This window comes from Xyrauchen texanus, chromosome 9 (assembly GCF_025860055.1).
Source record: "Xyrauchen texanus isolate HMW12.3.18 chromosome 9, RBS_HiC_50CHRs, whole genome shotgun sequence".
NCBI classification, from domain to species: domain Eukaryota; kingdom Metazoa; phylum Chordata; class Actinopteri; order Cypriniformes; family Catostomidae; genus Xyrauchen; species Xyrauchen texanus.
The window spans coordinates 29447331-29568472 of record NC_068284.1 but is presented as its reverse complement, the minus strand read 5'-3'; the positions used below and the strand labels follow the sequence as shown (position 1 = coordinate 29568472).

The 121142-nt window shown below is 36.8% G+C and overlaps 8 protein-coding genes across 9 annotated transcripts; 4 read left to right on the top strand and 4 right to left on the bottom strand.

Annotated features, from left to right (window-relative positions):
• Positions 1–1104: 1104 nt before the first annotated feature.
• LOC127649162 (STARD3 N-terminal-like protein) lies at positions 1105–14753 on the bottom strand. Its single transcript, XM_052134134.1, has 8 exons — positions 14630–14753; positions 9723–9986; positions 9147–9224; positions 8422–8499; positions 7229–7282; positions 7023–7140; positions 6209–6307; positions 1105–2919 (listed from the first exon to the last, which is right to left on the bottom strand). The coding sequence occupies exons 2-8, from the start codon at positions 9924–9926 to the stop codon at positions 2867–2869; spliced, it is 684 nt and encodes a 227-aa protein (XP_051990094.1). The 5' UTR covers positions 9927–9986; positions 14630–14753; the 3' UTR covers positions 1105–2866.
• A 984-nt stretch (positions 14754–15737) lies between these two features.
• Positions 15738–17454, bottom strand: epdr1 (ependymin related 1). The gene is made up of 3 exons (XM_052134793.1): positions 17085–17454; positions 16479–16687; positions 15738–16332 (listed from the first exon to the last, which is right to left on the bottom strand). The coding sequence occupies exons 1-3, from the start codon at positions 17324–17326 to the stop codon at positions 16142–16144; spliced, it is 642 nt and encodes a 213-aa protein (XP_051990753.1). The 5' UTR covers positions 17327–17454; the 3' UTR covers positions 15738–16141.
• A 2477-nt stretch (positions 17455–19931) lies between these two features.
• LOC127649044 (nucleolar protein 7-like) lies at positions 19932–23117 on the top strand. The gene is made up of 8 exons (XM_052133933.1): positions 19932–20128; positions 20363–20423; positions 20620–20675; positions 20761–20789; positions 20927–20972; positions 21065–21186; positions 21300–21377; positions 21465–23117. Exons 1-8 carry the CDS (start codon positions 20004–20006, stop codon positions 21536–21538), a joined length of 591 nt encoding a protein of 196 aa, XP_051989893.1. The 5' UTR covers positions 19932–20003; the 3' UTR covers positions 21539–23117.
• Positions 23118–23249: 132 nt separating this feature from the next.
• On the bottom strand, positions 23250–43482 carry LOC127649043 (ran-binding protein 9-like). The gene is made up of 14 exons (XM_052133932.1): positions 42877–43482; positions 32212–32323; positions 32012–32064; positions 31489–31656; positions 30781–30803; positions 29184–29368; positions 28884–28996; positions 27887–27995; positions 27639–27793; positions 27227–27368; positions 26467–26585; positions 25002–25153; positions 24615–24726; positions 23250–23949 (listed from the first exon to the last, which is right to left on the bottom strand). Exons 1-14 carry the CDS (start codon positions 43091–43093, stop codon positions 23819–23821), a joined length of 1791 nt encoding a protein of 596 aa, XP_051989892.1. The 5' UTR covers positions 43094–43482; the 3' UTR covers positions 23250–23818.
• A 1238-nt stretch (positions 43483–44720) lies between these two features.
• LOC127649619 (E3 ubiquitin-protein ligase RNF182-like) lies at positions 44721–46091 on the bottom strand. Its single transcript, XM_052134819.1, has one exon. It carries the CDS (start codon positions 45958–45960, stop codon positions 45205–45207), a length of 756 nt encoding a protein of 251 aa, XP_051990779.1. The 5' UTR covers positions 45961–46091; the 3' UTR covers positions 44721–45204.
• Positions 46092–48202: 2111 nt separating this feature from the next.
• LOC127649104 (reticulophagy regulator 1-like) lies at positions 48203–74630 on the top strand. The gene is made up of 9 exons (XM_052134035.1): positions 48203–48528; positions 51059–51165; positions 52203–52233; positions 64200–64326; positions 65971–66055; positions 66653–66775; positions 67218–67288; positions 67381–67504; positions 68559–74630. The coding sequence occupies exons 1-9, from the start codon at positions 48281–48283 to the stop codon at positions 69005–69007; spliced, it is 1365 nt and encodes a 454-aa protein (XP_051989995.1). The 5' UTR covers positions 48203–48280; the 3' UTR covers positions 69008–74630.
• Positions 74631–80517: 5887 nt separating this feature from the next.
• LOC127649778 (uncharacterized) lies at positions 80518–85509 on the top strand. Its single transcript, XM_052135010.1, has 4 exons — positions 80518–80633; positions 81363–81407; positions 82334–82482; positions 83686–85509. Exons 1-4 carry the CDS (start codon positions 80576–80578, stop codon positions 85015–85017), a joined length of 1584 nt encoding a protein of 527 aa, XP_051990970.1. The 5' UTR covers positions 80518–80575; the 3' UTR covers positions 85018–85509.
• A 3314-nt stretch (positions 85510–88823) lies between these two features.
• On the top strand, positions 88824–118983 carry LOC127649338 (RNA-binding Raly-like protein). 2 transcript variants are annotated; one of them, XM_052134391.1, is made up of 9 exons: positions 88824–88893; positions 95406–95676; positions 109824–109896; positions 110020–110067; positions 111932–112104; positions 112469–112582; positions 118061–118212; positions 118325–118362; positions 118515–118983. In XM_052134391.1, the coding sequence occupies exons 2-8, from the start codon at positions 95421–95423 to the stop codon at positions 118355–118357; spliced, it is 849 nt and encodes a 282-aa protein (XP_051990351.1). In that variant the 5' UTR covers positions 88824–88893; positions 95406–95420; the 3' UTR covers positions 118358–118362; positions 118515–118983. The 2 variants fall into 2 exon arrangements, with proteins under 2 accessions (XP_051990351.1, XP_051990352.1); XM_052134392.1 differs by lacking the exons at positions 118325–118362; positions 118515–118983 and adding an exon at positions 117442–117515 and having other exon boundaries at positions 118061–118209.
• Positions 118984–121142: the final 2159 nt, after the last annotated feature.

The window sequence follows — 121142 nt, the reverse complement described above, 5'->3', positions numbered from 1 at the left end:
CATTACATTTTGTGTTACTTTTTTCCATTACATTAAAATAACACATTTTTAACATAATAGTTAACTTGAACTAACAATGAACATGACTTTTACTATTTTATTACAATTGGTTAATGTTAACCAACATATTCTAATTTTTATTTTACATTAAAAATGGTATTTGTTAACATTGAATAATGCGTTATGAACTAACTTATAATTATCAATAATATTTTGATCAATTAACATTATCCAAGATAAATGTTGTAATAAAATCATTGTTATTTAATGATAACTAATGCATTAAACGAATGTTAACAAATTAAACCCTGCTGTAATTTGTTAATAATAATTAAAAAAAATTAAATTATTATTTATCACCATTCTAAAACATTTGGTAAAACTGAAACAGCCAAATACCGATTATGATGCATATTATGTGCCAAACATTCATATCAACTTAAAAAAATCCTATACTAAAATAAAATAATGCAAAATGTGCAATTAAACAAAAGACTTCCACTCAAAAAATATATTTTGATTTACAAATGATTTACACATTATAATTTAATAACAAAATTCCATCACACTGAAATAATCAAACTTAAACAAAATTAAAATAAATAAATAAAAACTATATATTTGAAGTTATATTAATTAAATTTTGTTAAGCATTACTAAATTCAACTTGATGGAATTTTGTTATGAAATTTGAATGCGTAAATCTTAAAAATAGGCAAAAATATATTTTTTTTAACGTTTAAAATATCTGCTAAAGAAAAAAAAACAAACAAACAAAAAAACATCTCAGAATACTTGGCATTCATTTTCTTATCTTTACTTTTTACATTTACTTTTATTAGCTACATAGAGCACTTTTAATTTCCTTTTAACGTGTTATGTTAGAAGATCAAAACCCAGATATGAATTTAAAGACATAAAGATGGTGATTGAAACTGCTGTGGTAGGAAAATGCGGTTGGGTATGTACACACCACAGGCAGAGGCGCTTACTGGAAAGAACACATGCAGTAGTTTAACCACACGATTGGCTGATAATTTATTAGCAGCTGCAGGTTGTTTGTCTTGCTAATCTAAGCTGTTATTTGCGGGCAAGAAAGTTGCAGCAACTTTTGATAGCAACATCCTTGTGAGCACAAACTGACTCTCATGCAGGGGTTTCCGTTCGCTGGCTTTTCTCACCAGAACATACCATACTGATGCATATTCTTGACAAAAAAAAAAAACACATTTAATAAAAACAGTAATTGTTTTAATATATAATGAAAAAAGAATACAATCTGACATTATTCTGCATATGTCAAAGCTTTGTAATGGGTACATACTGTATGGAGATAACTCTCCATAACTCTAATTATACAAAGAAAACTGGAGGTCCCAGACCTGCATCAGGTCCATAAGCCCTTATTTAGTAAGCATGGCACACTTGTATACTTAAAGGAACATGTCAACCAAAATGTTTAATTATGTAATTATGTACTCACATGCATGTTGTTCGAAACCTGTATTACTTTCTTTCTTTCCTTCCATCTTTTTTCCATACAATAAAGTGAATGGTGACTCAAGCTAACATTCTACCAACATCTCCATTTGTGTTACACAAAGTCAATGGGTTTGGAAAAACAAGCGGATGAGTAAATGATGACAGAATTTTCATTTTTGGTAGAACTATTCCTTCAAAGGGATTAAGATTTACTGGTGTTTAGGAATGCTTAATGATGAGGAGCCAAAAACATAAAAACGGATTACATACTCACATCATTACACATCACATAACTCCTTGTTTAAGAGAATTTCATGCAAAATCAGTCATGTCCTTTATTTTGCAAGTTAAAAAAAATCATTTTAGATTTCCTAAACACGCCTCTACCACATTTGTGATTGTTCACACAGATTGGTAGCAAAAGCAATAAAAGCAAAAAGAGGAAGAAAAACTGGAAAATCTTTAAATCTTCACACACTAATGAGTGGCAGTGAAGACCTGACACCATACTGCTATTCACATTTAAGTCCTAAATCAGAGGCATGAACGTCGTTAAAGTGATAGTTCACCCAAAAATACTAATTCTGCCATCATTTACTCACCCTTGTTTTGTTCCAAACCCATTTGAAATTTATTCTGTGGAACACAAGAAGTGATGTGAGGCACCATGTTAGTCTCAGTCACCATTCACTTTCATGGCATCTTTTGTCCATACAATGAAATAGTCTCATTGAGTCTGTCATTTCCACCTAACATCTCCTTTTATGTTCCACAGATTAAAGCGAACATAAAGGAGAGTAAATGATGACAGAAACTTCATTCCTGAGTGAACTATTCCTTTATTACACAGTTCTGCAGACATCTAGAGCTTACAGCACAAACTTATGAGACGGCAGTCATGTTGTTACACAGAGATAAGTGTCATGTCTCATTCAGCTCTGATATCATCTGTTGATTAAGTTCATAATACACATTGTACAGTTCACATTAAAATCGTTCTTTCACCATTTTCAATCATTGATGCACAAAAAAAATGTTTTGTTCTGTAGAGAAAAATTAAGATACAAGAAAATATATAAGAAAACAAACAATTGCACCAAGAGCATTACCAGAGTGGGTAGACAGAGTGACAGAGAACTGCTGATTATGACAATGGCAGATGTAAGGCAGTTTGTCTGTGTGCTGGTCACCCACACACACAAACCCACGATAACACAGCTTTATGTTGAGAAGTGCTGGACAAGGCTTTTGTATGAGTTCGAAACTCAGTGTTGTAACCTGAGCTCCTAATTAAAAAGTCAAATAAATTGTACATTTAGATTTAGGGATTGGCTGGTAGAAAAATCTGCCAGCTATTTTCCCTAAAATATCTGCTGAATATCTGCTACACGATGGGCTTCTGAAGATCACGTTTATCATCAAAGTCTTCATCAGAGTCTACAGAAATAAAACAGGATATTAGAGTAGAAAGTGATGAGTGTTAAGGAACAACCATATCACATATCAGTTCTTTGTCTGTGCTTTGAATACACCAAGCAGTAAATGTACCACTGAGGAGACAGCTATAAATGCAGAAGACCTTTATTTAATTCTGTAAAAGTGCTGGGAAGAATGTTATTCTTTGCCCACATAAAATGTATTCATACTTTTAACCAATTCTCTTATTTTACTGAATTACAAACCCTGCACAAAATGTAGTTGTCTGTGAAAGTTATGTTTTTACTGATCCTTAAAATTAAGTAGTGACATTAAAAAACATCATTAACCAAAAAGCAAAAACTGAAATATACTGTTATAGAAGCTATATAACAAAAAAGACAACACCAAAGGAAAACTCCAAAGATGTTTGTGGGAACATAACATTTAAACAACATGGATAAAATATGAAAAGGGACACAACACAATGTAAGAGAGTTTAAATGCCTTAGTGGCGGTCCAGGCCGAATACTATTGTGTCCGTCTATGTTGGGTTTCCAATACAAACATGTGCCAGATATATTGACCAATATATCAGACTACCTCTAGTTTGAACAGCCCCCAAAAAGAACTTCAAATTTTAAAAACGTGTATCCAGATACCTGCATACTGTTCCATTTGTCGTGCTGAATCTATCTTTTTTAATGTAAGAATGTGTTTGGTCTGAATGGCCCCTTAGTTGACAAGGCTGATTCAACTTCCAGGAAGCGCAAACTACATCAATCTGCCCAGAGACTGCATCGAAAAAATATTCCTCAAACCTCTATGCATAAACTAGAAATGTAAATGCAGCGTAGTTCTAGCGGGAAGACTAGCAGCTGTACATCATCGTACCATTAGCTAGGTAACTCCTAGCCAATCACCTATAAGACATTGCTTTATAAGCCTGCTCACAATATCGCATTGCTGGTTCAGTGTGCTAACACAGCAACCTCCACCACCACAAGTTGAGTACCGTCCTGCATGGGGTTAGGCTCCATGCCCCTGCCTCCTATCTCTGGCAGGATTGCCAGTTCCTAGTACAACTTCTTCGGACTGCCAGATGGGCTTAAGCCAAAGAGAGACATTACATTTCTGTTTTATATTCATCAATAAATGTAATCTTAAATTTCACTGAAGTTTGCGAGTCTTCCTGATAGAAAGACTTTTATTAGTACAACCACAGATAGACCTATGATCAATGTGAATGATCCACAGAGTTCAGTAGCGGAGAACAAGAGATAGTAGTACAAATGAAGCCTTTACCCCAGAAGAACCATGTGAATGCATGTCTTGAATTTGCAAGAATCACAACAATGATCCATTCATGATGTGGGAAAAGAGTTTGTGATTAGACCAAGTATAGACGTCAGCCTAAAACTAAAGCTTGGAGGAAAGGTAATCTTTCAGCAAGACAATGAACCCAAACATGAGAAATACAACTAACCTAAATAGGCCTGTTGTGATTATTTATTAATTGTCTAGACATGGTTATTTGATCTGCACAATCACAATATAATGTCCAAATATAATATCTATATAGATTGGCTGGGTTCCAAAAACAAAAATGGACCAAGACTAACGTTGACCAAAAAGAGACATATTTTACATTTTTGGAAATATTTTATATTTAAAAGATTATTTGTTATGTAAATGTTTTTAAGGCCTAAAATGAAATCTTTCCACTGTTCAGTCACAACATTAAAACCACCTGCCTAATATTGTGTATTTTAATGTTTTTATCCAGTCTAAAAACATTTTCTTCTAAAGTGAACTGATCTATCAATTTCTTATAATGTAAAAAATATTATCAGACTATTACCAGCAGGAGCTGCGCTGCGTTGGTTTATTATCAATGCTTGTAATGCAGAGATAAATGTAAATCTTATCCACAGAGTATCTCTATTCTCTTGCCTTTTGAGGTAGTTCATATACACTATCAGCCACAACATTAAAACATCTGCCTAATACTGTATTTGTCCACCTCGTGCCACCAAAACGGCGCCAACCTGCATCTCAGAATAACATTCTGAGATGATAATCTTCTCACCACAATTGTACAGAACGATTATTTGAATTACCATAGCCTTTCTGTCAGCTCAAACCAGTCTGGCCATTCTATGTTGACCTCTCTCATCAACAAGGTGTTTCCATCCACAGAACTGCTGCTCACTTGATGTTTATTGTTTTTGGCACCACTCGGAGTACATTCTAGAGACTGTTGTGCGTGGAAATCCCAGGAGATCATCAGTTACAGAAATACTCAAACCAGCCCGTCTGGCACTATATTGCTTTTTATTATATATAATTCCAATTTCAATACACCAGAAGTATGAACATTTGTATGACAATCATTATAATCTTGAATTATTCATCATAATCGCAATTATTTGTATGACAATTAATCATCAGCCCAATTTCATAATGATGACAGCCCTAAACCTGAACAACCTGAAACAAATTTGCTAAAAAAAAAATGCAAAAAAAAAAGGTGCTTAAAAGTGCTAAAATAACACAAGAACAATGTGCAAACCTGATACAGTCCATGTCTAAAATACTGAAAAAAAGTAATTGTTGCCAAGGGAACATTTCAATATATTATTCAAACTGCATATTGATGTTTTTTTCCTGATATTGTCATATCACAGTAAACATTAAAACTATCACATTAAAATAATTAATTCTGGGTTTCAGCCCTCTGAAATAAAATTATCAATTCATGTCAATGTTTGATTTGTAATTTAGAAAAAAAGAACATAATTTTATTCCTTTAATATCTCATCCACGGACCGCACTGCACCTGAACTCTGACAGTGGCATTTCTTGGAAAATGCATGCCTGTTACGGTTGCATAAATGAGGTGAGAACATTCTGTCTCACTCATTTTAACAGTAATCTGATGGCATGTCAATTATATAAACATGCAAAAAACACAAATGTTTCACATTAATTCAAAAATCTTTGAGGCAATCAGAGAACTACATGCTAGATCTTCAACCATCAGAGACTGATTATAAAAATCTTAATTTTAAAGCATATTTTGTTTCGGGGGTGAATTTTGAGTGACAGTCAAAATGCAAATAAACTTTTGCTTCAACCAAAACTGATACAGTTCAGAGTGTCAACTACTGTTATAATTTTTACCCATTTTGATAAAAATACATAGGCAATATTTAATTGTTTTAAACAAACATTATTTGCTGCAAAAAACTGCATTCGAAACTTGTTATAGATATGATTTTAATAATTTTAGGTTGGGGCGTGATAGTACCTGCCATGGACTCAGGAGGAGAGTAGAACTGGCCTTCTGAGACTGGTACTGGGTATAAAAGAGGTTCTCTCCCTTCTGCACTCTGCACTGAAAGATGCCCTATCAAACAGGACACACACGCTAGCTCAATACTATTAACCATTGTGTTGTGTTCATTTGTGCTAACACCTTTGTTTTCCCAGTCAAAATAGTCATTTCAAAGTTTAGAATCTGGACTTTAAAATGCATATAGCTGATCCTACCAATTCATAAATAATGCTTTTTATTTGCTGAAAAATTAGAACTGTTTTGTTCTCATAATTTGCTAATTTGTTATCTCAACAATTATGTTCAGAGTTGGTAAAAAAAAAAAAACAAGCCCAAACACAACATAACATGAAAAGTAGATCTTGAAATATTCCTCGAAGAGAGTACATAGAAAGATATTTCTGAGGAATTTGTGTGTGCAAACACACATCCACATACTGGTATGGTCCTGAAAACTTAATATTTCTGTTTTTTTGTAGTCTAATCCATTCATTTTTGACTGGAAACACAAAGTGTAATAACACCAAAAAAAATAAAGAATATGGTCCTTTTTGTGTTTTCAGATACAATATGTGAATAAAGTAAAGGAACTTTGGTCCTTTTAGAATTTAATTAAGTAAAAAGAAAATTTGTTACATAAAAATACATAAAAAACATTTAAAACAATGTTGTCTGGGTGTGAGAGCAAATAAAAAGGCACAAAGCATAGTTAAAATATAATCTAATGCCATTAGTGATTAATGATGGTTTGTCTCACTGTATCAGTAATAAGATATGTGACTCTTACTGATTTCATCACCAGCCTCCTGGGGCAGGACTTTGAAATCCAGGAGCCAAGTCTCTATCCATGCCAGGATGAAGGAGATGATGGGTAACACGTACCCAAATGCTCCCTGAGACAGGAGCTGGAGAGCAGAGGGAAAATGCTTGGCCAAGGTGAACTATGAAATTCTATGAATCTCAATAAAAAGTAGAATGAAAAACAGCACCTACCTTTGATACAATTACTTTTACAATTAAGAAGCCAGTTGTAATGGCTGTTGTAATCTGTAATAAAGAAATGCAAATGGCTATTAAAGTAATATACAGTGGGGTTCAAAAGTCTTTAGTAAAATTGCTTTTATTTTGCATTTATATTTTATATTCATACATATTTTTATTTTTTTTAAGTTGAACATTAAAATAATATTCCGAGTTCACTAAAAGTTAAGCTCAGTCGACAGCATTTGTGGCATAATACCGATTACCAAAAAATGATTTAAACTTGTCCCTCCTTTTCTTTATAAAAAGCAAAAACCGAGGTTACAGTGAGTGAATGGGGTCCAATCCATAAACGTTAAAATACTCACTACTTCCAAAGTATAGATACAAGACGTAAACAATATGTGTTAACATGATTTTAGTTTGATAAAATTGCTTACTAACTAACTTTTCTGTGTAAAATTACAATAAATTTTACAACTTCGTTGCATGGCAATGTAATGACATCAAACCCAAAAATGTAAAAATGACGATTTAAACAGCTTTACAGCTCAAATAATAGACAAGTTTTAACATGTGAATTAAATCATTTAAGAGCTTTTATAAAATGATAAGCTTTACATTTCTGCTTTAAATCCTCCAAATATTGGCCCCTTTCATGCCCATTATAAAAAAAAATTTATATCAGAATTTCTTCCAATTTGGTGTGTTCCCTTTTGACAGTATGCACAAAACCTGATGATGCATGTTATCCCAGCATGATTTAAGAATGTTATTAAAAAAAGAACATATTTTATGCTTCAAATGGAAGCACGGACATCAGACCTTTTGATCAAAGATGTTAAAATGTTAAATGTCACTAATTTGCTTATTTGCTTGATGATACAACCTAGAAATAGTACAGAATCTTAAATCTGTCTCATTCATTTTACATCATAATGTGTCTTTTGTGTACAATTTTTCAAGATTATTTCCACATTAAAATTAGATTTTTACTATGGAATTTTAAACCCCAATGTGTATACTTTTGAACATCTTTTTATACTAGCAGCTTAGTCATTTTTGTACTTTTAACAAGCATTCAGACTGACGCAATGAAAATTCTCTGAGTTGACTAGTGCAGCACATAAATTAGGGCAGAGTTAAGCAACACAGCCCTCTAGTGGAGGGTAGCAGAGGGTAAAGTAAAAAAAAAAGCTGCTTACCGCAATGGCCCACCAATGGCGCAGCTTGCACACTGCATACGCCAGAATCAATGCTGCAAAGCGGAACACTGCCAATAGCTGAGGAGAAAGCAAGAGATATTGTAAACCAAGCAAATATATCATTCAACACCAACACATGTGCAGATAGACAAGTTATGACTGCTCTTAAAAAACGGGTTCATCAACATTTTATCAATAATTAATTGCATTAGAGAATGCAGTCAGGTAGCAATGTCAAAATGCTTACATCAAGGGATCACATGGTATTAGCATAAAGCTAGGCCAAACTTACAGGGCAAAGCATAGAAACCAGCTCACTTCCTCAATTTCAAGTTCTTTTAAAATAAAACCTGTTATTGTTTATTATATATAAGCACGTGACACAAAATAGAAGGGATGAATTCAAAGACAACAGTCCATCATTTGATCACAGTAATCTAAGAGATATTGGACAGAGAGACTGTGTAGTATAAAAGAGGTGTAAATGAGGTTAACTATGTTAATTAGAAAAGTCTTGAAAAGGGAAGTGTGGGAGGGACGTGTCCTTACATTTACCCCAACAGTTTCATCTGAATTCACACCTTCATGGTTGAAATGCTAGTGATTTCCGTTCTAAACTTAACTCCTCCGAAAACAGAGTATATTTTAAAAAGCTGGTGCCATGTATTTGTGTATGTGTGTATTTGTTTTGGCAATAGATGGTAGTGTATAGGCTTATTACTTACAAATATGTCAAAAAAAGATTTGTGGTAATCATATTGTAACACCTCTTTCCTCAGCTGATCTTGTATACCATCACTGTCCTAGAGGAGGATATACAAAAAAAGAATGATCTTTACTAAGCATTTAACTAGAATGTAGTGCAACTGTCACCACTGAAAAAGAGATATTTCACCTAAACATTTTCAAATTCTGTCATCGTTTACTTACAATCATGTTATTCCAAACTCATATGTCTTTCTTCCTTCCGCTGAACACAAAAGGAGATGTTAGGCAGAATGACAGCCTCAATCACCATTCACTTTCATTGTATGGAGAATTAAAAAAAATGCAATAAAAAGTGAATGGTGACTGAGTCACTAACATTCTGCCTAACTTTTTCTATGGGTTTAGAACATAATGAAGGTGAGCCAATGATGACAATTTTTAACCTTTGGGTGAACTATCTCTATAATGTTTTATCTAGACCAATAATAAAAAAATTAAAAAAATCAAATACTGCATTTTAAAGAGATGGTGATTTGTACTTTACATGCAACTCTTTAAATAAAATTTAGGAGAAACACAAAAATAAAACATACATTGAGCTCAATGATCCACAGCAAGGTGACGAATAAAAGGTCGAAGGTCACGAAAAGGCAGAAGGTCCTTCGGACATCAGAGATGCACTTTTTCTCTCCTGCTTCATAGGACTCGACGCGGGCAGAAATGGGGGTGGAGTTAATGGAGACCATGCCCCCTACCATGGCCCGCGAACCCACACTGCTGCTGCATTGGCTGTCCATGACTTGCCACTATTCACACTCACTGTTCTGGAGAGTCAGACTCTGTCGTCATGCCTAGTTCTGAAAGGACACACAGTCAGTTGAGACATTTCTCACAGTGGTAAGAGATGATCAAAGGTTTATATTTATGGCTGTCATATGATCAGGCCTTTATGGCTGCTTTATATCAACAAAATCATCAAATATCCTGTACAGTCTGTAAGTTGATAGAGTCAAAAGACACAAAAGAGAGAACTGAGAAAACATTAACACGCAAAAGCACTTTTCAGTCTAGACCAGTGATTCTCAAATGGTGGGTCAAAAATAAAAAATTAAATGCTAACCATTTAATCATGCAGAGTTAGGATTTCAAATAAACAGGCTTATCAACATCAAAGGCAGTGTGTCCACTCAAATTCAATAAAGTTTTGGTGCAGATTCATGTCACTTGACATGAAGCAGGTGAAAGTAAACATTTCCATTTCAGATTCTACGGACATTTTTGTTTACTTTGTACAATAAACAATTTTAGAACCATTTTGAGTTGCCACTTGATGTCTAATGTAATATCTGAGTCCTGAAGCAAAAGCACCAGTTAAGAACCACTAATCTAGATATTAACCTGAACAGAAATGTCATTAACCTTGCATGACTCATGTCCACATTAGTGGACATTGTAGTTTGGCCTTGCTATATGCAACACATCATTTAAATGCATGTAAACTGACTGATCTCAGTTCAGGAGGCTCTGTGCTGTCAGTAAAGGGTTAAAATTTTGACGTATCAATTAATGTGACAAAACAACATGGTGCTGACCACAGCGGAGACTGGTAAAACACCTATTTAATGTTTACATTGAAACCTGCTTGATTCAAAATATAAGAGTCTCTAAATTCTAGCGATTTATGGCAAACGACACTGCTAAACAGTGTACACTAATGTGTAATTTAGCAAATTTTTTCCATGGAAATCCTTTATTTACTGTGCATTATCACATCCAGAATCATTGGGTTCATCCAAAAGCTGGAAAATGTTGCTTTCAGAGGCTTTATATGGAGTTAGAATGAAAATAAGGTGCTTTTTGAACTGTTCTGAGACCAATGCAGACAGACAGAAGTTATCCACTAAATAGGGAGCAGGGGAGAATCCTATAGCTTTTCTAAGCAACTAAGTGCATTCACTCCTAAAATCCAACCAAAAGTGTAGTTTCAGGCTGCAACATGTTTGGCATACATGGGAAAATGGTAAACAGCTCATAGATTCAGAATGTATAATGTCTTATTTTATTTTAACATGGTTGTCAGTGATTGGATGATGCAATCAGAGTTATTTATGCTAATTTCTGATGCAATGTCAGTAACGTCTCAAAAACATGAATAACCAACACTCTTGGAATCATAATAAACAATTTGATAAAAATAAAAAAAAAGTATCCCTTTGTCCCACTGTCCACATATGTTGACATCAACTTTTCCGAAAACTATTTGGTCTAGAATTTTCTTATTTTTATGTGCTACTAGTTGCAAATCAAAAATGGAAATAGACATTCACACAGCAGTCACGCTCAGGTCTCAGGAGGTAAATACACAAAAAAGTGAAAACAACCTAAGCATAATAATGGTGTTGTCGTCACAGTAAAAAATAGCACAGCAAGTCTTATCAGGAAGTTTTCCAAAAAATATTTAAGAACATAGCTGAGCATTTAAGAGAACAGTGAATGACTGTTTGGTTTAGTTGGCCAAGTTCCTCTTACTGATCTCATTTACTGAAAAACAATGAGCATAGGAATTTTCATGACTTCATAGGTTGCATGGGTTGACTATCACACTGAATGGCTGACCTGAGTAAACCTGGCAGGCTTTTCCATGTAGGAATTCCTCAAAACAGGTAATTATATATATATATATATATATATATATATATATATATATATATATATATATATATATATATATATATACACACAGTTGAAGTCAGAAGTTTACATACACAAAGTCTTTAAACCTAATTTTTTAACAACCACAGATTTCATATTAGCAAACAATCGTTTTGGCAAATTGTTAGGACATCTACTTTGTGAATAAGTAATTTGCCAACAATTGTTTACAGACAGATTGTTTAACTTTTATTGACCATATCACAATTAATTTGGGTCAGAAGTTTACATAAAGGCACAGTTAACTTGGTGTAAGTAAATTTGCTTGGAAAATTCCAGAAATTGATGTCAAGCCTTTAGGTAATTATCTTCTGATAGGATAATTGGAGTCAATTTGATGTGTACCTGTGGAAGTATTTTAAGGCCTACCTTCAAACTCAGTGCCTCTTGGCTTTACATCATGGGAAAATCAAAAGAAATCAGCCAAGACCTTAGAAAAAATTTATGGACAAAAGAATTGTGGTTCATCTTTGGGAGCAATTTCTAAAGGCCTGAAGGTACCACATTCATCTGTACAAACAATAGTATGCAAGTATATAAAAACCATGGGACCACACAGCCATCATTGTGTCTCCTAGAAATGAACATAGTTTGGTACAAAAAGTGCTAATCAATCCCAGAACAACAGAAAAGGACCTTATGAAGATGATGTAGGAGACAGGTAGACAAGTATCTATATCCACAGTAAAACGAGTCCTATATCGAGGATACTCAGCAAAGAAGAAGCCACTGCTCCAAAACCACCATAAAAAAGCCAGACTACAGTTTGCAAGTGCAAATGGGGACAAAGATCTTACTTTTTGGAGAACTGTCCTCTGATCTGATGAGACAAAAAATGTAACTGTTTAGCTATAATGGCCATCATTATGTTTGGAGGAAATAGGGTGAGGCTTGCAAGCCAAAGAACACCATCCCAAACATGGGGATGGCAGCATCATGTTGTGGGGGTGCTGCAGGAAGGACTGGTGCACTTCACAAAATAGTTGGCATCATGAGGAAGGAATATTATATGGATATATTGAAGCAACATCTCAAGACATCAGCCAGGAAGCTAAAGCTCTGTCACAAATGGACAATGACCCCAAGCACACCTCCAAAGTTGTGGCAAAATGACTTAAGTAAAACAAAGTCAAGGTATTGGAGTGGTCATCACAAAGCTCTGCCCTCAATCCGATAGAATATTTGTGGGCAGAATTGAAAAAGTGTGTGTGAGAAAGGAGGCCTACAAACCTGACACGGTTACAGCAGTTCTGTCTGGAGGAATGGGCCAAAATTCCAGCAACTTATTGTAAGAAGCTTGTGGAAGGCTACCCAAAACATTTGACCCAAGTCAAACAATTTAAAGGCAATGCTACCAAATAATAACAAATTGTATGTAAACTTGTAACCCACTGGAAAGTGATGAAAGAAATAAAAGCTGAAATAATTCTCTCTACTATTGTTCTGATATTTCACATTCTTAAAATATAGTAGTGATCCTAACTCACCTAAGATAGGGGATGTTTTCTATGATTAAATGTCAGGAATTGTGAAAATGTATTTGGCTAAGGTGTAAACAAACTTCTGACTTCAACTGTACATATACATATGTATATCTCTGGAACAAATTAAGTGACTGCTGCACAATTTGCAGTTTCTCTGGATTTACTTTTTAAAATAAAGTACTGACACCATTTCTCCCAAATAAAAATCATTTGAAACAAATGTCATTTAGAGCATTATTTGCAGAAAATGACAACTTGTCAAAATAACAAATGAATAATGCAAAGAAAATACGTTCATATTCATTTTTAAACAACACAATACTAATGTTTTAACTTAGGAAGGGTTCAGAAATCAGTATTTGGTGGGATAACCCTGATTTCCAATCACAGCTTTCATGCGTCTTGGCATGCTCTCTACCAGTCTTTCACATTGCTGTTGGGTGACTTAATGCCACTCCTGGTGCAAAGATTAAAAAAGTTTGGCTTTGTTTAATGGCTTGTGGCAATCCATTTTCCTCTTGATCACATTCCAGAGGTTTGCAATGGGTTTCAGGTCTGGAGATTGGGCTGGCAATGACAGGGTCTTGATCCAGTGGTCCTCCATCCACACCTTGATTGACTTGGCTGTGTGGCATGGAGCATTGTACTGTTGAAAAACCCAATCCTTAGAGTTGGGGAACATTGTCAGAGCGGAAGGAAACCAGTTTTCTTCCAGGATAACCTTGTACATGGCTCGATTCATGCATCTTTTCAAAGACGAATCTGTCTGATTCCAGCCATGCTGAAGCACCACCAGATCATTAACTTCCTTATGCTGTGAAGTTTATAATTATAGACTACCTAGGCCTTACTGACAACATGGTTAACAATTTGTAAGTGAAAAACTTCTGAGGCTCGAATAACAGAATGTTAAGAATATAAAAGCCGAAGAAAAACAAAGTACACCAAGTAATTAACTACATCAGACACTGAACTATTAGTCAGTATGTTTATGTTTTGTGAAGAGGCTATTTCAGAGCTCTGCATACTAGGAGCTAGCAGTACAATGCTACAAAAGCTATAATAGAAAAAGCAGGGCGAATATCTCATAATGTGCAATACAGTGTTATGATAACACATAACATATTATTAACTTGCAAACTAAAAACGACGTAAAGCGAGACAACCAAGTCACAACCCTCCTGAAAACAATCTCCCTGGCTGTATCAAGTCAACCCTGTTTTTCTGCCATCTCTGGTTCATCACTGTTCAGTCACATCAACTTTGAATTCAAAACTTAATGTTAAAGCGATTGTGCTGCTTACCTTCGTTTACAATCAAACGAATGTAAGCGTTATATTACAGCCGCTCAAGAGATCACTGAACGATCATCTCGCTGTGTTGGTAAAACACACCCGCACCATCTGATGATTTCGGTTTCAGTCCGACAGGAAACTGTCATTGTTGTTTGCAAAGGGAATTCTGGGATGTGTAGTAGAATCTGGAAGTGTGTCAGACCTACAGCAACTCCAAATTCAAGAGCACAGAAGAGCTGTCAGTTTGTAATTTAGGTGCACAAATATTTGGAGGAGAGGTTCAATCATATTACAGCAACAGCATCAGATAAACATTAGACAAATTATATTTGGGTCAAACACAAATAAGGTTGTCAAATGATAAAAATAAAAAAAAATTAGTTTAACCCTCCTATTCTGATCAAGCAGAGCTGTTTACTTTGCTGTTCTCATTGTCCTTTTTGACTGGACATAGCGCAATTTTTATTTATTTTTAAGAAATTATAACATTTCTACTAAAAACAATACAATTACGCACTTCTTTTGGGATTTTGACCACGTACAGCAAAGATGTTGCATTTTATTTTACTTTAAAGACCACTTAGAATTTTTTTTTAGTGTGTTTAGATGGCAAGTGGAGGAAAAGTCACTATGTAATGTTCAGCTTAGATAAACAAACCCATTTTTATTACATTGCAAAAATTGTGTCAAGTTTCTAGAAATGCAATCTTTGTGTCTATTTATGTTGGTTTAATTATTATTATTTATTTGTATTCAAGTAATTCTTATGTGTGTATTGCATTTTTAATGCATTTTTTAATAACAATAGACAAAACATTTGCATCACATTATTGATTATATGTAAGCAAACATTACCTCACATTTTCTATTGTGATGTTAATTATCAAGATTGGGAAGGTCGTGGGTTTATTTCACACCTCTACAGACTTGAGACCAACACCGTCACAACACACAGAATCTGATGTATTCAGCTACAGCTAGTACAGTATCAGTATATAGTCTTTTCAGGCAAAATATCCTTGATTAATGTCAATGTATATGTTTGATCAATTTAAATAAATGTACTCTACAACATTAGAGGTAAAAACAATTTATTGAAAACAACATAAAAGTCTAGAGATTTCTTCAACAACTATAAACAACATTTTTGAAATGATATGTATTCACACTGTAAATCAGCGTTAAGGCAAAATAAAATAAATAATAATGATAAAAGGTACCAGAACTCATAATTAATATTAAACATCATATAGTTTTTCCAGAATGTGACATTCATATATTAATTAGGCTTAAATTATACATGTAGCATAGTTCACATTATAATTCAACAAATTCTATAAACTGACTTTCTTGGTTGATTTTAAAGTTATGTTTGTTTACAGTAATTTCATGTGTTCTTTTTAGTGTAATATTGGTTAATTGAATATCTGTCATTTTAAGCTGTCTACACTGGTTAATCTATTTTGAGCATGTAATGCAGAGACCAGGTGTATTAATGAGGACCAAGGACCAATGTTATATTCAGCAGTCAGTAGTTATCTTCTCAGAGAGTGCTGATTGGCAGGTACTGGGTGGGATGAACACTCCAGGGTCACTGATGCCCAGTTGAAGGTCAAAGAAGCGAGTGGAAGTGGTCACACTACTGTTCTTAGTGTACGTCTCTTGCACTGGATAGCAGTCATTCAAAGTGTACACACCTACCCAAGCTTCATCTGTAAAAAATGTTTGTAGACACACACCAAAGAATTGCATTTTAGGATTATGATGGTATTAGATGTATTATAGTCTCCTTTGAGTTTCTAACATAAAAATAAAACATTTATGTCCCACAAATGTAAAATACATGGCACAATCATACTTTTGCGAGCTGGTTTCCGATCAGACCATTCTTGAACTTCAATCATGTCTCCAGGTCCACCGATAAAGTACTGGTCCTCATACGTTGAGTTCAGAGGTATATCATAAGGGTCCCAGGCCTCAGTCAGTGCAATCTTTGCACACTTCTTAGTAACTTGTTCAATCTGGAAAAGCACTCCACTCCTGAACAGGTAGATGTACTCAAAGAACCTCAAAGAAATACAATACAATTCTAGTAAATACAAAAAATTTTTTTAATGCAAATTAACTAGAACACAAACCTTTTGGTAGTCATTCTTATTTCTACTATTCTGTATTCCTTATGTCATATATCTGTGTAGTACAAATGTCCCTAAATCTACTTAACTGAGATTAAAAAAAAGAGCATAAACAAACACACACACACACACACACACACACACACACACACACACACACACACACACACACACACAGACTATATATAACTGTTAGATATATAACTTACTAACTACTCTAATATATAGCACAATGGTCGAACAGTTCAGCACATTCTGTAAACAAACCACAACAACACTTTAAGAACACATGAAATGGTCAAAATGTATCATTTTTTATAAATGCATACTTCTTGCAGGGTGTGTGTCCTGTCTTCTGTTCTAGGACCCTAATTCGTTGATTCTGTGCATCATAGCAGACCGCTGCTCGTGTATTTCTTCCAGTGCTGTGGTCGTATTCAACGGTCCGACCCTCCCATTGTAACGGGGCGAGACAGGGCTGCGCCGGTGCCGCTTCTGATGGTGGATAACCCATGCACGGTACCATCGTCGACCAGCAGAATGCAAGCACAAAGACACAAAAGCCTGACATGTCTTTTGGTGCAAGGCAATAATTAAATGAAAATAAAATATTCAAAAAAGAAGGCCTATGCTTCGAAGTCAGTATAGTCTCGTTTGTACGGCCAAGATTTGCACTGGTGCCTAATCCAAATACACAGAGCCCAGTTCAGCATCGTCACAAATACGTCGGAAACAGCGATTGGCCAAATATCCAACCCATATGCCTATGAAAAGCCCATATGGTTATGTATCTGCAGTATTATTCCAATATATAATAAATATTAAACATATTAAAATATGCACTATATTTGAAAAAGTAGCCTAATGCATTATTTTTATTTATGTTTTAAATTATATTTATCTTCTGTGATTTTTAAAGAAAAATATAACTCAGAGCTTTATGAATGATCAATATTATTATAAATAATCATTATATCATAAAAATAAATAATAAAATTCTTATAATATAATATAATTCTAAATCAATATGATAAAATAACATATTATACATAATAATCTGTGCACTGATTTAATATCTTGCACGAGTTGACATCAAATCGTTGCTTATCAGTTTCTGGCGTGTGCCATAATTATAATTGTAAAGCACAGTACAATTCAGAGTATTATGAGTGAGCAATATAATAATTGTCAAATAATATAATTATAATTAAATTAATTAAATCATATAATAAATATCATTTAATATAAATAATTTAATTATATTTGAAATTATTTGATGATAATTTCCTTATGCATCAATATTATATATTATATATATTATATTATATAATATTATACATTATAATCTGTGCACTGATTTAATGTTTTACATGATCAGTGATGGGTGTAACGAATTACTTTTCATTGAAAAGTAAAGTAGGGGATTACTCTACAATTTTTAAATAAATTTAAAGGGGTCATGACATGGTTTTTTTTATTGTATTATTATGTTCCCTTAGGTGCAATTATAGTATTAATATATTTTTTTTTTAAGAAAAACTTTTAAAATCTAGTGATTTATGACCTTTTCCCACCCTGTTTCTCATCCTCTGATTCAAACAGTCTGTTTTGGGGGCGTTTTCCATTTAAGACTTCAGTGTTAACGCCCACTGTTATGATTGGCTAACGTCAGTGCCTATGTATCAATTATTGACGCCCCCAGCCAGAACAATATGCAAGTAAACTAAGTAAAAACACTGTGATTATTCATAATGAATGAAATTGCGCTTTAAAAAGTAGTTTAAAGTTTAAAATAGATTACTTACAGTTTGCGTCGTCGTTGTTCCCAGAATAGTCGGCACGGACTTATCTTTGAGCAACAGTTTTCTGGCAAAGCCAGCATCATATTGAGATTTGTTCTCAAAACAGTCATCCTTAAAATGTACAGAACAAACGCTTAAGTTAACACTGCCGTGACTGGGTCGTCCGCAAAAAATAAACTGCATCCATTTTTCCCTGACGTCTGGATCTTTCGGCAGCTTATTCAGAGGTTTTGTTTGACCACAGCCAGGAACATCACATCTGTGTGGCATCGTAATTTTCCTGTGCACAAGTAGTCTCTGTCAGAGCTCGCTGTCCATCGACTGAACACTTGTGAGGCGCACGGCGATACGAAATGAGCGTAGTTGTCTTGCGCTTAAAGCGTAGTTATCTTGTGCTGGAGGCGGTCATATGCAAACGCTGTTACGTCACTTCTAAGCATGAATCCAGAACGAGATGTATTTTGAGTTTGATTAAATAAATGATTCGTTTAGAATGGGGAGGACGTCTTAAAATATTAAACTTGCAGGACGTTTTAATGATACAAAGACCTCTTATATACCAAAAGATCAAGGCAAATTTGGTTTCTCATGTCATGACCCCTTTAATTACAGTAACTTCTGAAGTAATTGTAATTTATTGATTTTATATGATTTATTTCAAAGAATTAAAAGAGTCTATCCTTGTATTTTTCATCTGGTCGAGGCTGATAAGGGTTTTAGAGCAGTGGTTCTCAACCAGGGGGTCGGGACCCACTAGGGGGACTCAGCACACTTCCCGGGGGGCCTCAAGATCTCTTAAAATTATTGAAAATATAATAGATTATTATGATTTCTATATAATTATTATTATTCAACTTTCTGAAAATGTGAAACATTTAATAACTCCCATCAACAGCTTGATTTTGAAAGGAAATATCTTCTTATAGATATATCTTCTAATATAAATATCTAATTGCCTACATGGGGGGCCTTCAAATATTTTCTCAGATAATGGGGGGCCTCGGAGTCAAAAAGGTTGAGCACCGCTGTTTTAGAGGGTTTTAGAAAGTAATTAGTAATACTTAATTAAATCATTTAATTTTCGGACAGAGTAATTAGTACAATAGAACGGTAGAACATGTAATTATTAGTTATTCATTTTTATTAATTTTTTTTGTAACTTACCAGTAAACTTATTTGTAAATTATATTGTCAGTCCTTGTCGTGTGTGCCAACTATTATTCACTCCGCCATTTGCATCGGCTTGTTTACAAGCACGTAGCCTATTATATTCGCATATGCATATATGCCTATCCACCAGATGGCAGAATTTATTTTTGCCTACACTTCTCAACTGAGTTCATCTATCTTTAATGTTTGTACAATGTTGTTGGCTTTTAATATGGCGAAACCCGTCCAACGTGGGTACTAAAGTCAGGTTTTTGAAAGTTTAAATACAGTGATAAAATGACTGAATTAACACATGCTCAGTATGAGTCCAGTGACGATGAACTCCCAGAGGAGGTCGCCTTTGACGACTCCAAAACTGCTGCGTTGAAGAGTGTAAAAGACGCGCTAGAGTCAGCCAAAAGGTTAGTGAGTGTGATCCCACTGCTTCTAGTTTATAGAGGCAGAGCATATGATATTCCTTACAACATAAATTCTTACAAACAATATGACGTGACAGCCAATATATCCACATGAAAGTAAAAAAAAAACAACCAATAATTAACTTGATTCATTTTTGTCTCGTTTGAGACTTGCTGTGTTGGTAATCATGTTAAATAAATTATTTTTTTAAACATTGCAATTCATCATGTTTTCAGAGAAAAGAACCTATTGAAAGAGAAGCGAAGGAAAAGACAGCTGCTTTTCCAAGAGCAAAAGGTACAAAGTGGTGAATGGTATCCTCGGGATATCTACTCTATTATATTAAGTTAAAGTTTATTCACTTAATAAATTTGTATTGATCATATTGGGAACACATGCTAGCATACTTGCAGTAGCATTATTTACTAATAGCACTTTACGTTTGTAAATATGAAGACAACATTATCTAAATCTAACTTCTGTTGCTTTAAAGAAGAGAAAGTGTCTTCCTGAAGACCTCTTGGAAGAATTTGATGCCTTGCCTCAGAAGTAAGTGCATAGTTGAACAAAATCTTGTTCAAGTCATCAACTCATTTTTGAATTTTAGATTTTAAACAATCTCCTTTCATTTTAGAAGGCCCAAGACATCAGACAGCAACAAAGGTAATTATTATTTTTAAAGTACATAATAGATATTTAACCATTCATTTCCTATATTTTTTTCGATTTGTTGTCTTATTTTAGCAACAGTTTAAACATTGTCAATATTTGAAACCACTCTCTAAAACTTGATCTTATAGATGAGGATACAGAGGATGTGATTAAGTCCAAGACGGTCTCCAAAAGGTTAACTATTTAACAATAATGTTTACTGACAGCTTAATGAAAGGGTCCAGCATATACAGATGAAGAGGAAACAACGTATTGTCTGGTTTCAGTTTACAGGACAGCTACAGTGTAGTCAGGCTGAAGGATGGGTCAGCTGCCAAAACAATGCAACAAAGTGCCATGGATTTCATTCAGTCACGTCTTTACGGGCCAGGAACCAAAAGAACCACCAGTAAGATATCACACCACCCCTTAGCCCCACACACCACTGTTTAGCATCTTTAAGCCAGATTTATTACTCCTACAACCTCCAAATCTTCATAAGTGTTTAAATGTTATCTACAGATGCAGCACGTCTATCACTCCAAAAGAAAAGGGGCTTAAACCAAGGTGCAGCTGTAGAGTTTGCCAATAAGGAATGGGGTGAGTTTTGAGATTTTAAAGTTTGTCAGGTATACAATGTCTGGAGTGTGATTTGAAAGCAACATGATGAGCTGTGTTTACTTATAGGCGCTGACCATAAAGTGAAGGCTGAAAAGTCAAACAAGAGATTTATACAAAAACAGAAACTGGTTCCTTCCTGAGTCCTAAAACAGCAGAAAGAACTGGTGGATTATGAGTGCAACATTCAGGAACTGCTTCACCTGAGGATCAAGTATGGAGACCACCTCAAACGTACAGCTGCTGTTGACCATGAATCACATTTTTAACGAGGACACATATTTCAAATGGTTATTAAAGGGATTGTTCACTCCAAAATAAACATCATCATTGACTCACGTTCATGCATCCCAGATGTGAATGACTTTCTTCAGCAGAAGACAAATTAAGATTTTTAGAAGAACATCTCAGCTCTGTAGGTCTTCTGAATGCAATTTAATGGTGGCCAGATTTTTGAAGCTTCAAAAATTACATGGGAACATAAAAGTTGTCCATATGACTTAAGTAGTTTAATGTATGTCTTCTGAAGTGATTCAATCACTTTGGGTGAGGAACAGATCAATATTTAAAAAAAAACATTTTACTATTAAAAAAATATATATATACACACACTAGTAAAAAATTACTTAACTATTGATTTGTTTCTCAACCACACCCATAATAGTTTCTGAAGACAGATTTTACCACTGGAGACATTTGGATTACTTTATTGCTGCCTTTGTGATTTTTAAAGCTTGAAAGTTCTGGTCACCATTCACTTGCATTATATGAACCTACAGAGCAGAGATATTTTTCTAAAAACCGTTGTTTGTGTTCAGCGGAAGAAAATCATACACATCTTAGCATGATGGGGAGTAAATGATGAGAGAATTACAATTTTTGGTTGAACGATCCCTTTAAACCTCATATAGTTAATATGCATAACATGTATAAATAATCAGACATACTTTTGAGTAATTTGTTGTGCATCAAATAAGGTTCATGTGATGAATCTTTGCTCATTTAAAATGGACAATATCTTGACCCTTGTGTACAAATTGAAATTCAAAACATGGAGCTTCTCTTTTTGGGAGTGGCACATGCTGAATGTGAATTTTCTTCATATTTGGATATTTACGGTAAACTTTAATAAATGTAAGCCTTCGTAAGGAATGACAATTCTGGGATCTGCATTTTTCTAGTCAATGTAAAGTCTACAAGACAATACGCATGAAGACACTTTTGGATATGATTAACACTGGCATTTTTAAGGAGATCTTATGTACATATGGTGTAATTATATACTTAGTTACTAACTCGTTTTACCACCAATGATGTTGTGCAACAGCCAAATATACATTAGTGTGTGTGAAAACAGACCTGCTATTTTTGTTCAACTGGGTATTTGTTTTATTACTAAAAATGATAAGACAGTGTTGATGACAATACTGTACCCTTTCTCCTTGTTTTAAAAGTACTGATGGTCTGAGGTCTGCTTGACTGGTAAATGGGAGAATAAACAATGGAGCAGGCTTGCCTCTCTAGGACCGGATATGACCTTATTTTACTATGTTCCTCTCACACATCCAAACTGCACAAAAAAAGTGCAGGCAATGAGTGATGAGAGAACACCTGAAAACAGACTTTAAAAAGATGGAATAAGGGATCAGGGTGGATGAAGACCATAGACATCAACACAATTACAAATTAAAAAAGTGTCCGAACATTGCATCAATCCTGATGTGCAGTTGGCAGAGGGAGGGTGCGCTTGCACAAAGAAGGGCATAACTCAAAACAGCTCACATTAACACTATACCAAGTATCACCACTAAGGATGAGTACAGCAGTGTTAGGTTTTGTAGATTTTAATTTTTATTTATTTTTTTTAAAGATAACTAAATGTTTCACTCATCTTGTTAATATAATTTTAATAGATTTTTTTAATATTTTTTTTTATGGTGAAGTACACAAACTGAGACTTGAAAATAGCAGGGTTTACCGCAGTGGGACCTTAGTAATTCGGTCTTGCTCACTCTGCCAGCTTTCAACCAAGAACAAGTATATCTTATATGCAATTTTACTGATAATAACATGTCAATAATGTCATAAGAATTTTCCTCATGCCTTGTAAATAAGGAAACAAACAAATCAGCCTGCTGCGCCTCCCACAAAATAAAAAAAGACAAAGAAAAAAAAAAAAAAGACCATAATGATTTGGGATTTTATCTGACTGTGAAGGATCCCTCTCCTAATGTGTCTTTAGACCTTTAGCCTGGGTGAAGAGGATCCAGTCTATCAGAGAGCCAGGATGGGTCTGGCCATGTGGAGGCTCAGTTCATCAGGCCATGGTTTAAAAGCTGGGCCCCAGGTTTCAGGAGTCTGGGATGGGCTAGGATTATGTTGGCCTCTTTCACGTGGTTATTTGTGGGATGATTCTCCAGGGGTTAGTGCAGGTAATCATCTACTGATGCAAAGGCGCAGGATCCAGTGCCTGTGCGAGCCATGAGGGACAGACTTTGAGATGCCTGGCCGACGGCAAGTGCCAAGGGAGGCTGCTTTGGCAGATTGTGAGTCTCTGAATGACAAAAACACATGTGTAAGATTCTGCTTATGTCAATTTAAAGGGACAGTTCACCCAAAATGAAAATATTCTCATGTACTCACTTTCAAGCAATCCCTGATGGGTTTGACTTACTTTCTTCTGCTGAACATAAACTAAGATTTTTAGAAGAATATCTCAGCTCTGTAGGTCCTTTTATTGCAAGTGAATGGTGGCCAGAACTTTGAAGCTCCAAAAATCACAGTGATAAAGATCAAGTGATATGTTTTGTGTGGGTGAGAAACACATCAATATGTCAATCCTTTTTACTCTAAATCTTCACTTTCAGAATGTTTTGAATGAGATTAATTGTAAAAAAAAAAAAAAAGACTTAATTATTTATGTGTTTCTCACCCACACCCATCATATCACTTCTAAAGACATGGATTAAACAACTGGAGTTGTATGGATAATTTTTTTGATGACTTTGTGATTTTTGAAAGGTTTAGTCACAATTCACTTGCACAGTATGGACCTACAGAGCTGAGATATTCTTCTAAAAATCTTTGTGTATTGCAGAAGAAAGTAAGTCACACACATCTGGGATGGCAAGAAGGTCTGTAAATGAGAACTTTAATTTTTTTAGGTCAACAATCACTTTACCTTCTAATATCAAAAATACAAGACAACTTTAACTATACCTAATATTGCACTGTTGAGTGTAGAGCAGACAGGCTCTCTCTGGATGGAGTCCAGCTGGTAGCCCACAGGGCTGTTCCATGGATCTGAATATGCCAGCAAACTGAACGCATCCTACAAGAATGAAAGGGGTGAGAGAGAGAGAGAGAGAGAAAGAATCCTTATGTAAATAAAAAGTATACAGTTGACCTAATCTCCTCAGCCTTAATCATAGTCTCAATCATTACCAAAATACATTATATAATGGGGTGTTTTTCCCTCTAAAGGGCCATTTTAATATCAGACGTGATTCAATAAACAACATCTCATACAACAACGCATATAATTACAAGTACAAGCTGCACCTACATTCCCTAACCTTCAGAACACATGAGTATTGATGGCAGTACCTTGAGCATCTTCTTATTGGCTGAGTTTTTGCCCTGTTCACGACGCAGGTGTTCACTCATGCTCTGTAGTTCTCGTCCAAACTGGATCATTCTCTCGATGGCTGCCTGGCTCCCCCCGCACAACTGTCTCTTAGATTGAGTGCTGTCCACCTCTGTGTACAGAGTATCCATTAAAGCACTGCACTGCATTTATTTTGCATTACAAATGGTTGGAAGTAACATGCACAAAATCAGATTTTCTAGGCAGATTACACAGGAGAAACTTTTGCCTTCTTGTAAACAGATCTCATTGGTAAAAATTTGTGCTGATTAGAAGGTATTATGGAAAAGTGTCCCTTAAGGAAAGTTATTTCATAATTTATTCACATTCATGTCATTTCAAGCCTGTATGACTTTATTCCCTATGTGGAACACAAATGGAGATGTTTGATTAAATAGCCCTCCATCTTTTCAGTGAATTGTACCTCAATTTAAACTTAAAAAGGACACAAAAGTATAATTGAAGTGGTCTTAGTCACTCATCAACGTGTAATGCACGTCAAGGTTTTAGCTGAGAAATTACTTAAATTCTCTGTTGTTTCTCACCAAAACATATGCCTTCAGAAGACTTGTAACATGACGCATGAGTTGCATGGACTACTTTCATACTTGGTCAATTTTAAGCTTTAAAAAAAAGGCCCTATCCACTGCCACTGTATTGAAAAAGCAGCAGGGGGGGACCTTCATTAAAACTAGGGATGTGCAAAACTACCAATTTTGATAATCGACAAGTCGTCGGTTATTTGAACGACTAGTCAATGTTAAAGATAATAATGTCTAATATAGGTTCCGTTATGATCATGTGACCCTTATCAGATGCATTTCAGATGGATATATGGATGCTAAGTGCAGCATTTCAACATGGTAACTAACAGTTATGCAACAAATAAATAGGCTAACTAGCTAAAACACTTTATTGCACAAAATTGACAGAATCAGCTAAATATTTTAATCTCTCCACATCACCTCATAAATATGAGAACATTACTCACAGCAGAGAATTTAATGTCTGACAGTGATCATCTTGTAATGTATTGTTGATGCAGTGCTTTGATGGCTGTATCAGCAGCAGGGCATAAATGGACTAAACTTAAAGCATTAAAGAGATGAAAGTTTTTTTCAGAGGGTTTTACTGTTTTACTATTATTCACTTTCAATATGAGAATTAAGTCTCCCATTAAAACCACCAACACTTAAAATATAAATGTTAGTAGTTAACCCCACTAATTGACTAGTCAGTTGGTGGACATCTAGTCGATTAGTCAACCACTGTGGCACATCCCGAATTAAAACGTCTCCTGTATACGGCATAAGAAGGAAAGGCATACTGCAAGTGCTTGGGATGACAAAGATGAGTGAATTATTACAGCAACTTAATTTTTAGGTGAACTATTCCTTTAACAGCGAGCCTACTTAATCTACACACCCATATTTGCATCGCAGTCCTCCAGCTCAGTCTCATGTGTAGAGCTGCCATTCAGAAATCCATTTGAGGACTCGGACACACCGTTTGAACAGTGATCAACCTCCATCTCCACCTCAGTGCTGTAGGGGAATGAGTCAACATTTACACAACAGCACAAAAAGGAACTATTCAATGACTTATGTAGCTAAATAATATACAGTAGTTTCCCTGCCAAATCATCACTTAAAGGGATAGTTTACACTTCATGCCATCCCATATCTTTCTTCTGCTGAACATAGTTTTTTTGAAAACTATTTCAGCTCTGTAAGTCCATACAATGCAAGTGAATGGTGACCAGAACTTTGAAAGACAAAAAGCATATAAAAGGCAGCATAAAAGTAATCCATATGACTCCAGTGGTTAAATCCATATCTTCAGAAGCAATAAGATAGGTGTGGGTGACAAACAGTTCAGTATTTAAGTTCTTTTGGAGCTTCAAAATTTTGGTACCCATTCACAAGCATTGTGAGGACCTACAGAGCCATACTCATATGGGATGGTATGAGGGGGAGTAAATTATGAGAGAATTTTCACTTTTGGGTGAACTATCACTTTAAGCTTGTAATCATCAACCATTGCTTATGCTACAAAGTATTTGTGGAGCTAATTTTATGATGTGCAATAATTTCTTTTGTAGTATTACAGTTTTACATCTATTAAATGGTTATAAATAAAACCATGCATAAAAAAAACGTTCTCTGTGCTATGTAACAGGATGTACCTAGAGTTGGTCTGCTGGCCCCGACTGCCATTTAGGACACCAAGATCGGTGCTTGGCAGGGTAGGGGGTGATGACTTGTGAATATGGGCAGAGTTGTGTCCTTTACTTGATAAAACTCCATTACAGTAATTACGATCAAAACCTGGAGACAGAGAAAAGCACAAATTATCAGGAAGAACCACTGATAACATCTCTTATTCATGGTGCTGTTTAATCAAATAGATGAAAAAAAAAATAAATGAAAACTATTTACTGGCTATTGATGTTTAGATGAAAAAAGTTCTTTTTAGTTGTCTTTTGCCAAGATATTGTCCACCCATGCTGGGTGAAGACAAGAATGGAAATATGATAAGGTTTGCACGGTAGCCTGTCATTGCAACATTCTTTAGTAGTGTGCGTGTAGTGTGTGCACCTGTCTGGTTGGCCTGGGAGCTGCTGGCTTTGTGGGCTGGACTGCTGAAGAGGCGGGGGGAGCCTGGGTAACTATCCTGTGATTTGGGGCTTCTTCCACCCAGACACCTGACCTCACTGTCAGTCCCATTCACCATCTCAATAAACTGCCTGACTCTGGACAAACAGGCAGAAAGAAAAGGGACACATCATGAATATTTAATCCTCACAGGAGGTTCATTCTTGAGGAATTTTATCCATTACACTCACTTCAACATAAATAGGAGGTCTGGGCTTTTCTCTAACAGGTTGGGGTAAAGTTGCTGAGTGGTCTCTATAGCCTCTCCCATTCTGCCAGACAGGACCAGCTTCTGGATCTCTGCAATCAAAAATTTTGAAATCATTACTGAAGGGCCCAGTGGTACAATACCTGCAGCTTTTGTGTTCCGTGCAACAATGTTCACCCCAAACATAATACTTTGTTTACGTTCCCTCATGTTGTTTTAAACTCCTATGACTTTATTTCTTCCATGGAACACAAAAGGAGATGTTAGGTGGAATGCCAGTCTCAGTCACCACTGACTTGCATCTTCTTTTCTATACTATGAAAGAACGGTGAATGAAGCTGTAAATCCCTTACATTCTGCATCAGCTTCTTTTGTGTTCCGTGGTAGAAAAAAAAACGTAAAATGGGTTTGTAACATCAGGGTGAGTAAATGATGACAGAATTTTTCATTTTTTGGGTGAACTATTCCTTTAACTCTTTCCCCGCCAGCGTTTTTAAAAAAAAGTTGCCAGCCACCGCCAGGGTTTTAAACTTTAATGGCCCGCAGAATATTTTCTTCCATGAATATATGAAGATGCTATATATCACAATAAAGATCTGAGCCTCTGCTTTTAGGCAAAAAAAAACTCTTTTATTTTATCTTCATTTGTTCTTTTTTTATTGCGACTTGAACAGAGGTCGGTTTTGTCAAAAAACAACATTTCAGACAAAAAGCTGAGAAAAAGGCATGTTTATGTCTGATATTTTGAGCTTCTCAATACTCCACTTCTTCATGTTTGAGACGATCGCAGTCTGTTTCTTTGATCAAAGAGTTGCGTACTCTTTCAAAACATGCACAGGGGTCTTCCTTACCGTATAACACCTAAAACACGGAAACCCGGAAAATTCCGTGTTTGGCAGGGAAGCGTTTTTTCATAAAACACGGAAAATTCCATGTTTGGCGGGGAAAGAGTTAACAGTGTTGTCATGGGGGGACCTTACTCTGTCTATTTTTGATAGAAGCGAGTTCCTCATGCACGGCCTGGTCAGTTGATTTGGCAAAGGCTTCAGCAGTGGCACAGTAGCTGTGGTGAACCAGATAAGAGGCCACCATCCTACGAAAAGAGTTAGACAGAGGAGAGTAATTCAGAATGAGAATATAAGCAATACACAGAAAAACAAAAGAACGCAAAACCAATGGGAGCATCAATAATGTTACCCCTCTACCACATCCATATTATTTTTGGTAGGTTTTTGTAATCCAATGTCAACCTAAAAATACGCAAAATCAAAAGTACTCACTTCTGAATCATGGCCTGCCATTCTCCCTCTCTCTCGCCAATGGGGAAACGGTCAATCTGGGACTGAATCTTAGTTCTCCATTCACGCATGTAATCCTCAATATCAAAGACAAAGGGGTGCTGCCCAAAGTTGGCATCCACGACCTCCCCTGGGGTCTGTAGACCCACTGTAGGGTACAGGTTAGGCTGAAAGGAAAATAATAAAATTTACTAGATGTGGATTGCATTCACTGGCTAACTAAAAGGAATAGCTCACACAAAAAAGAAAAAAGTTCTCATGATTTATTCAACCCTTATGCCTTCCCAGATGTGAATGACTTTCTTTATTCTTCTGAACACAAACGAAGGATTTTAGAAAAATATCTCCAATCTATCTGTCCATACAATGCAAGTGAATGGGTACCAAAACTTTTAAGCTCTAAAAAAACACAAAGGCAGCATAAAAGTAATCCATATGACTTCAGTGATTTAATCAATGTCTTCTGAAGTGATCTAATCGATTTTAGGTGAGATCAGACCAAAATGTAACATCTTTTACACTATACATTTTGCCATTGCAGTCTCTAGGCACGTTCATGATTTCAAGCTCGATTACACTTCCTAGTGCGTGACGCATGTGCAGAGCACTTGATGGCGTAATTGAGATTAAAATCATGATCGCCAAGGAGACTGCTGATGTCAAGATAAATAGTGAAAAGAAGATTTATTTTGGTCTGTTCTCACCCAAAATCCATTGGATCGCTTCAGAATACATGCGTTAAATCTATTGGAGTCTTCTTGATTAATTTTATGCTGCATTGTGTGGCCATATAGAGTGGAGATATGCTCCAGAAAATCATTGTTTGTGTTCAGCAGAATAAAGAAAGTCATACACATCTAGAATGGCATGAGGGGGAGTATATGATGATAGAATTTTCATTTTTGGGCAAACTATCACTAACTTTTACTGCCATCTCTTATAAAGGAATGGTCAAATATTACTACCTTGCCATGGGTTCTGGTGGGATTTTAAAGTGTACATATTCTGTCAGCTACTTTCTTACACTAAAACCATGTGTTCGGAATTTTTAAATCACTCTAAGAGCACAGACCAGTGTAGGATATAACTAAATAATAAAAATGCTAGTTTATTGGTCAGGTCAGGGGGGCAGGCACATATTAGCTGTTTTGTGATGCTTTCAGGAGAATAACCTTGAGAGCTGGAGCTCATTGGCCAATAGAGAGAAAGGTCAGGGCTGCTAAACTGACATACTTCACAGAAGTACTCAAAAGCAACATGAATGCTGGTCACTAGCCAACTGTGTTTTCTGCTCAATGGATTATTGTTTTATCCCCAAACAGGCCTCTGTTCGTTCAGCAAGAGAAATGTTTAGGGGCTGTCAGTCCAACATCTTGAAAGATTAAGGGAGGGTTTCCCCTACTATATCTAAAATGGAGGATTGTTATAGTAATGAACAAATGTGACATACAGTGTATATATGACATCATATATGCACATAAACAGAATGTAATCAGATTTTACACAATCTGAAAAAGCCTTTTGTTGAAATATTACAACCTACAATATAATATACAAATCGCGCATATATAAGACTTACCGGTAAATCTGTAAAGGCTATGCCTGAAAAATAAAAAACACACAATTACATACATTACAATCAACATCAATTAACATGTATAACTGTACAATCAACATTAATTAAAATGTATAACTGCTCTATGATGCAAACATGCATGATTTTTTTAAAGCCAAAACTGATGCTATTCCCCCTGCATAATCCTAAATCAACCTATTTGGCAAATGTTCCATTCCTAGAGATTTGTAAGTAATGTTAAAGCATTCACTAAATTAATGGAGGCTGTGCAGTTGTTACAATAGTAATAAAGAGAACAAATGTAAAAACAGTTAAAGGAATAGTTCATCATTATAACTGACGCAATGTGTTTAATGATGCCATATTTGATTTGAGAGCTTCAGCATAGGCCTAGATTTTCAGTAAATAACAACTTTAGTTCCAGGCTGTTCGTCAGACATGGAATATACTGATAAAGTCATATATACCACTTTTATGATACTCTGTCAGTTTGAAGCTTGACAGCACTCATCCTCTCATTCACTTTTTTTATACACAAAAATGTGGCCAGGATATTCTTTAAAAAGAATCCTGTTTTGTGTTCAACTGAAAAAAGAAAAGGCTTTGGAACAGAATGTGTTTGGGGTCGGGGTGAACTATTCCTTTAAGAACAGTTGACACCAATATTTAATGTCATCTTAATAGTTCCAGTGTAATACAAATGGTTACTACCTAGACTGTGGCCATTTTTTGTGTAGAAACAAGTATTGTTGATGAGGTTAACACAGCAGCCAATCACATCGCCTGTTGTAAATGTTGGACCATAGGGCTGTCCAGTACCGGAAGAGCAGAAGGAGTGGCCATCATCTCCATGGTAACCATATGAGTGTTTGTCCCAACCTAAGGACAGAATATTGTGCACTTTCTTTTGCATATTAGGAACAATGAGCTGCAAAAATACTCGGGAGAGAGAATTGCACCCTCTCTAACTCCTATCTCCCAGGCAAGCTGCAGCCTCGAGGAGAAACTGACCTGTGTATGTGACAGTCAAAAAGGCGGAGGGAGTAATTAAGCTTAACATGCCCACTTTCTTCATCTAAACTTCTCCATGGTCATCCAGAAATAGAATGCACAAAACTCACCTGACAATACTGACATACTACCTAATGTGTCACAGGAAAGCAAATAAAATGTCTTAATGCAATTAAACAAAAGCAGTCAAAGACTAATGACACACTTGAAAGCATCATTTTACCTGGGAGTCTGTTCATGTTTACACCTTGAGCTGACAGGCCAATCCCCATATACCTGATCAAGAGACAAAATGTTACATTAGAATGTAAATTATACTTAATGACAGTTTAAAGGCTGTTATTTAAAAAATTAAATACCAGAATGCAATGCCAAGTTCTTGCAATCAAAATTCCAAATTCCTTCTCTTTGAAGGCCCCTTACCCATCTCGTCCTTTACTGATGATTTTCACCTCAAAGTAGTAGACCCCACAGGCAGCTGGAATGGGGTGTGTTGCACGGACAGATGCTGCATCTTTAGGTGTCTTTCCATGACCTGAATGACAGTGTAAAACATTTCTAAAAGAAATCTTGTACATTGGTTACATTTCTACAACATTTCATTTAAACATTTAATGTACAGTAAAAGGCTGTAATTGGCAAAAACACTGCAATATAAACAATGTTTTTGCTGTGAGTGCAGTATGGTTTGTGTTTATGATATTTTGCCTGGCATTTAGGGTATATTTGTTATATAATTTCAAAAGCTGTTTATTTAATGTGAATATGTTTGCTTAAAATGTGGGACTTTACAGTGGGTACGGAAAGTATTCAGACCCCCTTAAAGTTTTCACTCTTTGTTATATTTTAGCCATTTGCTAAAATCATTTAAGTTAATTTTTTTTCCTCATTATTGTACACACAGCACCCCATATTGACAGAAAAACACAGAATTGTTGACATTTTTGCACATTTATTAAAAAAGAAAAACGGAAAAAAATCACATGGTCCTAAGTATTCAGACCCTTTGCTGTGACACTCCTATATTTAACTCAGGTGCTGTCCATTTCTTCTGATCATCCTTGAGATGGTTCTACACCTTCAATTGAGTCCAGCTGTGTTTGATTATACTGATTGGACTGGATTAGGAAAGCCACACACCTGTCTATATAAGACCTTACAGCTCACAGTGCATGTCAGAGCAAATGAGAATCATGAGGTCAAAGGAACTGCCTGAAGAGCTCAGAGACAGAATTGTGGCAAGGCACAGATCTGGCCAAGGTTACAAAAAATTTCTGCTGCCCTTAAGGTTCATAAGAGCACAGTGGCCTCCATAATCCTTAAATGGAAGACGTTTGGGACGACCAGAACCCTTCCTAGAGCTGGCCGTCCGGCCAAACTGAGCTATCGGGGGAGAAGAGCCTTGGTGAGAGAGGTAACGAAGAACCCAAAGATCACTGTGGCTGAGCTCCAGAGATGCAGTCGGGAGATGGGAGAAAGTTGTAGTAAGTCAACCATCACTGCAGCCATCCACCAGTCGGGGCTTTATGGCAGAGTGGCCCGACGGAAGCCTCTCCTCAGTGCAAGACACATGAAAGCCCGCATGGAGTTTGCTAATAAAAACCCTGAAGGACTCCAAGATGGTGATAAATAAGATTCTCTGGTCTGATGAGTCCAAGATAGAACTTTTTGGCCTTAATTCGAAGCGGTATGTGTGGAGAAAACCAGGCACTGCTCATCACCTGTCCAATACAATCTCAACAGTGAAGCATGGTGGTGGCAGCATCATGCTGTGGGGGTGTTTGTCAGCTGCAGGGACAGGACATACATAGTACAGGGATATCCTGGACGAAAACCTTCTCCAGAGTGCTCTGGACCTCAGACTGGGCCGAAGGTTCACCTTCCAACAAGACAATGACCCTAAGCACACCGCTAAAATAACGAAGGAGAGGCTTCACAACAACTCCGTGGCTGTTCTTGAATGGCCCAGCCAGAGCCCTGACTTAAACCCAATTGAGCATCTCTGGAGAGACCTGAAAATGGCTGTCCACCAACGTTTACCATCCAACCTGACAGAACTGGAGAGGATCTGCAAGGAGGAATGGCAGAGGATACCCAAATCCAGATGTGAAAAAACATCTTTCCCAAAAAGTCTCATGGCTGTATTAGATCAAAAGGGTGCTTCTACTAAATACTGAACAAAGGGTCTGAATACTTAGGACCATGTGATATTTCCGTTTTTCTTTTTTAATAAATGTGCAAAAATGTCAACAATTCTGTGTTTTTCTGTCAATATGGGGTGCTGTGTGTACAATAATGAGGAAAAAAAATGAACTTAAATGATTTTAGCAAATGGCTGCAATATAACAAAGAGTGAAAAATTTAAGGGGGTCTGAATACTTTCCATACCCACTGTATATACAACCAACACCGTTAAAAGGACTGTTCGGGGTTACATTTATTCATTTGGCAGATGCTTTTATCCTGTATTTATTATATAAATGCAGGTTAAGCTAAAAAAAAATAATATTGACAGTAGAACTCATGGCTATGTGAAAAGTAAGAGCATTTCCACATGCACAATGCAATTAGAATTTACAGCATTGGGACTAAACAGCTGTGTGAAGCCACTTGTTAGTGAGGTTAATCAGAAAAACAACTTCAATTTGCTAGGGGCCATAAAGATTGGACTGTGGAAAAAGGTAATGTAGTCTGATGAGTCCAGATTTACCCTATTCCAAAGTGATGAGTGCGTCAGGGTAAGAAGGGAAGCGCATGAAGCGATGCACCAATCATGCATAGTGCCCTCTGTACAAGCCTCTGGAAGCAGTTGCTTCAATTGGTCAAGTCTTGGCTCAGCAATGTTATATGCTAATAAAATGAAGTCAGCTGACTGCCTGAATGTCTGAATGACCAGGTTATCCCATCAAGGGATTTTTTCTTCCCTGACGGCACAGGCATATTCCAGGACGACAATGCCAAGATTCATCATGCTCAAATTGTGAAAGTGTGTTTCAGGGAGCATGAGGAATTATTTTTACACATTGCACCCACATATTTCTGACCTTAACCCCACTGAAAGTCTTTGGGATTTGCTGGAGAAGACTTAACGGAGTGGTTTGACTCTCCAAACATCATTCTTTCTTTCCGTTTTTAACGCCATGCCAGCTTTTATGGCTATATTCATGGAGAGAGCCATTTTAGTTATTCAAGAGTAAAACTAAAAACTAAAAGATAATTTTTTTCTAAAAACCTTAAAACTTAATTTGGATTTACTTGGTTAAAAACTTTTTCAAAAGTGTCAACAGAATTATACATGCTCCTCAAGTGTGTAGAATTGTTACAGTCCAGTAAGACATGTTTAATGGATAGTGGGCTCTTACAGGATGGGCACTTTGGTAAATTTTCTCCAGATAGTAAAAAATGGTGTGTGAGCCTTGTGTTTCCTATCCAGCATTGAGTGCAAGTGACTTGATCCCAATGATTATTAAAAGGGAATACATGTCTTGTCCCAACAGCAGGATTTATTTCCCATTATTTGTTGGTTAAACATTGATACCATTCTGACTGCCATTTGTTTTTAGTGTATATGTTTAATGTTGGCTTTTGATCAGTGAATGGAATAGAGCATTTTGCTGGATCTGAGGACAATGCTTCTTTGGCAGCTCTATCTGCTTGTTCATTTCCAGTGATTCCTGAGTGACCAGGTACCCAGCAGAAAATAATACTAAAATTCTTTGATTCCAGAGATGACACATTTCACATCTTATAGACTCCAATGCATCCAGACATGATATAGAATCAGTTATCATTAAAAAGGATTTCTGTGGAACAGTGAATGAACTTCAGTGCTAGTAATAAAGCATTTGCCTCTGCAGTAAAAACTGAACTTTGGTCTGGGATGCGGATAACTTGACAGAGTTGACTTGTTGCAAAGCCTCTCCAATCATCAATACAAGATCTCGGGCCAAAAATTAAAGCAACTCTGGAAGGAAATAAATCTGACGTTGTCTAGGGTTGTCGAAACAATGCCACGACGGATGTGCACCATAATCAAAACTAGAGGCGGTCTAACAAAATACTGAGTATGCAAACTTTTTTTGGCCAGGCAGTGTAATAGGTGATTGGCTTTTGTACCTGTAAAGAAAAACTTCAATTTCTACATCCACCCAGTGTTAATCTAGTCAATGAAATCACTAACAAAAATGTTTGTTGTGTAAGATTATATATGCAGAAGAATTCCAGGAACATGATTTGAAACAAGAAAAAACCAAGCCTTTCAGTTTGGAATGTCAACGTCATAAATCACAGGCCTTCAGAACCCCCACACAGTTAAACCAGGCTGTTCGGTGTAAGGTTACAAGGACCATCAGATTTGCACAACTCTAAGACATTTCATCTTAATCTAGCCTTGGTAACGTTTGTACCAGACAAATGAATGATTATAGACTGATGGACCTCTATAATTAGATTTATAATTACAATTATAGGTGATCTATAATGATCACCTATAATCTTTCATTTTTTATAATTCATCTCATTCTACTAAGAATGGTATCTATAAGGTTTAACTTGATAAAATACAATGATGTGTAAAACCAATATGATTTTGTAACCAGGGATTTTTATGTTTTGTTACCTACACGTATAACATCCATAAAAATAAATTTCATGTTTAGTATGCAAGCATTTGTTTGTGTTTATAGAGAAAGCTGATGACAACGAATATCATGTCTCTTGTACCATTTGCAAGATATAAAGTTCATGATTAAATATGCACTATTTATGAGCGGGAAAATAGTGAGAATCTCTAACAAAAGGACCATAAATCGACTGCCGGAAAAGACAGCCCAGTCGACCATGTGACTCGTGAAGATGTTTTATAACTCTCTAACTTCAATACAAAACAACCGCAAAGCTCTAAAGACATCAAAACTGTTGGAAAGGATACTTAATGTATTAGAAAGATGATTGATATGTGAAATAAGATGCAGAATTGTGATTTTTTGTTTTTGTTTTTTTGTTTCACGGATTCAAATGTCTCTGTATTTCCCTTTAACGTTTTCTCAATAAAAAAAAAAAAAAAAAAAAAGACCATGTGACTCTGAAAAGTCACTTCTGACTGGCGCAGGACACCTTTGGGGATGCGGCCAATTTCAGTTCAAATATTTCCAAACAGGAAGAACAAGCTCTCTTGTCTCTTCTTCTGTTGCCTCTTGCATCTCGTCTCTTCATCCTCGAGGCTCTTCGGCTCTCCACTCTTCTGTCTGCACGTGCCTATGTGAGTCCCACGGAAGCTCGGGAATTGACGTACCGAGAAGGAGTGAGAAGGCCTCGCTTCACATCTAACCTCAATAATTCATACAGACAAAAAACTTTGATCATACGGAGATCAAAACATCGACGGAACGAACATTCGACCAAGCGCCAAGAACCAAGAAACAAAAAGAACGCAAAGAAACACCACAAAGACATGCAAGTACATCTCCAATATTGTGCTCAAAGTGCTGGTGTATTAATCAAATAATTTGAGTAATCCGACAGCAAATCGATCTAGACTCAAAGAAGGATAAATGGTTTTTGAGGTATTGTCAAAAGTTCATGTTCACCAACCTGTCTAATGTAAATATGTGTTAGATTTAGGGCTGTTGATTTAAAGCGTTAATTCAGTGCGATTCATTTGACCAAAAATAAAGCGTTAAAAAAAATATTTATGCAATTAATCGCACTTCCCCCGGACCATAATAAAGAAGAGTCCTGAGAAATGCAAGCATGAAGTACCATCTGTTTACTCCAGAGGGCAGTAAGTGAAATTTCAGCTGTATGAGCAACGCACAGTTTATACAGTGAGGAAAACACTTCAGTAGGCAGAACACCACAAACATGTGTTACGTTCTTGCGTTTAAAACACTTAAAGGAGCGCAAATGCGAACTAAGGGATCTCAAGATGTGTTTAAAGATTGAGTATTAAACTATATTTAACTTGACACAGTGACCCAAACATTTTATGTTTATGATGCAATGCACCCGAGACACTACACAAGCATGTCTGACGCAGGGTGTGGCTGGACTTCCAAAATTTTGAAGTTACCCATAAATATTTAATCACTGTGGAGCGGAGGGGGGGCGGGGCCGGGTCGGAATATCGCGCGCCTGGTCCCCAATCGGCCGAGGGATAAAGGCGGCCGGTGACGATGGTTCGAGAGAGAGAGATTACGGGCATGTCCGTCAAGTGTGTGTTTATGTTTTGCGTTTGGTTTGGGTTTAATTAAATTATGATTTATATTGACAAGCCGGTTCTCGCCTCCTCCTTGCCCATCCTTTAACGGTGCTACATTGGTGCCAAAACCCAGGGAGGAGGAGGGATGCCCGTCGCAGAGTCCTCGACACTGCCGTCCACCCTGGGGAGCGCCGCTGCCATCTGCCGGGTGATGGAGTAGCCCGATAGCCCATATGCGGGGATTGGCCGTCGTCCGCGGGGCAAGTGGGGACTGGATACCCCGACCGCCTGCAGCGAGGGAGCCGCTGCCGGGGGTGGAGGAGTGCCCTGCCACCCCCAGAGACGCGGAGGGGTCGAGGGAGACCGCCGTCCGCGAGGGGAGGAGGGAAGAAACGCCCCGACTGCCCGGAGGGGTAGGGCCGCTGCCAGGGGCGGAGGAGTGTCCCAATTTGCGGCCAGAAAAGCGGAGGTTTGACTCCGGTTCACCCGGGGTTGGAGCGGCTGTCGTCCGCCTGAGTGTGGAGGAGTGTTCGAGGACCACGCGACGGTACATCAGAGAACCGGTGAGTGAGCTTTTTCTCTCCCTCCTCTCTCTCTCTCTCTCTCTCTGTCGCACCGTGTTGGCCTTTTCCCTCGTTTTGTTTTTTGTTGTTGTTGTCTTCCCCTCCTGTCTCCTCCCAGGGCGAGGAAGGCGGGGATGACCACGCGGGACGCAAGATACACCCCGCCCCAGGGATTGGGGGGGGGGGGTGTACATCATGCCGGTGGCACCCCGGCCTGAGATAACGCCGGGAGGAGTGTGGAGCGGAGGGGGGCGGGGCCGGAATATCGCGCGCCTGGTCCCCAATCGGCCTGATGAGGCACGCGAGGGACAAAGGCGGCCGGTGACGATGGTTCAAGAGAGAGAGAATTACAGGCATGTCCGTCATGTGTGTGTTTATGTTTTGCGTTTGGTTTGACTTTAATTAAATTATGATTTATATTGACAAGCCAGTTCTCGCCTCCTCCTTGCCCATCCTTTAACTGTGTTACAATCACAAATAAAATCAAAGAAATTTCCTTCAAACTTATTTATAAGTACTACCTCACTAATTATTTTCTTGTGGAGAGATTTCATTGTGATGTCGATATATTCTGTACATTTTGTGGTCTGCAGGCGGAAACATTTTTTCATTTATTTTGGAGTTGAACCTACTAGACTTGTTTTTGGTCTGATTTCTGCAAGATTGTATCATTCCCAGCTTTCAACTTTGTTTTGAACATTTTTTTATTCTGTTTTTTTTTTAGCTATGACATGTCTCTTCATAAGGAAGAAGACTTTTGTTGGCAAAGTTTAGTATTCATAAATGGAAGCATGGTGGTTATAATTTTTAATTCAAAGGTTCAGCAATACCAAAGAACAATTTCCAATTTGAGTAACAAGAAAGCTGTAAAGTGTATTGAAATATGTAAACAATTTGATATTTTTATTCAACTGTTTATTTATTTATTTCCCTTTTTGTTGTTGTTTGTTTTACTATACCTCTTGGCTCAAGATGTAAAGGTTTTGTAAGCATTAATAAAAAAGAATTCTGACGCAGGTGTAAATTGATGGTCCTTAAACAAGCCCTCATAATAAATCTCCAACTGATTGACAAATTCACTTGTGAAATGGATTGCTGTGAACTGTATGCCAATGATTGACTTATGATCAATAATATGGTAGTAAACAATACATTGTATTCTAAAGCCGCTTTTTGTATTGTCTTATCAATGTTTAACTCTTCTGCCACAAAAATGTAATGCATTTTAATTATCTGAATATTTTTTATCTATATATATAATTTTTTAATATTTAAAGACAACTATGTATAATTATATATCGATATAAATCTGTATAATCATTATATTTAGAACGACTGTTATATAAGGGGCTTTCTCAGCAAATATTTGTATATGCAATTAATCGCGATTAATTAATCGGGACACCGATTATTTAAAACTTTTAATCGATTGACAGCCCTAGTTGGATTAGATTTATGTTTAGAATAGTAATAAAGTTTGTCTGTGTTCAAAGACGACGTGACTGTGGTATATTTTGATAATCTCATCCCTGTTTCTAAAAGATTTCACTTCAAAGCTGTACTTAAATACATGTGATATTGTTTTCAATAAGCCATGAGAATAATATCACTCCAATAAGTTAATTAATCATAATTCACTTATTAAAGCTAATTCCTTACTGTAGTAATTGTGAGCTGATACAACTAGACGTTGTATTACGACTTCAATGGTGGAAAATCTATTAAGACAAATAATCTAGTTATTTGTAATTTATCTCATTTATAATGGTTGTCGAACGCGACAAATTCCGTTATACATTTCATTACCTAATAAGGTACAATAAGGACAGTTTAATTTAGTCCATAGCTCACATATTTCGAGACCCTAAATTCCCATCTAAATTTAGCATACAAAATATCCTTACATATAATGGTATGAGAATGAGATCAATTTAAATTAACTTCTAAATGTCTCATTTCCTTTATTCCCTACATATAATGGTGGTAGAATGCATTCAAAATACCCTATTATGGTGTGAGAATGTGGGCATTTTAACTGATCCCCTCCACATCTCTAAATTATACATGTAATACACTACAGTTGACAGGATTTTTATTATTTAATCAACGATAACAAATAAAAAAAGTTTATGATGATAAAACTATTTTAGTAAAGCATATCGTTGAAGAAAATATAAAGATAAAAATTATTCTACAAGATATTAACAGTGCATGATAAAAACAGGGAAGAAGAAACTGTTTATAAAAAGAAACTATAAGACATGGATTCATCTAATCCAATAATCCATTATGTTGAGGATTTCCTCACTTCCCAGCCATTCTCTGTTGACCTCTCTCATCAACAAGGCGTTTCTATCTGCAGAACTGCCACTCACTGGATGTTTTTTGTTTCTGGCACCATTCGAGGTAAACTCTAGAGACTGTAGTGCATGAAAATCCCAGGAGATCAGCAGTTACAGAAATACTCAAACTGGCCTGTCTGGCACCAAGAATCATGCCACGGTCGAAATCACTGAGATAAAAAATGTTCCCCATTCTGATGGTTGATGTGAACATTAACTGAAGCTCTAGACCTGCATCTGCATGATTTTATGCACTGCTGCCACCAAATTTATGGATTAGATAATCGCATGAATGAATAAGTTGATGTACAGGTGTTCCTAATAAAGTGCTTGGTGAGTGTATGTTTGGTACAGGTTTAAATTAAGAAAATGTTTACAAGTTTAAAAGTTAGATCTGTTACAATTCTAAACGTTTTGCCATTTTGCATATTATCATCAAATAAAGATATTTGATAAGTATTTTTGTAAAACTGATTAAATTATTGAATATGACATATTTACAATGATTTTCATCAAAAGATTAAAACTATGACAAAAACAAAAAACAATGTAAAATTTAACAATGTATCCGCCATATTGGGTGTTAAAATTTTGCCTATTATTTTTAATGCAAGTGCTCAGTCTCGGGCCAAATTGTCATTGAATTGCTTCCTAACCATTTCGGTGGTTATATCCAATATTTTAACTTTGTTGTCATGATGATGTAGTCCCAGTAAACCATGTAATAAGTAATTTTAAAATCACACAAAAATCATCTTAATACATATAATGTTTACATTTAATCTTGTTGCTACACTTTTGAAACGGTGTGTATTATATTGCGGACTGGCCCCTTTGACTTCCACTGTAAGTGCCTCTCTGTAAACGTGATTATTTATTATTTTATTTAACTAAACCAACAAGGGACAAGTTAAAATTATTTTTGCGGTACTTAACATTTTGTCACAAATACTGTTGATTGTATGAAACCTGGGGCATGCAATTCAGACTTAGCCAGTGATAAATGCCTAAAATAATATGTAGCCTATAGATTCATAAAAAAAAAACATTTTAAGACATGTTGGTTTAATGTTAATAAAAAAACCTTCTACCTGAAACATTACCTGTCGTCAATACTGACTGGCCTAATTAATAATGTGGCCTACCTTTATGACTCAGCTAAGAGAACCTCACCTACTTCCATCGGGTCAATTACTAGATTATGGAATCATGTTTGGCAACTAAATCTTTTAATACAAGTATTTACAGCTCTTCTTTAACTGGTATTTTCCTATTAAAATCCTTACATATTCGCGATGGCAGACAATCTGCCTCTGCGGGCCTTTCTGAAGCTTACCCGCCAGGCTTGATCACTGGCTGATTGTTTGATTGTTTGAGTGTATCAGCGGTGTCTATTCAGACATGGCCATGGTGCACAGATCAGGTTGTCAATGAAACTCCATAGGTGCGTCCGGAAATGACTGAAGCATCTTCATAGCTCGTTGAAACTCACCACCATCTCCTTGCTTCAGTATATTTCGGTATTTATCGTATATGTGCACATTACTATACATAAAACAACATGACGTATCCATACACACGCAGTTAGCTAATTTGAAACTTTTAGCAGTAGCTAAATTGACACAATGCTGACTGCTCAGGAATGATGCTAAAAATGCTAATGGAGGCTATTTTTATTCAAAGTGCTGTCAAACGTCTAAGTCCTGGTTCATACTCGTTTGCTTAGATCTGCTATTATACTCGATTATGATCACTCAAGGACATCCCTATTTCATAACGATAGCTTTTAAGAACAAAAAAAACGCAATTGAGTTTAATTTATAGATAACGCGTGCACACTGAAGCTAAGAGAAGTGTCTTTACATTGTCATTAATCGGAGGAAAAACTGGTCACGAGCTACCCTGGCTAACGACCTGAACATTTAGCTTGTAAACAACTTGCTATTCTGCTGTTTGTGTTCAGTTGCTGTTAGCCTTCCATTACCCTTATAATGCACCCGGAGGTTGTTCTGAGACAGGCCGATGTAGCTGAACTTGTCTTTGGGGCTCCACGATCTGGGCAGCGGGGTCTCCTGCTCGTTGACGGCCGGATAAAGACGTCTGAGCCGCTGATTGAGTTCTTTTTCCTGCTCGTTGAGAGCCAAGTCTCCGTGGACGACAACCGACATCAGAAACCCACAGCCCGATGACGGTCCTGACATCGCGATCCAATTCCTGCCCTCGATACCAACAGCTTGCCAGCTATCTTTAGCTGGACAGCTTTCTAACAGTGTCCAGTGACAAACGCGACCACTGTCAGACACCGCAGGAGGAGAGACGCAGAGATTTGGGGCTTGTTTTATTCGGATCTGGTGGCTTAGCCGGCCAGCTAACGGTGATTAGCCACAAACAGCCTCTGATAGAGTTAGCAAGACGCTCAAGATAATTAATCACGTAAATACACCGAAACGGCAGCTCACAAAGACAGGACAGACATCCCGAAATGTTATCCTTGATTTTTAGGACGACATGCAGCCGATGGGAGAAACGTAATTATCTAAAAGCAAAGACAGCAGCAGAGGGAACCCCGATCTTTTGTTTGTTGTTAGTGTGAAATCCAGCCATCTGATTGGCTCTCTCAAGGTCCAGTCACACTTCCTCGAGGACTTGGTACATAACTAGACATAAGCTACCAATAACATATCTTCCATGTTTCAGATAATGTGAACGTGAAACGAACATGTGAATGAGCCTATTTCAGTGTTTCATTCATTTAATTATTAGGTCCGTAATTTGTATATGATGGAATAATGGAGTTAGTGCATGTTTGAGCCAATCAAACTCACTTACACACAACAAACACCATAGTAGACAACGTTTTTTTCTAAACATATGTAATGATTTTCATTTATATACATGTATTTTTATATTTAACATAATCAACTTTATTAATCGTACATCACACAGTATAAATTCATGTATTAATGGTGATTTCTACAGTCCTTAAAGGAATAGGTCACCCAAAAATGAAAATTCTCTTATCGTTTACTCACCCTCATGCCATCTCAGATGTGCATGTCTTTCGTTCATCTGCTGAACACAAACCAGTGGTGTAGCCAGGGGTGGGCCTGGGTCTAATTAGGGTGGGACCAGGCCCACCCTTGGCTACACCACTGGTGTAGCCAGAATTTGAAAGATTATATGACTTAAATATATATATTTATAAAATAGTTACAAAAATGCATAAATTCTTACTTCTGGAACTTTACTAATTTTTGTTTGAATGTGTCGCTTCTCTTTTGTCAAGGAAAATTTGGTAAAAACAAATTAGGGTGAAAACTTGGCCCACCCATTTTTATTGAGGGATAATTGAAATAATTTCCTGGCTATGCCCTTGACACAAACTAAGCTTTTTAGAAGACTATTTCAGCTCTGTGAGTCCTCACAATGTAAGTAAATGGGTACCATAATTTTGAAGCTCCAAAAAGCACATAATGGCAGCATAATAGTAATCCATAAATTTCCAGTTGTTAAATCTGTCTCTTCAGAAGTCATACGATAAGTGTGGTTGAGACAGTTCAATATTTTAGTCCTTTTTTACTATAAATTCTTCTCCCTGCCCAGTAAATGGCGATATGAACAAGGATGGCCAAAAACTAATTTGTGGTACGCATTTACTTGCACTGTGAGGACCTACAGTGCTGAAATATTCTTCTAAAAATCTTTTTGTGTTCAGCAGAAGAAAGAGTCATACTTGGGCAGGGTCAGTGCAGTTAATCTTGGGCAGGACCAAAACAATTTATTAATAAAATGAGTATAAAATATTGCTTTTTATTTTACCTTCACATTTGCACACTGTATGTAAAAGTGGAACGTAATATTATTATTCTTTTTTATTTTATTTTGCAGGCTTTGCAGCAAAATGACTTGCATTTGACATATATAACAAAATTATTAAATGGTAAGTATTTAGACAGAAAAAATGCATCAGTAAACCTGCAGTAGACATTTTTATTGGATTGTTAATTTCAAACTTCCAATGAAAAGGCACTCCAAACAAATATATACAGAATTTTCTATACAGGTTATAAAAATACATACTAGATCGTGAGATCATTCTCTCAAATTGGATAAGATTTTTTTTTTACAATTCTAAAGTTTAACATGAAGTTAAGTTGTATATTACTAAATTAAATCCATGCGCTTTGTATATTTTTAATTGTTTATCCATGAACTCTGGAATGAACTGGAAAATTTCCCACAAACCTTCAGGACAAGTGGCGCATCCAATCACAATATATCCACTCATAACATTCACATATTGCTTTGGTCTTTAAAGTGGTACACAGTCCCACAACTCATGGCACAGGCACTGACAAAGGTCGTACACCATGATAATAAGAAGACTGATGGGTACCAGACTGACCAGCAAAACCCCCATTGTTGTATGTTGCATGATTAGCAAGTAGACACCCAGAGGCAATGAGCTGAAGTACAGCAGCCCCAACAGCCAGACCAGGAACCTGGCTGAGGTCTGGCATAGCAGGGCTGCACAGTTCCACACTGTCCATCTCTGTGTAATGGAGGCCATGGAGTCCAGGCTGGAAGAGCGGTAATCCCTAGCTGGAGCTGGGCTATGCGAAGGAAATACAGACTCCTGTTGGGAGTCCATAATGGTAATTACCATGTAATTAGAAAGAATTGAAGTAGGCGAAGTTGAGGCAGAGTGACACACCAGGGAGTTGAGATCTCTGTGGCTGAGGCGAATATCGCCTTGGTTCTCATTCAGGTTCTGATGCTTCTGTGTCTGGATGGAGAAAGCTGTCACCAGGTTGTACTCATCTGGTAGACTTTCCACAGCCTCTCCGGGAAGGTTCGTGATGTAGCGGCAGAATGGGCATACCACCGTATTGGGCAACGATTCACCTAAATCAAGAATTTTTGCAAGGCACTTGGCACACAGATAATGACAGCACTCAAGTACTTTGGGACGTCGGCTTGATAGGCTGTAAGCACAGTAGCAGATCTTGCATTCCAGTTCCGCTGTGGTGCAGCCACCCACCACATCTTCTGGAAGTTGTCCCATCATGTCTCCTTCCTCTCAACGTTTTCTCATTGGCTGGTTGTAGTCAAAGCTGTGCGGGAACATGTTTGCTAGGCAGCTGCTATGCCACTCCTGGTATCCTATGCAGGCTATGGCAGAAGGGAGCATTGCCTACACTGTTCCACAGGGCTCTGGATGGGTTTGTGCTGAGGAACCTTTCATGTACTATGTGGAAGGGTGGGGAGAGGCCACCGCCGAAAAGATAACTGTTAACACAGCAGTAGAGAACAAACACTACAGCAACAAAGCAAGCCCTGTAAAACCAGGGCTGGAATTTTCTAGCCAGGGCCTTTGTTGCCACTGAAATTCAGTCCAATTAGTGGCACTTCTTTCTGGTACAGTTTTTTTGCTTGCCATACCATATTATATATATATATATATATATATATATATATATATATATATATATATATATATATATATATATATATATATAAAAACCTTTTAGTGACCATTGTCTATAAGCAGACAAATTATGTTAAATTCAGAGCAATACAGTACAAAATACAAGAAAACATTCAAGATTACAGCTTCAAACAATCACACATGTTTGAAGCTGTAATCTTGAATAGTAGCCAGATCAGCAGTTCGCCGAGCAACATCATAAATTAGGTCATTGCTTTCTACTGATCCTTTCTCTCAGAGACATGTATTACTGAGATTTTATCATATCAAACAAGAATTCACTGACATAGGGCTGAAATGTTTTCCTAACATAGGGTGCAGTTTGCATACTATAATCAAAGACATTTCAAAGGCACTAATTTTCTTCCATATTCAAATTATTCAGATTTCAAGATAGCACTAGACCTTAAAGGAATATTCTGGGTTCAATTCAAGTCAATCTCAATCCACAGCATTTGTGGCATAATGTTGATTAAAACCAAATTAAATTTTGACTCGTCCCTCATTGTCTTAAAAAAGAAAAAGGGCTCCAGTGAGGCACTAACAATGGAAATGAATGGGCCCAATCCATAAATGTGAAAATACTCACTGCTTCAAAAATATAACCATACACAAAAAGTAAACAATATGTGTGTTAACACGATTTTAGGGTGATAAAATTGTTACTAATCTTTTCTGCGTAAAGTTGTATCAATTTTACAACTTCGTTTCCATGACGACATAACACCATAACTCTGCAATTCAGGTTTTAGTAGTCCACTGTAAAAATGACGATCTAAACAGCTTTACAGCTCAAATAATTCACAAGTTTTAATGAAGAATTAATGTGTGCTATTATAAAATTTTAAGCGTTAAGTATGGACGAGTCAAAATACATTTTGTGGTAATCAACATTATGCCACAAATGCTGTCGACTGATCAATTGTATTGAACCCTGAATATTCTTTTAAATATGATAGAGGAGGCCTTCTTTACTTGCCAATTAGGTCCAAGTCTTTGTAACTAAGGACGTCTCTGTGGCTTTTGTTATCATTTGGTATAATTCAGATGGAAAAGGAACCGTGAACATGAAAATATTGGAGTTTCATAGCGCTGGCATTTATTTATAGAATTGGAAGTCAGTTAGAACAAGAGTAAGACCCAGGCTTGAGGCACTAAATTATTTCAAACGTTTTTCAATCTTGTTTTTAGAATACACTCAAATTAAAATATTGCATGCATCATGCTTTCTCATAATTTCATAAAATTGTCCTACTGTTGGGGTTAAGGTACTTTTAGGAATTGTACACAGCTATAATCTTTGAGAATTATATAAATAAATATAAAATCACAATTACTTACATTTTACAACTTTTAATTTTACAATTAGTTGCAATGTTTTGCTAACTGTAAGAGTGCGGTGGCTGTTTCTACAAGCATTTTAAAGTATGTATACTGCGCCCTAGTGGTGAAAGAAGTTACATCTGCTGTTCCTAAGATAACTGATATATATCTTTTTTTTTAACAACAACAACAACAAAACATTTAATTATTGAGTTAAATCAAGTCCACTCCAGACCAGGAAAGAAGCAAATAAAAATATAATGTGTTCAAAAGAATTAAGCTTTAGAATGATGAAGAAGAATAAATAAACAAAAACATAATACATTATTTTCCATGTAAGATGAATAAAGTGAACAACAAAATCAGTGTTTAATTTGTACGTAATTTCCAACAATAATTTGCAAGCATATGTCAATTACAGCATGTGACAGGAGCCAGACAGCTGACTGCGCGATGACGTAAGAGTCCCAACAGCAACCAGGGCGGCCTGAATGACGTCAGCGTCAAAACAACAATAAAATAAACAGCAGCTGGCCGTGCGCGTGAGAAGCGGGGACCGGGCTCGCTTTCGATTGCTATGGCTAATCAGAGTGCAATTGAAAGCCTAGATGCTTTAGAGGTGGAGCCGGTGGGTCATATCGCAGGCGAGTGTTCCTCCCGAGCAGTCAACTCAGGTGTAGAGATGGCGGAGAAAGAGGAAGAGCAGCTTGAGGCAGACATAAACCCTGCAGGCACTTATCCACTGTGTCCTATATCTAAGCTGATTAACTGGAAAAGACCATTACGGACTTCCGTTTTCTTCGCAACTACAAATATTGTCTTTTGGTGAGACATGACAGCGCATTTTCCTTTGTAACAAATTGCTATGACATCACTTATTGTTTGAATGCACAATGCTATATCAGAAAATGTTAATAACTTTATTTAATAAATTAAAATAAATATTTATCATACCATATCGTACATTTCCCAATGCAATTTATTAATCTGCCTAAAATTCAATCAGTAGGCCTAACTTTTAATATAGAATCCCCTAAGGCAGAGGTGCCCAAACTTTTTCCCATGAAGGGCCAAAAATCAAACTTGATTGAGGGCAGAGGACCAAATCGTTGCATATATCAAACTGCATTATTTTAAATTTAAATATTAATACTGCAAAACACACAGAAATCTAAAATTAAAACATTCAACTGTCATATACTTGCACAATGCACATCATTGATTTCAATATAATTTTTATGTATGTTGTGTCACTTTTGGATAAAATGACAATGTAATAAGCGTCTCTTAAAACACGGTTACTGTCTCTTTAAGAACAGCGCGTCTCACATGGAACACACGTAGTTCTGTGCAGTTTTGGAGCGATGAAGATACAATGGCATGATGTAATAAAAAAGTACGATATTGTTTTGTTTTTGTGACAGAATATATTAAATATATTTTTTATCATAGACCTAGGCTACAGGTTGTCCTGGATTACACTCAGTATTACCATTTATTGGGACTGCCAAATGTAATAGGATTATTGAATTAAACACTGCTGTCAAATGTTTTTGCGTAGTTAATGCATTTAGCCTACTTACTTTTAGTTGATATTAAAACTGTTTTCCTGCTGTGATATCAAAAACGTGAATTGTAGGCTATGCTTCTTTTCTTAAGAGGGGATGGATTAAGGCTGAATGCATTCGCCTATATGAAAGGAAATAAAAGCTGCGATGCAGATTTCTGCAAATTAAAAAATTGAGTCGACTTTTAATTTCGTTAGTCCACTCATCTGACTTTATCAAGCCCGGTTCACGGGTGCGCTTCATCGTTCACGCGGATATGAAACGCTGCACAACGTATAGTGCGCGTTTAAGCCATAATTCATTTCAGATGATTCTACGCACTGTTCCGCGAGTCCACCTATTAGCCTACCTGTCATTTCTTGACACTGTTTCAGTTCCCGCTCCGTTTTAAACCAACAAGGTTCAGTCTGGCATTATTGAATGTCCACCTCCGACTTTGGAGCTGACCAATCATAGTGAAGATTTTGGGGTGCCACCTGGGATGGCCAATAGAGTGAACGTTTAGACAGCACGTATTTAAAGGATATTGAAGTAGGCCTATGCATATATATATTTTTTAAATTAAAGCACTTATACTCTCTACTTTTGAAATAAGCTATAGTTTTTGTAATGCAGAATTTTATTTTATTTTTTTTTATAAATAAATAAATTAAAAACGAAGAGCTGCATCAACCGAAAACGAAGTCATTTTCAATTGTTCTGCAGTGTAAACGTTATTTTTAAACGTTTTAACCAGTTAATTTCATTCCAATATTTTTTCATGAAGCTAAAGAGTTTATCACAGTAACATTTTAGAATTACACCATTTTGTGTTTTGCCCGGAAAACATGTGCTTTGATCCAGAATTAAGTTGCTGCATCCCACATTTATTTGCATTTCTTTGTTGTCTTTTTAACAACTATGTATAATTACTACATATAGAGTACACGTATGGCTAATCCAGATACAAGGAAAACATTATTAAAGGTGAAAAGTACATTTCTTAGTTGTTTTCAAATCTTCACTGATTTATGTGAAAAATGATGCATTAATACAGATTTGTTGCTGTCGGTTTTTGACTGGGAAGCAGATCTGTAAGAAAAATGATACTTCAATGAATTGTTATGATATCTGATAAATTAACCACACCAGAAAAATGTAAAAGCTTCTTTTCACTTATTTTTGGTGTGGCAAGTGGCTTATTTTGGGCTTTTGTTTCCAGACCACATTGCTTGTTGCTCTCACTACATCTGGCAACTGGTGTTTTACCCTTCGCTCAGAGTACTGTCATTTTAAAAGGACATTATTAATCGTTCTTTTATTTTGTTAGAACAGATTACTATTTGGAAAGGAGGCTGCAGAACTTCTGAACCAGAACAAAATTATTATAATTTTTTTTATATACAGTTTTTACATATTTTGCTTTTAGTCCCTGAACAGGACTGTATAAAAAAAGTAACTTGGTGTTCCTTTCTGGAATTAGTTAATACTTTCATTTTACTGTGGCCCTCAAAGCAACACCTTGGATTTAAATGACAAAGATTATCCATAAGATGTCACTAGTGAACAGAAATTGTGAAAACAAATGCTGTTTATGTAAGGTTGTTAAAAGCTCTAAGTGTGGTAGCAACAAATATCTTTAGTTTAGAAAACCAGTTATAACTGTAAGGGAATTTGGTGCAACTGACGTCTGATTACATCATGTCTTACACATAGGACTTTAAAGTGAAAGCTTGTTTTTCTTAGATGTTCGATGACTACCTGTACACTTAATTATAGATGCAACCTTTTTTTGGTTTTCCATGCAGGTTGGTGTCCCTCAGTCCCTGTCGAGTATTCAGCCTTGTCTCCATGTGTCTGGATGTCTTAGTTGTGATACAGCTTGTGAGAGATGTGGCTCTTTCCAGATCAAGAGGTGTGGATTTATTTCAACACTGTCTTTGTGCCTTATGTGGCATTATATGGTTACTCACAAAAATGGATGCAAATATAGAAATGGTGTCAAACAGTCCAATTTTAGACTGAACCGGTCCTGCAGACCTGTTATAAGGCTCTCATATAACTAAACAAGGATCTTTCAATACATCAGTTCTGGGTAATTTCTCTTCAAAGATGCTTCAGTCTACACTACTCACTGTGCAATTTAGCGCCACATAGTAAGTGAACATTAGTGTGTAATTTTTAAGCCATGCTAGTTAATTATTATACCTTTGAATCACAAATGCATCAATTTTTTAAAGCATATCTTTGCTGCTGCCATTTTGATACTTAAAGGATATAGTTCACCCAAAATTAAAATTCTCTCATCATTTATTCACCCTCATGCCATCCCAGATATGTATGATATTCTTTCTTCTGTAGAACACCAACAAATAATTTTAGAAGAATATTTCAGCTCTGTAGGTCCTCACAATGCAAGTGAAAGTGTACAAAAATGTATGCTCCAAAAGCACATTAAGGCAGCATAAAAGTAATCCATAAGACTCCAGTGGTTAAAAACATGTCTTCTGAAGTGATATGACAGGTGTGGGTGAGAAACAGATCAATATTCATTCTTCGTACATATCGCCACCTACTGGGCAGGGAGGAGAATTGATTGTAAAAAAAGTACTTAAATATTGATCTGTTTCTCACCCACACCTACCATATTGCTTCTTAAGAAATGCATTTAACCAGTGGAGTCACGTTTATGCTGCCTTTATGTACATTTTGGAGCTTAAACACTTTGGTAACCATTCACTTGCATTGTGAGGAGCTGAAATATTATTCTAAAAATCCTTTTTTGTGTACTGCAGAAGAAAGAAGGTCATCTAGGATGGAATGAGGGTGCATAAATAATGACAGAATTTAAATTTTTTGGGTGAACTATCCCAGCTGAAAGTATGTAAATGGATATAATGCAATGGCAATATGACAGCAATAATCCACTGACGTTTATTTTCCTTTTCATAGGTGCCACTTTATGGAGGAGAATGACAAGCAGGTAAGTTTATATTATTCACACCTATTTACACAACACTTATAAATGTGTTTCTCTTCCTTATGTCAAGCATTTTCCATTCTGCTACAGTCCAGCCTGTTACCACTAGGGGATGCTCTATGACTCTTATTGCCGTTATTGTTGCCATACAGCAATCCATAATGCCTGTCATGTGAGCTAAGAAATGTTTGGCAGTGAGATTCAAAGATGCTGTTGAGGAACCATAGTGAGACCAAAATGAATTGCTTAATAGTCCAACAAAGCACTTATAAAACTTCCGAACTGTTTAAAACATAGGAAAGCGCAATATGGCAAAACATTTCGTATATGAGTTATTCGTTTGGAGAGTGTGCCTTTTATATCATATATATTGTCTTAATAGTCAATATTTATGTCAAATCTTTGCAATTGAGCACGTTTAAAGCCAGCCTAAATTTAAGGTTTTGGATTCTGTTGAAGCTTGATGATTTTATCCAATTCTGCTTATCATTGGCCTTCGGCTTTCCATTATTTTTTTTCTGGTTGTGCTCTGCTGTACTCTGACCGGAGTTGCCTGTCTTTGTTTACATGCTTATGGTGAAAACAAATACAATGGCTCCATTGTGCTCCAGTGTGTGAGATTCCAGTGCAGTAATCCAAAATGTGGTGTTTATCTGGGGCATGCCTCATTAAAACCCTAGGTACTCGAAGAACAGCTGCTGGATTGCCTCAACTTGTTCATTTCTGTTGACTGCTGTTTGTGTTAGCCGTGTTTCAACAGATGTATTTACCCGGCTCTTCACTCTGACCCATGTGCCCCCTGTCCTTCCATAGATGTGGGATCAAAGCTCTTCTGTGCCCTACTTTTTGTACTTGTGTTTTTATCTTAATTTCACAAGAAGGCCTGTTGAGAATTAGTTATAAGTTACCTTTATATAAGAAGGCAAAATAAAGATTTCAATTTGAGATTGAAAAGTGTGACGGCCAATAAGGCTGCAATGGACAAACAGCAATGTTACATACAGACAAAAAAAATATTTGAAGACAATTGAAAGATTATTACCATCAAAGAAAATTTTACTAAATGTTACTAAATTGAAATAAACACAAACATGCTATATAGTAATTAAAACATTCAAAGGTCACAGAAACGATTACCAAAAAAACTGTGCCCAATGTTTTTTATACGTACCATATATTAATGAAATCATGACAATTTATTTTATTATTTTGTCATTTTCAGTGATGAAACACTTTGTTTATCAGTACATTGTGACGTATGTACCCTCGTGGGTTGTTTTGTCCTGTGGTGCCATATGTTGTCTTCAGTGCTGTGAAACTTGAGTTTATGTTTCAGACTGTTGCTTGTCTAGGAGTGGCATGACACTTGTGCGCTGAGGAGTGATCATAATCCTTCATTACGTTTCCTCACCGTTCTTATTGGGGGGATTTTCTAGTGTCCCAGCCAAGAAGCCTATCACATCTCAGGATACTAAGTATCAAAGGGTTTGCCAAGAGGCTCTGCAGCTCATTGGAGGAAGTGAGGCTAGATGACTGGCATTAATTGTTTGCTGGACAACTGACCAGTCAAGGCTCATTCGTCACAGTCAAATGACCAGGTTATGTCAGCTGTATTAAAATAATAAATAAGGTTATACTCTATTTATAATATATTACATAAAAAAAGATGGCTTTTTCTATTTTATTGTGTGTGTGTGTGTGTGTGTGTGTGTTTGTGTTTGTGTGTGTGTGTGTGTGTGTGTATACTCTATTTATAATATATTACATAAAAAAAGATGGCTTTTTCTATTTTATTGTGTGTGTGTGTGTGTGTGTGTGTGTGTGTGTGTGTGTGTGTGTGTGTGTGTGTGTGTGTGTGTGTGTGTGTGTGTGTGTGTGTGTGTGTGTGTGTGTGTGTGTTTTATATCTATATTCAAGGGTGTAGGTTTGGTTTGAAAGTTGGTAGGGACATATTGCTATGAAGATAATATTCAAAATTTTGGTATTAAGAAAATGACATAAAATTTGTCTGATAATTTAGGCAACATAACATCAATTCCTAATTCTCTGCTTCATCATATTAAATATTAGCCTGTTTTTAAAATTTCTGATGAATAAACAGGTTTAGAACTGACAACCAGGGCTGCACAAAATGGAGGAAATATGATATACAATAAACTTGCTGGATAATGCAACGGTGATACGCAATGCGAATGAATGTGTCAAAATCAAATGCAAAAGTTTTCAAGTATATTTACATCTAAAAAACAATTATATTCAGGGGACATAAGGTGACAAATTGAACCATATTATACAGCATTAAACAAATGGAAATATACAGTATAGAGTGCATTCAGAAAGTATTCAGACCCCTTCATTTTTTTTCACATTTTGTTATGTTGCAGCTATGACACTTGACATTTATTTTGGGTGCATCCTATTTCTCTGGATCATTGGAGTCCATCTGTGGCAAATTCAATTGATTTGACTTGATTTGGAAAGGCACACAACTGTCTATATAAGGTCTCACAGCTGAAAATGCATATCAGAGCAAAAACCAAGCCATGAGGTCAAAGGAACTGCTTGCAGAGCTCAGAGACAGGATTGTGTTGAGGCACAGATCTGGGGAAGGCTACCAAACAAATTTGGCTGAATTGAAGGTTCCTAAGGGCACTTGCCTTCATAATTCTTAAATGGAAGAAGTTTGGAACAACCAGGACTCTTCCTAGAGCCACCCGGCCAAACTGAGCAATCGGGGGAGAAGGGCCTTAGTAAGAACCCGAGAGGTGGACAAGAACCCAATGGTCACTGTGGTTGAGCTCGAGAGATCATGTGTGCAGAAGGACAACCATCACTGCAACACTCCACCGATCTGGGCTTTATGGCAGAGTGGCCAGACGGAAGCCTCTCCTCCATACAAGACACATAAAAAAAGCACCTAAAGGACTCTCAGACTATGAGAAACAATATTATCTGGTCAAACGACTGAACTGTGTGTGTGTGTGTGTGTGTGTGTGTGTGTGTGTGTAATAATGTTGTGTGTGTCTGTATATGTATATATATATATATATATATATATATATATATATATATATATATATATATATATATATATGAGGAAAAAAACAAGAAAAAAGATTAAGCTTTTGTGATGTCAGGGAAACGTTTTATTACCCACGTGCCTGTATGGAGAGTGTAATCCAAAATACTTTTCTCAGAGGGTCTAATTCTGTGAAAAGGGAGTATTAAGGGGGTATTATATAATGATTGTATGTGTGTTTGTTCATGCCCCCATCATCCTTCCCTCTCTGTCTGTTTGATGCCTGCTTGTGGAATGCTATGTGACTCTGGTATTTTTAGCCTTGACTGGTTAAAATAGTGAAGCTCAGGCCTTGCTCAACATAAACACTAGCTGGCGTGGCTTCATGCAACACTTCATTTGTGACTCTATCTGAACTTTGGAACTTACCACTGACACACTCACCTTCTGAAACAAGCACCATCTGAACGTTTTTCATGTTGAAACCTAGAGCTTTGGAGATGAATGTAGAAGACCATAGATCAACGTTGAGGTAAAAAACTGTATTTAGGAAATTGGTACAAATATTGGAAAGTGACTGTTAATTTTTTGGATGCTTCACATCAGGATGATCTGAAATGACCCTCCTTCAAATAAGTAGTTTAGTAGTAGCTATATCTGGAGATATCAGAGCTCCCATTTATTTTGTTTCTTGCTTTTTTGAAAACATGATTTCAGCCACAAGTTACACTTAATTAAATTATTTGTTGCAGGTTCGAAAGCTGGTAATGTAATTACATTACCGTTAGATGTGTCATGTTTCAGATATGAGGATGTTCTTAATTATTGTAAATGTCTGTCATGCATCAGATGTATCAGGGGTTAAGCTGTCTCCATAGCGGCCCTTGTTTTGGAACATTTGCTTGGGGGAATTTGATGTTGATTGTCACAAGGACTTTAAAGGAATTGATACGTGCATGGAAGCCACACAGCAATGGAACCAGTCAGTCTGTTGGTGTTGTTGTCATGTGTGGTGCGGTGTGAGTACTAGACAGAACCACAGACAAGATGAAAGTTGAACTGCAATTGGCAATGCTGATGTTTCTTCTGCCCTTATTTTACTAATTAATAGAGGTGGTGGGTTTTTCACTGCCATTCCTCATCTATTTGTTTTGGGATTTTTTAGTGCCCTGTCACTGGGCTTGTTTTAGTGTCAGACATGTAGATTTTTGCCTTGTGTTATTTTAACGAGTCAGCTTTGAGCCGTTTAGTTTAGCGTTACCTGTTGTTTTGGCTTTTCTATGTTTAAGACTTGTTCGAGGGAGTTTTAAAGAAAACTTAAACATTGCAAATTTGTTATTTTCTTTGGTAAATGTAACACATATGTCCTATTTACTTGAGGCTACCCATGACTAATATCCCATGCAGTTTGATTTCAAATAGTGTGGACCACATTCCACCAGTCAACAACCAGGTTTCCTAAACTACCTCAGTGATTCACAAATAACTGTACGTGTACCCAAGTGGGCACCAGAGAGGTTCCATGGGGTACTTTGGAAAGATTTAGATATTGATTTTACCTATAAATGTACAAAACAAATATTATGACCTAAAATGTATAAAACAGAATTTATGTATTAGGACTTTCAATAAATAAAAACATATAAAAGTACTAATAGATTAAAATGACAATTAATTTTGCTCAATCTCATGATTTATTTCAGTTTATTTTTAACCCTTTAAGCTCTGAATGTGTTTTAAAAGATTCCCTGTTTCAGTCCAAAATTAAAGGCTTATAACAAAAAAAAAAGATTTAAAAACAAAGCGGGTAATTAATTATAGTTAACTATAACTGTTATCTATAACAGTTATAGGTATCATTTTAAAGAAAAGTGGTGTCCAGAAGCCTCTCCAAACAAATACATAATATTAAAAATTACACATCCAAATACAACAATGACTAAATGTATGCTCTCACGCCACATCATGCAGTAACAAGATCTCATTCAGTTCCATTCTGTGCCATTTGTGCCATCATTGAGTCTGTGCAATGTACTTGGCGCCATCTCCTGGTGGCCATATTTAATTTGAGTGAATGATCCTGTCTGACCCTATTTGGATGACTTACACATGCTGTTGCAGCAATCTGAATCCTAGAGCTGTTTGGATGGATTTGGCAGGAAATTGCATACTTCCATCATTCGTCTGTGCGTGCTTATGCCATGACCATAACGAAAAGAAGATCAAGCTATTACAGTGCATGTATATGTACGGTGATTGCCGTGGTAGTAGTTTGAAGCTGAAAGCTTGCAGCCACACATTGACAATGGATCATTCAAAAAGTCAACCTTCTGGGGAATCACCTCTTTTCAAAATAAAGAAACCAAAAAGAGTCTGCAAGCAAAAAGGGAAAGGGACAGAACCCAAAATAAAACATGAAACAACATCGTTGTAACGTTGCTGGCAACAGGCAGATGAAGAGACGATGACATGAAGACGAACCCAAGTGCAGTTTATTTTTCAAACGTGTAATCCAAAAACCCTAACTAAAAACATGAACACAAACATGAACTAAACTAGACAAAAACTAGACTTGGCATGACTTGACTATAGACTTAAATTAAACATAACATAACATGACTTGACCATGGCTTGACTTGACTTCAATAAAACAACAAAGTTACATTAACACAATACCTGACAAAAGACAATGGCAAGCACAAGGGGTTAAATACAAGGACATGGTTAACAAGTAAACAAGACAACCAATCACAAGACCAAACTATAAACAAAATAACAAGAAACTGCTCCTGGACCGTGGAGCAAATGCTTGTCTGTGACATGGCATGGAGCAGGCTGAGGCGTGGCTGTGAAATGGCCTGGAGCTGACTCTGGCATGGTGGTGACATGGCCTGGAGATGACTCTGGCGTGGCGGTGACATGGCCTGGAGCTAACTCTGGTGTGGCTGCCATGGCTTGGGGCAAAGTTGTGGAAGGCGGAGCCATGGAAGGCTTGAAACTAAGAGTCCTGGATGACTGGGAAAAGACCTCAGTGGTCGAGAACATGAACCGCGTCTCGGGGTGACCTCTGTGGTCGTGGGCATGGACTGAGTCTCGGGAATCACCTCTGTGGTCGTGGGCATAGACAGAGACTTGGAAACAATCTCAGTGATCCTATATATGGGTAGAGACTTGGAAAGGACCTCCGTGGTCGTACACATGGGTAGAGACTTGGAAAGGACCTCCGTGGTTGTGTATATTGGCAGAGACTCGGAGACGACCTCTGTGGTTGTGAACATGGGCAGAGACTTGGAAAGGACCTCCGTGGTCATGTACATGGACAGAGACTTGGAAATGACATCTGTGTGTTGGCTTATTGGCCGTCGAAGGCTTGGGCGTTGGCATGTCGGCCGTGGCAGGCATGGGTGTTGGCTCGTCGACCATGACGTTGGACGTTGGCTCGTCGACCATGACGTGGGACAATGGCTTGTCAACCATGACGTGGGATGCTGGCTTGTTGGCCATGGGCAGAGACTTGGAAATTACCTCTGTGATCGTGTACATGGGCAGATACTTGAAAACAAATGTCTTTCTCCTCCTCCTCTAGGGGGCCGAAGTTGGTAATGCTGGCTCTGGTACGGATGATGCTGGCAACGCTATTTCTGGGATGGATGGGCTGGCAACGCTGGCTCTGGGACGTACATGGCTGTCACGCTGGCTCTGAGACGGATGAGATTGACAGCACTGACCCTGGGACGGTCGAAGCTTCCAGTTCGTTGGCCGTGACCGTTGGCTCGTCGGCTGTGGCAGGTGTGGGATTTGGCTCGTCAGCTGTGGTAGGTGTAGGCGTTGTCTAGGCGGCCATGACGTGGGACTCTGTCTTGGTGGCCACGACATGGGACTCTGGCTCGGCGGCACTGGATTTCCGACATGTGACATCAACCCGTTAGTTTTAAAGTTATAAACAGCAATAGCAGTATCATTTGTTGACTTTCGAATTGTGAAAAAAGAAATGGCTGTGTGCAAAACCATGCCATGGTCAATAAACGAGGTGCAGACGGTCCACTCGTTAGCGATGAGTGAAACGAAAAAGTCTCTCAGGAAGTGTATCAGCTGTTGGCCGCACACGGCTTCCATCGGACCTAAAAAAAGTGTAGGGAAAAGTTTAAAAAAACTTAAAAGTGACTATAGAACCATCAAGGAAATGTGGAAGTGGTTCGATCAAATGGATGCTATCTTAACCAGCGAGCAATGGGAGGGAGGGTGCCCTGGACTGGCGTTGATACACGATGGAGGATGGTTTGTTTTGTTATGTTAACTCTACACTCTCCTTGAAAGCTTCACTTCATGTAGTTGACCAGCTACTGGAAGCTTGCTTCTAAAACAACCAGGCCAATTTAACTGTTACACTTGTGTAAAATCACCATGCAACAACTGCTTTAAGATTTTTAAGGCTTTTAAGATGATGTCACAGCAGTAGAGACGGTGCAACTATGACAACCAGCCTATAATCCCACCCACGTTGAGGTGGCACTAAACTGCAATGGAAATGCAAGCTCAGAAAAGTAAAGCTAGTAGAGTTGAGGCAAGTCGAACCATAATGTGCAGTGGAAAATTGACATTAGCGCGGTGGTACGTTAGATTGCGTTAGCCACTAATTTTTTTATGAACTGTGGTACTGCAGTGCATTCATTTTCGAGGAGAGATAAAAAAAATATATAATTATTATGCTGGTAACTTTGTCAATCGGTAAACTACTTATGACATTGGTCTATTTGCCTGCTAGCTAAGCTATAATAGTTTCCACCATTTGATTTTATCTGATTTGACTAGCAATTGTTATGTCTTATGCCATCGTTGCCTAACTTTTGTAATGCTATTTATAAAAAAAATAACAGTTTTCAATAAGTCTAAACAACATATCAGTGGAAGATATGCTACTTACATTCATAAGACATATTTTCATATATCCATCTTTCTTTTCCTTTCCTTATTTATTTTTTGAGGGGAGGGAGCGAGTTTTGTTGTTGTTGTTGTTCACTTTGATAAGATGATCACTTGTTACCATTGTTACTCCTCAAACCATCAGATTCATCCGCGCAGAAGAGCAGAGTTGAAGCCCAACTCACGTAAAAATCATAACAATGTTCCTATGAAAGTAACCTGCAGTTTTATGCTTCAACCGCTAGAGGGCTAAAAGTTACATAGTGTAGCTTTAAAAATGACTGATTAATCATAATGCTAAATTATATCTATTGTAATAAAAGTTGATAGGAACACATTTCTATTTTGGTGTTCTTAAGCCTTATTTATGGTACTGTGGAGGTACATACATAAGAGATAAAGGTTGGGAAACACTGACCTAACTTGTAACGAAGTTATCTGATGAAATCTCTTCACACAGTTACAAGCCTAACAGCATCAGGAGTATCACACCTCAGTGATCTCCTTTCATCTGCTCTGGTCTGGGTTGGGCAAGCCCGAGCTCACTTTCTCTGGCACTTTCACTGGTCTAGAATTGTACCAGTCACATGCTCAGTGGTGAAATGCTAATGTGAGCTCTGTTGCCTCATAGTCACATTCGGCCCATGTGCTCTGTTTAAAAGCAAACCTCCGGTGGGGGGTTGTGACCCATTGGTGAAAACACAGCTCAATCTGATCTGCGGGAGAGGGCCTAATTGCTTGGCTTATGTGTAGCATGTTTATGTTTAAATTTGGGGTTGATCTGTTTGTATATTGAGCTCTGCATTTTAAAAGTGTTGAAGCATGTAGCTACTCTAGGTGGCGTTGTTTGTTGCATTTTGGCTAGGGGAAATATAGGGCAACAGCTGTGAGGGGTTAAGGGTAGAGGTGCATAACAAGAGTTAAAGGGCATTAACGGGCTGCCCGTTAATAGATGCTTATTTTGTGCCAAGGAATTTTCAGATGCCCTGTTCTAAAAGTCGTGCTAATTCACTGACAGCAAAAAGATCGAGGTTTGACCAAAGAAATATTTACTCTACATTTTACCTGTTAGTATAAGCTGACCATCTCTGATTTCCTTTTTAAAAGCATTTGTATATAGTTTCTTACTAAATCAAAACACATACCTTTTGAAATTTCCATATTACAAACCTCTTGTTCAATTGGTAGAGGATTGCACTATTAACACCAAGGTCAGTAGTTTGATTCCCAGGAAAACATACTGATAATATATCTAATTTGAAAGTAAATTTGCTTTGGATTAAAGGATCTGCCAAATTAATAAATATGAATTTTAATATAAACTCATTGAAGAGTCTAACTTTGATGTCGACAAACTCTGATTTGTGTTTAGTGAAAATAAAGATATGTTTATTTAGCTCAGCTGTCAGTAAAGGGCCTTGCACATGGGGTGTTACAAATCAAATATCAATTCTATTCATCTGCATTTTTTTTTAAATATCAGAATGGCTTTTAAGAAATTAAGGAATGTGAGCTCTCAAAGAAGCGAAGTATTTCAATATATCGTATATGATTTCCACATTTATAAATCAGGTATGCCAAGGTTGACTCCAATTCAATTATCACATGAACCCATTGTAGTGCTAAGTAAAAAGAATTATCTGGTACATTTCTGTAACTAGATCACCACTGAGATTGTAAACCATTTCACACATGCAATGTCCACTCTGGCAGTACTAGAATAAGCCTTCAAATGCTTATAAATTCTTTAACCATTATTAAGCTTAGGTTGATTTACTAAATTAGCTAATTAAAACAAGTTATTTTTAAGGGTTAGATCAATTAGAAATTGATCCTTAAACTAACAATTTTAGGTTAACACTTTTTTTTCTACTGATATCCATAAAGCCTGGTTATGTGAAATCTAGAAATGGACTGTGCTCCAAACAGTGTTTGTTAAAAAAAAGGCCCTATTTTGCTTTAAGTCATAAGTGCAAAACTGTCAGAAACTGCACTTCTTGATTTAATCACAGGTCAAAACTGTAACAGTTCCAGAGAAAGTTTAGACTGTTTTGTAGCCTAATGTTGTACTTCAGGCTTGTGAGACTTCAACAATTCCTATTTAATTTAGAGTTGGACATTAATAACTTGCACAGCAGTATAAGATGATTTGTATACTAGAAGCGCTGTATGTTTCGCACTGTAGATTCAAAAGTACGGCTCATTAGAATGGTTCTTTCGGGATGGGACTATACCGGAAGCACCAAATATTTTGCTCTGTTGATTCAAAAGAACTGGCTCTTTTGAATAATTATTTCGGGAATTGAACTGTCCGGAAGTGCTTATGTTTTGCGCTGTAAATAGATTCGGCTCGAGACTCGTTCGATTGGGAATTAAATACACTATCATCTCCACTGTTTTGAGCGTGTTCAGCTCCAGAATGTTTTGAATGCATCAGACAACCAGCTGTTCAACCTCCCTTCTGTATGCAGACTCATCATCATCCTGGATGGGGCCGATGATAGTAGTGTCATCTGCAAACTTCAGAAACTTGACAGAGGGACCCTTGGTAGTGCAGACGTTTGTGTACAGGGAGAAGTGTAGTGGGGAGCACACACATCCCTGGGGGTCACCAGCACCAGTGTGCATTAACTGAGTCCTTGTTAAATGGGACATGCTACTTTTATACACATGGAAAATATGGTTCAGCATATGTTAAATTATAGGGAATATAAGTAGTATTTATCATTTTCATCTATTGACACACAACTCATAGTTAACATTAACAGTGATTGTAGCAGAATGCACTTCACTGGTTTATTTTGATTTAAAAAATATATATATATTTATTGAAACTGGAATAAGACTTTAAACATTATGAAAATATAATGAAAATAATGCAGTGGTATAAAAAAATCAGACTCTGTCCAACTTCTTCCACCAGCCCCTTTTGCAGTGACTTCAAAATCACTCTGTGACAACAGGTGGAAAAATACCAATACAAATTAGATAATAAATAACATTTTAAAAATTAACATAATAGTAATAATAATTGAAAAATAAATCATACATTTTTGTTTCATAAAACAAACAGCAGTGATTAACTTTCTTTTTAACCGTGATTGAAAACCTGTTAATGTTTTTCAGTGTGCCCACACCCTGATGCGTTCTTTGTTTACATTTGTTCAAAGTTACTCTATAGTTTTAATTTAAAGAACGTAATTTATCTTGACAAACTATATATTATTAAAAAGTTCTGTAGTGTGCTGTAGTAAAGACACCTCTGCTTAAATCTCTGTGCTCTTAAAGGCACCTCCACTTAAAAGCCACCTTTTAGATGTGTGAATGGCACCTTTAGATTTGTGAACGAAAGGGGCACCTTTGTGCGGAAACGCCCGATTTGAAGGGCCCTTCGAAGCAGCTAGTTATGAGCCCTTCGGGTTGAAACGACCCTTCAACATGGCGGCCACAATCGCTCCCCCTTCGAAGTACCATTCGCAGGCGGAGTTATCCCATTTGAAACGCAGAGTAAGATTCCTAAAGGTCTATAGGTACTATAGACCTTTTTCACACTCCGGGTTTTGGATGGCGGAAGTAAACGATTGCAGGGTAACTTCGATGGGAGTGAATGGGAGACCACAACAAATATTATTTTCACTTACCCATTTGCTCCCAGAGCAAAAGTAAAAGTCAACTATTACATTTGAATGGCTTTCCAGAACTTTGACTTGACTTGAAGACAATTACTTTCATATGTCTTCATTCAAAAGAGACCATAGTTTTACAAAGGATGTGTTACACATGTTAAACAAAGGAGTGATGAACTACAGCATTTTAATTTTGAGTTGGAATTTTTGGCTTGTGGTCAAAACAAAGGGGAACAGGTTAACAGGGGTTTTAACTGAATTCATTTAATTACTTTAAAAAAATTATAAAATTATCCATTTGGAATAATTTTTTGTGGTAAATCAACATTAAGTCACAAATGCTGTTGGTTGGTCGAACCTGAATGATTTTTGATGTTTTATTTTTATTTATTTTATTGTAGTTGGGAGGTCATTGACTCGGTCCAGGAAGGCAAGCCTGGATCAGTATCTCCATTCACAGACTTTTGGACGAGCTTCAAGCTGTTCATTGAAGAGGCTTCTTCTTTTAAGCAGCAGAATCCAGGCAAGGTATGAATGTATTTGCAGTTGACTGTGCTCTTTGTGTAACATACATTAGATAGGCAGGGGTCAGGGTCAACCTGGGGCTACATTTAGAAATGATTTGTTTAAAAAATCAAAGTAATTTTAAATCATAATTATAAATTCATCCTATGAGTCGTTGTAGCCATTGAAGTACATTCAAAATGTTTACTGAAACATACAAATCTAGTTAAATATAATTAATGCATTTTTTGTTTTATAAACGGGGTGTGCTAACATATGGAAATCATAACCCAACAATTATTTATTGTTGTCCAGTTTGTCATTATATTTTGATACACTATTATTATTACTTGAAGATTTGTTGTATACAATAGTAATATATTTCTGTTTTATTTAATTTACTTTCACCTGGAGCTTATATTCTGACGCTGCATGTTCACCATGATGCAAAAGGATGTATTTTATGTTCGCATCGTGGGCAAAATTTTTTACATTATTGTAACAGTAAACATACAAGTCACGGCGGCCCCTCTGCACACTAGAGCAGAAGGGAAAAAATATTGCCATTTATCAAGTGCTGAAACTTTGCTTGGTGCAGAACAATCTGGAATAATGTTAAACATTGTAACAGTCACTTCTTTGCAACCTGAACTTGTTCAGAGCGTTAAAGGTTTTTGACACCTGCGTTAAAAACTATCTAGATGCAGTGCAATCTAGAATCAGCGCAATGCATGAAATAGAACGCTGGTGTCTCGACATGTGTTTTTGAGGGGCCTGTTGCACCAGATATATGTAAGTTACAACTTAGCCTAGTTGTAGCGTAAACGAGTGCTAAGTCACAATTTCTACTCCACTAAATATTTGAGCATTGCACCATTAAACTTAGGAAGCATGGAACCCTACGTATCAACTAAATATTTACGGAAGATGACCAGGAGCAACAGTTGGTATAAAAAGCAGACTGATATTTTATGAAATCAATACTTTCGACATACAGTATGATGTTGACATTTTTACTTGTTTACCACTATGCATTACCTCTAGCTTACCACCTACTTGTTAAGTCTTGCATTAAAAACAGGTGGTGCAACCAAATTAAGCACTGACTTAGTTACAAACTAACTAGTAGTTACTAAGCCCTTAGTGTGAACTTTACGTCCCAACTTTAACTTACTCAGAGCTGGTACATCCCTACCCTGAATTCTTTTTAATTTGAAGCTGTGTCTAAAAATGTGCCGGTTCTGTGAGACACTGAAGAAACAGTGAGATGCTTTGCAGCTAGTATGGGCTTTCGTACATAGGAAAACAATGGAAAAACAGATTAGACGTGGGCGAAAAACACGTTCTGTATGAATGGCCCCTGGCCTAACTCATCCGTTTGCACATATCTGTGAGTGAGAGCACTTGGGCGAAACAAGTTTGCAAGGCCTATATATTTTTCATAAAATACAAACCTGAACAGAAGTCCTACTTGAAAAACTAACCCAACCTGGCAGACCTCTAACGTGAACCACTCTGAGAGTGCTGACAACAGCATATTCCTGCGTGTACACAGAACAACATGTCACCCCTCAAGAGTTTTTTGCAGTGCAACGTCCGGGGCCCCACGGTTTAAACCGCTGCCGGCAGGGGTGAAATTTTAAATCCTCCATCTGTCTCTCATTGCAGTTCTGTCTGCTGGTATGCAGTATGTGTTCCTTTTTGGCAATACTTGGACGCTACATTCCAGGGGTTGTTATTTCATACATCTTAGGTAAGTAGGTACACAAAAAGATGATGATCAATAATATTGTCTTATACATAGTCTGTCTCAATAATTTACTACCACATGTACAAATATGATTTACACTCTTTATCTCTTCATCCTTCATCCTCTCTTCATTTGCTCACCCTCATGTCGTTCCAAACACATACAACTTTCTATCTTCACTGGAACACTAGATGTTTGTCAGAAAAAAAGAAGCACTGAAAACCAATGGTGACTGAGGCTATCATTCTACCAAATATCTCCTTATGTATTCCTTAGCAGAAAGAAAGTCATACAGGAACAAATGGGAGTGAGTCAATAATGAAATAATTGTGGGTGAACTGTCCCTTTAAGTTTATGTTTGAAGTATTGCATCCATGCTACTATTGGCTAAGAGAGTACTCTTTCTTGGATTTACCTCCAGAACACCCAGGAATACCAAACAGTACCATTGGCATGTGATAGTGGATTCCTAGTAATGTAACCATGACAGCATTCACACTTAAGTGTCTGGTTTCTCTGGTTCCTAGCAATCAGCAGGTTCATAAACACACTGGCAAGCCTGACTTGTGCATTAATAGTTTTTACATCTGTGTACTCCAGTGCTGGGCATATTTCTTTGGCCTTTGGGGTTGTCACATGAGTTTGGGATGTGGTTGGAGCCAGTTCTGCAGAAACTGGACTTTGGTGTGGGCGTGTTTCTTCAGAAAATAAAGGAGAATCATGGTATGTCTGAAATACACAAAATGAAAAAGTTGTGCTTTTGTGATGTCTTTACAAATTAGAATTTTTGATTATATCTCTGTTGATAAGACCATCATGGCTGTTTAATAGCACATGTTGTGTTTTGGAAGCTGGCCCCTTGCATGGGTTGTGCTGGTGTCAACTTCCTTGGTCAACAACTTTACTTGAAAGACTAAGATGATCAACCAGCTTCACCAGTTAGGTTACTCTACTGGTCCACAAGTGAAACCAGCACTAATCTGCATAAACCAACATCTACCAGCATAGACTGTAAAACATTCTTACACTGCACCTTACAATTTTTTTGTGTAGAACTGCATGTTTGCCGAAGTTGGCCTTTTCAGTAGGGTTGCTATGAAAATTAAGCTTGGCTAAGGACTTGCAGTGTGTATATTTCATTCTCCATATTCCATCCCTGCTACAGAGAGGAGGATACTCCAGTCACAAGCCAACAGAGAGAGCATTGAAGCAGACCTGTCTGCTCTTTTTCCCAAGGTAAGTCAAAACACAACTGGCCAGCTACAGTAACTCACATAGTATGTCAATTTCTTGTCCATGTGAGGGTGAACTTGAATGATCTATTACAGCTGGACTCAACAATGTGCAAGGAGCTGTCTGTATCAGACACAGAGGTCTCGGAAATGACGTGGACAGACAATGGCACCTTTAACCTTTCAGAGGGACACACACCTCAGACGGAGACCTCTGATGGTAAGCTCCCTTATCTTTTCGAAATGGCATTCCCTAGGAGTAACCACTCATTATTGTTTTAGAATATCATTTTTTTTCCATATTATATAAGGGATAATCCTTCCAGTTCTTGTTTTTTTGTTTTGTCTTGCTTTAAAGGACTAGTTCACCCCAAAATGAAAATTTTCTCATCATTAATTGACCATCATACCATCCCAGATGTGTATGACTTTCTTTCTTCTGCTGAACATAAATTAAGATTTTCAGAAGAATTGTTTAGGTCCAAACAATGCAGATGAATGGTGACCAGACATTTGAAACTCAGAAAATCACATAAAGACAGCATAAACGTAATCCATATGACTCCAGTGGTTTAATCCATGTCTTTTAAAGTGATATGATAGGTGTGGGTAAGAAACAGCTAAATATTTAAGATTTTTTTTTTACTAGAAATATCCACTTTCAGTTTTATTTTAAAATGTGAAGGAATGTTAAAGTGAAAGTGAAGATTATTTAGTAAGGAATAACTTAAATATTAATCTGTTTCTTACCCACACCTATCATATCATTTCTGAAGATATAAACCACTGGAGTCTTATGGTTTACGTTATGTAGCCTTTGTGATTTTTGGACTTTCAAAGGTCTGCTCACCATTCACTTGCACAGAAAAAAACCTACAGAGCTGAGACATTCTTCTAAAAATCCTTGTTTGTGTTCTGCATAAGAAAGAAAGTCACACACACCTGGGATGCATGAGGGTGAGTAAACATTTTTGTGTAAACTATTCCTTTAACTGAGTACTGCTTCTAACCATCCATGAAAGGTTTTATGCTCACCATGTTTATTAAAACTAATATTGAAGTCCTCCAAGGCCATGTCGCAATATGGTACCAATTAGCTGATATGAGAGACATTAAGGTAGCACCAGTATATTGTCATGGAAAACAGTCAAATATACAGCTTAGCAGTCATTGTAGAAAAATGTTTGATAATATTTGATAATTAATCAATCAGATTAAAGTGTTCCTGAGAGACGTGTATTAAATCATTTTATTTGACTTATTTTTACATGCAGACTCAGACCGGCGAAGTGATGAGGAAGTCTTCACGTGTGGATTTCCAGAGTTTCCCTCCCTGGACAATGGCTTGGGGACAAATGGTGAGGATGATGAGGATCTAAGCATCGGTATGCCTACCCCACCAGCCCATCCCAGCAGGGTCGGGTCCACACAGTCAGAAGAGGAACCTATAGTCCAGGCCCTGGAGGTTGTGCAGAGGCTGGCTGGAGACATGATCACGGCAGCTGTCACAGCAGCCATGCAGGAACGCCTGGAGGCCACAGTAGCGCCAATGCTGGTCCAGGCACTGACTGAGGACAGCGAAGCAGAGGACTTTGAGATGTTGGACCAATCAGAGCTAGAAGAGCTAGAGGGGGAGCTGGGGATGGGCAGGGCAAGCCGTCCAGATTCGTCAAAACCCAGCAAACCTTCAGGCTTTCTCTCTAAACTACTGGGGCACCACTAGTCTTGTTCAGAGGGCTTCTGATTCCCTCTATGATGGGATGTGGGTGGGAGGATAAATGTCGGGTTTACAGGGAAAAGTCCAGAGTAATGAAGATATTCCATTGTTTTACTTTGCAGGTGTGATTCAGTCATTTTGAGGAGGGAGGATAATTGTGTATTACAGGGGGAGGGTGGAATAGTGGCTAGTATTGGCATAAACTCCATCTGAGAGGGTCATTGGAAAATAGGGCCAGGCAAAATTTAGGATGTAAGAATTAATTTATTAAATGAATGATTTGGAATTTGCATCGAGTCACATTCAACAGGAAGTTGATTTGGAATTTATTTGGAATGCCAGGATAAATTATTTTGTGAATTTCATGAAATTCAAGACAGTCACACAAACACACGTTTTGTGACAAAAGCCTTGATCTTGTTAAATGTTCTTCCACCATGGTCCATATAATTACATTTATTAAAGTGATAGTTCACCCAAAAAATTATAATTCTCTCATAATTGTATTCATCCTTATGCTGTCCCAAACTCATAACTTATTTTCTTCTGTGGAACATAAACAAAGAAATGTTCATAGATATAGAGTTATGTGTGTGTAAATCCATACAATACATGTACAGCTCTCTAAACCTGCGTCACGTGCAAGGAAAGGTAATGAGCTTCTCATTAACGCGCCAAGTAGACTACCAAAGAAAGTGATCTGAGTTTGAGACGGCTTAAGGGTGAGTATATAATGGGAATAATCATATATACTATGCATACAAGTGTATACATACAGTACACTAAATATATATATATATATATATATATATATATATATATATATATATATATATATATATATATTAATTATACACACACACATACACTCACTGAGCACTTTATTAGGAACACTGTCCCGATGTGGTCTTCTGCTGTTGTAGCCCATTCGCCTCAAGGTGTACAGAGTGTTTATCTGAGTTACCGTAGCCTTTCTGTTAGTTCAAACCAGTCTGAACATTCTCCGCTGACCTCTCATCAATAAGGCATTTCCGTCCACAGACCTGCCGATCGCTGGATGTTTTTTGTTTTTGGCACCATTCGGAGTAAACTCTAGAGACTGAGTATTTCTGTAACTGCTGATCTCCTGGGATATTCATGCACAACAAACCAGCCCGTTTGGAACCAACAATCATTCCATGTCGAAATCACTGAGATCACATTTTTTCCACATTCTGATGGTTGATGTGAACATTAGGATTTTCCCACTTCCCAGACATTCTCTGTTGACCTCTATCATCAACAAGGCATTTTTATCTGTAGAACTGCCGCTCACTGGATGTTTTTTGTTTCTGGAACCATTTAAAGTAAACTCGAGAGACTGTTGTGCATGAAAATCCCAGGAGATCAGCAGTTACAGAAATCCTCAAATCAGCCGTCTGGCACCAACAATCATTCCATGGTCGAGATCCCATTTTTCCCCATTCTGATGGTTGATGTGAACATTAACTGAAGCTGCTGACCCGTGTCTGCATGATTTTATGCATCACACTGCTGCCACGTGATTGGCAATTTAGATAATTGTATGCATAAGTAGGTATACAGGTGTTACTAATAAAGTGCTCAGTGATGTGTATATAGAGTATTTATACTAATATATATATATATATATATATATGTATGTGTGTGTGGTAAATAAACAATTTATTTTTGTGGCATGTATAACATGAATATCAGCTAATGTTAAATAATGGAAATATGAAAAATCGTAAAAACACGTGCCTCCAAATATTGTTTAAATCCAGGTGCACAACCAAAAAATAGGAATCTATAAAAATACATATTGAAGTCGGCACACTGTTGCTCCCAAATCAATTTAATAAGCTAACAAAGAGACAAATTGATGTTTCGTTTAGTTAGAAATGTCACATACGTTTGTCTCTTGTTGAGCTTATTAAATTGATTTGGGAACAGCAGTGTGCAGACTTTGATGTATGTTTAAATAATGGAAATATCCCATATATTGTGTATGACAACATGTTAATGGGTATCTGATACTGTAAAAGGAAATGTTGACTATATTAAAAACCACAGTATCTTTGAATTTAATTTCATTTTAATTCCACTTCCTTGAATTTGAATTCAAATTACAATGCTGCATCCTTTTTGCTACCTCAATTCAAATTATTTTCTAAATCAGGATTTGAATTTAAAAGGCATTCACAATTCAGTTCTGAATGCACACAACCCTGTTGAGGAAAACTATTTTCACAATGTTTCCCCTCATCTTTATATAGGACACCAACCTGCCAATCACCAGAGGGTTATGGACCAGACTTATGACATTAGTTTAGCTGTTAAAGGGCTGGTAGATGCAGGATATCTTGCTGCCAAATGATTTTCTCTATACAACTTCTTCATCTCTCCTTTAAAATGCTTAATGGCCAACGACACAGGGCCTCCCACTAATTGACAATCAGCAGGACTTTTACATTGGTAGTACTTATTTAGCAAACAGAATCACCATATTTAATGTGTAGTGCAAATGTGGAGAATAATATTTTTTATTTTAAATGTTTCGTGTTATAAGTTATTTAGTGTAATCCTTTGCATGAGTAAACAAGTTTTAGACTGTTCTGTTACTAATTGCACCTTTTAGAGTGATACAGCTAGGCACTGGAGCACAAAGTTGAACAGATTCTACTTCATATTGACATTAAACAAAAAAGTGCTTATTGTACACAGCTAATCTTAAAAGGAAACTTCACCCCCAAAATTTTAAATTCTGCCAATATTTGTTCCAAACCAGAATGACTTAACACAAGATATTACATAGAATGTTAGGGACTGTCAAACTCAGTCACCATTCACTTTCATTTTATGGGAAAGAGTAGCGTCAACTTTCCTCAAAACATATCCTCTTACAGTTGAAGTCAGAAGTTTACATGCACCGTAGCCAAATACATTTAAACTCAGTTTTTCACAATTCCTGACATTTAATCGTAGAAAACATTCCCTGTCTTTGGTGAGTTGGATCACTAGTTTGTATTAAGAATGTGAAATGTCAGAATAACAGTAGAGAGAATTATTTATTTCAGCTTTTATTTCTTTCATCACTTTCCAGTGGGTCAGAAGTTTGATATATTATTATTATTTGGTAGCATTGTCTTTAAATTGTTTAACTTTGGTCAAATGTTTTGGGTAGCCTTCCACAAGCTGCTCACAATAAGTTGCTGGAATTTTGGCCCATTCCTCTAGACAGAACTGCTGTAACTGAGTCAGGTTTGTAGGCCTCCTTTCTCACACACACTTTTTCAGTTCTGCCCACAAATTTTCTATCAGATTGAGGTCAGGGCTTTATGATGGCCACTCCAATACCTTGGCTTTGTTGTCCTTAAGCTATTTTGCCACAACTTTGGAGGTATGCTTGGGTTCATTGTCCATTTGGAAGACCCATTTGCGACTGAGCAAATTTTTGTTTCATCAAAAAACATTTTTGGACATTTCTCCAAAAAGTAAGATCTTAGTCCCCATGTGCACTTGCAAACTGTAGTCTGGCTTTTTGTATGGGGATTTTGGAGCAGTGGCTTCTTCCTTGCTGGGCAGCCTTTCAGGTTATGTCAATATAGGACTCATTTTACTGTGGATTTATATACTTGTCTACCTGTTTCCTCTAGCATCATCACATAGTCCTTTGCTGTTGTTCTGGGATTGATTTGCACTTTTCACAGATCATGTCTCCTTCCTGAGTGTTATGATTGCTGCGTGGTCCCATGGTGTTTATACTTGCATACTATTGTTATACAGATGAATGTTGTACCTTCAGGCATTTGGAAATTGCTCCCAAGGATGAACCAGACTTGTGGAGGTCCACAATTTTTGTTTCTGAGGTCTTGGCTGATTTTCTTTTGATTTTCCCATGATGTCAAACGAAGAGGCACTGAGTTTTAAGGTAGGCCTTAAAATACATCCACAGACCACCTGTAATTCAGTACACCTCCTATCAGATGCTGATTGGCAAATTGCCTAAAGGCTTGGAATTTTCCAAGCTGCTTAAAGGCACAGTTAACTTGGTGAATGTAAACTTCTGATCCACTGGAATTGTGATTATTGTCAGTTAAATGTGAATCAATCTGTTTGTAAACAATTGTTGGAAAAATTACTCATGTCATGCACAAAGTAGATGTCCTAAATGACTTGCCAAAACTATAGTTTGCTAATATTAATTCTGTGGAGTGCTTAAATGAGTGGTAATGACTTCAACCTAAGTGTATGTAAATTTCTGACTTCAACTGTATGTGTTTGGAATGGCATTAAGGTACCGTAAATGATGACTGAATTTTCTTTTTTAGGTGTACTTAACCATTTAAGATTGCCATTTTTAAGAATGTTTAATGTAATACAGAAAACATATTTAATCACTAAGAACAATGTAGAGGGAATACAACTGTTAGTCTTTTAGTCCGTCATATAAATCAAAATCTCTTTGAGACACTTTGTTTGCTATATCCGAAAAAGAGACAAGACTCTAATCAATTAACCCATTATTCATATTGCCTCTTTTAACAATGGAATTAGGTGCAAACAGTATAAACAAGACGGTTTCTGTTCACAATAAGGGTACTTGGTGTGTGTCTAAATTTAGTATTTCTAGCAAACTTATATTTGTAACAGTGAACATTATGAATTTTTGTTTTGAGATGTGTCTAACATAGTGGCTGAATGTGGATTTCTGGAATCAGAAAGTCTTTTTTTTTGCCACTCATAATAATGAAAATATCCAAAAAGTATTCTAATCAGTGTCAGTTTGAATTTTTTTATATAATAATATTATTTATTCCAAATATATATCTCTCCCATTTCATTGCTGCCACACACATATGATTGCCTTATATGCCTGTGCAAGTTGTCTGTCAGAGCAGAAGTGAATAAGCAAAATATAGTTAAAAGATAATCTCAAGAATGTGATTAAAACTGTATGATTCAATATTGGAGCCTTTTGTCTGTTTCTTGAACGAGGTTTGCAATGGAAGATATCTGAATTGACTTGTTGGAAAATACACTAATTTGGGGCAAAATATAGTTCGAATACAGGTAAAGTGGGAAACTTTAAGTTTTTGTATTTGATAGTTCTTCCTTTTTCCTCTGCATAATGTTGGGGAGAACTTTAGCTATGTACAATAGTATTGTCTGAGGGGCTAAGCCATTTGGGATTATATTTTAAAACAATGGCAATGACAAATTAACAGTACGCCAAGTGTACCACTATATTCCTCTATAGCTAATTGTCCCAAAATGCAAGATTAAACAGGTTATACCAAAAGTATTCATTATGTTATGATCTAGGTACCAGTTAAATATGGGGTACTTCCCTGTTTGATGGTTAGCTAGGTAAGGGGAGGCACAGGCTTCCTCATAAATCTGACACTTTTGAACAGCAGCACCTGGTGATTTACACAAAGGCTCTTACAGTGTACCTCTAAACATCAGCAGCAGTACATCAAACTTTTTCTTGAGTCGGCAGAATAGCAACAGTCATGTTTTGGTGTGTATGATTTCTGTACAGTAACTGTGGAACTTAAGAATACGCTCAGCACAAACCCTTTGGACATGGAAGTGAATGTACCAAATTAAAGCATTTAAGTTTTCAGTTGTGATATTTTGATTGTGTTCATTATTTATTTCAAGGAGAATTAATTTAGCACAAATTCGCCACTAAATGTTATGGTACACTTCTTGAAACAAATAAAGAAAATTCTAAAAGATATTTAGAGAGTCATTTACACAAGTCTATGTTTTAAAGTGAACAAATTTACAGTTCTTGCAGATAACTTGAAATGTTAGCTAAACACACTAAAAATAAACTCTTCCATGATTAGGCATCTGGTGGTCCTTTAAAGGTTCAACCTCAGCAGGAGATGTTTTACTACCATTCCATCTCTTTATGGAGTGAGTTGTTTAATGTGGTGTGATATGTGACTTGGGGCCAAAATAAAAATCAGACAAGCCAATAAAAAATAATTTGCCACACATTCATTTAATCTGAATAGTCTTGATACTTAAAGGGATAGCTCCCCCAAAAATGACAAATCTTTCATAATTGTCTCACCCTCATGCAATCTCAAAATTTGTAGAAGAATATCTCAGCTCTTGTAGTAAAAAAGGATTGAACTATTGATCTGTTTCTCACCCAAAGTGATTGTATCGCTTCAGATGACATAGATTTATCCACTCGAGTCTTATGGATTACTTTTATGCTGCTTTTATGTGACTTTGGGGGCGTGAAATATCTGGTCACCATTCACCTGCATTGTATGGACCTACAATGTGGAGATATTCTTCTAAAAATCTTGTGTTCTGTTGAAGAAAGTAAGTCTACACATCTTGGATAGCATGAGAGTGAGTAAATGATGAGAGATATTTATTTTTTGGGTGAAATATCCCTTTAATAAGAGAAAGACATGAAGACAAATATTTACTTCACAACAAGACAGCTGAAGACCCTTCTGTTTTATGATTTTTTAAATCAAAGACATAACAAACAATCTCGAACCTTTCTAAGCTAAGTAGCTTAGGTATAATGATCTGTAAATGTAATATCGGCTTTGACATGAGACTCTCTTGTAAATATTGAAGAATACCTTGCATAAAACAGCGGTTTTAATAGTGAAGTGTTTTGACAGTGCTATGTTCCATAATATGAGCTTTGATTCATGTCACAAATAAAGAAGAGACATTTTTAGCTTCATATTTTTTTATGAGCACTCCCACAGAGAGATCATAATGTTGAAAAATGTACATGTAAAAATCATGTATACTGTATATGTAGAAATATGTATGTTGCTTTTTGCAAGACAGGCTTTTGAATTACATGGTGTCATACACAATGAATCTGTTTAACCAGTCTTTTTTAAACATAAAAACAAGCATGACTTCTTTTGACAGTGGCCTTTAGTTTTCAATGAGATGTCATTGTTGTCAAACCTTGTGCTGTTGCTTTGGAGACACAATACAGAAATATAGTTATTTTATAAAAGTGTTGGTTTTCTGAGCCAGCATTTAATGAAAACCATTCATGGACACTCTAGAAAAATGATTTTGTGGTGAAGTAAATATTGTAGAAAGAGTATGTACTTTCTACATTGAATAAGTTAATTTAAGTAAACTAGAAAATATTAAGTACATTCTACATTTGTACTCAATTCAAACATGTAAAAATGAATGCTCTAGCTTATAAGTAAATATTATGAATGTTTGTTATCTTTACAATGTGTCATCATGTTTGAATCCTAAATTAGAAAAACAAGAAAATACAATATGTAGATTTTACTTAACTTTGGAAGCTAGGTAGGGGCGGCACGGTGGTGCAGCGGTTAGCACTGTCAGCAAGAAGGTCGTGGGTTCAAACCCTGGTTGCCCCGGCCTTTCTGTGTGGAGTTTGCATGTTCTCCCTGTGTCTGTGTGGGTTCTCTCTGGGTACTCCGGCTTCCTCCCACCATCCAAAAGACATGCAGGCTAGGTTAATTGGTGTCTCCAAAAAAAAATTGCCCTAGATGTGGATGTGTGTGCAGTCCCTGCGATGGACTGGCGACCTGTCCAGGGTGTCCCCCGCCTTTCGCCCAATGTTAGCTGGGATAGGCTCCAGCCCCCCGTGACCCTGTACACAGGATAAGCGGTTGACGATGGATGGATGGAGCTGACGATGGATGGATGGAAGCTAGGTTAAGATAAAAAAATTTAAATAAATGATCTGTTGATTGTTACTGTCATCGTGTTTTATGCACCCAGTGTTTAAGTCTGCATGCACAGCTCTGAAATGCCAGTATACATTGACAAGCATGACTTAATTAAGTGCTACATTGCTTGAGTAAAATGTACAAACAAAATGTGAGTAAAATTGACTTGAAACAGGGTATTGCAGGGTATTTCAAGCCTTCACTTGAAAACATGGTCTGTTAAATTTACATGCAGTTTCTGTGTGGAAATTGTTTCCTAGTTTTTCTTATTTAAGTAAACCTCACTACATACTTTTGTTTGAATGGAATAGAGCTCTACCTTTTAAGGCCTGGAAGATGTAAAAACTAGCTTGTCTCAAATCTTGTAATTCCTACAGAGACAAGCAGGTGACTGTACAAATAGGGAGTTAAAAAGCAGAAGTTTTATCACATTGACCTTCCTGCCACACTGCGCCATAAGCATTACAGCAAAAAAAAAAAAAAAAAAAAAAAAAAAGTTACACTAGTAAATCTCATGAAAAATAGTAACATTACTCACATTTGGCATGCATTTGTGAAAGCAAAAGTTGAAACATAAATGGACATTTGCTTTAGATTTCATGAACAAATGTTGGTAAATTAAAGATAGCTGTTATTTTCTCTGTATTTATTGATATTCTAATAATATTAGACAGCAATTATGTTCTCATGATGTATCGTTTGATTATTTTTTGTCATACAGTGTTAAAATGGGAGTGCCACACAGATACAAAAATACATTTCTAAATCTGAACAAATAAGAGGTATATTTGTATGTGCTTTCACGGTTTAATTCAAACAAAATACCCGCAGCAAAGGGCAAAGGGTCTTTTGGCTTCTACATGATTTTTAAATGCCTTCTCCAGCGCCAGGTGTTCCAAAATTCTGGGAGAACCTCACATTCTTCTACATGTGGTATTTTGAAATTATGAGGCCATATCATGTTTGTGTGCTCAGCTGCTTCCAGGTTGGATTGCAGGTTTATGTGCTATGTAAAACACCTGTTTGCAGCAAGTCTGAAGTTTAATTATATGTGTAACAGTAGACGTGCTGATCCGGCCATCCCGTTTTCATGACATATGATGAATGGATCTTAGTGGACGCTATTACGTAACATTTTCTCAAATATATGCATTATACATGAGTTGCATTGCATCTATGCATGTCACTTCTGCATTAAAAAAGGCTCTTATTTATCTGTAGCTTTAGCTTTTATTCAAGTATTTTTGCCATATATTGTGAGAAGGAACACATTTTAACCTAAATGGTCTGTGCATATGACAGTTATGATAGACTGGCAAAAAAGAAAAGAAAAAAGGCAGTAATCTCAGATAGTTATCCTGACCCTGATCTTTTATAGTGTCCTGTTACACTCTGGCCTTCAGCTGCTATACGTTTCAGACATGGCATACATTGGACAGCTTTTCCTGTAGGATCTTTTTTTAGTGAGTGTGAAGAAACTGACAGATAACACCTTTGGAGAGCTGCTAACAGGAATCTGCTTGTTGTTGAGATTTTTTCTTTTTTTACAGCAGGAGTCTGTTTTTTAATTAGCTCAGAAGAACTCGTTTTTTACTTCACTGTAAATAATGAAAGACATCAGGCTAGCATCTCTTCCATTAACAAGAATGAAAAAAAAAAAAAACTCTTTAAAGGTTAGTAAGTATGTCAAAAAGATGTTTAAAAAATAATGCATAATCTGAGGGAATCTCTGATGTGTGTTGACTTTCTGTCAGTTTCACTGACTGAATTACGAATTATGTGACCAATTTGCTTCAAAACACTGAACAATTCTCGTTGTAATCAGTGTCGGGTAATTTACTCAAAAACGTATTCACTACAAATGACTAATTACTAATCTAAAATTGTAATCATATTACTGAATGATTACCTAATTGAATATGTAATGACATTACTAATTACTTTTAAGTTACTTACTAAAACCCTTTTCACAAAAAAGATTTTATTTTTCTGCTCAAGGAATGAAACATTTCTTTCTTGTTCACTGATTTATTAGGACGTGCACACCCTTCAGCTGTCACAAAATGCAAAGACAAAGAAATACTTATTAATTAATGTTTTACATGAATTTACCATATAGTATATAATATTGTTTTGAAAATATTTGTAACCCAATTAAATTATTTTAAATTAATTAACTTATTTGAAAGTCAGTAACTGTAATCTGATTACAAGAATTTGAAATGTAATGACTACTATAAGTAATGCGATTTAAATGCTTTTTGTACTAAACTGTAAATAGATTACAGTAATTCATTACTTTGTCATTAGATTACACCCAACACTAGATTTGAAAAAAAAAAAAAAAACTCAAACAAACCAAAGATATTTTAATATAAGCCCAATAATAATTTAAAAACATTAATGATGAATAGACTATTTTCAAGCTGTGTGAATAAAAACTGTGTGAATAAAAACAGCTAAATCTTCATAATACGGAGCAAAGCATGCATGCAGAATTCAGAATAATGAATAAATAAATAAATAAATTCATTATTTGTGAGCTAGAATGGGAAAAGTACCCAATTTTCAGTTATGTTCTGTAGGTTTTATGACACGTTTATGGCTCAGTGGTAGATGTGACACACCATTCATCCAACAGTAAAAAGTTTTTCATTTTTCTTTGCATCCCTCTGGCTCCCTCTACCAAGTTGGATCTTGCTTCTATTCCTCCTAATTACAGGACTTTCATTGGTCAATGAGCTAACTTTGCAAGAGCCAATCCCAAAAAGGGAAACAGAAAGGCCCCTGACATAAGACATGCCTTTTTTTTCTTAATGATCATGGAGCTCCTTAAAAATGTTGCCCGCCACAGCAGCACCTCAGAGGGGTTTGCATGGGGAGTGCAGAGGCTGTGAAAGGACTTAACTACGCCCCTTCAAGCCCACCAGCAACTTGGTGACTTAAAACATTTCTGATAAAAAACAGGTAAGTGCTTATGACGTGATCCTTTTTGTCATCCAATTGGTTGGTGCTGAAAGCTTATATACTGTTTACATATGAAAACTTAAAACCAACATAAAATGATCTTGTTATGGGAATGTTTGCTTATCATATCAGTTGTATTTTTCACAACACCTTTGTTGTCGTTAGAAAACACATCAAATAAAGATATTTTTTACTTTTTTTATTGTTTCATTTTCACATCATATGATGCAAGACATGTAAGGTATCTAGACCTATAAAAAGGAACTGGAAAAAGGAAAAAAGAAACCAAAAGTAGTAACTATAGAGTGGTAACTAGGAGTGGTGGGCTAATGCACAGAACTGGTAAGCAGAAGGTTGCCGGTTCAATCACTGTAGCCACCACCATTGTGTCCTTGAGGAAGGCACTTAACTCCAGGTTGCTCCGGGGGAATTGTCCCTGTAATAAGTGCACTGTAAGTAACTTTGGATAAAAGCATCTGACAAATATTTAAATGTAAACTATTGTTTTAAAAAGTAAACAATTGTTCACAATTAGTAGAAAAAAATACTTTTTGCATATTCTATTTGAATAAGATTAATTTAAATGTGAATTACAGTCCAAGCAGTAAATAGAAACAAATCATTCATGGTAAAAAGTAAAAATTAGTCACGCATTATTGGAGTCGGTACTTGCTGATCAAAACTATAGTTCTGATGTAATGTGTAACATGTCAGATGTTCAAAAAGGGAACATAGACCACTACAATGAGAACTGATGGATTTGAGTGTAGTTGCTGTGCCCTGGGTTTGCAAGTAAATTGTTTTGGATTATACAGCTGACTTAAGTGGCTCACCAGATTTAATGAATATTGATTTGTTGGTGTTGATTTTAGGAATTGATTAAAGAAGAAAAATGGCCAGACTTACACTTATTATAAGTGGAATTGCTCTTGCAACTCTCTTTATGCCAGGTAAGAACCAACTTTTATCAAAAACGCAATATTTTGTTCTCTTGAATATTTTGAAGATGAGGATCCTAATTTAAACAAGCTCTGAGACAAATAATGCTCCTTTGATTATATAACTGAAGCATCTTCAAAGTATTTTCTTTCTCTAAAAACCCAAATACAACTAAGGAACATTGTTCCTTATATAATAATGTGCATTATTCTTATAAGAGAACTTCTGTGAACCATTTTGTGAAGTGATTTCTTTCAGACAGTGAAGCCTTGTTCCAAAGAGAAACAGGAGGCACAACCTTTGCAATGATTAGCCGACTGTAATTTTTTTTCCATGAGCCATAAACATCTAAAGAGACCAGATGGAAGTGCAGATATATGACACAAATAATGTTACATGTACATACCATTTGACATCCTTTATTTTATTTTACAGCAGTGTGTTAATTACAGCAGCAGCAGCAGCAGCAGCAGCAGCCTCTAGTCTATTTGCCCAACCTCTTTGTAGTTTAACAGGTAGACCTGCAGGGGGTCCCGGAAGTTTAAGCCCCATTTTACAAAGCACTTAGAATGCTCAGAGAGAAAATATGAAATGGTAATAAGCATAATTAGGTACAGGCTCCACAAGTTCCTGTTGTGCACTTAGGGGGCACATAAGTTGGATGAAATTTTTCTTCATTTGAGCAGTGTGACATTTGGTTTCTACAATTCATGTTTCTTTTTTGTTAATGTCTGTCACAGACTTTCTGAGTGCTGGTCCTGTAGGGAACCATGGAGAAGAGGATGGTGAGTTGGCCTTTTTTTGTATAATTAATAATGAATAGCACCCTTATCAAAGCTTGAGTGTGAGATAATGGCCAATAAACATGAATCATTGTGCTGCATATTTAACAAATGCCAGCATCAGGGCAGCACTATTGAGTGGTAAATAGTATTAAATTGTTCTCTATCATGATCCCAAGTCGAAAATGGAACCTCCTACTTCTTAATGACATTTTTGGTTATATATTTAAATAACTTTTACACATCATAGTTATGGACTGTGACACACGTACATGGCATAAAACCCTGAAGTTCCTTACCAAGTTAAGGGACCATTGTGTAACTTCCACTCTACATAATAGAATTACCACACTGACACTCGCATTGATGCAATCATTTTCCTCTTTTTTCAATCATACAGTTATTGTGCTCTGATTTTGATTTATCCCACCCAGTGATTTGAGTCTTTTGAATCTTTTCAACAAAATGATTAATTCACTGATTTTGTTCAGTCACTTTTTATGCCAGTAGGTGGCAACAAATGAGCAGCTTTTTGTGTTCTGAGTGAGTCATAATTGAATCATTGATTCAACTGATTCATTAAACATTTTGTCATTTATGAACGAGCAAAAATGATTTGCTTACAAGAGTTAGGGCTGCCAATTCTTTTCTTTAACATACTGTATGAAAAGCAAGTACCACTCATTTTTATTGACAGTGGAGAATGATTTATGACTAGCTGTTTCAGGTATTGAACCACAGGGTAGCGCAATGCGCTCTCAGAAACAGGCTCAACCTTCTCAATAGAGTATTCATATAGCGAGACAAGCAATATTTTTTAAATAGAATGTCAAGGCTGTCAGCAAGCATTTCTTTCACAATGGATTTTGGGTTAAGGTGGTGATGGGCTCCATATATCGATGCCTCACTTTTGTCATGTATTGGTTCAGTTACTGAGGCTGCTCCTGAGGAGAAGTCAGACAACAAATCAGCATTGAAGAAACTGGTCCGCAATAGGAGGAACATTGCCAACTACAGACATCTGCCTGATTTCTGGGGCTGGTATAAATACTACATGGAGACCAACAATCAGGAAAGAGTGAGTGGCCTCAAACATTAGCAAATATAGAGGATGTTGAAGGGAGCCATGGTCACACTCTTTGTGTGACTTGCAAATTTTGTCTGTCTTTGTGCAGATTTGTGTAATAATAATACCTTTTAATCAGTGTTGGGTAAGGAAAATATATGGGTAAAAAATATGGATAGAAATGACTAATTACTACTCCAAAATTGCAGACTTTACTGATAACTACTTCGAAAAAGTTAGCACATTCCTAATTGTTTTCTAAAGTAAGTAACGTCAAACAGATTTGATGTGTATTTTATAAATTAAATTTTAGTTTAGAAATGTGTGTATTAAACGTAATGAACTTAATTACATCTGATTACAATAATTCTGATTACAATAATTAAAAATGTAATGCACTACACTACTTTTTATACTAAAAGTAATTAGATTACAGTAATTAGTAACTTTGTATTTAGATTACACCCAACATGCTTATAACATTGCTATACAATAGTTTACCTAAACATTTTAATATCGTATCATTTACTCACCTTTCTGTTGTCTCAAACTCACACAAATTATTTGATGTCTGTTTGCCAATACAAGTGAATGGAGACCAAATTTTCAAGCTCCATAAAGGATATAAAGGCAGCTTAATTTATAAAACTCTTGTGGTTTAATCTTTCTTCTGAAGTGATCCTATCATTTTGTATGAGAACAGACCAAAATGTAACTCCTTTTTCACTGTACAACTTGCCGTTGCAGTCTTTAGACACTATCATGATTTCAAGTTAAATTACGCTTCCTAGAGGTTGATGCATGCACAGAGTGCTAGATGGAGCTAGGAAGTATAATCGAGCTTGAATTCATGATCACCAAGATGACTACCGATGTCAAGATTTACAGTTATAATTTGGTCTTTTCTCTACAATTATGTATTTTATCACTTCTGAAGACATTGATTAAACCACTGGATTCGTATGGATTACCTTTATGTAGCCTTTTTGTCCTTTTTGGAGCATGACATTTTGGTCACCATTCACTTGCATTGTATGGACCAAAACACCTCATATATTCATAAAAATATCTTTGTTTGTGTTCCACGGAAGAAAGTAAGTCATATGAGTTTGAGACGACATACAGTTGAGTAAATGGGTAAACTGTTCCTTTTAAAGGAGTTCAAGTAAATCATTTACAGATTGGGCTATTTTTTCTGTGCAATTGTTTCCACAGGTTGAAGACATGGATCGCATTTACCTCGCTTACCTGCAGAATAAGCACAGAGTTGAAGAGGGCCGCTCTTACAACCATTACCTGACTCACTTGAGTGAAATTTACAAAGCCTGTGCCAACTCTGATGACCCAGACTGCATTGCAGAATCCACCAGCAAACCCAAAGCTAAGTTTGTAATGCCCTTACCTGTGAAACAAGCTACGGTGACAGTGTGCAACCCATACCTCGACCCCTACTGCATCTATGCTGTTCGACCAAAAGCTGCAGAAGAGGAGCCATCGCCTGCTCCAGGACCAGCCCCAGCAAAAGTCCCTCATCCAATCTTGGCCCCTCTGCTCCCCATGCCTCTGAGGACCCCACCAGGCCCCCACTACTACTACGCTCCTGTCCTGGAGCCTTTCCTGTCAGCTGAGAAGAGGGCGGAGCTGTTGCGTATCTGCAACCCTTCAGATACAGAGTGTCTACAGTACCACCTGCGTGCTGCTTATGGCTACAAGCCTTCTCTTGGTGCGCTGCCCTCTTATGCTCACCTTGGCTGTGATCCTACCAAAGATCCTTACTGCCGGCCCAAGCTGGTTGCAAAAGCACCTTCAGGTCTGTATCACCTGTACCCTACCTGTAACCCTGCCATTGACCCGCTCTGTGTGACCAATGTAGCACCTGCAGCCCAAACTGCTGAGAGTGCAGAGGCCCCTAAAGAGAAGTATTGTAACCCATTGTTTGATAAGGGCTGCAACCCTCTTACAGCATCCAAGCTATCTGAAATCACTAAGCCTGTCTTAGAGTACACTCCAAAAGATGAGCCAGCACCACTCAACCTGGCTTGCGATCCTCGCTATGATCCTTATTGTCTGATAGGTGGAGATGCTGCTCTCAGGAAACCCCCTCCACTACTCCCAGAGTTTCAGACCCGCCACCGACTGGGTGTTCATGGGAAGACCAAAGAAGGCTATGACTGTTACATGTTCTATGATAAGGACTGCACCCCAGTGGAGAAGAAGGACATGAAGGCCAGTGCTGCCAATTATAAACCAGGCTGCCACCCTTACGACCCCAGCTGTGGTAAGTTTGCCGCACAGCCGTCCACTGCAGCAGAGGCAGCTAAGACAATGAAAGATGGCATCATTGAACCCCACCCTGACTGTGACCCAGAAATTGATTACAACTGCCGCCTGCGCAAAGCAGAACCTGCAGCTGAGGAACACAAAGATGAGCCAGCCCAGCAGGAACAATATCATGGCAACCCTATTCCTGAACATGTGGCTCCTGAGTATCCAGTTCCACAATTTGAAGACTTCCTGAGAGGATATATGGGTGGCTACAAGAAATGAGAAAAGAAACCATCCCTTGTAGAAACTGGATGAGAACAAATACAAACATGTGCAAACACACAGCTGATAGGAGAACCACTTGGTCACAAAGACTGAAATCAAAGCTGTGCAAGAGAAGCAACTCAGTATCACACAATAGAAGAATCATTTTTGTGCTGAAGAGGTTTTATGTCTTTAGAGATAGTTTCATTCTGTCTGTGATATGTCATATTGGGAAACCTGTGGGATTCATTAGATTTAGGGGTACTATTGATGGTAATGTGAAGCAATCTATGTATTTATGTATTTTATAGAGTAGGGTTAGGGTACTAGGGCACTACTTCTAAGTAAACTATTTTTCCATATTGTATGTCACTTTACTTTTGATTTGTTATATGATAATTTTATATATATTTAATGTAGTTTCTAACACTCTACCACTGGTATGAACAATGCCGCTCTCTCTTGTTTGTTTACCTCTGCATTTTATGCTTCATTTCTTCAAATCTAAAAAGAAATAAAGGACTTGAAATTAGAAGTTTGGTGTTTTTAGAGTTTACTTCAGTGAATGCAATTTGCTTTTAAAAAATATGCAAATATGCATATGCATTTAAAAATGTTCTTCTAAACTGCTTGCATAATAAGAACTGTATGACATGACATGACATGACATGAGATGACACATGACACTTTCATGATACGTGTATTAATGGCTATAAATTTGCATGAAGGATGACATCATACAAGACATGATGCACTGGCTCATCAATATGGAAGCATTGCATTATCTGAATGATACAATGAGCAACTGCAGAATCCAAGTTGAGACATTCTGTTGCTTAGGACTTTAAAGATGTAGCAATACAAATATTTAAAAAATAACTTTCTATCCACTACAAACATTAAAAAAATCATTCTGTGATTTTGTGTTGAAAACAAAGTCATTTAATTTAAACAGCATGGACAAATGTAGAAACATGAATGAGCTTAACTGGAAAATTAAAGATAAGGCAGATTAATTTTTTTTTACAAATGTAACAGCAGAAAGATCAGTTTCACAAGTAGCTGAAAGTGGGTGCATGTGATGAAAGTTTTAAAAGAACAAGGCATGCCAATACAGTAACACAAATGACTATTCAGGCTGCAGAGAACATATTGAAATATACATGAATCGCTAGGGTTACATTGACAATATTCCATTCTTACAGGATCTTTCAGTGGACACATCTGTATTAACTTGTAAAGAGAGAACAGATGAAGCACTAAAAATGTAGTGCTTGGATAATCTATCTCACCACCATACACTACAGATATTATTGACACATTTCATTCTGACAGTTAACTTACAGAATGTAAGAATACCAGAAATCAGTGGAGATGTAACTCATGTGCAGACTCAGCAATATGGGCATTTCTGTAGTGGCTCGTGTCTTGTATTCTAACAGGTCTGAGGTTGACTTAGAGAAGAGATATAGCATAGACTATGAGACTTTGAACTGTGTCTTAATGCCTCAGTCAGCATGAGTCTGGTTTGTGCTGACTGCACCTCTACATGGCCAACATACCTGGGGGACCAGCTGAATGTCATTAAGTGGATGGGAAAGGGCTCTGAATGGTAATGAGGGTAAATATGTCCTCTGCATAAGCAAACAGTAATTAGCTGTATAGTCCTGTGTGCTGTGCAGATTCTCTCATTTTAATGCGGTCACTGTCAGTGAGTTTGTTTAAAAAACATTTTTTTTAAATGTGTATATATATATATATATATATATATATATATATATATATATATATATATATATATATATACAGACATTATTTTCTGTGTGAAGTGTTTTAGAAATAACTTACATTTTAAGTAATTTATAATGCATTTAATTTGTTGGTAAGGTCATTTGAATTCAATTTGATAGAAGTAATTAGTAATTTGTTGTGGATAGCTTGTTCTGAGTTACTTACACAACAGTGGTCATGACAAACAGCTACAGTGATGTGATGTGATTTTTTTCAATTGGCAGTTGGGTAGAACTGTAATTACATTCCATTATGATTTTTTACATTATGTTTTTTATATATCTTTTTAATTTAATGTTTATTTTAACGATGAGCTTGATGATCAATGCACTTCATTTTTAACAAGTAGGTTAATGCTGGTTGCAGAACTGTTGCACATTTGACAAATGAAACCTTGACTTTGACTTATGACTAATGTTTGGCCCTGAAGAAGCACTGCCTGACAGTGATTTTAAGAACAGATGTTGCTTCCACCTTAAAACTGGCTAACAGTCATAAATCTTCAGTCCTTAAAACTGTCCAGTTGGCTAAGTTGGTTAATACGCTGAAGGTAGCCCTAACCTTACAGAATGGGGGAGACAGCCCACTTACATGAATTGTGGGTGACATGCTGTGACTCTTCCAAACACTTACATTTTTTACTGTTTTATGTAATGAGTTTTGAAGTACAAAATTTGCATTTAAGCAAAAATGCAATTTAAGTGTGTATACTTATAAAACACTGATATTTATCTAAAGACAAATTCCTCAAGTTGAGTTACAGCATAATAAAATATTGTTGTGCTTATGGAGAAGGAGTGAAGATTGTCAACACTGTGGTACATAAGAAGATCCAAGTTGCTCATGTAGGCTCTGAAGCATGTGATGTCACAGTGCAACAGTCAAGATTTAAAAGTGCATGCTTGACAACCCATGAGGAACATTTTGAACTGTTGGTTCAGATGGAGTTGTCTGGTACGCTTCAGGTTATTCTCTAAGATTTAATTTAAGATAAGGTTATGGTCTTGCCCTTGTTGCTCCTTTAGAATCTGTAAAAAGCTAGATAGTCGGAATCACTGCAACATATGTAGTCTCTATTGAATCAGAGACTTGTTTTGGATATGGAAAAATAACATCCTGATTTTCTGAAGTCCAGTAACTAAATCAGGTTTATACTATATATACATAAGAAAATATCTGAATGTTTAAGTTATATGGGAATGCATTCAAACATTGGGAACATTACAGTAAGGTGTAGAGAGATTCCACCAGAAAGTGTAACACTACTGTAGGGCAGTGAAACAAAAGTTTAATTATCCAGAATGGTGGCTGAATCCTACATTTTTACAGTCATGTTGAGAACAATGACCTACAGCTTGTCATCCACATCTCAAACAGAGAATTGCAAGGATCGATTACAGTAGGAGAGAGATTTTATAAAAGAGAACAAAATGTAAATTTGACATAATGTGATGACTTACATATATATAATAGACATCATATATTATATACTTAAATTAAAACTAATCATTCTAATATTATGTAACTACTTGGGATTTATGATAGGTTTGCAGATTCCTGTGATAAGTGATGGGCTTTTGTAATGAAAGGTCAGTCATTTTCACATGGCTCTTTTTGAATTGCTTTTTGATTATGATATTATATTTGTTTTTAATTATATAGATAGACAGATAGATGGCTGGACAGACAGACAGACAGACAGACAGACAGACAGACAGACAGACAGACAGACAGACAGATAGACAGATAGATAGATAGATAGATAGATAGATAGATAGATAGATAGATAGATAGATAGATAGATAGATAGATAGATAGATAGATAGATAGATAGATAGATAGATAGATATCTGTCTATATCATCTGTAGCTGATAATAAATAGATTTCTAGCCTAATCAGATTAGAGAGTTTAGACATAAAGCCTTTGGTTATAAGTATCTCAGCTGTGAATGAATGGATCCAGCACGTGGATGATAACGCGGGCAGCAGTCTCCTGTCACATGATCCAGTCGGAGGGAGAGATTTGAGCGATCGAGAAGCGCAGGAGGCATTCTGCACTTGCTCACCATCTCATGATTTGATGCTTAAAGACTCTTTGATTGGTAAGTAGCTCCTGTGTATAATCTGTCTTTCTCGTCTCTTTTAATCGTTGTCATAATGAGTTTTTTACGCTGTTATGAAAATGTCGCAATTTTAGACAATAAATACTGTGTGTATATAAAGTGTTTTTAAGACTTGCCCGCTACTTGTTAATCCGTTTGGTGTATTTTAAAAGATACGGTTGACGTCGTGTTAATTTCGCACTAAGAATGACGTCTTTTATGAGTAGGCCTATGTAAAAATATTTATTTATTTTCACCGCAGTTGATTCCGAAGTTTCAAGCACTTGCTAGACTAAATTCCATTGCATGCCTGAATTATATTAGCCTGTATAATTACCAAAAAAAAAAAAATACCTCAATATTAAACAATTTCCCTTTAAGGTAAATTTGTCTTAGTTTTGACCAAATATACAGTGGTAGCATATAAGATAGTTACAGAATACACAAGTAGGCTGCAATAATAAGCTTTCGATGAGATTTTACGACTGTCTCAGTCTCGTTAACTGCACACACACTTGCAATAATGTCTTGAACGGACTTGACATAATAGACCAAATTCGATTTTTTGACGGGAATGAAAGCTGCGAGGAATAAACTTACTGTATCTTCAATGGCATGCACTGTATAAAGTTTAATTGCCACAACTCGTGATTTCTGGAGTTTTTGTATTCTACTGATTTTTATATAGCCTATTATTATATTTAAAAATGTTTTTTTTCAGTTAGGCTACGTTTTTTCAGTTACGATCAACACGAATTTATAAATACAACAATACAATCCATTGAAGAGACTGCAAGTCCCTCACAGCCTCGTTTTCAGTCCCTTCAAATATCAAATTTGGCTCAGAATAAGGTTCCTTAAACGCTGTATAGTCTAAAATCATGTAAAAATGTTTTTGAGGGGGTGCTGAGAATGAGACTGACAGTTGTTTGCAAGCTGCTTTGTCCCAGTGAAATTTCTCAGTCTATCGCTTGAGTTTTTACGTTAGGCTATATCATCATAATACATTATCTTTAATTTTATTCAGTTCACTGCAATAATTCTTCCTGAGTCTTCTTCAGAGCTGAAACTTCATGATAAAAGTTTATATTCCTAGACAACATCATTCTTCGATTCCTTTTGTGTAAGCAATGCCATGGGCCTGGTGCATAATTATCAGCCTGTATCCTCAAGATGCCCCCAGTCTTCTTGCAAAACAATTTTCTTTAATCAATATTGCTCTTCTTGGGTTTGAGAATGATAGTGAGGAAGATGTATGTTGTTCTGAAAAAGATTTACTATTCAGACTGTGTCAGTCAAGAGACAGATGGGGGAAGCCAGCCATGAAATATCCTTTCCCCAAGTATGGCTTATCTCTCATTTGGAATTCTAGGAGGGACCTGAGTATCTTCCAAAAGATACCTGGACAGAATTCCTGAGTCTTCTTCAGAGCTGAAACATCACTTTCTGCTTTGACCATTGAATACAGATATTGACGATAAACGAATGTTCCTTTATGCAACCAATTAACAGTGGACAAAAGACCAAATAGATCGAAATATCTATTTCTCAACAGAGATGTATTACATTAACTCATATGCAGGACATCTCTGTTCCCTCAAAGTGTGATGTCACTCTGAGTTGTAGATGCTTGTAACTTCTTCTCTCTAGTTTAATTGAGAAATAATGTGAGTTGGAGGGTGACAATTTTGTCATTTACTTCAGAAACACTGCCTATTAGGTGTCACACCAAAGTAACTTTACTGTCTGGTTTCCTCAACTTACAATGCTCAATTGCACATTAATTTCTCTGGTGAATAGTTAAATGGAGTCTGATACTACTCAGATTGTAACATCATTGTCCATAGACCTCAGGGACTTCATTTAATTGCGTGCCACAAAGAACTGTAATAGTAATGACAGCCTACAACCCATTTAACAGTAATTAAATCATTACTTATTTACAAAAGCCTACAACCCATTTAATAGTAATTAAATCATTACTTATTTACAAAGTCTTAATATTTACAAAATGTTTTGGCCTGTTCAAAGTATTTAGTCACTTATATCATGTGAGCTTGTCCTTGGATGTTTTCGAGGAATGCAACAACTATAAAAAGTAACATTTATAGTTATTACTGATTTTAAAAATATATCCATTCTGAGTTAGCTTTCCACAGTAACATTTGGATATTGTTTATCTTGTTCTCATAATTATCAGTTACAGTATGTCAATAGATTTTATTATTATCTGTGATGACTAAATTATTATTGAATCTCGGATTCAGATCTATTTCAGCATCATGGACGGCGCAATAATTACTATTCTTGTAATAGTGAATGGAGTTCCAAACCTTTATTTGACCCTTTATTGGCTCTTCCAAGCAATGACTGCACTTGGTCTCTCGTCAACTGCAGCTGATTGGGTTATATTTGCACTATATTTGGGATCACCCAACAGAGAAAGAAACTGTAGAGATAGACACTCACTAAGCACTTTAGTAGGAACACTATGGCCCTAAAAAAGTTCCTGATGCTTCTGCTGTTGTAGCCCATCCGCCTCAAGGTTCGACGTGTTGTGCATTCTGAGTCGAAATGCTATTCTGCTCACTGCAATTGTACATAGTGGATAGTTAAAATATGCAAGAAACATTAACTAAACTACATCAAATATAACACAGAGCACCCAAAAGTACAAAACTTATATTAAAAATAAGAAGAAACATAACTATTCCCATAAAATATTATGAAATGTGATGGGTCACGCAGGGAATTCTGGGAATGCCTGATTACTGTTTTTCCCCCGTCATTTTACAATACTTTACCATAAAAAGTTAATGTATTCTCTTGTTAAACATAATATACATTTTAATCATTAATTATTCTGGAAAATCATACTTTTTACATCTAAAACATGTATTTTTTTTACAACATTTGACTGTAAAACTACATGTATTGTTATTTTAAATATTTGAAAATCTTTAGCTTTTTACAGTAACTACTCGTTAACCAATTTACACTTTTTTTTCTGTAGCATTTTTACAGAAAAATGACAGACATTTTTACAGTGTGTATACATATATACACACACACACACACACATGTTGTGTTTCCATGTTTTATGGGGACTTTCCATAGACATAATGGTTTTTATACTGTACAAACTTTATATTCTATCCCCTAAACCTAACCCTACCCCTAAACCTAACCCTCACAGAAAACTTTCTGCATTTTTACATTTTCAAAAAACATAATTTAGTATGATTTATAAGCTGTTTTCCTCATGGGGACCGACAAAATGTCCCCACAGGATCAAAAATTTCGGGTTTTACTATCCTTATGGGGACATTTGGTCCACACAAAGTGATAAATACACGCTCACACACACACACACACACACACACACACACACACACACTGAAAACATTTATGTAATAAGTCTGTTTATGCCAGAAGGAAAACATGAACCTTTTTGATGGCACATTTATTTGAATCAATGAAAATGACTTTCAGCCATTGTAATTTGTATTCATGTACTCTACATTCAGCACTGACCAAGAAATCTAAGAGAAGTGGAGAGCACAGTGTGGGAGTAGATGGTTTTGGTGAGTTTGAATGAGGAATACTGTACATAATAGACTTTACATGGGCTTAGTGGAACCGGCAAAGTGAAGGGGCTTGAAAGGGAATAGAAACATCATGTCCAGTCACAATGCCAACTCTGCAATGCCTGTCAACCTGAAAGAATGCAGAGAGGTTTTTGTCAGCAAAGGGAAGCAAAAGGTTTTCATCCATCAGTGATTCTGAAGAAATGATGAAGTGTATTGAGAGCAGGATACTGGTGTTGCTGAGGATAAGTCAGCAGTTGACTCACTGTCTCTGTGATGAAATGGACTCTGTGCCAGTTTGATGATCTTCAATCCAGAGAGGAATGTTTTTGTTTCTAGCGTGTTGTTGAATGAATGGTAGATCTGATATAAAGGTTTCTGGAGAAATGATTCAGGGTTCAGAAAATGTGTCAGACAATGTGTTTTTTCCTGTGGCACTACTGATAGCACCTTGCATCAGCAGCCTCAGAGGTTTGGGCTCTGGTCCCATGGAAACCAGAACGTAAACGCATTCAGATCATCAATAATAAGCGTGATTTGCAGTTTCATTTTTTGCCTAAGATTACATTTTCTCTCCACTGATGGTTAGGTTTAGGGTTTGAGTTTGGGTTAGGGCGTATTACAGTAATACAATATTAATTCCTATTGAGTGTATTACATCTTTTATAGTTTAAACAACTCACTTTACAACTCGCTTTTGGCACCACTCTGTGGACGCTTTGGCAACTGGGGCAGTGCTTCAGCTGAAGCACTTTTGACCTACTGTCACCAATTTTACACTGAGATCCATCTGATATGCAAATGGATGCTCTGCTTTTTAAAATTGTCCCACCGCTGTCCAGCTTGGGTTTATAGTTTGGGTCAAAGGTACAAGTAAAAGATGCTAGTGATTAAAAGCAAGTTTTCTAGGCTGTCAACAATTCCCCTGGCCTTATTTTCCTTAAACTATACTCCTGAATTTTTCTGCCGTTGTTTTTGTTAGGTTGGCCCTTGAGAGCCCCATGAATTTTCTCGAATGATTGGTTATATTTACATAAATCTAATTCATGCCAGAGAATACAGATGGTAATCCTGTAGAAACACTTTGTTATCACTTGAAGAGTTAAACAGGAAAAACCTAATATTCAAAACTTTTTTTTTTTAGTGTGAACTTCACACCACTCAGAATTCTCACACCCTGTAGTGCTCCTCACAGCTCATCCTGGCTGGTGTCTTCACCCAGCCAGGATGTCCATTTGTAACAACTGAACAATACTAGTAATGGGAAGATGTAAAAATGTGCACTAATTTTATATACAATCACTGAGCACTTTATAAGGAATACACCTACCTGTTCATGTGATTATCTAATCAGTCAATTGTATCTTGTTTCAGCAGTGTAATGCATAAAATCATGCAGATAGGAACTTCAGGAACTTCAGTTTATGTTCACATCATCCATCAAAATGTGGATTTTTTTTTTTTATTTCAGTGATTTCAACTGTGGCATGATTGTTGATGCCAGATGGGCTGGTTTGAGTATTTCTGTACCTGCTGATCTCCTGGGATTTTCATGCAAAATAGTCTCTAGAGTTTACTCAGAATAGTGCCAAAATCAAAAAAACTTTCAGTGGACGGAAACACCTTCATGAGAGAATTCAACAGAGAATGGTCAGACAAGTTTGAGCTGACAGAAAATAACCACTCTCTACAATTGTAGTGAGCAGAATAGCATTTCAGAATGCATAACTGTCGAATTTTGAGGCAGATGGGCAACAAAAGCAGAAGATAACATCAGGAACTTCATCAGGACTATAGTGTTCCTAATAAAGTGCTCAGTGAGTGTATATACTTACAGGATTCAATAGATGGACCACTTCTTTGTATCTTTTCTGTATGGCAGTTTAGCTGTGGATGTATTAATGTATGTGTGTGGTAATGTTTAGGGTGGAGAATGTGAATAGGTGGAGCAGGTATCTGAAAATGACTTTTTGTCTTTCCTGGTCATAAACTCTATGTTCCTTTGGTCTTCCTTTATTTGATTAATGAATGTCTCAACATTTCACTTTGATTTTAAATCTATCAGTCTAGTCCTTGCTTTAAATTAAAGTATGAGGGTAAATGAGGGTTATATTATATGGTGTTATGTTTCTGATTGTCTTTTCACATCTTTCCATTGAAAATTCTTTGAGTTAAACTGTATACACAAAATGAAGAATATAATATGACATTCCTGATATTATTATGAAGATATTAGGCCATATATTGTAAAACTGATTATAACCTGATTTATTGAATAGTATCTATAAAATCTATAATATTGCATAATCTAAATAATTAAAGTGATAATGTACCCAAAAATGAAAATTAAGTCATTATTTACTCTCCCATGTTGTTCCAAACCAATATACTGGTGTATTTTATTTCTGATGAACACAAAAGGACAATTTTCAATGAATAATAACTTAAACTCAAGTCTGTTCATCACACACAAAAAAAAAAAAAATAATAATAATAATAATAATAATAATATATATATATATATATATATATATATATATATATATATATATATAAGATTTAAGATCTCAAGTAATTTTAAGTAATCTTAAAAAACTGTACTTTAAGTTTTATTAATTTAATTTAGTTATAAATTATATAATACAATTTGATGGAAATTTGTTATGAAATGAAAATCATAAAAACAGGCTCAAGTATATATTTGAGTGTGTTATATGACTTCAGAAGACTTGGAGTATAGCGCATGCTTCATATTGACTTTTTTATACAGCTTTTATGGTGTTTTTTTTTTTTGCCTTCTTTGGAGCCTCACAGATATGGTCTTCGAATAGAAAAAAGGGTTTCACGTTTCAGTGGTACAAGTTTCATACTGTAATTTTTGGATGTGCTGTTTCTTAAATATTTGTATTTATGTGTGTGTTTCAGGACATCCTGAGTAGGATGACTGGGAAGACTCAAACCAGCAATATAACAAACAAGACAGATCCTCGCTCTCTCAATTCCAGGGTGTTCATTGGTAACCTCAACACTACTGTGGTCAAGAAAACTGACATTGAGCTAATTTTTGCCAAGTATGGCAAAATCACTGGCTGCTCTGTGCATAAGGGCTTTGCTTTTGTCCAGTATGCCAGCGAAAGGAACGCTCGCTTAGCTGTGGTCGGCGAGAATGCCAGGGTGCTTGCTGGACAGACCTTGGGTAAGTGAAAGTTATTTCTGTATATTTCTGTTTTTATTTGCAGTATGCCACTAATTGGACTGAAACAAGTGATGATGATTTTGATGATTCTGAGGAGAAGGATATGAAGAAAAAATGCAGGAGAAAACAAGGAAATAAAGGCAGGAGGTGAGATCCACATGCATAAAAGTGATGATCTCAGGTCATAGCAGTTCCTAAAGCTACCTGGTAAATATTCATCATCCTGTATTAAACAAGAACCACCTGCAGTAAGTCTTGTGACTTGAATTCAATGTCTTTGGTTCACTTTTGCTAGACTGAGCTTCGGCGACTTAAAAAGATGTTCACCCAGAAAAGAAAATCCCAACCTGGTCTAATGAAAACGTGACTCTATATACATTTTTACAAAACTTGTTATACATGTCTCCAGGTCCAACTTCCTAGAGGCTATACAAAAACTGAGTGTTTTATTCACTTTCACTCAAATCATGACTTCAGTGGCTGTTATTCACTTTATAAACACTTATTTTTCTCTCTGTTACTCAGAACCTGCTGTGTTATGATATTGACACACTTTAAATCTAATGCATCTTTTGATAAATTATACATTTTAACACTTGTATTGCAGTGCCACCTACATGTATACACTTATTCCAAAGTGATTAAGTTGTGGGGTAGCTCACTACATAGTAGTGTTGGACTTTGAACTCAGACGACTACAGTTCAAAACCAGCCAAGAACTCAAGCTGACACGTGACGTAGACATAGAAAGACGCAGAAGCGATACGAAATAACATTGTTGCTTCAGAAAATGTGCTTTTCATTTCGCCTCTGCATTTTAAAACACTATTGGTTAGGAATGCACTGATTAAGGGTGTCTGTTTGGTTAAACTCTAATTTCTCTTTTTGAACAATATTGGTTATGTTTAGGGTTACCTTGTAGGTTATTGAGGTATGTTTTACTTATTAAAACCGTCTAAAATTCACCTTAAAAACCTTGTCTGATTACAACCTCATTTCGCTCGGTTTTGGCGCCCCCTGCTGGACATTTCACTTGAAAAGTGCAGCCAAACGTGTTATGAATCACGTGATTTCAGTTTTGCAAAAGCTTTGCAATGCTCATGGAAATTTCATGAGACCAGGCTGGAAAATTCTGTCATTACTCACCTCATGTCTTTCAAAACCTGTACATGTGTCTTTCATTCATGGAACATAATTTATAACAGAATGTCTAAGCAGCTCTTTTCTATACAGTGAAAGTGAACGTGATCATGGCCATGCAAAGCAAGCAATATATTCAAAAGATTTTCAGTGAATAAATTAAATTTCTGTCTGTTTCTCACACAAAGATATCATATTGCTTCAGAAGACTTGGACTGTAGTACGCAAGTCATAAGGATAATTTTATAATGCTTTTATGGTGCTTTTTGTCCATTTTGGAGCTTCACATCCCCTGGTTCCCATCCACTTTTAATGTAAATGAGTATTTGTTACAGTTTTTCCTCAATCGATTTGGTACATTTCTCCAAACTCAGGTAACTGCTCTCAAAACAGTTAACACAGCAAACTAAACACACTCTTATGTTGGCGAAACAGTTAAGTATTCACTGCACAATGAAACACAGCATTTTATTCTAGTAATGCATTTATTAAAATTCAATATTAACACCAAAACTAAAAGTGTGTTCTCTGTTGATTTGATAACAAATTCAGCTGAAGATACACAAAGAAATAAATGCAAATACATGTTTTTCATTAAGTTCTTTAATGATGAGTCCAGGTGTATTACAATGAGTTGTCACCCCACAAAAAAAAAAAAGAAAAAAACTGCATTCATTGAATCAATTAATTTATTGATCATGCCTCTCAATTACATCTGGCCAGATAATTTCATCAACATCACAGCAAATGTTTTCACGAGTCATGCATCGTGGGAAAAAACGCCTTGAATGCTGTATCCATCCTTCACATGCTTGTGCCCCAATATCTCCACAGGCCTCTTCCATCGCTTGAAGACTTACTTGGTTGTAAGGGTTGCGGTCATATACTTTCCATCTCCAAGAGGAGAAGAATTCCTCAATTGGATTCAGGAAAGGAGAATATGGTGGAAGGAACACCATCCTGAAACGTGGGTGATTCTCAAACCACTCTCGCACTAGTGCTGAATGGTGGAATTGGACATTGTCCCAAACAACTACAAAATTCCGCACCATTTGCTCCTGATCACCCTGCGGAAAGAGGATTTCATTGAGGAGCTTTAAAAAATGTAGGAGCGTTGCTGTGTTGTATGGTCCCAAGACAGCATTGTGTGCCACAACACCAGTTGTAGAAATTGTGGCACAAAGAGTGATGTTGCCTCCTCGTTGTCCAGGGACATTGACTGTAGCACGACGGCCGATCACATTTCTCCCTCTTCTCCTTTTTTTGTGAAGATTGAAGCCTGCTTCATCAATATACAGGTACTCATAATGAGTTGCACTGCTATCCAACTCCAAGATTCTCTAGAGTAAAAAGAACACAAGGTACAATACAGTAAGTTAGTGTTTTACAGTAATGGCATAGATTGCAGTCAATACTACTGTGAAACTGTTGCTGAAGTTTGAGTTCACACTTTGACGCTAGCAGTATACATAGATATGCCTAAATCTTTTCACTTACAGTAGCATGGAATAGTTTGACACATACTTAAAATTCAGAAAAAATATATCTTTGTTTTGACAATAAAAGTGCAGTAATTGGGTTGCACATACTTCAACAAACTGGAATCGCAACTCCTTCACTCTAACGGAGTTCCTCTCAAAGGGCACTTTGTATACTTGCTTCATTCGGATTGAATTTCTCCTTAGAACACGATCAATTGTGGAGAGACTTCATTGGTGGATATTGTGGAACAGTTGATTGTCCTGTGTTATCCTTTGCTGAATTTCTTTGAGGCGGAGGGTGTTATTCTGGACCACCATGTCAACAATGGCATGCTCTTGTTCAATTGAAAGAAGTCTTGTTCGTCCACCTGAATGTTCTCGAACTTCAATTCTGAAAAATGTTTGGACAAGCAGGAACATTTACTGTAGAAATCTAAACCTATGTCAAACAAGACTACATGGACTATCATTGTAGAAGTAGAATGATATAGTTACTTACCGGTTTTCCCTTTGAAATGTGCGGATAATTGAAGCCACTGTGGATCTGTTTATATTGGGCTGAACTCTCTGCCCAGCTTCTCTCAGTGAGAGACCATGATTTATGACATGGTCAATCAGTGTGGCTCTGATTTCATTTGAAACACGCGTGTACCCTATCCTTCTACCTCTCCTCCCTCCTCTTACACCTTGCCCTCCTCTTACACCTTGCCTTACACCTCGCCCTCCTCTTACACCTCGCCCTCCTCTTCCTCTCTGTCCATCTCTTCTTATATGTTCTACTCTTTCTCTTTCCACTATACCATTGCCCTCCAATCTATCCATCTCTTCTCCCTCTACTCCTCTCTCTTCTCCTCTTCCTATATCCTCAGCTCTTCTTTCTCTTTCTCCTACATCCTCAGCTATTTTTTCTCTTTCATCCTCAGCCCTTCTTTCTCTTTCTCCTACATCCTCAGCTCTTCTTTCTCCTACATATTCAGCTCTTCTTGCTCCTTCTCCATCTACTCTTCCTCTTCTTTTCCCTCTACCCTGTCCACCACCTCTCACTCTTACACCTCTTCCTTTTCCACTGCTCATTCTTTTTATTGTCTTTTCTCCTCATTCATCTTTGTTCTTCTTCTCTTCCCCTTTTGTAGTTGTTGTAATTAAGACAGCTGTGTGAACAATTAGGAAATTGGCTTTTTCTGTGTTGAGTGGATTATTAACTCATCAGATATCAATTTGGGGTTAATTGAGGACATAAGGTGTGCAACTGACTATTTTACAATTCATAGAGTTTTGTTTGTTGTGTTTTGAAAATGGTACAAAAATGCTTGTGATCTTTGTGAAGACCAATGAAAAAGCTGCAAAGTTTTTCCTGGTATATTAAAGATTTGGTTGGCTGTATGAACTGCTGTGATAACATTAGGGAATTTTGTGCACAGTGTTTTGAGAAAATTATGCTTTTGATTTGTAATTTGTATGAAATGAAGGAGAATTTACTATCGGTTTAGGACAATTACGAAGTGTACAGATCACTGTGTTAAATGTTTTGAGAGCAGTTACCAGAGTTTGGAGAAATGTACCAAATCGATTGAGAAAAACTGTAATATTCCCTCCTCGTTGGCCTGGGACATCAATGGTTGCTCTCTGTCCAATGCGATTCCTTCCACGTCTTCTACCTTTTGCCAGATTGAAACCTGCCTCATCAAGGTATATGAATGTGTGCAGCGGTTCCCTGGCCTCCAGCTCCAGTACATGCTTTATTAGAGAAGAGGGAGTGAGAAAAACTATAACAACTTTTCCTGTGTAACATAATGCATTTTGGACAACATATTGTACAGTATGCACTGTGAATACACATACACAGAACTGTCATGTAAGTGTAGTGCATGACACTACACAAAGTAAACAGTTTACAGCACTGAACATTACAGTATATGCATAGAACACATACATGGTCGCTGTTCCGTTCAAATGGCACATTGTACAATTGTTTCATGCGCATTTCATTCCTCCTAAGCACTCTGTCAATTGTAGCGACTGAAACAGATTCAATATTCCCAAAGACGTTGTCATCCTCTATAACAGCACTTTGTATCTCTCTCAACCTTATGGCATTGTTTGCAATCACCATTGCACAAATGGCTTCCTCTTGTTGCGGAGTAAGAAGGGGCCCTCTTCCACCTCTGCGAGGTTGTCTTGCAATCCTGTGTGGTGCAGAGTAAAATTACAGTAAATATGGCAAATCTTTACTGTAACACTACAATACACTAAATGTGTGATACAGTAAAGCTGTACATCTAAATGTAAAATGTACAGTGACAAGTTATTGTCCCACTGCAAGCTTCATGTATGACACAATGGCAGTAGTGCAGTGCAGATTGTTTAGTGCTGAATTACTGTCCATTTATACACACCTGTTCTCCCGACGAAATGTTTGAATAATTGAATTTACAGTGGTTCTCCCAACATTTGGCTGCACCCTTTGACCAGCCTCAGCCATTGTTAGGCCGTGATTGACAACATGATCCACAATTGTAGCCCTGATTTCATCAGGGATCTGCCTATGTACTTGGCCTCTTCTTCCTCTTCCCCTGTTTTGTCCTCTTCCTCCCCGCACCCTCACCCCTCTTCCACGAGGCTGACCTTCCATTTATGTGTCACAGTATTGTAGAAATGGTACACACTATGTCCTGCTTGGTTCATATATGCTTGTAAAGTGGGGGTTTATGGGATTCAGCTCTGACAGTGATTGTAGAGAAGTGGCTTATCATTGGTTGCAACTAATACGTCACACCCCTTCTCATCAGTGAAAGATTCACCTGAGAGAAATTGTTCAATTTAGGAGATATTTTCAGGAAAAAATGATTTAATTTTTTTAATTTTATTTGCTTGACAGATTTTGACAACTAGTTCAACATTTTTGTATGTAATGACTCAAGCAATGAAATGAGGACTATTAGTTTTATATAGAATGACTATTCAGCCTTCACAAGTATAGTTCATTTTGACTGACATGACATAAGCAAGTGATAATGTTATAGAACAGCAGAGAGTTGTATGAAAGCAGTTGATGCATGTCCAAAAGCATTCACAATTTGTTGGAAGAAATGAGAAACTGCTACTATGATGTGCACAAATGACTAAATGTTGTGGAGGTTGAACTAACTGTTGTGCAAATGTAAATAGTGATGTGAGAAATGCACCAAAGCGACTGAGAAAAACTGTAATTAATGTGGTCATTTATATATATGCATACATTTTACCTCTAACAGGACATTTTACCTTTACAAAAGTATTTCAAGTATACCCATATACAGTATTCTTAAAAGTAGATTTTTTTAAATATTCATGCTAAAGAGAATGATTTCTGCTCCATATTTATTGGGTCCTAAATGAAAATAAAAAAATGTACACTTTTAAAAGGTCAATTTATTGTTGAATATTTGTCAACACCCCCGTTACTGTGCAAATGGTACAGTCTGGAATGGTGCATGCCTATATGCTTAACTCTGTTCAGTCAGTTTCTCACAGTGACACTACGTGAAAGTCAGTTCAAGAGACAGGAATCATTGATTGCATAAAATAAAGTATGCACAACCTAATGGACTTGAACAGAAGAACAATGCATAAAGGCAAGCGCTACACTCAAAGATGTGAGTATTTTAAAGTATTTTAAAAATTAAGATGCACCCTATTTTTGAATCGATAATTGCTGTAACTTATTGATTTAAATTTCTAAAAAGCATTAATGCAACAATAATTGTAAAATGTTTTTGTAGTCATAAAATTAAAGTGTTTGCAAAATGTTTTAATTAGACTCTTTCATTTCACATTCAATAATATTATTGTTCTGTTTTTGTTTTTCAAGATTTAATTTATTTTTTAGTTGTTAGCAAATACCAATTAATGTGTAATGTTTGAAATCAAACCCAGGAGAACTCTTTGGGGACTGTTCCTTTGAGTGATCTGCATATAAAACATCAGCTAGATGACAGTAACCAAATTAATGTACTTTCATACAGGAACTTTTTGTTTAACCATGCTAAAAGCTTTAAAAGGTGGTAAATACACAAGTAAAATTTGTTGCATCACTATTTATATATCAGACTAGGTATGTACATGACAGCTGAGCACATTAATGTTTGTTTTTGAATTTTCTGCTTTAACTTGTTTTTACTCTTTGACCAACACCTCCAGCCTTGGACAATTTGATTTGGACACTTAGCCAGGCCAAGAAGTCCAAAACATTAATTGTGAAATGTATGTCAATTAAGAAATACTGTAGACAATCCTCAAAACTGTTACATTAGTATGCAGTTTTTGTACGTTCATGAAGAGTATCCATGTTTTAAATATGTTTTATCTAAGAAGGCTCATCAAAGTTACCAAGCAAAGTTCTGTGGCTGTGCACACAAAAGATGCTGTGGATAATGAGCTGCACCAAAAATGGATATGAAGCTTGTCCTCAAAAGTACCAAGCCGTTCCAGACGGTTAAGCACATCAGTCACTAAATTACATCACGACACAAAGGAATGAATAAAGGAGGAGATGAAAATATTTGATAAGTAGGTCATGTATGGAAGACACAACCAATGGCATAATAAATACCAATATATTCTAAGCAATATTCAGATTGTAGCAGCAGTAACAAAAACTATACTTGTATGTGTTTATAAAGGAAGTACTTTTGTTAAACAGAAAGAGATAATTAGACTATTAAAGGGAAAGTTCACCCAAAAATGAAAAATCGTTCATCATTTTCTCATCCTTATGTTGTTCAAAACCCGTATGACCTTCTTCAATGGAACACAAAAAGAGATGTTAGGCAGAATGACAGCCTCAGTCACCTTTCTCTTTCATTGAATGGATAAAGACGCAATGAAAGTGAAGACTAAATGAGTGACTGTGACTAACATACTGCCTTGCATCTCAGTTTACATTTTTTGGAAGAAGGAAGTCAGACAGGTTTGGAACAATGTAAGTGTAAGTTCATAATGACAGAATCCTTTAAAGGGATAGTTCACCCAAAAATTAAAATTCTCATATCATTTACTAACCTTAATTCCATTCCAGATATGAGTGACTTTGTTTCTTCTGCACAGCTCTAAATAAGCTTTTTAGAAGAATATCTCAGCTCTGTAGGTCCATACAATGTAAGTGAATGGTGACCAGACCAAAAATCAAATAAAGGCCACATAAAATGTATCTTTAAGGCTCCAGAGGTTAAATCCAAATCCTTAGAATTGATATTATAGGTGTGGGTGGAAAACAGATAAAAATGTATGTCCCTTTTCAGTATAAATCTCAACTTTCACTTTTACATTCTTTCACATTTTCAAAGAGAAAGTGAAAGTGGATATTTATGGTAAAAAGGACTTAAATATTGTTTTGTTTCTCACTCACACCTATCATATAGTTTCTGAAGACATGGATTTAACCACTGGAGTCATGTGGATTACTTTTATGTGGCTTTGTGGTTTTTGGAGTTTCAAATTCTGATCACCATTTACCACAATGCATTCACTTGCACTGTATGGACCCACAGAGCTGAAATATTCATTTAAAAATCTTTGTTTATGTTCAGCCAGAAGAAAGAACGTCATGCACTCATGGGATTGCATGAGGGTGAGTAAATGATGAGAGAATTTTCATTTTTGGGTGAACTATCCCTTTAAGTCCTTGAGGCTTTTGCTTGCGTAGTTCCAGTCACTAAGGTTTATCTAAACATATTTCATTCAGAGTTTGGATTTAAAGCACAGGTTATTACCTACAGCTTGTGGCTTGTCTCAGCCAGTTATGTCTTGTCAAATGAATCACTCCAAAAATCAGCTCTGCATCCTCTAGAGTCCCTTAAGCTGACAGGCTGATGCACTGACATTAAGCGGAGGTCATTAGCAAGAGATATGCCAATCTTTTCTCTGCCCTTAGCCTGACAGACCTTTGGATGAGAGAGTAGCATACTGAGTAGAGGAGGCCTATTGGTAAACAGAGATTAAATTATTGATATGTGTCCATGTTGGAACTAAATATATGTTGGGATTTTAGATGACTGACACATATTGAGTGAAATGTTTGCTGTTTCATTTGACTGGATGATTCAGCCTGTTTCGAATTATATTTTCTCCCAAGAAACAATTTTCTAGATGTTTTCTACCATTATAGAAAATTTTGAGAGGTGAAAATCTCAGACTCACATCCTTCCCCCAAAGATCAAGAGATTAAAAACAGCCACCTCAGTGATTAAGGTCTTAGGTCTCGCATAGCCAGTCCTATGACTACGGCACTATGGTTAGTGCAAGGAGTGTGGGCAGTCCGTGGAAGTGCCGTCTGAGTCTGAGACTACGTCCCCACTAATATTTTTTATTTTGAAAATGCATTTGTAAAAAGTGCCATGTAGCTGGCCCAGTGGCGGGATCCAGTGAAGTGGTGAAGGCATCTGCACATTCATCTTTTTCGTGTGCGTGTGTCATCATAACTATTTGAGTAAGAGTAGATTAAATCTAAATAATTTATAGTTTAATCTGACTCCAATTATATTAGACCTCGTTTAGATTGAGATTCCAATTTTTATTGAGATCTTATAAATTTGGATACTTGGTTATTCTAGTTAATTCTATACTTTTACAACGCACTCGTTCATTTGGATTCATGTTAGTTATGTGTGATCTTTCCACAAATTGGCCAGTTTTGGATCATTATCCAGAGATAATTGACAGATACAATTCAGTCAAGTTGCTCCCTGCATACTTTTATCTGAATAATAGTTTTGTTTAGTCCCCCGAGATCTGCAGTCACTTTATTAAATTAACACTACTCTCAGCCCAAAGGAGTGACTAATACTATCTGGATAGACCGACCAATGCTATCATATCCAGATAGTACTTTTAATTAGTCTCCATAGTTTCCTATGTACAGTATCCTTGGCCAGAATAATGTTAGTAATCAGAGGTAATGACTGACATTGTTTAGGTGAGTCGACCAACATTTTGTTGTACTAAATAATGATTATATTATACAGTCTAGGTACACTTACATAATGCCAAAGAGTTAGCCAGAATGCTAAGGTCTTAGAAGACATGACCGATGCTCAATCAATGATGAGCCATTAGTTAGTAGGCTACTAACAGTGATCGCAGATTTGTGTCAACCAGGACTTAACTAAATCTACAAAAGGCAATTTCAAATCAAATTTCAAAGTCAAAATAGAATCAAGTTTAACAGTTTATTGTTTTCTGTATCAAGCCAATTACATGATTAATCAATTCAGAAATAATCAATACAAAACATCTAATGCTCAAAGATGAATTTTAAGAGTAACAGATGCATACCTGACTTCAGCAAAGTACGTAGTTTGAAACTATGGGGATTTCTGGCTACAGAAAATACTCATAGACTTAATACCCAGACCACAACCAAAGGGAACGACAATAAGAATTTGGGGATGAGTAGGTTTGGAAGTTCTGGGGTCACACCTTATCTGCTCACAGGAGGTAGTAGGCACGCACCCAGAATTGGTCATAATTCCTCTAAATTCTCAAAACTGTGTTATCACGTATTTTACATTGAAGGTAATGAAACCTTCCTACCAGTCACACTGAGACCTTTTCAATGATATGGAACATGAATAGTCAGACATATTTTTAGACATTTGTTACCTACAAGACTTAAGTGTGTTTCAAGGTGATTTTGAGCTGAGAGGGAAGGAGGAGAGAGAACAGATGTGAGAAGGAAACAATGAGGCAATTCTTGCTCAGTTGGGTGTGAGATGGTGTCTTTGCGAGAAAGAGATTATACATTTGCTCTTTGCCTCACTGGGGAGTTCTGTCCTCTGAATGCAAACACCTTGACACTCCACCACAAATGGAGACTTTCGAAAACGCTCTCCAAAACCACATATATTGTTAAACTATGATGTTAGGAAACTGAAAACTGAGTTTTCAAACTAAACAGATTATTGTGGACGTGGCCCAAAAGTGCTCTGGAGGAATTCTAAAATCTCATCTTACCATAGTCATAGCCTTCTTAAGTTTGTCTGAATATTTGAATGCTGATGTTCAGTACATAGCTTGATTGCAAACTATGCTTGCATCAAACTCATGATGACCTTTGATCCTTTTTTTAAACACTTTTAATCAATATCATGACATTCATTTCTAAAAAAAAAAAAAAAAAAAAAAAGCTTATAGTGTCAAACTAATTGTCAAGTTTCCATGGAAAGCTGTCAATCATTCTGTTCAATTCTGTTATGAAGTACTTTTTTCTCTTTTTACTTTTCTTTTTTACTTGTTCTTCAATATATTTGAAGCCACTGTACTTTTCTAATGTATCACCCTTACCGACCTTTTCATTCACAAAATGTTTTGGGGCTTTAGTCTGATAAATATATATTTCTAGCATGAATGTATCCATTTGAAAGGTCTGTCTGCCTCCATAACAAAATTGGCTCAGTCAGGCAAAGACTAATCTAAACTTTGAAAGTTCACTACTTTTCCTTGCAGATTTAGTGCTTTGTTTTGTGCTTCATCAGAATGAAGGCTGAAATTACTTGTAAATGTCTTAAAGGCCGGAACTGTGATGTAGTCAGGCACTCAGGCAGCCCTTCCTTCAGGATAATGTGCCAGGTGACCTTGAAAGGCACTCAGGAGTGAATGTGCATCTGTATGTGTTGAGTGAGTGAGGGAGGCTGTTGCAATGATAGCACCTCTCTTTCTGATGAGACAGATGAGTGCCATTAGTCATTAATTCCATGGCATAATGCCTATGCATATTCTGAGTCCATTATAGTCACAGCAGATGACACTTGTACATTTCTACAAGTATTTGCCCTAAAAACTACTCAACTAAGAGTAAAAGAGTAGCTAATTTAAAAGTACTCATGAGTAGTGTGTATTGAGTACTGAGCTGCGAAAGCTATGCCCCTATATAATCAAAACTCTATGCTGCAATTTAAAGATGTTGCCCACATATCATAATTTACATTCCCTTTTATAGCTGTTTGCCAGAAAGAATAAATAAAATAGGTATTTTATAGGTGTTTGTGACTGACATCTTTTAAACTACATCATTTATCTATGATACTGTAAACAGCACATGAATCTGATTTAGAAAAATAAATAAAAGGTCGACATGATTACAGAAATGAAAAGACGAAAAAGTTATTTTCAATATCATAATGTATGAAACAATTACATTAAAATCATTGTATGTGTAGGGTCCCTTGATGCGGACTGAGAGAGTCAATGATGCGCATAAAACATGTTCAAAACAATGCAAGGAATGAAAAAAATAATAATTATGAAAACCCACTAAAAAAGCAGGGTCACTTGGTGCGTTATGTTCCACACAATAGAAGGGGTAGAGCAGTTGTGTGGTAAAGGGTCCACATCGGGCTTTAAAGGAATAATTCACACAAAAATGAAATTTCTCTTCATTTACTCACCCTCATGCCATTCCAGATGTGTATGACTTTCTTCAGCAGAACACAAATTATTTTTTTTAAAGATTTTTAGAAGAATGTATCAGCTCTTTTGGTCCAGACAATGCAAGTGAATGGGTGCCAAAAGGTTGAAGCTCCAAATATCACATAAGTCAGCATAAAAGTAGCCTAATCCATGTGAATCCAGAGGTTAAATCCATGTGTTCAGAAAAGATGTGATAGGTTGTGTGAGAAACAGATCAATTTTTACTATAAATTCTCCTCCCTGCTCAGTCAATCTCCACTTTAACTTTCACTTTCTTCTTCTTTTGTTTTTGGTGATACACATTCTTCATGCATATCGCCATCTACTGAGCAGGGTGAGGAATTTCTATTAAAATATTTATTATTTAAAATATTGATCTGTTTCTTACACAAACATTTCATATCACTTCAGAAGTCATGGATTTAACAGTTGGAGTCATATGGATTAGTATTTTGCTGCATTTATGTGCTTTTTGGAGCATCCAAATTTTGGCATTCATTCACCTGTTTTGTATGGACCAGGGCTGAAATATTCTTCTTCATTTGTATTCTACAGAAGAAAGTCATACACATCTGGAATGGCATGGGGGTGAGTAAATGATAAAACAATTTTCACTTTTGAGTGAACTATTTCTTTAAGTAGCATTGTATTCCTTTTGAAATACAATGTTCAACATTGATTTAGTTCTTGAATCTTTTAAGCCCAGAAATAATTGTGTTCTCATTCTAATGCATGATGCACAATTTTCTGAAGTTTGAGACTGGTGGAATGTTCTGCCTGAAGTATTGCTCTACAAAAGTTGACACTTTTCTATCTGGCATTAGAAAAAACATGATAAAGGCTAAGCATAATTATAAAATATTTTATCATCTCTAGTTTCCTGGTAATTTCTTATTCAAATTAACACAATTTCTACATCAGGGGTCAGTATTATTAAAAAACCTAACAATATTATGAAAAACTTTCACTGTTTTATTCTATTACATTAATACTTTTAAAGCTACTCAAGTTATTCAGCCAAAAGTAGTGAGTGGTTTTCTCGTTTGCTTGTTGTTTGATTTATAGCCTTTTTATTACATTGCCTACTAGACAGTGCTCAATTTGGTTACATGTACACCTCAAGTCCAACATTTTGATGCAAATACGATTTTTGTCCCACTGTTTATGCTTACTTTAAACCAACTGCATTTACATTAATGCCTCATCAAGATGGGCATTGGTGGAATTATAAAGTGTATTTGACCATTTAGGCGCAAACCCGCAATACAGCTCAAACATAAGACTCCTGTAAAATCAAACAGCATGCAGCTACAGATGTCAGAAAATAAAAAGTCAATCTTTTATATTTTATCTAGATCAATCAATCAATGGTGCTCTTGCTATTGTGTTCGATGTAATGAATACCCCTGGTCTAGATGTAGAACATAGGCTAAGTATAGAAAATTGCTCAGAAATATTGAGGACATCTCTCTCTCTCTTTCTTTCATATAAACATCAAAATTGTTTTATTGCCCAGCCCTATTGATAACATTGCCTTAATCTCTCACATCAACCCAATAATCTCAGTGATAGAAAGCTAATTACAGGCTACATTGTAGACAGACTATGAATCTAGAAGAAATATTAAATGTACCTTGGTTTCTTCAAATTAGAGGCAGGATTAATGCTGATGTCCGGCTTGAGCAAGTTAAACTCACATGACATAATCATTGACGGGGTCACGAGACTCTCTCTCTCTAGCCAATCACATTGATGGATAAAAATAAAACCAGGATACGAAAGTTGCAAACACAGACGGTGGTAAAATAGTGCAGTAAATGTACAGTTACAGCACTTAAAATATACTCAAGTAAAAGTATCCAATTTTTAGACTACTAAAAAATACAATTCCTGGGAAAAAAATACTTAATTACTGTAATGTGAGCAATTGTAATTCGCTACTTTACACCCTCTTAAATTGTTAGCCATAGATTTAAAAGGAGACAATGATTAAAAAAGAAAGACCTTTAGAGTATTTTTATTATAATGTTTTTTTTTGTTTGTTTTTTTTTTGTTTGTTTTTTTTTTTTGCCCTTCCAATAGACCTTAACATGGCTGGAGAGCCCCGTCCTTACAGGCCAAAAGTGGGATCCAAGCGTCCCTTCTCCTTATACAGGTGACTGATGCCAAACCCTCCTCTTTTTTAGCAACCTAATTAAAAACCATTTGCATTTTCCCACTGTAAACAACAAACATGGAAGAATTGGAATAACAGCTTCTTTTAAATCTGTTTTTACAGTGGCCATGAATTTGATTACGATTTCTACAGGGATGAATTCTATAGCAGGTATGTACATGCAATCACTTAAAGGTCGGATTTGCCCAGTTTTGATTAATACAAAATATATATAGTTTTGAAGCTTAGAATCTCTACATTACAATGCAAGTGCTTTGAAATTGGCAAACAAATCAGAAGTGTTTTGATCATTTATAAATAATTTTGAACTATACATATTATTGTAATCAGTAAAAATATCAAATTGATCAGATATGTGTAATATGTCGTTGGGAAGCTCTCAAAGACTAGAATAAAACCAGCCTATACAAATTATAGCAAGTAATAGCTAAGTACATGTCTTTGAAATACATGTTACGTGTAAACAGGTGTTGTTTATAAGTCACATTTTCGCTTATAACTTCACAAGAAATAAATATAACATAAAAGGGAATTTCTGTTAAAACAAGCCCACACACAATGTAATCTGACACATGGATCATTAGATAATCCACATGAAGCACAATGTACACACAGCACATAATGTGCTACCTGGCTAAAATATATTAGCTTTCCTGGATCAGATGACTTCATCGGACATGTATGTTGTCCAGCATCACAGAATGCTAAACCAATCGTATTAGAATTCAGATTGCTGCAACCAGAGATGGAAGTTATTCAAATGTGGGCAGAGAGAATTGTTCACTCTAATTACATATGGTCACCAGGAGATAGTGCCAAGGACATGACAGAATCTCAATGATGGCTTAATTGACACAGAATGAAATGGAATAAGATCTAGTTACTCATGCCTGCATGCTTTGGAGAGAGAGCAAACCTTTAGTCGTTGTTGCATTTGCATGTGTAATTAGTCCTTACGTACAATTATTACGTATTATTGGTTTGGGGAGACTTTTGGACACTAAGATAAATTATTTTTGAAATGTTATAAATTTTGATTGTTTTGTCACATCGACACAACATTACCTTATTTCCACCTAGAGATATAGTACAATGTGAAATCAGAAAAATAAGAAATAAACTAGATTTTTGGCTCTAGGCTTTTATTTTGTGTGCTCTTTCAGCAGTTTCTTAGACTGTGAGTCTCATAATTTATCATAATTTATATCATAATTTTTATTTTTTTTAAGTTTTCTTTAAAATGATACCATACAATTGACCCTCAATTGTGTTTTTGTAGAGTTATAATAAGACTTTAATTTTGGGAATGTCACTGAAAAAGGACATCTTTAAAAACTCCTTCAGAGCTTAGAGGGTTAATAGTTCTCCCAAAATTGCAGATTCTGTCATTGTACTTACCCTCACATCTTTTGAAACCTGTGATTTTATAGCAGTGTCCACTGTCAAGCTAGATTTACTGTGCATAATGACTCCTCAGACAAATGTTCCTCGCATACAGCTATTGTATGTCTTAAGAAGACTTGTAATATAGTGCATAAGTCAAAATGGACTACTTTCATGGTTATGTTTATGGTTTTGCCCCTGGTCTCCATCCACTTTCATTATATGAGAGCAGTGTAAACATTCTGCTAAACATCTCCTTTTGTGTTCTACGACAGAAAGAAAGTCATACAGGTTTGGAATGACATGAGTTTAAGGAAACAATGACCAAATTTTCATTTTTGGGTAAACTATTCCTTTAAGCACATGTATTGGTAGCAAAGGCACAGATCATTTTAGATAATTATTGGTACTTTAGTAGTTATTAAAACAAAGTGCAAATTCTCTTTTTCTGCAGGAACTTTTTAATAAGTTTTTGTTCATTATTAAATACAAATTGTATTAAAGGAAAAAAATGCAAGATACATATATTCTCAAATGTGGTCTCAAACTTTTGGACCCCACTGCATAGCCTATAAACACCTAAAGTCTATATTGTGCACATTTTTATTTGTCTGTCTGTTTTTCTCTTCAGGATTTTTGACATTCATGGGCGATTAGCATCATCCCCTCGTGCTATGATACCTATCAAGCATTCCCGTTTTGTCACTCTCTCTACACGCAGGACAAAAAATTCTTTCCAGCCAAAGATGTCCACTTCCACTTCTTATCTAAGCACATTTTCGTCAGATTCCTTATGCTCTATGGGTTGGTCCATCATTCCAATTAAATTATATGACATGTAATTTATCAACCTTCAAACCCTTATAACATGTCCTCTTCTGTTGCAGGTATTTGTTTTTGGTTTGTAGCCTTAGCCTCTAGCAGCTCTAAAGCACTTCCATGCATCAATGTACTCTCAAAACCTTATTAATAATGCCAGTACAATTATCACTTGTGGTTTTCTTAACTTAAGGGGTTTGTTGCATGTAGGGTCTGGACTTTGCATAGAAAGGCCATGTCCATTTCCTACAGACTTTGATAATATTTAAAAACTAAGAATCCTATGATACAATGAGCTGATAAAAATCAATATTCTTCCTCATAATTTGTATGTATTTTTTTATCTAAGTGAAATCCAATCAGCTCCTGACAATCAAGCAAGAACTGTCTCAGATAAAGATTAAGATTGACTCCTTACTGGGAAGGCTAGAGAAGATTGAACGGAAGCAGTTGGCAGAGGCAGGTAAGAGGAAGAAATGAACACTGCTGTCAGGGTGGAGGCCATGTTGGCAGGAGGTAGATTAAAAACATTTGTCTTCATCACTTTCAGTTACAGTGCAGGAAATTAAATACACCAGCACTCTGTCTCCACACACTAAAATTTTAATTTTTGAAAGGGGACACCCACAAACAAAGTTTACTTACTTTGGTAACTTCTTGAAATTGAAACCTTTTAACCCTTTAAAAGACCTCCCAAAAGTGGTGTTTTGTGGCTTTTAGTCCATGTCATTCAGCTTTAGGGCTATTTATATGTTGACAACATTTTTATTTATAGTTCCCCTTCTGTCACTCACTCGACATTGTGTCAATGCAGTGACACTGGGGGTTGCTCTTGGGAGCACAAAAACACATCTGTGAGAATTGGCGAGTAGAATTTGCTTGCCACTCCCCCGGACATACGGGTATAAAAGGGAGCTGGAATGCAGAGTTCATTCAGATTTTTTCTTCAGAGCTGACTGGTTGTGTATCAGCGAGCTGAATCCAGTGTTGTTTTAATTCAAATCTAAAGAAGCGCTTGCCGTTGGATATATACGCTGCATTCCTGCGGCTTTCTCTCCATCTGCACGCTTAGTGCAGAGCTATGCCCCTGGGTGCTTCGACAGCGCTAAAAGGTTGCATTTCTCCCCTAAAGAGTAATATTTCCTCTATTAGAGCAAACACATTGACGTTGAATGTCTTTTTAAAGATGCATCTTTTTAAAGATGCCTTTCCGTCTCTGTGTAGTTCATGGGTCGTTACCTCACCACCTCTGATGGCCACTATTGCTGCCTTACGTGTCTGGGCAGTAATCAAGTTGAGGAAACATTCGTGGATGGTTCATGTTCTCACTGTGAGACAGCCAGATGCCATGCAGCACACCTATCCAAGGTGCGGTTTAAGAGTGCACACCCAGTCTGTTCACCAAGGGCATCCCCAGTATCTCCGCCCCAGCCTGAACCAAACTCTCGGCTCCGGCGTAGAGCCCCCCACAGGAGAGTGATGCCCCCCTGCCTCTCGACCTGCCACTAAGACCCCCAATAGGGTTCCTAGGCGCCCCTGAAACGGGAGACCAGAGGAAGAAGCGACTGCAGGAACTCTGGAGCTGGTAAGCAGTCCACTCCATCCCCCAGTGGAGGGCCGAGAGGAGAATCTTTTTTTCCCCATTTCTTTTATTTCTTTTATTGTTCACATATTGTAAAAAAAAGAGCAGTTTCCTCACACTTTGTGTCATACCACCTGCCGCGAGGGCCCACCCCCAGGTGCGTCGGATGTGATCCATCCATTAGTGCCCCTTGCCTGGAGTTTAGACGCATTGCTATCGCTTTCCAACCCGTCGCGCTGGTTGTCCAGAACCATCCGACTCGGCTATGCGATTCAAGTCACCAGGCGAGAAGGGCAAGAATGCCACCATCCCACGTACAGAGATCGCGGCCCTTCTGCAGAAGGTACAGCCTATCCTAGCCGAGGATAGGAAAGGGTTGTACAACCCATACTTCATCGTTCAGAAGAAGGGTGGTGGGTTGCGGCCAATCCTGGACGTGCGAGTTCTGAACCAGGCCTCGCACAGACTCCCATTCAAGATGCTGATTCAGAAGCACATTTTGACCAGCATCAAAGTGGTTTCATGGTGGTAGACCTCGACGCAGACCCTTCCTATGGTTCACGTTAGACGGTCGGGCGTATCAGTACAAGGTCCTCCCATTAGGCCTGTCCCTGTTTTCACGAAGGTCGCAGAGGCACCCCTTGCCCCAATAAGGGAAGGGGGCATTCACATACTCAATTACCTTGATGATTGGCTGACTCTCAAGAGTTACCGTGTGCACACAGGGACCTGGTGCTCATGCACCTCAGTCATTTAGGGCTTCGGGTCAACTGGGAAAAGAGAAAGCTCTCCCCGGTTCAGAGCATCTCTTTTCTTGGTATGGAGTTAGACTCAGTCTCTATGTTAGCGAGCCTCACAAGTGAGTGTGCACAGTCGGTACTGAACTGCCTGAACTGCCAGGTGGAGAATGGCAGTCCCACTGAAATACTTTCAGAGGCTCCTGGGGCATATGGCATACTCAGCGGATGTCACATCGCTTGGGTTGATGCATATGAGGCTGCTACAGCACTGGCTTCAGACTAGAGTCACGAGGTATGCATGGCGGCATGGCACACATCGCGTGGATATCACGCCTGCCTTCCGCCGCCTCTTCAGCCCTTGGACAGACCTTGCATTCCTGCGGGATGGAGTCCCCCTACAGCAAGTGTCCAGGCATGTCGTGGTTACGACAGACGCCTCCAAGTCAGGCTGAGGCGCCGTGTGCAACAGGCACACAGCTGCCGGTTCCTGGACAGTTGGCACGTCAACTGCCTCAAGTTGCTGGAAGTACAGCTCACCCTGCGGACGCTATTGCCATTGATTCAGAGCAAGCATGTGTTGGTCTGAATGGACAAAATTCCTACAGTGGCTTATATATAAACAGCCAAGGTGGTTTACGCTCTTGTAGCATGTCGCAACTTGCCCGTCACCTACTCCTCTGGAGTCAGCGGCGACTTGCTGCGGGCCACTCACTTCCCAGGCAACCTCAACGTCACAGAAGACACATTATTGTGGCAGGTGATGCTCAGGGGAGAGTGGAGACTCCACCCCATGTGGTCCAGCTGATTTGGAATCGAATCGGGAAGTACAGGTAGACCTGTTCGCTTCCTGAGAATCCTCCAACTGCCCGCTCTGGAGAGCCCCGTTCAAGCCCTAGAGTCAGTCAAGTTAAAGGCTGTCTCATTAAAGACCGCCCTCCTGACCGGGCTCACTTCAATCAAAAGGATCGGGGACCTGCAAGCATTCTCTGTCAGTGAAACATGCCTGGAGTTTGATCCGGAAAACTCTCATGTGATCCTGAGACCCCGACCTAGCAGTCTGCCAAAGGTTCCCATGTCCCTCTCAGTGGGAACGTGGTGAGCCTGAAAGCGAAGCTGCCCTGGGAGGAGGCAGACCCAGCCTTATCGTTGCTGTGTCCGGTGCGTGCTTTGCACATCTATTTGGATCGCATGCAGATGCTCTGAGCAGCTCTTTGCCTGATTTGGCAGACAGCGGAAAGGAAACGCTGTCCCAAAACAGAGGCTTGCCCACTGGGTAAAGAACACCATCGTGTTGGCTTACCAGGCCCAGGGCGTGCCCACCCCTTCAGGTAATATGAGCACACTCGACAAGGAGTCTGTCAACCTCTTGGGCACTGGACAATGGTACCTCTCTAGCAGATATCTGCAGAGCAGCGGGCTGGGCAACACCCAATACCTTCGAGATTTTACAATCTCAGGGTTGAGCCAGTTTCATCCCGTGTTCTTTCAGGTGCAAACAGGTACGTTTCGTAATGCGGTGCAGCTGGCCGGGTGTTCCGCTTGCGTATAGCACCTTTCCCCTCCACGAGGTGATGCCATGTGCTCTTGTTGGGCCTCATGTGTTCAGATACAAGACAAAGGCAGGCCTAACACAGTCGTAAAGCCTGACTGAGGCCCACAAAAACAAATCATAAATCTTGCTGATAAAAACCGCTCCAAAATCAAACAAAGGGAGTACAAAACCGACTACAAATCCCAAGAAGCCTTGCTCACTTTACAACTGTGTAAAATTCCAAAGGATCGAACTCTCAACTCATATTGGATGAGGCACTCAACAGAACGCACCTCAACTATGATGTCATCAGGAGTAGAAATACCTCAGAAATTGTTCTATATGCTGCTTCCAGTGACTTCGCTCGCCGTGCATAGACGCAGTTAATTGCTGCTCTCAGGTGTTGCCACGTTGCACAAGGAAGTAACATGCAACTTGGAACTGCGGCCATACAATCTCCATCTTGCTGGACAAGTTGAGATTATAATGTGTTCCACCAAACACTTTAACGGACCCGAAGGAAACCGCAGAGCAATCCGCATCTTCATCCGTTTGCCTGCAGAAGTGAAGAAAGAAGAATTCCCGTCCCTCTTCAATCAAGTTGACGTCGCTGATTTCTCCGCCAGCCCGCCGAGAATCAGCAGCTGTACCGCCCGGCGATAGAGCAAGGAAACGCCCTCCACGAGAGTCACGTCCGCCATTTCGTGTGCGTAACTCCTCACACACACACACACACACACACACACACACACACACACACACACCATCCTCTCATGTGTTATAGGCTTATTTTGGTTACCATATCTAATCACGTCACTGTTTAGTTTGTAGTTGAATGTTGGAAGTTTATTGACTGCATTGCATTGATTATTAATTGATATTATATTTTCAATAAATTTGTTATAATTAAAAGAGAAGTATTTTGGTTTGTTTTGCATACACATGTGCCAAAGGCTGGCAGGGGATGCCAGTGCTCGAATTCAACCCTTCGTTGTTCCCTTTTTAATCTTGATGATCTACGGACATAAATTTTCCTAAGAGAACAATCTAATATTGAGACTATTATACTGTCTGGTTATTAGTCCCTGATTCCAGGGTGGTGCCCCGTCGACATTAATACTAATTAATATTCTATTGATTTTGATAATTGACAATTATCTTTGATGATTGTTGAATTTGAAGGATCAATAAGCTAGTGTTAAGTCTAATCAATGTTTAATGAATTTTAATAATAATTATTATCTTTGATAATAATTAATATTTTATTGAATTTGATGATTGTTGATTTAAAGGTTTAAAAAGCTAACATTGATTCTAATCAATGTTCTATTGATTTTAATAATTGATAGTTATCTATGATAATTATAAATTATTGCTAATAACCAAACCCGCTCCTAAACTGAGAGCCCTACACTCTTCTATCCCATGCGTGTTCACGATCTGTGAACCCTGGATGTCCTTCCTCCTAGCCCTCTGGCTCTCAAATTCAGTGGAGGAATTCGTAGTCGGACCCAGTATGTGTGCTAACATGCTCTGTACTGAGGTAAGTGCTCCACAGGTGTCAGTTACCCCAGTAACCTCCTGTGATGTATCTTCCACGGCACGGTCTCCCTTTTGTAGACCCGCATCTCCCTTGGGCAGAGCCCTCTGTGCCCCGGTTGATGTGTTTGTAGAGCTCCTCCCCTTTGAAGGGTAGGACTTACCACCGTGTCTCTTCCATGTGTGGCCTTGACCCCATTTGAAGTATTTGCTACATGTTAACCCCCCTCGGGGCAGGGTGTAGTCTCCGCAGGGTCTTTTCCCCCTGAAATAAGAGGAAAGCGTATTTAAAGAATGCCTTCATCTGCATATTTTACAAGCATTTAAAGGCCCCAGCCAAATCTAATATTCTGTGGAGAGAAAATTTAGAGAGAAAAGGCCACGGCTGGCACAGCCTGCTCCCATACTAGATACGTCTCCTTTAATTAGGGGTGCAAATAGCATCTAACACTATTCAGCAAATTATAAAGTAGGAAGTATAGATATTCAGATGAAGTGTCAGTCTCCCATTTCTATTTCACATTTATCTATACCCTCCTCTCTGCATAGCATCTGTAGAGGCCCACAGGAAGCATGAGAAGGCCAACCAATCTCTCTATAATAGGACAGCGGAAAAATCTGAAGAGGATGTTGAACAGGAGCATCAGGAAGTAACTAATGAAGGTGATGACGGCTATGATGACATTGTTAGCAATGACCTGGTGAGCAATCATTAAACTAATCTGAATGTTAAAATTCCATTGTACAAATTTGATAAATGACTAGGATCAGCTTGCATTAGGTTCTTACTGTGTGTATTTTTTTAAACCCCAGAGAGAAAACCAAATATCTGATATAGACAACTGAACAAGGTTTGTACCTCAATTGTTTTTCATTTTAAATACATTTACTTCTCTCTTTCTATTTTATATGATCCAAAACTGTACTATAAGTAAAATACAAATATATTTGTATTATAAAAAAATGAGCAAGGCTTTGTTTTTGCTTTGTTTTATTTCTTTAGGACTGGATGACCAGCGCACTTATCAAATTTACTATTTTTGAAGACAAGTTGATCTTTTGGCCTTGCTGTGTTTTATTGTTTACATTAAAATATTTTAATTTATTATTTATTTATTTTAAAGAAAATTGACAGTCAGGCATAAGCTGGAAGTTGTTGAGGCAGATATACATATATGAGATGTGTTTAAATGTCACTACATAACCCTATCAAGAGAGAGGACAACATAACTTTGGTATTCAGCATCTTAACTTAATACATAACATAAGTGATGTATTTTATCTAGAAAAAGTATTGATGAACTTCAATGTCATTGTCTTATAGAGGATTAAAAATATAATTAATACTCTATAGGCCTGTGTATATACTATAGCTACTGTAGCCTATGTGCATTTGTACATATTTGAATAATGCTTACTTATTGCACATTCATGTATAAATCAATTATCCTACTTCCTATCCTATCCTTCTTCCAAAAATTCCTACTTACTCTACATTTTTAGTTATCTTTTCTATTTTATATATATGAGGTGAAAAATAATAAAAGCATTGCACCACCATAAGTTTTAAACTATATATAGTTTAAAACTTATGGTGGTGCAATGCTTTTATTATTTTTCACCTCATTTATGGCATAAAAACGTATTTTCTAGCAGGGCGGATTTAGGCATGGCCAATCTGAACAGCACGTGGTGCTTGAGACCCCCCGGCGATATTTTTCTGGGAGCAGCACGAGGCACCACACAAAAAAAGGGGGTTTCGCCCAGGCGCCATACAAGCCAGAACTGCTACTGTTTTCTAAAATAATTAGATATTACATCGTAAAAACGACATCTTTTCTCGTAATAACAAAATAGTTATGTCATAAATATTACATCTTTCTCGTAATAATGAGATACAGTAGTTCAAATGACATCTGTCATTTTAGCGAGATGTTCTGAACATCTGACAATTTACTTGCAGGCTGTGTATCACTTTTCTTGTCCCAGTCCACTTGTGCTTACAGTTCAGTGTGGCTACTCAGCAGTAAATGTATCCTACATGTGAAAATATATTTTGTAACATTTTATCAATTCAGCATGGATTTTTCAAATATGCTCCAGAATTGTGAGGTTTCAGAGGAAAATATTTTTTAAAAAATTAAACGACAAGGCCAATGTTTTCTGAACTGTGTAAGTGTAAACTGCAGGCCAATATGTTTTGGAGTGTTCACAAAAAGGATTAAAATAAAATATTTATTTTATATTGAATTTAATATAATTAATCAAATTACAATAATATTTGAATAGAATTTAAGTGTAATCCTTGAGAGTGAATGATTTATACATAAACCTATGTCGGGCTAACACAACTTGATCTTAAAAAAGCTATGGTTTTGTAAAATCGTGAAAGTAGCTATTTTAATGACAATTAGAAAATAATGAAAGAATTTCATCGGCCACTAATCAAACAGATCGTGTTACTATTGATATTAGTAATGTTCATGAGAGATTGTTCATCGTTCAGGCTCAGGTCTAACATCAGTTATACTTTAGACAACAAATATATAAATATATAGGCTATGCAATCAAATGATTGTCGAGCATTTAAATGAGGCATTGTAGGCTAATGACAATAATAAAATAAAATATAGTTTTTTGGTTGACATTTTATTTGCTAATAAAGTGTGCAATGATGAATAAAACTTTTATTCAAAACTGTTAAAATATTGTAGGCCTACATTGATGTTTCGATGCATTTTTTTTTTATCTAAATGTTATAGCCTATTTATAAGATTTATTTATTTTTTCTTCTTTTCATTAAAGATTACTCATTTCAATTTAATTTAATTTAATTATTAAACTGAAATGTGTAAATCATCAAATATATTTTTTGAGTGAGAATGTTTGTTGCTGTTGTTATTATAACATGATATCTCGTTATTATTAGAAAATATTTTGTTTTTATGGCATAGTACCTCATTATTACGAGAAACTATGTTGTTTCTATGGCATAATTGAATGAAAAAGAGAATTACTCATCTGCATAGTGTCGTCATTTATTTTTCATGTATCTTAAAAAAACAAAACAAAACAAAAAAAAGCGAATAAAACCAGACAGATTTTTTTTTTTAACAGTGACTGTTCCTCAAAACCAAACGAGCTTACTGGATTAATGGAACACAATTATGTACACTAGTAGGGAGATCTCTAAGTTTAGAAACAGAGCCGGTTTCATTTCGCTTTGCTCCACATCAAGAGCTCATCTAAATTTTTCACATTTCCAATGTATACGTATATCACACACACAAAAAACTCTTTCCCATGACAGAAGACATCACAATGTAAGCCGTATACAGGAAGAGACTGTTTGCCCGGAAGTACTAGACATGAATTATGGTGGTGTTTAGAAGGGATCCATCTCTCGTCAATCTCGCGAGATTCTTCAATGGCGTTAATTTGAAGTTGCACAGTAACGAGAAGCCCCAGTAAAAGATTATTTCAAATTGTCTGTTTTGAAGAACAATCAGTTTTGATGATCAGTTCAAGCCCTAAAATAAAAATTTCCCATAATACATTTGATAACTTAAACCCTACATCTGCAACTTTCAGTCATGAGATATTGTTCAGTGGAGAAGTAAATATTAAGAAT

Bases quoted from the DNA above. Each gene is read 5' to 3' on its own strand.
- LOC127649162 (XM_052134134.1), bottom strand. From the start codon at position 9,926: ATGGACAGCCAATGCAGCAGCAGTGTGGGTTCGCGGGCCATGGTAGGG. The intron at 6,308-7,022 runs GTAAGAGTCACA...CCTGTTTGATAG, and splicing joins GGAGGCTGGTGATGAAATCA to GGCATCTTTCAGTGCAGAGT. The intron at 2,920-6,208 runs GTACTATCACGC...TTATTTCTGTAG, and splicing joins TCCTCCTGAGTCCATGGCAG to ACTCTGATGAAGACTTTGAT.
- epdr1 (XM_052134793.1), bottom strand. From the start codon at position 17,326: ATGTCAGGCTTTTGTGTCTTTGTGCTTGCATTCTGCTGGTCGACGATG. The intron at 16,688-17,084 runs GTATGCATTTAT...TATTTCTTTGAG, and splicing joins GGACACACACCCTGCAAGAA to GTTCTTTGAGTACATCTACC. The intron at 16,333-16,478 runs GTATGATTGTGC...CATTTTTTACAG, and splicing joins TCGGAAACCAGCTCGCAAAA to ATGAAGCTTGGGTAGGTGTG.
- LOC127649044 (XM_052133933.1), top strand. From the start codon at position 20,004: ATGACTGAATTAACACATGCTCAGTATGAGTCCAGTGACGATGAACTC. The intron at 20,973-21,064 runs GTTAACTATTTA...GTCTGGTTTCAG, and splicing joins TCCAAGACGGTCTCCAAAAG to TTTACAGGACAGCTACAGTG. The intron at 21,378-21,464 runs GTGAGTTTTGAG...GTTTACTTATAG, and splicing joins GTTTGCCAATAAGGAATGGG to GCGCTGACCATAAAGTGAAG.
- LOC127649043 (XM_052133932.1), bottom strand. From the start codon at position 43,093: ATGTCAGGACCGTCATCGGGCTGTGGGTTTCTGATGTCGGTTGTCGTC. The intron at 30,804-31,488 runs GTAGTAACCATT...TTTATTTTTCAG, and splicing joins AAAAAATGGCCACAGTCTAG to GCATAGCCTTTACAGATTTA. The intron at 29,369-30,780 runs GTAAGTCTTATA...TTTTCCTTTCAG, and splicing joins TAGCCTTTACAGATTTACCG to CCTAACCTGTACCCTACAGT.
- LOC127649619 (XM_052134819.1), bottom strand. From the start codon at position 45,960: ATGATGGGACAACTTCCAGAAGATGTGGTGGGTGGCTGCACCACAGCG.
- LOC127649104 (XM_052134035.1), top strand. From the start codon at position 48,281: ATGGCTAATCAGAGTGCAATTGAAAGCCTAGATGCTTTAGAGGTGGAG. The intron at 48,529-51,058 runs GTGAGACATGAC...TTTTCCATGCAG, and splicing joins ACTACAAATATTGTCTTTTG to GTTGGTGTCCCTCAGTCCCT. The intron at 66,776-67,217 runs GTATGTCTGAAA...TCCCTGCTACAG, and splicing joins GAAAATAAAGGAGAATCATG to AGAGGAGGATACTCCAGTCA.
- LOC127649778 (XM_052135010.1), top strand. From the start codon at position 80,576: ATGGCCAGACTTACACTTATTATAAGTGGAATTGCTCTTGCAACTCTC. The intron at 80,634-81,362 runs GTAAGAACCAAC...TGTCTGTCACAG, and splicing joins TGCAACTCTCTTTATGCCAG to ACTTTCTGAGTGCTGGTCCT. The intron at 82,483-83,685 runs GTGAGTGGCCTC...TTGTTTCCACAG, and splicing joins AGACCAACAATCAGGAAAGA to GTTGAAGACATGGATCGCAT.
- LOC127649338 (XM_052134391.1), top strand. From the start codon at position 95,421: ATGACTGGGAAGACTCAAACCAGCAATATAACAAACAAGACAGATCCT. The intron at 95,677-109,823 runs GTAAGTGAAAGT...CCCTTCCAATAG, and splicing joins GCTTGCTGGACAGACCTTGG to ACCTTAACATGGCTGGAGAG. The intron at 109,897-110,019 runs GTGACTGATGCC...CTGTTTTTACAG, and splicing joins CGTCCCTTCTCCTTATACAG to TGGCCATGAATTTGATTACG.